Genomic DNA, 144179 nt, shown 5'->3' on the forward strand with positions numbered 1-144179 from the left:
ATCACACAAAAAAGTGTAAAAACCCAATAAATTCTTTGTGTCCATCGCAGCAACGACACACTTGGACAATAAGAATACTTAAATACTTATTTGCACTGCTAGTGATAATGCGATGCTAGCAGATTTCTTTCTCTGTTTATAAGAGACTATGAAAGCTGATGTAGTGGTCATTTCGTTAGAACAAGTCTAAGCCAAACAGTGTTTCGAAGGCTAGGACTCAGCTGGGCTATGAGGTTAGAAATGCACCAGAGCTATGCTGGGAGACCACACCAATGAATTGAACAGTACCTTATCTGGGATCAATCGTGTCTTGTAAGAAAAGTAGGTTTTAAAAATTTGAATGGCTTTTATTACTAGAAAACAAGTGGGAAACTAGAATGCGAAGAATTTTGTTTTCTATTTAAAATGTGTTTTAAATTCCACTGTCTGAGTGTTTATCCTATTGAGAAGCCCTCCTTTACTTGATAAAATAGCCCATTAGGACTTTCCCATCTTGCATTATAAATTCCTTTCATCTGTTTACAGATGTGGTCAGTAAGACAAAGAAAAAGGTGTTGCCCAAGAATCCTCCTCCCCTCTCCAGATAGCAGAACAGAACAGAACTGAATTTGGAAAAATCTGGGGAGCACCTTATCCTTTGAATAGAAAGGAAAACTTCAAATAAGAGACTTCCAGAAATGCTTAATCCTTAATGCTAATATCCTTAAAATGTATATCTTGGAAAGGCTGTAGAGAGATTACTGTTATGCCATTAACGTCAACATTTTTATTATCAGGTGAATAGGAGGATATTTTCCCCCCATGTGTATTCAGAATGAACACCAATACACCAATACGAGTGGATGAAAATGTTAACTCCCTGCCTTTGATTTTCTAGGATAGCAAGAGCACAAGGGATATTGTCAGACAGAAAACAGAATATTAAAAAGAGTATTTTCCCTACGTCTTAACTGTTGTAATGGTAAAAGAAGCAAAAAGAAAAGCTAACACCACTGTTGGTATGCTATATCTTTGGGGCAGTAACCATGACAACTCAGCTAGGTTTTCTTTTAATTTATAAAGCAAATATAAGTATTTGTAGAAATATTCATAATGTGCTTATACAATGTCGATAACATTCATGTTTTTTAAAATAAACCTTTGTCTGTGTCCCATATTTCCTCATATTTTATGCATTCACATTCTTCACAGTTGTCAGGACTTTTTAAATTTTATTTTTGTCATTTTGATATTTTGCCAGAATTAAGCCGAGTTGTTTTGATTTTCTTTCAGGATTTTTTATTGCATTGCTTTTTTGTCTAATTTTTTTCCACTACATTTTTTTAATTCCTCATGTCCCTATATTTTTCAGAAATGTTAATAGTTTTCATTTAAAACCAGCTCTAAGAGTTTATTGATTTATTGTATTTTGTTGTGTGAATTGTCCTGCCAGCTCTGTGGAGCATTTTAAAACAGAAGCTTCCGGACGAGTTAGGATCCAAAATAATTTAGCCTGAAGCTCTTGGCAGCATCTCTGTTTCTTCACAGCAGTGCTGTACAATGTAGGGTTAGAAAGTTAACATTTCTAATAGGTAGAATTTTTAATATCTGCCCAATCTGAAGAAAATTAAATAGAAAAACCTGTGCCTTAAGAGTCCAAAAATTCTGCATTGTCTTTGCAGTAACTGGGCTTTTTTATCACAGTGCTATGTTAAAGGCCAAATTCTGTTCAATTTTTAAATAAAATCACTCCCAGCATGCATTTACTTGCAGGGGTGAAACAGGCATGCTTTGAGTACAGGGCTTGAATTCTCTGAAACTGATGCTGAACCGTCTGGCCATCAACCCTTTACATTAATCCAGTCATTCAAGACTAACTGACTTACCATGTTTCCAATGAGAAAAACTGCCTGAAAACCTGCCTCTGTCCCTGGTTACTCTGAGATAACTGAGTGACCCAGCGAGCCAGGCTTAAACAGGGTAATCGATATCTCCTAGTTCCAAACAAAATCTTGGTGATATTGCTCTAGTAATTCATTGGTTTTGTTTATTCTTCTTTTGTAAATCCTCCTAAACTTTCAGTTGTTGCTCTTTTTATTCCCTTTTATCTTTGTTTTCCCCTTAAGTGGTCTGGTCTCATCATTTTGTCTACCTCTCAGATTAGTAATTTTGCATTTCCAAAACAATAAAAACTACACAAGAATCGGCTCCTTTAACTGACATGAAATATATCTGAAAGATATCCTACCATAAGGTGTTTAAAACTTGATAACTCAGTTTTCCAGTTGATGTTTTTTCATTGGCTGTTCATATGAAAATCATCAGAAACAGAAGAGCCATCCTCTGTTTAGGGATTCTGGTGGAATGAAGTATAAAGTTTGAGAAGAAAGTAGGCTGTAAACAGAAGTGATTTCTCTCTGTATCTGATCAGGGGAGCAAAAGTTAAAAAGTATCATTCCACTATACATTCGACTTACAAATCTATGCAGAGCTCAGCTGACATTACCACCTAACTCTATTTTCAGTCATACAAACAAGCCGTAATAGTTGCTTAGGTTAAATTGCAAGTTACCTGCTAAAGACAGTAAAACCATAGCAGTAATAAATGTCTTTACTAACCACTCACATGATTCCTCTGATGTTAAGGTTAAGATTAATATCCCTCTTTAGGTTCTCCCTTGTAAGCGGAAAAAGAGTTTCACTGCAGCCCACTGTAAGATGTTTTTAATGGAGGCAGAACCAAGAGAAATAGGGATATCTGTCTTTCTCCACTGATCATTTTATATGAGGTGGAAGAATAAACAATTAGCTGAGACAAGACATGCAGTTTGAAGAGGGCTAAAGCAGAGAGAAGTCCTAAGTATCTCAGTCTCACTTTCTGTCTCATATCCTGCCCCCTGTAAATCTGGGTAACAATCCACTTGCAATGGTGTGATATGAGTCAGCAGAACACACTCAACACCTTTGAATGTTTCCTACCAGTATCATCACTGGATAAGAGAGGGTTTTTTGCTGAGCAAACACTGTAAGCCTTGCATGCATTTCAAGTTTTCGTATTTATGGAAATCTTCATTGTGGTAGGATGGTACACAAACCATTTGAAGGAGATGTACTGAAATGTGTTATTTAATGTAGGCAGTAGGAAATAATTTATTTTGACTATAGGAGAGAAAATTCAGCTATTCAGGTTTTACATAGTGTTCCTATAACCTCTTGTCTGTATGAAGCAGACAGAAGTGGTTAATCATTGAGATTTCTCAGAAGCTCTTAGATGCAAGCTTGTGGAGAGTGAAAGCTATTGTTTTTACTTGATGTACACAGCACAAAAGAAAAAAAAAAGCAAAACCATAATGCAGTTTACTCAGTGCAGCTACTTGACTGCAGGTGAGGGTATATGACAAATATAATTAATTTTTGCATTGTAATGTTTTCATAGCCCTGCTTTAGAGCACCCCAGGTAACAGTAATGTAATTCTTGTTTTTCCTATCACCAGTGTGTATCACTTCTTTTAATCTTGTATGTAAATGTCATTGAAATCTATTTACTTGAATGACCTATAGTTTGGGCCTTGGTTAAGTCTTTTGGAGTATTACCCTGTTATTTAAAAGTTATTTAAAAAATAAAAATGACAAATAATTCAATGAAAAGGATTTTATTTTGGATAGTCAACCTGTAGCAGGGAAGTTTCTTCTCCTGTGCAGTTTCTCAAGCACAAGCGTGGAAAAGAATAAAGGCACCAATTGCTAAAATGTCTCAAAAGCAAACAAATACATTTGCCATACTTATCTTTCAACTCCTGAGTCCACTCTACCAGGAAAAGCAGTGAAAAATTAAGAGGAAAAAGATGAATGTTCTTTTTTTCAGGAGAGATTTAAAATGAATTGGAAGGTCGCTCAGGTGGAGATTCACTAAAAGATTGCTGTAGGCAGAAGAGATGGAAGAAGAAAAGCTGTGTTACCAAAAGGTAACAGAGGGTGGAAAATAGTTTCTGCAAGAGTGCAGAGAATGGAAAAAGAATAATAAAGTGTGTGTAGGGGTGGTATAAATTTAAATCTTAAATTAGTCACCTAAAAGTAGCCTGGGCTAATTTGTCTAGAGTCCTTCGACAGCCAATGGATGGAAAGAAGTGCTCCAGAGAGTAATTTGTTCCATTTGTCTTTGACATCTCCATAGGTGGGATAAATAGAAAGGGACAAATTCCTTCTGAAAGTGCCTGCTTTTCTCTGTTGCTGACAGAGGGAGCCTAGAGAACTATGGTAAGGAAAAATAGGTCTTACTAGGATTTGAGATATATTCAGGAGGTTTTAAATTTAATGTTTTAAATTGAATGCTAAAACACATGAGAATTCTTTTTTATAGCATTCTTTGAAGGCGTGAGAACGCTAACATTATATATTCAATAAATGTGTTCCTATCGATTCCAATATAAAGTTGAGAATAACAAATGTAAGCCAATAGACTGAGATAGAAAGGAGACAGGACTCTAGAAGTTGCTGCTGTTATTATAGCTTATAAGATTTAAAGCTGTTCTTGATCTATGTTGTCTAACAGAATGAATATAAACAAGTATTGTTCTTTTCTGGTTTATGAGTTTGAATTCTGGAATCTGATCCACTGAATGAAGTCACTGGAAAAAACATCCTTTCTTCAAAGAATGAGCCTTATGCATGACTGCATGATCTGCAGTGATAAAAACCATTAAGTCCTAATATGAGCTTGTCTTTGTAAGTGAACTAGTGTTACCATCTCTGCTGGAAGAACAACAGTCAAACTGCTTACTGACCTCCAAGTATAAGTGTTATTTACATATGAGGAAATTAGCTTTTTCACAACTGAAAATATTTCTTCTAGATAGTGAAAAACTGGCGAAGTTTACAGTGTAATCTTAGAAATAAATTTTATTAATATATTAAAGAATGGAGTATTTGAGTGACCAAGGCTGTGAGTTCAGCAATTTTGATGAATGTTTTCTTGAATTTCTATACACATCCATACACGTTTATGCACATGTCACCGTTATGGGGGTTTTGTGGTTTGCTTTTTTTCTCCCTAACATATTCCTGTTATCAAAAAATCTGGACTTAATTCAGCTTTAAGACTGCCATCACTTTAGTAACATGATGGTAGTATTAAGTATGTATAGGTAGGACTAGAACTTTTTACGACATACAAATAGTTCCTCAGCTATTAATAAGAAATGTGAAAAGTTTGAAAGGAAAAACAAGTCTTTCTTCCAAGAGGGGTTAAAGTCACCATCATTAACATCAGCTGTAGATTGACTCCAGTATTACAATTATTGCAGCATAGAAATACATTATACAGAATTTGATGTTAACTTTCAGGGTTTTGCTACTCCCGTTGTTGCAGAAATTAGCTTTGGAAAAATTTTGGTATAGTGATACTGAAATATCTGTGCAATTTTGTCTATAGCAAATTATTATACACATACAAGCTAGCCTTTCCTCTATTCCTAGCTTATAATTTTTAGTCTATATTATTGGACAATGTTGTCCCTAACAGATTGTAATTATTCAATCAAGTTGGATGAATGTCTTTTTCATAGTAACAATATCTCAGAAAAAGCAGGATATATCTTTCCCTTTAGTGTTCTTGAAAATATAAAACAGTCGTAAGACTATTTTTCTCTAAGGTAAATTTGTAGCTAAGGCATTTGATACTAACAAATTCTCACAGATTTCTCAAGTGATACTTCATTCTACAGAATTTATTCAGTTCTGCAGCAAAATTTCTTTTTTTTTTTTTAGACACCTAAATAAATACTAAATACTTCCTTGTCCGATGCCTTTATGATTGCTGAGATTTTGTGAATGATGCAAGGAGAAAAGACTCATGGGTGATTGATAGCCACGTTCATGTAGCTATCAAAGCAAACCAGTGGCAATTTCCTAAGCAATAAAGTTCACATTTCAAATAGGTATCTAATTATTATTACTGTTGTTATTATTGTTGTTATTATTATTATTTGGGCATTTAAATAATCTTAACCAAAGTTCTTCAAAGTCTTCTACTAAACAGAGATTAAAGTGGCAACAAGCGGCTGACGTGAACAGTTCTGTACAACTGCGAAGGCTCCTAATTTGGGTTAACAGTGACTTACAGAGCTCACAGAAAAGACTCAAGTGGAATAAATGATTCTGTATGACCTGACAGAAATACGAGAGATTAAGACATCTTTCTAGGCATAAAAAGACCATCAAGCTGCGTAAGATGTTCTCTGAATCCTGCAGCAATATCATGGACTGTCAAGAAATCTATGGCAGAACAACTGTTGGTCTTTTGAATGAGGTGCTTCATGTCACTTCTTAGTGTCAACTTACAACACAACATCAGAAACGAAATACTCAGAAAAAGGACTGTATGGAAGAGACTGTCAATAAGGCATCAATGAAAATACAATTCTAGCTATTTCAACACATACAGAAGGCAAAAGATGAACACATATTAGAGCACTAGCTGTGAAGTAGTTATGTGACTATATATTTGGAGCAACAGAAAGACAAAGGCACTAAATGTGGATGTCGGGATAAAGTTCTTTAAAAACCGAGTACAGCATGGGATTGGCCTGTTAAATTATGGGACAGTGAAAATAAAGATATCAACAGCTACATACAGGATCCAGTGAGAAGGAGCATTGATAAATCCTAGGTGTAAACAGTACAATACACTCTACTTATTATGGGTGTTTCTACACAACATTATTTACACAATGTTTAGATTAATTTTCCCAGAGGATCGAAAGAGAACATTTAAAGAAGGGCATAGAAGGCCTGCATCTATATTTTAACTGTTGGTTTTTTTTTTTTCCTTTCAGCCTTCTCCATCGATATTAAAGACACATAGACTATCTTCTGCTATTGTCAAAACAATTAAAGTTTCAGTTCCACCCCTGTGGGATTTTTTCATGAATTGTCATTGTTTCAGTATTATTGCTGAGCTATTGTTATGCCTAATCTCACAATAAAGATTCTGAAGACATATAGACTTTTAGTTAAAACCCCCTACATTAGTCATTACAATTTAAAAAGTTTAAACACTACAGGGAACTGATTTGGTTCCTTTTTTTCACTGTAATACTTCAAGTTATCACTCAAATTTGCTGCTTCTCCTTAGTTATTGATTCTGATGGATGAGCTGTCCACTCAATTATTGATAGAATTCTTCACTAAGTTTTTTAGTGTTCATCAAAGTGAGGGCAAACTCTGTTTCCAATGCAATACAAAAGAAAAAATACAGCAAGTAGAATGGATTTCTTTAAGAGATCAGCAGAAAGCAAAATCTGCACAATACATTGAACTGGTAATGATCATTAAAGTCTGAGATCACAGTGCCACAGACCTGTTCTATCTGAAGTAAATTGAAATCAGACTGAGCCAGAACCTAATTTAAAATGAGCACAAGAATGAACAGAGATGAAATCAAGCTGCTGTCCAACTAGATAATCTGTTTTAATTACTACCAAATAACAAGACAATAACAAGATCTAAAATCTTAAAGGATATCTATAAACAATTCCCTGGCATTCTGAATAGAAGTCAAACCATTTTCGTGTTTTATTTTGTTGTTTGTGGGGGGAGGGAACCAACATACCCATAAAAGAAAGTGGTAATTTTAATTCAGCTACCGCTGTCAGTGCTATTGCAACAGGGTAGTCATCCACACAGTTTTATCATGTTTCTAAATCATGTATAAGTTCATATGAGTATTAGGTAACTTGTTAAATTATGAATACATGATGTAGCAAAGCCCTTTTTCCTTACCAGTAAAAATCTGCTGGTTTACTTATACTATTTACTTATTTATTATAGAGCATTTAAAAAAAAAATCTTTTGTATAGTGTTATATATTCTGTCCCAGAAAGTTATTAAAATTTAGATAAGACAAAATTTTGTCAGGATACACAGTCATGATATCATGTAATTTGAGCAGTTCTTACCAGAAATAATTTGCATGAGTATGGTCATTTTCACATGGAGTTACAGGTCCGCTGTATGTGAAAGAGATCATGGAGTGGAGTTCATGACAGTAAGTAACAGTTCCTGTATCTGTCTGGAACTTGTGATTAATCTAAAAGAAGTAGAAAATAATTACCATATGTTTTGTATTTATGCTTCTCTTAACACAGCCACTCTTCAAAGTAAATCTTCTCCTAATCCAGAGGCAGAGGAGGAATCAGGAAGAAGAGAAAACTAAGTAATGGGTGTCAGGAGTTTGGAAAATCTGAAGTCAGCCTCCACTTGACTTATACACACAATATGTTACTCTCAGTTTGGTCAAATCATATGTGTTTTGCAGAAACCAACGTTTTAGATATGAAAATACAGTATGAACATGGATAGGAATTCAGGAATAACAGCTCTGCATGCTATGTCATAAGATCTTGTACCAATCACAAGTTTTCAAAGCATTACTATTTATAAAACCAACAGTGATGTAAAATGTTGCCTTAAATTCCTTGAAGTGATCGAGGAAGACTAGAACCAAATTTATGCACATTGTGAAGAAAGGATCTGGTCACTCTACTTCTCTGTATGAAGTTTGTACACTGTATCCTCTTTCTTGAGAATAAAACCTATTCAAGTCCTTCACATCCACTGCTTGTTTGTTAAGCGCATCAGAATAATTTTAGAGATCCAGAAATATTGGGGTTTTGATTGGTTGTAGTTTTTTCCCCACTGACTTGTGGGGTTTTTTTGTTTATTCTGAGAGTTTTCCTTCACTTTCCCAGTCTCTAGTCTCTCCCTCTTAATAGGAATTTTCATGTTTCTTTTATGTCTCTTTTCCAGGAAGACTCCTTCTTTGTTTGAAAAGTATTATTGTAATTCCCTAGCTGTTTCATCAGGTTGATGGTCATCTTCCTCTTAAACCTGATCAGTCCGAGGCAAATGCCCACTCAGCCAGTTTCACGTATTTGATATACACAGACACGCTATTTGCACTCATGTTCTCGCACTGGGGCGTTTGCCCAGGGCACGTGGTGCAGGCACCTGACTTACGGTGAGCAGAATAAATCCCAGTATTATCTGTTTCAGGTGAGATGTCTACAGGAGAAGTTTAAAACCTTATTTTTAAAAGTTTATTAAGTGATTGAAGAATAGCTGCCTGCTATCATAATACTTAAGGGGGAAACCAGCAACCCACAACTTCAGAGAGCCTGGGCCAAGTGCAACGTTAGGTGATCAGCAATGGCCAGAGAAGGTGAAGGAACTGGGAGTCTCTCACAGGCATGAAGGCAGCCGGGGGGGGACTTTCATCCTCCAGTGCCATGAATATGTGGAGCTCTGAGAAAAACATCTCTCCTGCAGAGTTAGCACACTGTGACCTGTGAACCCTTGCTTCTCTGTCTTTTTATTGTATCCACCTACAAGAGTTTAAAAAGAAAAGGAAGAAGGGAAGGAGCTACCTGAACAGATCATACACTTTCTTGGGCACTGGGATGATTATTTCAAGTGCAGAGACTTACCCAATGAACTTTGGCATCCAGCGTTTTTCCCTCTACCCTGTCAGCGACAGAATCAAGTCATCTGGGAGGAAAAAGCACACTTTCAGTGAGACAGTCTTTCGTATTCTGTGCCATGTTGACCAAATCTTAAGAAATCAGTTAATGTTTCCTTATCTAAGCCACAGAAGATCACAGACAAAAGGACTTTCACTTTACATTCCAAGTATTATTTGGCTATTAAAATATTATAGTAATTTAACTTTTCATTTTTAGAGCTTGAGAGAAAAATAAACTACTTTTAAATGAAATTGGCAATGACAGTATATCAAAATATACTTGTGGGTAAATTTACTGTTCTGCAGAGCTGGAGGTCATTGGGTTTTACAGGACTGCTCATAATCCTGATGGGATAAATTCAGTACACCACAATAATATCAAAGTATAAAAAAATACCAAATTTGTGCTTAAAGCACATCTGTCCATTTCTTTATCTCTTTATTCTATGTCTGTTTGTCTGTCTGTCTACATGTCTATCTATCAATCACAGAATGTAGAATTTATACAAAGGAATAGAGAAATTCAGATGAGGCTACCTAAGGCTCAGAAGAGATCATTTTGATCTTTGTCCAGTATCTACTGTGATTAAAACTCTTTTTAAAGCATGAAGCCTCTAGTTGTTATTCATCTATTAATCTTTTTGCCTCTTTTTTTTTTTACCTTTTTTTGCTATATGGATGAAAACATTTAAACAAGTATGTTTATATTAGTACATGCTGCTTAGTTTGCTTTAATACTGCAGAAATAAAGTATCTGTTAGTACTGAGATACTTTTAGCTTTGAGAAAAAGAAATGACCATTAACTGGCAGTATTCCATTAATTGGAGAGACAAAAACAAAAATGAAAGGTTCTTTTCCCATGAAGTAAGCTATTCTGTAATTGTATAGTATTCTGAAGAAACTCATTTACTTTAGCTGATATTTTCAATGAATGCAAATTATCTGTGAGTACACCTCATCATGTGTGGTTTGAAGAAACTGCAAGTCTTAATTTTTTTAACTTTTCATTACCTTGTTGCAAAAGAAATGGTTAACTCGGATGTATCTCTCTAGTCAGAATTTCCCCCCATTTTTCTGAGCCTCTTCTAGATTTCTCTAGGTCACCATAATTTTTCATTTTCTCTATACCTTTTTTCTCCTCCCACCTTTCAGTAAAACCTTACTGATCTTTGTCCTCCAAGTCAACATTTCACTGTCCAGACTTGCAAAAAGAAAAAAAAAAAAAGATAAGAAAGAGAAGGTGCCATCTGCTTCCCCAAACAAAGTACGAGCTTACGTGAATACCTAATAATTCAGTAGGCCAACAGCTATTATTCAGACAAGGAATACAATGCAAAATATGAGCATGATAATAAACCGTGGTTTGCTAAAGCACATCTATGTTCCAAATCATATGTATGTAACGCATTTCCTGTTTCTGCAGAGAAGGTGTATGTGTGCGTATATTTACATTAAAACTACCAGCCTGTTTCATTTGTCAGTAGTTTGGAGTATCAGTACATCTTATATTATTTATCCTATCACAACTAACTGAGTTCCACAACAGATGGAGAGGCAATCCTACACAAATGGCATTTTTACTGGGCAGAACTAGCAGGCTTTTCAGTAGATTGATACATCAGGTGTATTGAAAAAGACATTCTAAAAAGTCACTTAAAATATCCTTTTCTCTGCAAGTCTTATGCATAGAATAAATTCATGTCCTAACGCAAAGAAATAAGAAGAGATTGTATACATAAAGGAATCCATTGAGAAAAAAAGGTTTGCAGACAAAGGTGAAATATGTTCTTCTTAAGTATAATGTTAGAAGTCCTCTATAGCTCTCAAGGTAAGATTTTGATGTGAATAGGGATCTCCTGAGATCTTATTAGGAAAAAACCTACTCCTCAGAACAGTATCTTTGTCCAGAGATTTAAGTTCCTAGTTATGGAAAAAGTATTCTAGTAATATTAGGTCTTTTTTTTTTTTGTCTTTTTTTTTTTTTCCCCAGCTAATGATTACCAGGAGGGAATGCTTTAAACCTTGCTTTTAGTAGGGATATTACAAAACAGCTCATTAAGAAAAAATAAACTAGGACAGATCATGAGTTAATTCAATTTCTGTTAATTGCAAAGGTAATTTGTTTTTATAAATAACTGCTTTAGTATTAAGAGGTTGTCACGACCCGGGCTGGACAGAGCAGGGAGGGGTTGTGGTTAGTTCCCTGGGGCTAAATTCGGGCGAAACGACACCAAAGGGTCCGTGGAACGCTTTATTTATTCACGGCCCGACGCTGGGAGTTTGTACCAGCAGCCGGCGGGGTCTCCCACCCCGGGAATGGGCAGGGAACTCCCTCAGCGGCCCGTGTCACCCGCGGCAGCCATACCTCACCGCACACAGCCGAGAAGCCTTGCTTCTGTGGGGGTCGGTTCGGGGAAGGGAACCGGGAGATCCCTCCCGCTGGGTCGGGGGCTCAGAGCGGACCCCCTTGCTTTCCAGGCTCCTCCTCAGAGAAGGGCCCGGGGGCGGCCGGATCCGCTCCCGCTCCAGGCTCGGCCACAAAGCAGCGGGTTTGTGCCTGAAGGGGTGAGGCGTGGGGGTCACGGGAGAAGCAAGAAAGAGAGGAAAAACCCGAGGAAGACGGCCCCGGCCCCGGCTCCAGCGCCGCTCCAGTCAGCCGAGGGGGCCGGCTCCCGCGGGCGGGCGCGGGGCTTCGGTTGGCGCCCTTTGATCCTCTGGCGGCCGCTCCTTCGGGCGGGCGCTGGGACTGCCGAGGCGAACGCGGTGCTTCCAGACCCTCCGGGCCCGGGGGCCGCTCGGGGAGCCCCTGCCCTTCCCTGCCCTTCTCTTCCCCTCCTTCGGGCCCGGGGGCCGCTCGGGGAGCCCCTTCCCTGCCCTTCTTTTCCCCTGCAGCCACGGCCGCTGCCTGCCCATGCCCGCCCCCGAGGAGCGGCCCGGCCTCCGCGCCCTGGTGCTGACGGCCGGGGCTGGTCGTCGGGGCTGACCCGAGCGGCTGCTGCTCCCCTGGGCTTCCTCGGTGGGCAGGGGTCCGCGGGAGGCAGAGCCCTCCCTCGCCCGCGGGCAGAGCTTGCCCCGCCGCGGCCGTGGAGACGTTCGCGCTCTCGGCCCCTCACACGAGGTGTTGCCCCGCAGACCTCGTTGCAGCGCTTCGCAAGCGAGTTCGGTTCCTTCCCTCAGCCGCAAAAGCCAGGCCCCGGTCTCTGTCCGCCACGACGGGTGTTCGGGGCATTAACTCCGTCCAGTCTGTCACAGAGGTAAGCTGAAAAACTAAGGGAACCAAAGGAAAAAATTGTCTAAAAAGCTCAAAAAATTCAGTAGATCTCTTCAGCTCAGAGCAAGTGCCTGAAGCTAAGTTTTCTAGTTTTGTATGATCACAATATCTAAAGCCTTAATGACCCAGCCACAACATTTATATTTGTTCCTTACGGTGTATACAGCTGTAGAATTTCACAGTGACCTCCAGGAAACATTCTATAACATAACTGGAGCTTAATTAAACATAGAGGATTTTACATTATGGTGAGCGTCAACTACTGAATGCTTTGCCATCTCTTGCAGTGGTTTCACCACAAGAAATACTAGGCGGGAGTAACCATTACGCTCAAGCACCTTAGAGATCCTTCTTACAGGCTCGTCTGGCCAAGGTCAGGAAAAAATGCTGTGGTAAGTCCGACTTCATATTTATATCCAGGTGAAACAGAGCACATTTAAACATTTCTCTGATCTTTGCTATTATTCACCACAAAATTAAAAATGCACGTGGGCTTGAATTTTTAAAATACAAAGGCTGAACTCCACGTGAAGTAATTTACATGCTCACATCTTAGTACACATGACTAGTTAATGTCTGCCTTTGATATGTTGAAGTCTATATCTTTCTAAGAGAGTGTTTCCTAATGTAATATTTCCCTTTTTTTAAAATTTTAATTGCAAAGAATTTACAATTATTCTCTGGAAATACCAGAGAAAGCTTCAGAAATTGTGAGGAAGATTTAATAAGGGACATTGTACTTTGCTGTGCCTGTATCCTTCACAATTGCTGGCAAAGATAAGACTAATGTACTACATGCACTACAGATAATTTTTTTTTTTTTTTAAACCTGATACTGAACAATTTATAAGCAGTCGTCCTTTCTTCCTTCCACCTGTTTCCTCCACACTTATTCACACTGCCTTGGTAAGCAGCATGCAAGCCATAAAGGACATGGCAGCTAGCATAAATTGCATGACCTGCGAACGTTTTCCTCATCCCTGCTAATGCTGCGTGCCTTGCCTGTATTTTAACTTGATGTTACGGAGCTATGAGCATACATATGCTCATCCTCCAGTGCCCTTGTCCTCCCTGTGGGCCTGAGAACACAGGCCGAAAGGGTCACTGGTCTGGAAATTCCGGAGACTGAGATACTGGAGGAGTGACAGAGCTCAGTGAGGACAGAGTTTAAATACAATATATTGACACCCTTACTATGTCACCACACTGAGGATATGATAGTCAACAACAGTGACTGCAAATACACTTGATGTGCTTATTTCTTCATTTGTGCTATCAAGGCCCACATTTTTAAACTTTCAGGCAAATAGCTCCTAAAAATGCCTAGAAGCACTCCAGATAGTTAGGTACTCATAAAAACACGTGCCAGGTAAGATTTCCAAAGCCTAAACTATAATGGAGTGTTTGAAACCTAATGTGCCTGGGGACTTTTAAAAATATTACCATGTGCATGATAGGGATTTCCCCATCTAGATATTTTTGAAAATCCATATTTAAATCAATTCCAGGGAACCATCTGAAAATTCCTAATATAACAGTGAGTTGAGCTTGGATAGATGCAACCACTAATCTTCAGAACATTTTCCATTACTGTTCAAGAGGCAGCTGCCAGGGCTATGAATTATGCAGAGTTGTGACAGAAGCACAGACCAGTGCCATTCCAGGACATTATGCAAAAGGTTTCTGAAGACAGAACCAAGGGCCTGTGACAGTCAAAGGAAAAAAAAAAAAGCATATTTCAGAGTAAGGAAAAAACTCAGAGGATAAATCTAGAACAAAAACAGCCATCAGTGTTTTCTTTTGCGACGTTATGACACTGTGAAAGTAAGATAAAACAAGATATTTTTCACTATCCATCCAATTCAGATTTAACATACATTTATTTCTAAACCTAATTTTCACCCCAAAACACCCACTTTCGTTTTTCAAAACTCATATGATAAGGATATGGAATGTGTAGCTGAAGAAAACCTCTGGCAATAAGCTCTTTACCAAACATGAGCTGCCGAGAAATCCTGCAAATGATATGCAGAGCAGTAGACCTGGGTAGCCAGCTGGCATCACCAGTGCACCTTTTATACAGAATTGCATTTCCCGCAAAAATCTTTTTGGTGATTTATGCATTCTCCTTTTAAATGCACTAAATGGTTTGGGAAATGAACCATGTGACTAGCAGGAATAGAAATCCCTTTTAAATCCTTGGAAACACAAACCAGAAGGCCCAGAAGGTGAGGAAGGGGCAGCTTTCTATGCTTCACTGCATCACACCTGGCTATTAGAGGACTCAAACATATGAGCATTTAAAAAAAAAAAAAAAAAAAAAAAAAAAGGATACAATTGGGACTTCCAAATCTCTAGTAAGTCTGTAGTGATTAGGGACAAATATCTTGTTGTTAAATGAAAGGACCAATTCCCCAAAAACATAAAAGTTAAAATACCTAATATTCTCAGAGCTGGATATTCATTATTTTAAAAAGTAAAGATAATGCATAAGCTATTTGTCTGGTTACTTAGTGATCTTTGTACTTCACTAACACACTAGATTTTTGGTCTTTCAGGCTACTTTGACAATTTACCATGATTATGAGCAACAGTCACTAACTTGTAGACTTAATATTAAGTTTTCTGGTTTTGCTTGCCTTTCTCTCCTTTCATATTGTATCTGATTAATTCTCCTCATCTGACTTTTCACTCACCTTTTGTGTTGTTTTCTTTGTATTAGCCTCTGCTGGTCCACATTTTTTCTGTCTGCCAGCATGCCTCCTGTCCTCTCTTCAACATATTTTCTGTTTTTGTTAAACTGAGCCATATTTTTATTTTTTTGTAGTCAAGACTAAATTCTCCCCAAATAGTGTAATATTTAAACAATTACTGAAGGCAGCTCCTATTTGGTAAAGAACTGCATATTGAAAGAACGATAGAAGGGTATTGTGGTAAGTTGAAATGCAGCATTCTGATTTCCTAAATGTAAAATTTTTATTTTGCTTCAAAGTTGTTTTATATTAACTAAAACTTAAAGGAGTGTGAGCATAAACAAAAGTGACATTTCAGTCAGGGAGTGGAAAGTGTTTTGTCTTCTAAATAATAATTCCATATATATATTTGTAATTATTATACAATTAATAAAGAGTTAAAAGGCATATTTTAAAAGAAAATATTATGAGGACTGAATGTAACAGCTTAACAGTTAATATTTTTGTTCTAAAATGTTAACATTTTGCTTTTGCCAAGAACTGTCTTTTGCTTTCGGTTCAGTAAATAATATTTTCTAAAATATGTATTATCTGTTTTCCAGTCTTAAAAATAGCCCTGATAGTGCTAGCTCTGGTTGCATGATTGAATCTCAAAGGAGATGAGGTTTGTTTAGTTAATACATGACACCTCAATAAAGACTGATTTTACTTGTAAATTAAACCTTCAGACAACAAGAAGGCACACTATCTTTCTCTGTACTTTCCCCCTATTGTGGGTAAAAGCTCCAGAAGAAAAATAACAGGAAAAGTATTAGCAGACATGCACTATGGTGGGTCATAAGGAAACAAAAATAAAACTCCTCTGCCTGAAATATACTTTGCTACTCGTCTGAGCTTGGAAATACTGGTACAAACATTTTAGCCATTTAGCTAGTGAACCTGGGAGAAAGAAGTCCCTAAGGAATGAGAAGCCCCATAAATAGGCTCTGAAAGGACATAATCACAATCAGCAGCCCCTAAAAACCAGTGATCTTGGAGAATAGAAAGCTTATGCATTCCCTCCACTGGTTTATTTGAAGAACTTCTATGTAAAATGAGGTTCATACTCTGATGGCAGATGCTCCAGCATTCTCCATAGTAGATTGGGAAAGCTGTAATGAGGATTGCCTACAAGAGAGCAGAGTCACTGAACAGCTATGAAAGAGGAGTGCTCACCCCAAACACCCTTGGCACCCTTGACTTGTCTGCTCCAAGAGCTGCAAAGCTCTTCTTTTTAGATATGGTGCTTATGAAGTTGGAAGCAGTCTTGAAGGCAACTGCTCGTGTAACTCTGATCCTCATTACCTGCACAACTTGTGGGCAAAACCATCAATGGTTTGATTGTCAGGGAATGACACCTTGAAACAAAAATCAGTTAGAACAATGTGCAACAGGAGAGTGGAGCGTAGACCCAAGGCAACATGCAGGTGTGATACAAATGCTGGTGCAATTTACAATTAATTATTATTTAGGAATTATTTGAGTTCTGGGATGAAAACTGAAATGTTAGACTAAGCATTGTTTACTTTTCTTTAATGGATATAGAATCAGATTAAAACAAGTTTAATATGTTGCCTGCAACAAGTTCATTTGAAGAATTTATCCTAACAGTAAGTTCTCCTGTGGCATATAAGCGCTCTGGCATTCCTCATAGCAGAAAAATTATTTCCACCATTGCCACAGGCCTTCCTCCTGGCATTCAGTTCCTCCATTTGTTCCACAGGGATATAGATATTTCTCTCCTTTGTAAAGCATTTCAATATATTTGATTCAAGTTTATAAATGGAATTATGCTTATTCCCTTAGCTCCTCTTTTGGACTCTAATCTATCTTTATTCCAAACAAACATGTCTACCAAAATTTTGTCCTTGTACTGATACACATTATTTCTGTAGTTCTCCTTTTATGAGCCTGAGATCAGCGACACAAAAGAGCCAATGGTAGCCAAAGGTCACCAGGGTAGACACAGCCAGCATGCTCTAGAAGGGCATAGCCCTCAGCAAATGGATGTAAGCCAACAGAGGCCAACTGGCTTGAGGGCCAGGACTGCTCCCTGACCTTCCTTCTCTTAACAGTACAGACGTAACGATGCATAGCTCTTAACTGCTGTGCTAGATCAGTACCCCCACACTGTGGCATACTCAGTATTAATCTCTATAATCATGACTGCTTTGGGGATTTTTTTATTATCTGTTGTACTGAAAAAATAAAGGGTTTGGATAATCTGAAAAAAATCCCTCTGGTGCTTTTTTACTTTCTTATTTATATTGTTTGAAAAATGGAAAAGTTACAGAAACATACTAGGTAACAATTACAAACTTAATTGGACACTAAAATCTTTTTTTGGTCTACTTCACTTGGTCACTTATGAAATTTTAAAAAAATAATAAAAGGTTTTAAAGACAAATCAGATATTTTTTTAGTATGTTTGTAAAAAATAGAGCTCAGGCACTCAACCCATTTTGATCAAAGTTTTGGAAATGAAAGTGTCCTTTAACTACAATAAATACTGTGGTGTTACGGCTGCTCGATTTCTGTTAAAACATTTTTGAGTGAGATTATTCAACCTCTGATTTCACAAATTCATCAACAATCTACCCTCCTCTCCAATTTTCTATAATAAACTATTCCCTGAAAAAAAGTTACTCAGCTGTTACCACAGTAGTTAGCAGCAGTCACACCAAGTTACACATCAGCAAATCAGTGTGAGTGTAAGTAGCATAATTTGTATGTTGAGAGGATGAAACAAAGCAATTTCTCTCCTGTATGTGCAATTCACAGCATGTCCTTGAATGCTTTTAAATATCATGTTGCAAAAACTGCCTATGAGCCCACATCCAGCTAAATAGCTGTCAATGGAAGACCTAAAGTTAGGGAGCATTTCTCTGGCTTTTGCTTTCCAACTTTTTCCCCAGTTTAGACAAGTGCTCATCTGGAAACTAGACGTGTTTACTTTGCTGGAAACATGGAAATATAGCCCAAGAATTTGGCCCATTGTTTTAGTTTCTCAGGAATGTATATTTCATATTTAAAAGGTTGTATCTCACTCAACTCTCTCCATGTAAGCATCAGAAATAAACCTTAACTGAGATATCCATGTCGTCTCCATAGTCAGGGGAACCAGGCAGTGGTTGTATCCAGCCGATAATGGCACACGTACTGATGGCAAACCCTAACCCTCCTGGTCACCTGGCGCCTGTTGCATGCCCTGGGCATGGCATGAGCATACAGGGCTGTTTGAAAGCACAAGACTGTAAAAGGACAGGAATTTAACCATACCTGTAGTGAACTGCCTTCTGATAACACCTGGGTTTTTCCTCAGAGAGGGCTAGTAGGTTTGATTCAGCAGAGATTCGGGCAGTGACCAAAGGTACAAGTAGTATCTAGATTCCAGTAGATACCAGAATCAAACCACAGTTTGGTTTGAGATGTAGGAGCATACGTGTACAAGCAGCTCTCCCTCTAGCAACTCTAGAAATACTTTAAGAGATTACATCAAATTACATGTGTGTTGAAGGTGATTAAAGTGCTGTGGAATAAGCCTCACCCCAAATGATAACAATTAAGTAAAAATGGAGATGATTTCACGTGTTGTGCCAGTATTACTATGGGAGTTGGAAAAAAAGAGGAATGTTCTATTGGCAACGGCTGTAAAGTGCATAAATCAAATTTAAAATTTTCTTCTATTTAACTCTAAAAATATAATGTAGATGGCATAGGTTAGAACCAGAATACAATTTCCTGTCACCAAGGATGGAACATCTGTGACATATCAATATAAGGGTAATTCATATTATTGCAGTGTAGAACTCCATTCACTTCAGTGCTTTTGCTGTTGAGTAATTGTCATATCCAAAATGTCACCTTGCCATTATTGTTATTGGTCTCTGTACTTTGCCTATACTGAGGTTGTTAGTTCAGTGCAAGAGAGCAAAGAATATCACATGCTTCTGCTGTAAATATTGTACATAACATTTCTCTTCTCTGGAGACTTTGCCTCTGTTCAAAAGGCAATTGAGCTGCACTGATTGGTCTGTGATTTTTGCACAGCTATTTCATTAAAATACACATGCAGTTATACAACAGGGGTCCTAGCTCCTAAAATACCATTTGAGCCTAAGAATTCTGGAAACTTCTCAGTAGACTGTTGTCTTCACCCAGCCATACACTGAGAGTCAAAACTGAGAAACTCTATGAACATCCAAAGTTTATTGTTCATTTTTTCAGTGGAGGGGGGTGAAGGTGATTCACAGCTTCCACTAAAAGAATTTAATGATATATTCAGAGTCCTTTTATTTTCTGTCAGTATGAAAATAGCATACTGCAGCCCTTTCATTTTATACATATGTCCATTTTGTTTTGTAATTCTCAGCATGGGATCTATGGGCTTTACCTTACTTGAATTTATAACTATTGAACAATACATTACATATATCCATTTTCTCCACACTACTGGTATTGGCAGGATGATTAAAATTTTATTAGATAAAGCAGTAAAATATAATTTACTTTCTGTTGTTTTTCTGGCTATGTAAAACTAGGCTGCTGATTGGTAGGAGAATGACACTAGGCAAAACATTAAGCAGTCCATTAACTTTGATTTATTAATAAGCATTCATTGAAGAGACTTTTCTCCATTCAGAATTGGAATAGTGAGTTCCTGTAAGATTAAAAGGCTTTTAAGGAGAGGAATTAAATATGGTAGGAATCATTTGGACAGACCCACTTGACTTTATAGATTTTTAAGAGAATATCATTTTAGCAATGTTTTTTTTGTTTGGTTGGTTTTTTTTATAATGGGAGCCTTTGATTATTTAAAAAGAAGTTTTGTAATTTTGATGTGCTGTTCCTGATGGACTCCTGCATTTGGTTTTCCTGTAGAACACAATGTGACATGTATTTAAGTCAACCTTATTTTACATTTTTCCAACTGCTTTGTTCCTCTGGGCTCAGGGGGATGTTTGCTGTGGGTAGTCTGCAGTGACATGCATGAGCAGTCTTATGCTATATAATTTAAGTAGCCATCTGTTTAAAGAAAAAAATTTATGCACGTGTTTTCTTTTTTGTATTTTTAGAAAAAATTTCTGCACGATGCACTGAATTTAAAAGAAAAAAACAGACAATACTGGAATTACAGCACTTTACAGTGCTGACATTCATCTATTTATTTAGCAAATTTGGACATTCTTGTATTTATGGTTTTTCATGAACAAGGCATAATCTTTAATCATAGAATCACAGAATGACTGGAGTTGCCAGGCACCTTTAAAGACCATCTAGTCCACCCCCTTGCCATGGGCAGGGACATCTTCCACTAGACCAGGTTGCTCAAAGCCCCATCCAGACTGACCTTGAATACTTCCAATGATGGGGCATCCACAACTTTTCTGGACAACCCGTTCCAGTGGCTCACCACTCTCATAGTAAAAAAATTCTTCCTTATGTTCAATCTAAACCTGCTCTCTTTCAGTTTAAAACTGTTGCCTCTTGTCCTCCCTGTTACTCCAAGCCCTGGTAAAATGTCTTTCTCCATCTTTTTTATAAGCCCCCTTTATATATTGAAAGGCCTCAATAAGATCTCCCAGGAGCCTTCTGTTCTTGGTAAAAAAAAATTTAAAAGTTTTATTTTTCATATCTGAATGTAGTTTTCTCCATTTGACTAGGAAAACTGATAACGTAGGACAGATGGTTGACTGAGATTTTCCTCAATAGTTCTGGACAGTTGTAGAGGAGACAGAGTCTGGTCTGCGATAATGTGAAACCCCTGTGGTGGGTTGACCATGGCTGGCTGTCACCAAGCTGCTCTTTCACTCCCCCTCCATCAATGGGACAGTTTGTCAGATACAGTAAGGACAATGAGGAGATAAGGACAGGGAAATCACTTACCAATCACGTTTAGGACTGTTAGGACTTCAGATTGTTTTTAATCTAAATATGGTTTGTCTGGCACCTCTTCACTTCAGTAAGCAGAAGAGAAGATGAAGAGAAGGGTTTTTGACTTACACTGAACACAGGTTTTCTATTAGATGTTTAAAAACACTAATCTTGTAGTTTGTGTTATTTAATCATATATTAAAACCACTAAACACTAAAGAAAGCACGTTGGAAGTAAAAGCAGCATCAAAATCAATCTACAGCTGTGGCATAGGATAAGGTTGTCTACTATTCTTGGGTATGCAGTTAGGTTTTTAGCAAAAGCAGGATCAACTAATAGGGCAAATGCTCTGACACAAGACTCGTGTAGAATTTGAATTTCCAATGGGGCTTAAATACTATTACTTTGGAAAAAAGAAATAATTCAGTGGTTATGGCTGCTCCCTCCAAAGAACTGCTTGATCTCTGTTCAACTGCAGATACCCTTTAGACTCCCATCCTCACAGTTATTTAGGAATCTATCCTTTATTTCAGCTGTTACTCTTTTTTTGCAGTAGCTCTGAACTGTATAGGTTGTACTATGCAACCTTTGTACTAGACTGGGAAGTGTAGTGACGTTGGATTAATAAATTATAAATAGATTAAAGATCTTCAGAAAGCTATCACAATGATAACTCTTGGGTATGTTTCTTAAGTCTTCAGTTCTGAGATTGGGGTAAATTGACAGCAGCAGACATGGAGATATAACAAGTGATACTCTCCCTGTAGTAAGTGATGACTTTTGCATCCACTATTTTTGATTTACATCTGCTATAGCTCTGATCTAATCTCTCTTATGAGTATATATCTCAATGATCCATAGGCATTTTCCTCCTGAGTCATTTTCCTTAAATGTCTCTGCTGGTGGTATCACAGGCCATCTCTGTGGAAACAATTATGAAACTGCAAACAGTGACTTGTGACATCACTAAATGAATCAACCAGGAGGAGGAATGTTTGTAAATAGAAAACAAACTTCTATAAAACAATTTAGTAAATTATAGTGAGAAATGCATAATATTGTCTGTGTAGTAGATCTATGTAGTAGTGTTCAAGGGCTTTTTTTCTGTCAAGAAAGTTAAATTTTTTTAAAGTTTGCTGGAATATGATGGCAGCTCTTTAAATTAAATCACTGTCAATCTCTTTCAGCTGACAGTGTGAGCATATTTAAATAGCTTTATAGCTACAGTACCATATGTTGCAGTTAGTACGAAAATGCAAATTTCTCAACAGAAAAAATACTGTCTTAGGGTGAACAGAAATAGTGACTTTGTTCCTGATATTGTTGTCTTTATTGATGTAACTTTTGACTTAATTAGATTATATGAATGCTATAAATATATTCCCTTCTCGAGTTGCATTTTTGGATGGAAATTTGCTGTAAGGAATAAATATTTCAGTTCCTTTCATTTGCACCTTGGCCATATAGCTTTCCTTTTTTGTTGTTGTTCACTGGCTTCTTCATCCCCCAACTTAGAAGAAGAATTACATCACTACAAATAAATTATTTTTCTCATATTCTTCTGAACATCAGCAGACTCTTCTATGGGCATTGCGTGCATAATCTTACTCTTCACCTAATGAACTAGAGCTTTCTTTAGAAATTATCATTTTACCCTGTGGGCTTTTTGGAATTGGACATGTAGCAAAAATGCTCAGCACCTCAACAATAATGTCATACATTTATTACTGTCTTGCACACAGTCTTTTATCTATTTGCGCTTGATATATGAAATGCCTGTCAGTTCCATTTGAAAGAGTAGCTTCTACTTTCAGTACCAAAGAATGTAAAATTTTCTTGTATTTAACTATCTACCCAAAGCATAGTCTAATCAAGGTTTGGCAATAGAACTGATTAAACTTGTTTGAAATTCCACTCCAAAATTGTTCATCTGGATGTCCAGAGTTATTCGTGCGTACTTTTTAATCAGTATCAGTTGCCAGAGCACCCAAAACAGCCCAGAAGAGAATTATTAGATTGCTTTTTGCTTACGGCTGCATCCTTCAGCCTATTCCAGGAAACTGGCAAAAGATGCATTACTGTGTAAGTAAGTGATGGAATTGTGCTCTATTGGGCCTTGTACTCAGGGCTTGAAAAGCCCATGTGTTAGTAATACAATCTGTAATTTATGAGATCTCTGGGAAAGGTAAACTGTATGTGGATCAAAGGGTGGGATGTGATGACCCTGACTGGGAGACCACTGCACACCGAGGGGTTGGTGATCCACGTAACAGCGCAGGCCTGCGCTGTGCCGGGCTGTGCTGACGTCCAGCCTGGCTTTCAGGCTGTGCTGTGCGGCACAAACCCCGTGGCTGCAGGAGAAGCTCCGCCAGCTCGCTGTAACAGGGGAGCCTGCAGGCAGTGCCCACTTGATACCAGAGATTACGCCTCCTGCATGGCCTTGCCTTTATCTAAGAAGTGTGGGAAAAAGCTCTCATGTGAGCGTCCTTTATGGAGAGAATTGTTTTCTTGTAAGGAAATTATACAGTAGGTCAAATAACCAAAGAAGGAGGAGCTTCCTTCCATGGACCATATCTGCGCAGTGTGCCGTGGGAAAATCTGTCTGGGCTTTGCCCGATGCTACACAAAGGTGAGGGTCCCAGCGTCTGAAGGGACGTAAGACTGACTTGTTATCCGTGTAACTCTTCTTATTCTGTCTTACTAAAATAGCTATCTTACTAACACATTTGATGTTGAGCCTTTCTTGCTGATACCCAGAAATGACCCTGCACCATCTCCCTCTCTCTCTCATCTCAATCCCTCCTCCCCCTGGTGCAAAACAAACATACACGTATGTGCAAGAGTTTCCAATAAAAGTATTTTGTGCATAATAAAACTTTATTTAAAAAAAAAAAATTATTCCCTTGTGCTCTGTATGATAAAAGTGAGGCATATATAGTGAAGCTGTGCAATCTGAGCGCACAGCAGATCAGGAAAGCTATTGGACAGCATGTTTCCTGAACATCCTCATACTAACTCTATTAAGTGAAGCCAGTTTTGTTGGCTTTGGGACAAAGGAAAATTCCCCTTCCTGGTCCACTAGAGTCAACTTTATCTCGGATCCCAAGGTTCATCCAGACCCAGTGTGATACAGCCAGGCTGCTGTGCCTCCCAAGTCCAGCCAACAGTGCTGTGTATTCCTGGTGGGTGCCCACCCCCCCACCCACACATGGTGCAAACGTGGCCAGGCATAGAAACCAACATAAACAGAGAGCAGTGCCTTTACCGGCACCACGTAAACATGGCCAACATAGAGAGCACAGACGTGTTCCTCCTCTCTGGCAGATCAAGGTTTAGGTTCATTTAGCAAAGAATACACACACCCTAAATCTTTTGCTTCAGTTACAGCCACATTCGGAGACACCTGGAATATTACCACATACTCCAAGTCTTTTCATGTCCCTGCGCAGATCCCCACCCCTTTACCCAGACCTGAGGTCTTTCTGAGTGCGTCCTCTGACTTGCTGGCTAGTCCAGCCCAACATTTAATACCAAAAAAAGACACATGCATGCATGCAAGCACACACACAGAACAGGGAGAGTTCACAGAGAAACTTGTTAGGAATGGATTTTAATAAGAAAATAAGACAGCCTGCAGTGGTCAAGTGCAGGGCTCAACCAGGCAAATGAATTGATCTCCACCTTGCTCTTGCTCAGTTGGCCCCCTTTATCCTTCTTTCTTTCCACTTCCCATTCTTGTTCTTTCTCCATCCATGCTGATCCTTCCCTTCCTTCATCCTTGTTTCCTTCCAGGTAAAAAGTCCATCCCTAATTAAATAGTCACAGTTTTGCTGTGTCCATACCCAAAATCGCTACTTCTGATGTAGTTACCTAGGGCATTCCAGCCTCACATGGTATGAGTGATACAGTAACCTAGGCAATCAAGCCAGCCTTGCAGGTTATGGTCACCAAGGCCACACTGGCTTTCAAGGATTTCACTCCCCAAGAGTTCTCTAATTCTCTCAATTACCTGTGGGGTTTGGCTGTCTCTCACCTCGCTCCCCCTTAACCATCTGTGAAATCTAACCATTTCTCATAGTGAGACCCATAGCAGCTTCTTACTCCTACATCCAGCAGTGTCTCACGATCAGTTCACTTAGCTAAACCTCAGGCCAGGCCTTAGTCATCTGCCTATGTACTTCAACAAATTGGATGCAGACTCTGCAGTGCTCTGCTTAATTTTAACTCTCTGAGAAACATATTTAGAAATTAATGAACTTACAGATTTGCATTTCTTGATAAATAAATTGTCTTTTTACCATTTCACATTCACAGAGTCAAATCTGCATTTTTCTGACATGCAGTTCTCTATTCCATCAAATCTATTTTCATGGAAGAACTACAGTATTAACACCCTGTTAAGCAAAAGCGCATAAAGTATTATTATAGATGCATATATAATTAATTTTCCTCTGACATATAGAATTAATTTTCCACTGCCTTATAAATCAACTTTGATTAATGAATCTTCATCTTTGAGTCTTTATCTTTAATCACTACAAATGAGTGTATATATACATATATACACCAAGAATGGAGCAACGTTCATTGGAATCAAATGATGTATGCCTATATACCCTCCTGGCAGTTGTTTTTTATGTGGAATTACAGTAGACAAGGAAAATTAGTTTCTGTTTCTGGTCAAGTCCGATAAGGCCTAAGACGTGAAAAGTTCTGGGAAGGGTTGAGACAGAACTTTTAGACTGAGAATGATCTTAAGAGTTTGAGATTTATCATTCTGTAGAGGTTTTTCTAGAAGTGAACATCAATTCCTTGCTTGTACAAGTGAAATAATGATCCACAGTGATTAAATCTTTGTTTTACTTTTCTAGCAAAATAGGTGATACAGATAAAAAATGCAGACTGACAAACAAAACCCATAAATCAGACACTGCTAATGTATTAAGCTCTGCAGCCTAGATAATTTCATCAACAATTTATTCTATGTTTTATTACTGAAGCTGACCTCAAGGTTCATGCCTTTCTGAGAGTTTCTCCAGAGAATAAAAACATATTTGGAGTGCTACCAATGATGCTGAAATAAAGTACGATTATCTCACATGGACTTTTGATGACTAAAATGTGCAAGATTTGAAGAATAAATAAAATAAATCTTGAGGTTACTGGAAACAACTTGGGATTTTCCAAAATGCCTAGAGCAAAATGGCAGCAGCAGGTGTAGAAAAGAAAGCCAAGACATCAAAGGATGTTTTAGAGCCTTTTATTTTTTCAGAACAGAAGGTATTTGGTAGTCTTTGGGTAATGACTAATAGATGTTTGCTGAACTTACCAAAAACCTCTAAACCTAGATATTCCCTAGGTTTCCTTTCCCATTGTTTTGCCATCTGTTGCATTAAAAAAAAGCCTCACTTTTTTCCTAATATCTAATCTAATTCCTCTTTTCTGCAAGCTAAACTGTTTTCTTCTTGTCCTTCCCTGAACAGATAATGCTAAATAACTTATTATCATCCTCTTTTAAATCACATTTTATATGCTAGAAGACCATTGTCACAACCCCTATGCCTTTTCCTTTTTTTTTCAAGCTAAATTACATTCCTTCAACCTTGCTGGGAAGTCTTATTTTTTGAACATTTTCATTTGGGTTGTTCCTCTTCTGTGGACTTCCATCAGCTGTGTTTCTAAAAATGCTGTGACCTAAAGTAGATGCAGTACACCAGTAGAAGTCCTATTTGGGACAGATAGAAAAACATACACTTTCTATGCTCCTCATTCGACACTTCTACTGATTACACTCCAGATTAAGATTTGCCTTTTTGCATCATCTTGTCTTGCACACTCTTGTCTCACATGCAGTTTGCAATCCATTCTAAGTCCAACATCATCTTAATTTCCACTGTCTGGTCAGATCTACATTTCTATTTGTGATAACCTTCTACAGTCTAGTTCTTTGTACTAGTGCTTACTAAATTTCATATTGTTGATTTTGGACATTTTCTCCAATTAGTTAAGATGATTTTGGATTTGGATGCTGCCCTCCAGAGTGTTTGGAATTCATTAACAACAGCAGATGCAATATATGTATTATCTATTTGGTCAACCTGGTCAGTAACAAAAATATGTAGAGACTGACCCTTCAGTAAGCCTTTCAAAATGTATTTTCTCCAGCTTGATTGCAAACTACATGTAGATAGTCTTTGAGTGTGACTTTTCATCTAATTACATACCTACTCTGGTGATTTCAGCCATTTTTCCCCCTTTTTATTCAAGAGATTGTCATATGTTACAAGGTCAACAGCCTTTCTGAAGTGCTGATATAGCCCCTCTACTAATTATGCTTTATCCAATAGCATAGTTATCCTGTCAAAGAAATAAATGGAATGTTTTTCTGCTATTTGGTCTAAATACATCGATTTGAGCTCTTTCCCCCACCACCGACATTCTTCATTGTCTATAAGCTTATAATTTATTTCATAATTTATTCAGGTGTTTTTTTCTGGAAACAAAATCAGACTCAGTGGTCTATAATTCTACTGATCCTGCTTTTCTGCCTTTTTTAATATAAGTACTGTATTTGCCTTTCTCCAGTCCCCTGAGACCTTCCTCCTTTTCCAAGAAGTCTCAGTGCTAATCGCTAACAGTTCAGACACTGCATCAGCTTGTTCCTTCAGTGCTCCAGGGACAATTTCATCAGCCCCTGCCAACTTGAATATCTCTAACTTTCCTCTGACTGTTCACTCCCTACTTTGTCCTATACTCCTCTTTTGATAAAAATTAATTTTGCTAGATTTCTGATTAATGCTTTTTATTTCAACAAAAACAAAGAAACCACTTACATGCTAGTATTTCTTATTTCATCTGTTATTTGCTTGTGTTTGATATATAATAACTCATTTGGTAGTGAGTTATTTGAAGAGATTGAGGAGATTATTTCCTAATGTTTTCAGGATTCCCCATTTCAGCATTAATATTTATGTGATGACTGGATTAGATTATGACGATTCATGGCAGGACTTAAAAAATTAGCTCAATAAATATTTTGAAAGCCTGTTAAGTAACATCTCTTTTATCGCTTTGGTCTATCTATTAATTGAAAACTTGACCAAAACCATCAGAGGATCAAGGCATTGTGCAACTGGATATGCTTTTTCTCTTTGGTCTGAGATAGATAGTATTCTTCATTGTGGGTAATAAACAAACTGGTAATATGGGGGAGAAGGGTTGTGTTTTGGGGTCCTGGGAGAATGACTGATGGTGTACAGGACCAGCATATGGAAACAAAATAATATTTTAGTCACTGACTTTGAAGTGATAATGAGAGGGGAGCAATGGTACCTGCACTGGCTCCCCAATTGCCTCCACTGAATGGCATCTCTGCTCTGTTTTTGCAGCCTTAAGGCCATGATGGTCCTTTGACTCCTTCCTGTAAAATTGATTGATATGTAAGTGACATTTTTGTTGTCTTTCCTAGGGAACCATTGCCATGAACTAAAGTTTGAATGCTGTGGCTTTAATTTTTAGACTGTGTTCAGTTACTAAGGTTACCTTAATAACAAAGTGATGATACTGCTTTTAAATTTCAACGGTACCTTTAATAAAAACCATTAAGCTTTTGAGTTTTGAGCCAGTGAGGGACAGGATATATGGCTGTATTTGTGCACTGGGAAGAGGCTCAAGATGCAGTTTAAGCACGGACCTAACTAATACTGTAAACGTAACCTATTGGTCTTTTCAGCAACACATATAGCCAAAAGAGGTCAGAGGACAAGAAGACTGAGCATCCTCTTTGGCCTCCTAAGCTGTCATTTCACTCAAAATTATTTATCTTTTGTCAGCATCCAGATTTGAGGCTTCTAGTCAATCCCTGCACACCTACAAATGTTTCTATATTGTCATTCAGTCGCAACTATCTCTATTAGCTGTAGTAGCTAGCACCTTAAAACAAGGTCGGAAATCTGAAAGAAAGGTTCAGGAAACTTTTGAACAGATAAACTTTCTCATGTGCTCAACTAACTTAAAAATGTTAAGGCTCGCAGGAAAACTCAATCAAAAGTAGTACTTTAAGAAATGTATTTTATCTTGTTTCGTTTTTGTTTTGGGACTATCCTTCTATAATGGGTCAAACATTTATGGCATTTTAATGAATATAAGTGATGAAGTTGCAGATCACTCTGCGGGACAAGTATATGTTATAATGATCAACTTAAGCGATTAATAATACTGTCATCTTGGCTTATACAAGTGTAACCTAGGTTCTATTTAGTGAAAGTCTCCTGGAAATTTATCAGAGTGTAATTGAAGTGAGGGAAAGAAAGAAATGCTGAAGGTGGTGATAATGAGCTATCAGGAACATCTGGCAATTATTCTTAGATTTAAAGATTTTTAGCACTTGGTGAGTGTACCCCTTGCTGTTATAAAGCAAAATGAACAAGTAGGCTCTAAAGATATGCTGAAAAGTGAAGTAAAAATGCAGATTCTCTTTTCAGCAGCTCATTAAAAAATACTGAAGTTGTTTTAAGAATTTCTCCCTAGATACATACGAGGAAAAAATAGACCTTGATGTAAATGAGGTTCCCTAGAGTCATCATCACTAACAGAGCTAGAGACAGGCCCTGGTATTTCAGGTTATCAACATGCAGAGAAACTCTTACATTTGTGAACAATGTGCTGAATCACGACTTTATGCTAGTAGTTTTCGTCAGTTGCACTACAATAGGAAAGACTACACTCAATAGGAAAGACTACAATGAACAGTGATAAATTATGCGGATGATATCCTTCTTTGTTTACTTAACCAGTTTGCTCTCATGATATTCTTTGATATTTTTAACGAAACAGTTCATAAAGCAAACATCACCATTTTTAATATAGACTATAATTTTGTAGTTCACAATTCTTATTTTCTCTCAACATTTGCGATATCACTAAATGAATTTTCCCAGTCCACCTCAGGTCGGAATTTGTCAAAGGAAAAAACTTCTCAGTTCACGTAATTTAAACCAGATTGGGATTGAAACAGTTTCTTGTTGTATAAAGAACATGCAGTTATCCGGCATTCAGTGAACTATACATACAGGATCAATAAAACAGAGTAGCTGCAATACTCGAGGCAGGATGTTAAACACATACTATTTTATAAACACCTCTATCTTATCCCAAATTTATCCCCAAAGGTTCTAATCGCACCAAAGCACACCTGCGCACATATACAGACACACGGGGTTACAAGTATACCTCCTTTCTAGCAGAACACGTGGATTGTCAGTAAATCCCCAGCCTCCTGGAAGTGGGGCTGCCCTGCTTGCACCCCCTCCTGTGGGAGATGGGGGGGCTCCAGCTCCCTGTGGCCCCTTATTGCCCCAACCCCGTCGGGGCAGGACCCTGAAGGCATCGGGCAGGGAGTCTGCTCCCTCTGCCCTGGGCAGGGGCTGTGATGCTGCAGGGCGACTTCTGGCAGTGCCGAAGCAGGTTTCACTCCTGGCGTTCGCACTCCAAGGTCTCTTCCTCCTGTCAGGAATTTTCATGCTGGTTTTATACTTCTTATCAGGCTAATTCCTTCTTTGTATCAAAAGCCTGTAATTCTCTGATTGCTTTCTAATCCTACTGATGGTCGTCTCCTGTTTAAAATGATCAGTTTTAGGCAAAAGGGTTGAGGCAGTTTTGAGTATTCAATCCAGACATACATATTATTTCTAATTCTCATTTTACCAGGTTATCCAGGCCAATCATTCACCAAGGGTGGGCCATACAGGTACCCCACAGAATTTAGCCCTAAGATGTTAATTTCTGAGAACTAATGAAAGAAAAAGAATGAGGAAAAGACAAAAGTAGGATGGTTTAGATCTGCTCAAAATAAAAGTAAGTGTATTAATTAAGAAACCTTTATCTGCAAACACTCAGTTGCGAACTCTCAGTATTTAGCCTATAGCCACTGAAATGAATGAAGCTATAGTTATGCATCTCCTTAGCAGAGGCCATCCAAGAAATACTTTATAAAAAGTGTGAGTGCAATTTGGGAGCTATGAAATACATAGCTTTTTCATCTCCCAACAGAATTTCAGAAAGAAGCATGTCTGTTGCCCAAACCATTTTTGATAGACTCTTTTATCCTCACCCTGAAAGCAATGGAGACCTTTTAAACCCTTTGGCTGAGACACCAACACACTCCAAAATTTGCTGCCTAATGAAGTGGAGAGACAAATTATCCATTCAGGCACTATCTATAAAAAGTTTGACAAATCTGTCAAACCTACAAAGAAAATAGATTTGGTGGCTTGAAGCAGCAGCTTTTTGTACTTCTGGATTCAAGGACTGGCTCTGATTTAAGGGTTTTAAGCCTAAACTTCCTCCCCCTCCAGAGCAGACTTCAGGTCCTGCCAGAAAGGACAGAAACTGTCCCATTAAAGATTTAGGTAGCCTTGGAAGGAGTTGGCTTTCCTTTCATCAAAGGATTCGTGCTAATCCTCTTTTGCATTAATATATTGTATAAAATATTTGAACAATAGTTCTCCTTGGGAAACTAGAGCTGCACAACCATGCATACCAGAGAACAAATGTTACTGGTAGATATGAAACAGCCTATTGGAAGAGATTCCAAGGTAGAAACTGCCTAGGAAATGGGAAGAAACTGATTTTAACACTGATGTTGCACCTCCACTATGGGATAGGTCTGCTTCGTGGAGCACCCTGACTTGTCCATATCAGAGGAGCCAACGGAGGTTCTTTTTCTTTTCCTCACAGGGCATGTGAGGGATAGCGTGCTGTTAGATGCACTGCAGTACTCAAGAAATATTTAATGCATATACTCTGGACAGGACCAGGACAGTGTAGGCAGTCTCAGAAACTTCAGTTCAACACACAGAAAGATTATTCCCTTAACAAAGGACCTATGAATTTCCTTACTATTTCTTTAATTCACTACCATTTCACAGTATTTTTTTTCCGGCCTCTTTTGCTTTCTTTCCAACCCATATGCATTAATTGCCAGTTGATACACTTATATTCAGGAGGCAGGCAGGCTATCTGAATGCTGCTCCTTTTTTACAGCATTGCTCTCCATTGTCTTCATTGTTAACCAGTGTCAACCACTCTGCCAGTACTTGCTTTGCTGAGATCACACAATCTAATTTGCCCCTTTTTTGTTCTATTATAGTCATTATTTCTCAGCTAGCCCACTGCACTTAAAATAACTAATCAGCTGTTCTACTTTACAATTAAGTAAAAAACTAATTCTTCTACATCACTTATGGACTATAAAACAGCCTTTTATCAAGTTGACAATTTATTGCTTGCTTATTCCCCCTTGTTTGTGTGTGCTTGTTTATCTTAATGTAGTTTAAAATTCTTACATTGCTGTTTATTTTGGTTTTGAATCTTTTGACACTTAGACCCCTCTTCCTTTGAAAAGATTTTTTTTAAACCATCAGAGTTTTTTCAAGACAGTTGGATTCTAAGCCTCAATAATCATACAGCTCCCCTGATAAAAGTCAGTGGTTTCTCACAGGGAACATTTCTATTTACATGTATTACACATGTAATCCTGTAAACAAAAGTTAACAATTGCTGTATTGTTTTCCTCTTTGAAGAAAAATCACATAAGGAAAAGAAGCATACAGTAAAGATTCAAAGTAAAAAAATTGCTATTACCTCATATTAGCAGCTAAGCAAAAACTGCAGGATGACTTTGGACCCTAGCATACCTGGACCCAATCTTATGAGCCTGTGAGCATCCTCCTTCATTCACCTTTCTAACAGAAGTGGGATATGCTCAATATAGAAACTCTGGGAATCCAGCTGAAAACCAAAAAAACCCACCCACAGAAATAAACTGAACTAAGTAGGTAACAATTTCAAGACACAAAGACAATGATGAATTAAAATATTTGCAAAGTGATTCTGCTCTGTAGAGGAAGAACTTTGTCTTATAAGCTTCATGTCTGAACTTAGGAGTAAGGATTTGGCCACAGTTCCTCTCTGTCAGGATTGCATCTCTTTGTACAGTGTTATTTCAATCAATTTTTGCAGGGAGCTAAATGACATTAAACAAGCATCTGTGTTTCAATAAAGAATTTAACTTCTTAGCACTGTAGAGTGAAAAAAATTTTGAGCACTTAAATAAAATTCTGGTTTTCAAATGAAAATCCAGGAAAACAACATAATCTGTGTTGTACATGAGTTACTGAAGTCATCGAAGTCTAATCACGGTTTTGATATGTTTACTTACAAGGTCACATCTCTTTTTTTGAAATTATTTGATCACATACTCACAGTAAATTTTTTCCTGAAAAAAACCCCACTAACTGTAAAACCTGTAAGAAAGTGATGATTTAAAGAAGCATAAACCTCAGCATAGTTGAAAGCAGAAGATCCCATCTATTTTCTGAGAAAATACAGCACTATACTGAAAATTACTGTATCACAGAGAATACCTTTCTTGACGGCAAACTCTGCAGTGTAAAACCACTCAGAAAAACTTCTAAAATCCTGATTATTAAAAAGGATTTCATATGAGATGTGACATGTACTCTTTACTATTCAGAAATCTAGATTCACATAGAAATCAAATGTAGTAACCCCTACATCATTATACCAGTTTCTGGTTTTGAGGGTCATAATAGCAACTAACCTTTTTTGTGGCTAACTCAACAGACTGGATTAATTCCCGTGTAATTCTCCTCTCTTTGGTATGAGTATTTCAGTGACTTCTTACCACTGCATTCCCGGTGGTATTCTTGGAATGGATGCATTTCTTTATTAATAGAGGGCAAAAGATATTCAGAGAAACTATTGACTATATCTGGCCACACCTCTTATTTAAAAAGTGGAATTTGGTTATCCCATTCATTTTAAATCCCCGTCTTTCTGTGATGCAAGTTGTAAGCGAGTCGTGCTGGAGACCTCATTTTACACATACGCCTCAGGTGCATAAACTCAGACTGCAGGCACCAATTGATCTTCAGAGAAACTTTGTTCTGCAGGCACTAGTCTGCCAAAGCCCTTTGGTTTGTGATGTAGCGCACAGGAGAAGCTGCTTCTGAGAGGATGCAAAAGAAAGTAAGAAGAATATATCTTGGCTTAGGTTAATCAAAACTCTCTCCCTTCATCTCTGACAGAAAATCATCTGAATGAAAGATGGTTTTGAAAGGTGGACAAATGTATTTTGAATGTTAGAGGCTTGCCGCCTGTGGTAAAAGCACAGTCCTCTGTGAAGATTCCTGTCTGTAGAAAGCAGACTTATTTTTTTTGCCTCATGTCTCTATTCTGTCCATTCTTTTGAATAAAAATTCAAGTGTAGAACTGTAGCCTAACAATTTTTTGGCTTTTGCTGGCTAATTTCTAGATGTTCTTTTAAAAGAAAGAAAATAACAGGAAGATTTTAAAGCATGAAGAGGATGACTTACTTTTGTTATCAACAGAACAATAAGTGTACTTGCTATTTATACATGATAACATGTTTTAATTATAATTGCCACAAGTGTAATTGTGAAGAACAAAAAGAATAATAATTACTGTTGCTGTAGTTGTGGTTTCCTCATGCTATTAAAAGACACATTTCTGAATGATATTTTGATAAGTCAACACTGAAAAAAGCCACACCTGTGTTGAAGGATGGATGTCTTTATAACTGCGATTATTTCCTTCTGTATTCCTTTCCTTTCACACCTTTCCCCATGGAGTTCATATCAAGTAACCTTTGTGAATTATAAACAGTGAAATGTTGTGTTGTTGTCAAAGGAAAATAAATAATGTAATGTTAGAGTGAACCAGCTCACATCTGCAAGGACAGCCAAGAACACCCAGAAAGATGCCTTTTTCTTCCCAGTCTGTAGAAAATCCCATATACCAAAACTTTCTCACCTGCCTCACAGAATGAATTACAAGTACAAAGATAGTGCCATTAAGAAATAGAAAGAGAAGTTGGAACTACAAATAAGCACACATATAGTAATTATTAGCTAAAGAAAGACAAATTTGTGTTCTCAGAAGCCATTATCAAGAGAAAGAAGAGCTGACCTGTGGTTCCTGTTTCAGTGATATCTATCGCTATTGGCTGTTCTTAGGATAGACTAAAGAAGTGCATCTCATCAGAGCAGACAGAAGGTGCAAATTTTGATCTGCTCAAAGACAGAACAACATATTCTTTTGGAAAAATAAAAATACAAGCTATTTGTTCAAACACAAATTACACTACAGACAGCTGCTTATTTTAAAAACTGACTCAAGATTCACCAAGAACTTAAATAAAAGAAAAGGTAAATATGTTAACAGACAAAATAGATACTCATTATTGCAATGCCTTGCTTAATCTTCTGTATCATACAGTCTTCTTCCTATACACTCCTGACAAGAACTGCATGCAGCAGCTGAAATTTACATTATTTTTTATTGTGTGTCCTAAAGGAATACGCAAGTAGAGGTCAGCATTGCCTATTATGGCAAGTGAGTAATATGTTACCTTGCGTTTAATATTGTTAGCAGCTCAGTTGCAGACTGTCGGATTTACAACATAGTATCTGGCTAATATTGACAGTAGCACAACCTCTTTCAAAGCTCTTGAGGCAACTGCCATAGATGTCAAATGTGTCATATTTTGCTGAGGGGGGAGCAGGGCGATTCTCTTACCTATCACCCTAAAGTTACCTCCACAAAGGTACTGGGCTTATTTTTATCTTTGTGTAGACTTTCATCACTTTCTTCCTCTTCTAGGCTTTTTAAATTTCCATCTGTAAACAATATACCATAGTTGAATTACATTTCATTTATACCTTGCAAGCAGCAAACTTTGCACATGTGCTTGGTTTAGATTACAATGTTGATGATCAGCACTTATATCATGCAGGTAAGTATGCTTCTAATAGCTGAATATGAAGTATTTTTTCTAATTTCCAAGTAACAAAAGTATGGATGAGACAGATGGGGTTAACCAGTTTATTTTAGTGTCACAAACTGACACTGAATGAGGAGCACAACACATCTTCCCTGACTGCAACCCTTGGCCCGGTTCACTATATCTACAAATTCAGGGAATCAGTTGTAAATATTTCTTCCTATTGGGTTATACCTGGTGAACAATGCTACCGAAGGCTAGCTGTTCTATAAGTGCGTTGTAAATACATTGCCTACTGCTATATTTGCAGGAGTCTTCCATCTTTTCCTTAGCTGTTACTCTTATGGTTCAGGTTCACTTTACCTTTGAGTCTCTTGGCTACATTTTGATTTAATTCAGCTCCTAACAGCTCGCAAGCCTGTGTTTTCTTTCATGCAAACTAGAAACAGAGGGAACAGAGTTACCCTCTGGTAGGTATGATGTGCCAAGGTCTTCTTTAGATGTAGGCTCAGCATGCAACAAGGGTATGCATCCAGTTTCAGCCACTCTGAATTTCACCGAGGTTCACCTATGGACCTCATTACTGTTATTGACCTTTTAGGTATATATTCCTCAAGTAACAGACCTTTAGCCTTTAGCTATTCTGTGACTGATCTCATTAATTTCTACCTCTATGCTGTATCTCAGGCAACAGGAAATTATTCACTCAACAGCCTCACTCAGGAAGCTTGCTAAAGCAAGATATATGCAGTCTTCTCTTGGGGAGCTGCAGTGCACTGATTAGAGAAGCTTTTTCTTTTCTGCTCTCTATGTTCAAGCTTTTTCAGACTAAACCAAACTGAAAGTCTGAAAACACAGCACAGCCAAGGTGCATGATCTTTTTTTGGCTGCATATTATAGAATCATAGAATCATTTTGGTTGGAAAAGACCTTCAAGATCATCAAGTCCAACCATTAACAATGCCCCCTAAACCATGCCCTGGAGTACCCTGTCCACTCGCTTTTTGAATACCTCCAGGGATGGTGACTCAAGGCCTAACAGCTTTTGACCTTTTTATCCACTTCAATCCTTAAATTATTTTTAGTCTTAGTAAAATACGGACTGAACAGAGCCTGCAAACATTAGCTAGAAAGATGCTAACTTGGGTATTCTTCCTTCACATCCCAGTTTATTTAAAAGGGATGTGTTACATACAAGTATGTTATCTGGATTAATTGTTATTACATTTCCTGCTTCATACTGACTGCCTTGCTATCGCCTAAACATTTTTATGTGTATTATATAGCTTTCAAAGCAATGACAGACTGTACATCATCCAAGGCCAACTGTAGCTCACAAATTATTACCAATGTTCTCCCTTTGCACTCACTGTTAATTATATGTCCTCTGAGTGTCTTACCCTAATTCTAATTTCTTCTTGTTTCATTGTTTTCTTACCTAACCTGTAATAGATGCTTTCTGTATGTAAAGGTGAAAGGTCCAGGAAGTAGCAAATAATTTAAGTGGACAATTAAATAGAATACAAAATAATTGTAAGCTGAAGAAGTCTATGGGGATTTGTCACAACTGAGGATTCAACTACGTTTCTTTTCAGATTTATGATGACCTTCACAAAACAAATTGCGGTTGATACAAATGGAAAATCAAAAGGCTTTATCAAACTCAGGTCATTTATGTAAACAACAAATGAATCTAAGAATACTACAAAAACTGAAGTTGCAAAGTTACATGTTTCTTAGGCTATCTGTGTTTCATAATCAGAAATGCATCAAGAATCTGCATAAGCTACGCTGACCAAAAGACTTTGTATGGTGTTATGGAAATAAAAATTCTCATATATTTCTATGTACCATTACATTACAAGAAGGTTCAGAGGTGACAAAGTGAGTGGAAAGGCATTTCCTAATTTGTGATAATGTCTTCTATCATGATGTGTGTAATTTTGCCCTCTAGCACAAGAGGGAGCGTGGCTGTACATAAGAAATCAGTGGACCTGGATAAATTCCACATTCCTTACTCTTGGGAAAAGTCAGTTTCTCTTCCAGTTATGTCTCCTCATGGCTTATCTATGTCTAGTTTATGTGCTTTTCACAGACCCATCTCAGAGCTAGGCCAGAGCTAGAGAGATACCTAGTATTTGTCTATAATATGTCTGACCTGATTAGAATCAGAAATGGGTTGAAGCTGAGGTCACTCCAGTAATCTGAATCTGCACATCCATGTTGTCTTTGCAAGGAACCTTTGCACTTTGCCTTAGTTTACTTCTAGTTTTTTTATTGTTGTTTGTTTTTTTCTTTTCTTTTGTTGTTGTTTCCTTACTCTGTCCTTAAAAAGAATTTTCATTTAAGTTTTTGAAAGGTTTCAGTGAAGATATCTTGTCAGTTGTGATAGCTAGCATATCTGAATATTTGATGACAAAAATAAGCCACTTGGAAATGACAATGACCCTAAACATGAAGAAAATATATAAATATATATAATAAAACTTATAGAAATAGGAGGGGTTTAAAGAATTTTTTGATGCAAAGTGGCAAATGCAATAACGTCAATAAGAAAGAACCAGAAAAATTCTAAGTAATATCATATTCTCATTTGGCTTGATGTCTCAGCTGATGTTAAATGGCATAATTTCAGCAAAATCAACAAAGCTGGGCTAATCTGCATCCTTTCAGTTGAATAGAACTATACCAGTTCACACCAGCTGGTAGACCAGGCTGCTCCAGCAATGGCTTGTCCTTGGTTCTAGTCATTTACGGTCAGCAGATCTCCTTCAGGTTATGGTCATTCCAAGAGAGATGTTAATTCATTTATGAAAAGAAGGCCAGAATTATTTAATATGGAGAGATGTATGGAAGTGCTGTGTGGCAGATATCCTTTACAAAAGGATTTGCATGCATAATTGAAAAGTAGGGATGTTAGCGTGATGAAAGTAACTTGAGGTAAAGAACACATAGCAAAAGTGGAGTGACATGAAATGACAGTGAAAATACAGATGAAAGAGGCCAACTGAGTATCTGCCAGCAAACACTGGTAATTTATTTTATAATTCCAGGATTTCTGGGTAGCAAATGCTGTTCAGTAAATATGCTCACAAATGGATTATAAGTACTCTTAGTAAACAGAATGTAGGGAAGATGTCAGAAGATGCCATAGCAATGCATTCTCTTTCAACATGAACTTCCATTTTTGTTTATTTATTAAAAATTCTTCATGTTATAGAGAATGCTATCATTTGACAGGAGCATTAGATTTAATTAATTAGGATTTGCACATGCCTATTTAGTATTTCAGCTGTTCTGGTACATTGAAGCCTAGGAACTGATTGTTTTTGCAACAGCACTGGGAATCCAATCTATCTCCTGGCTTGGCAAGGGCTTTCAATGTAGCTCTCAGCAGGGGAAGTCACCGGGCATGTTTTCATAGAAGTTACTCCTATTATTGGCCCTTAGACTTCCCCTAGGGAATTATTCACAGCATAATTAGTTACTGAAACAAGAAGTCTTTTCAGTTGCTTTCAGAACAAACTCCAGCCTGGTGATTGATAGGAATATGAGAATTTCCGGAAAGCTCACAATAGTAAACCCCTTTAATTGGGGAAAAAAACCTAGGGAAGGCTTTGAGCCATGTCTGTGCTTACTCTGTTCTAAAACTTGTTCTAAAATTTGTTTGCATAATTTGTTTCATTTGTTTTAGACCAGATATGTTTTTAAATGAGGTACGTATTTAAATATGATTACAAAAATAAATAATTTATCTTTAGCATCCAGACCCCTGTGGCCTGATTTTAAGCTCGATAAAAGTGTGGGTTTCTGCATGTCTGCTCATCTTTGTTCACATTCAAGCGTTCTTAACGAAGCATCTCTGAAAGCAATCTTGTACTTAATTACAAATACTGCTTTATACATTTGTTAAGAGACTCCCATATACACCTACTTTCTGTTTACAAATAGGGTTGGTTACACAATAAAGAAAATATTTTAATTGGAATTCTATTCTCCTAATTATTTGATGACTAGGTATAAAATTTGAACCTTTGAATTGTATGCCAAGGATAATACTAGGTTAAAAGGAAAGTACTATTCTGTTACTCCTGATTGTACATTAGAGAACGGCTGGCTGAAATTTATTTTCTATTTCTTATACTGGCTTGTTTGATTGCTAGGAGTTACTAAAATGTAACTCCTACATCTCTTCTTGAGAGACATAACACCCAAGGCTGCTTATAAATGGAACAATAGGACTTCAAGGATAGTGAAATATTTAGTTACTGTTTATTGTGGGAACTGTTACAGACTTTGAAGAAAGGTTATTTGTTTTATAGCAACAAGCACCCTAGAGCTATCACTGTTGTTTCTCTTCTTTTGTTCCTTTTGAAATAACAGCCAAATATTAGCAGAGAATATGTGCACAGAAATGCCAGCAAATATAACCAAGCTGCCTAATCAGAGATGGATTTTGGTATGAACTGCCGGACTTTGTCCCTGTGTTGCAAAGCCATGATAGGAGTCAGAATGGGGCCTTCATCACTGTACTATTTGCTCAGACAAACGTGGTCCCTGATCCGAGGGCATGCTCCACGCGCCATCTTCCAGGCATGCTTTGGGAAAAGGACACGTGAGAAGAAATCCTGGAACCTTAGCACCTTCCCTACCCCTTGGGTGAGAAACATGCAGTCATTCAAAAGTGACTTACATAAAAACCAGTTTCTCCCCTGTAAGCCAGCAAATGAGAAAGGAATTGAGAGTGTTGGCACCCAAGGTGGTTTTGTTTCTAACTGCTTCCTAATGCAGTGATGCAGCTCACTTATTATTCCTAATATACTTACACAGACATTGAGTGTTTCTGCTCATGAAGAGTTTAATTGGCTCCTGGAGGAGAATGGTCACAATAGAAAGTGCTGTAAGTGGTATACGTAGGTCTTCAATTTTCTGTAGCTAAGCCTGCCTCCATTTTGTAAATCAGAACTGCCTTTAAATAAAAGAAGTTACAAAATAATACCCAAAATACATTGTGACAAAAAGCATTTGTGTTGTGACTATGTTCTAGAGCATTAGACATGTTTTGTTAAATATTATTTGGATTAAAAAAACAGCTTTTGCATCAGATTTTGACTTCCGCTTGCGATCGATAGGGTTGTTGTATGCAGGAATAAATGGACAAAGCTTTCTGCTTCTGAAGCTGAGCTTTACTCCCTGCCATAGCATCCTGGCTGTCCATAGGATAGACCAGGTGGTGTAAAGACCCTTTGGCAGGAGCGATGGGTCTGTCAAGCCCTTAGGATTCCATCCCTGTCTTTAATCATTCTTCTGCTAATAAATATCAAAGATATAGGTCAAGGTTTTCTTCTTGTCCTGTTTTTGATCACACCAAACAAAACTCAATTAATTATGACCTGAAAAATTGTTTTAGGTATCAGACCTCAGGACAGAATCTTGCTGAAGCTGTACCTGCACCTCCTTCTCTTCTGTGAAACATGCCAAGCTAACATTTGGCCGGAGAGGCCAGTACAAAGCAATTTTGTGCAGCTGATGTCAATGCAATAGCAGAAATTGGCTGAGTCCCACACTGAAGTGGTTTCCCACTTTGAGCCACATCAAAGGAAAAATGCTAATTCGCTAAGAGAAGGCAGGATGTTTAGGTGCTTTGTTGGTGCTGTTTTCAAATAAGGTAATTTAATGAAAGTAGACAGAAGGAAAATTGGCTTATGTTTGTGTCTTTGGAAAAGGATAAATAAAAGGCTTTGCACCAAAAATATCTGCCCTAAAGATGCAACACTGTATCTGAATATTACAAAGCAGCAGATTGAAATTCTAAGCTGAATATGTTTGCACTGAAAAGCAATACGGTATTTCCTCTCCCTAGTGGTGACAAGTAATTATTTTAATATGCACCATAGCTGTGTAAATTCCACTTTTACCATATTAAAAAAAAAAAGAGAGGAGAGGAGAGGAGAGGAGAGGAGAGGAGAGGAGAGGAGAGGAGAGGAGAGGAGAGAGGAGAGGTTCACTATCTTCTAGCAGAATGTTTGTAAATGTACCTTTTCTACATACACCTAGATGCAAATTTAAAAAAATAAAAATAAATAAACACATCCCAGCTGTACTCTGGAGGAGTTTTAAATTCCCCTGATACGTACTTACCAGAAACCAAACTAATATAACTCCACCAGAACAACAAAAGAGAACTTAGAAAAGAAGAAATAAGGGATGGCCCTAAGCTGTCACTTACTGCAAATGATTGAGCCAAGTGTGTGGAACAGCAGAAGCACATCCATCGGTGGGGATTCCTGACTGATCAGCCTGGGGCCTTCCAGGAGCTGTCTTGCCAACCGACCAGATAATCAGAGTGGCAGGTGACAGCCCACCAGGACTCCAGGTCTTTATCTGCTGCCTGCTGTTCAGCAAAAGTTGATGAATCTGAGATATTTTATTTTAAGCAAAATATTTAGGGCTTCAGAATTTGGGGTTTTCCAATGAAACTTCCTTTCTGCTAGAAAAATTTCAGCTGGCTGCAGGTGGTTGTTCAATAGTCTTTCAGACTGAAAGCACTGTACAATCTGAATTCAATTCAGTGTGATTTAAAGTTGCAGGGGGTTTTTTGTTTGGTTTCTTTTTTTCAATCTCCACCTTTTTACTGTATCTATCACTTTCATTGCTAATTACCTGAATTGGTTTACACACACTAGAAAATGCTTTCATTTAACAGTAGAGAAGTAGTGAAGAGTCCCTGAAATCCATCCCTCTGCAAGCACACTTTGTTATTAGAAACTTGATTTTTATCCCTCTACCATTCAAAGTAAAATAATTGTATTTTCATAAAAGAGAATACACAATCTTGGAAGTTTCTGCAGATATATTTTACAATTAATAAAAAAGGAATCCCTCTATTTGTGTACATTGCAAGAAAATATGTAGGAAGATTTTGAAACTCTTACTAGTAGACCGATGAGGCGGTGTTTTTTAACCTGAATAGAATACTGACACATGCAGTAAAATAACTCTTTCTGGAAGAGACAAACCTTTCATGTTATATGAAATCTCAGAAATAACTCAGAAATAATAATGTAAGTGAACTCATTGTGCCTCTCTGAATAAAAAGCATGCTATACCTCTCAGAGATTTAAATTCAGTGAAACTTAACAACGTGGTTCCATTTCTTAGTTGCGCCACGATGAAGATTTTCACAGATAAACCCCTACAATTTCTGTTACAAACATTTCGGGTGGTGCTTTGTTACCCTTACCCTGCAGCAGTCAATAAAAATGAACGCAGACCCAGCAGTGCAGATCCTGACTTCCTAGCTTCAGCCGCCGATGGAGAATGTACGTGATCTAACATGCTGGACACGGGGACCAGATGACACTTGTTCCTTTCTTCTGGCTGCGCTGCAAGGGCACTGACCTCTGTCAGAAAGGCAGGACAGAAACTCAGGGTTCATAACATCTTAAACTGCTGCAATTAGATCTGACGGTGTTCATCTGTCACAGCCAGAAGCTTGTTTTCACTTTCACAAGAGCTCGGCTGTTCAACAGTACCAAGGGATTGAGCCTAAAGCTGTCTACCCCAGTCGCTGGCACAGAGGAGTAATCATAGGGAGACATCTTTTCTCCTCATCCTGGGACTAAAGAGCTAACTTTTTATCTTACTGAAAGAGCTTATAAATTTGTAAAAATTAATACATCTGAGCAGAACAATATACCAATCATTTAAACTTGCTTTTATTCTCTTTTTAAGACAAACTGTCAGGGAATTCTTGAAAAGTTTGTGTGCCTCTGGATCAGCAGTTTCCATCAACAAATCTCACCCATCTCTCCTTATGATTTCTCATCAATTCTCTTTGAGGTCAGATGGTTTGAGTGAGCTTCTCATCTCAGAAGTAGGTGTTGTCAGATTGTTCCTTTGAATTTATGATTTCTTGTTTTGTTTCACATTAATTATTTTTCTCCTCAAATGGATTTTATCACCTAGATACAATATGAGTAAGAATGTGGTTTCATTTACACCTCCAAAAATAAAGGTGATCTCCAAATCACCATTATTGCAGTCACGATATAAATCCATGAATATATCTTCTTGTTCTCCACCTTAAAATAGCACTGATCTAGAATACTTATTCTATTCTTCTCAGAATGCATTACCCGAAGGATTGGTTCTTGGAGAATAAAAAACAGTTTAAGTAAACATGACTGCAATGCCATTGATTTAAACCAGTTATTTCCTCATTCATCTTTGTGATGTATTACTCTCTGAGAGGCAACAATTAAAGCAAAATGTTTTGATTTTCTGGCAAATATAATTATGTATACATCTGTATATTGGGGGACTGCTAACTAAATGAAAGTTCAATCTTCAAAAATTCTATGTTGCGAAATACAATCCAGTATTTAAAGATCCATTGAACAGAAGAAAAATTTAGATTGATCCTTCTCCTCTGTCGTCCTCCCGCAAGCTTTTATGGTCATACAGAGTTCACAAACAGTGATCCTGACAACAGTGTTTCTTTAGGAGAATCAGGATGGGAGTCAACCTCTTCAGATTTATCAGATTTCCTGTATTATGTTTAATGCCTTAGACAATTTCATAATTCCTTTTTTCATTAGAATGAAGACATGCATATATCCTAGCCTGGCTAAAAAGCTTGGATTCTCATTAAATATTCTTCTGTCTGGATTATTTTCCCTGCGTTATTTTATTACCTTGGTTCCTTTTGTCTTCATTTGCATTCAGCTTGTGCAAAATGTTATACAGCCAGCTGCATGCCACTGCTTCTAGTTCATACGCTTGAGTTCAGAGCTTTCTGGCTCGATTTTAACTTCTCATTTAAAGAAATTTCTGATGATAAATTTCCCCAGTTTAATCTTATTATACATGTAACTTTTATGCACATGAGCTGGGCCATATAGTTCTCTAGTATACCTTGTAAGCTCAAGGGTAAATGTGTGCAAAAATGCTTTCAGTATCAAGGCTAATGTCTCTCAGCACGTTTGAAGTCAGTCATGCCAATGAAAATACATGTGGTTCAGTTCCAGATAACTTCATGTCCTTAGTGAGGTGTCTTGTTACATTGACAACTGAATGTTCTGACTACTATCAGATGGGCCCACTGCCTTTGGTTAACCCAAATGTGGGGTGCCCACTGGAAGATGCCTCAAGGACTCAGTTTCAAAGGATGGAGGAAGGAATCTTTGAAAATGAGTTAGTTTAAAAAATGTTACATCCAGGCAACAGAAATCACCCATGTGGCCTGAAAACATCATTTATTTTGTTGTTATGTTTTGTTGCTTTTGTTATAGGAGACACCTGAAGGAGACCTTGTTTTGAGGCATTTCCTACTCCTAGCAAACTTACAAATATGAATGCTCTGTTACTGAGGTTAATGGAAGCTTTGCCATTCACTTCAGTGAAAGGAGAATAAACCACATTTATACATATGTAATACACACATATTTGCCCTTTAAGAATTAATCTTCACTGATCTGAAATTCTAATGTAATGAAGGACTTTTAAATGAATACATATCAATGTCCTGGTAACTTCCTCTCTGCCTTAAATACTGATGAAATTCATTATGCTGAAAATCAGGTTAGAAGTTCAAAGTATCGACTTCACCTTGAGGCTTTCACAGCAATTGTATTATAATTGTGCTTAGTCATAAGCAGCTGGGGCCTAGATATGATGCACCCACCTTGTCTTTCATAGGATTGCTTCTCAGGTTGCTAGGAATCAGAGTCTCATTTTTTCCTACTGTAAGCTCTTCTCCACTTGTAGTTTTCATAGAACCTGGATGTTTTAATTGTTTACAAGCCTAACAAAGAGGATATATGTCTAGAAAAACAAACAAGCAAACAAACAAAACCCCAGCGAGGTTAAGATTGCTGTAGCAGTATGTAAAAAAGCTGCAAAAGATGCCAAAGCACCTCTCGCAAATAATTCCAAACTTCAAATATCCTGGAATCCATAGTGACTTGCATTCACCATGAAGAAAAGAGGCTGAGAACTTTGGCTGTAATCCAGCAGGAGGGGTGCTTTGATTCTGTTTTCCACATTGACTGAAAGTAATAGCATTTATAAAGGTAAAAATGATTGTTTGCAAAATTTTGCACAACTCAGAAATATTTCACATATAGCCATCGTTTTTAACTGAATGAGATTTTTTTATCCTTAAAAAATAAACAAACCCTCAAAAACAGAAGCTTGAAAAAAAAAAAAAAAGGTTTTCTGGTCATCCCATAGGTTATAAAAGAAAATAGTGTTTCTCCTTTCCATTACTTCTCTTTTCCATTAGTAATTCCTTACATTACTATCTTTACCATAATGACTGCAAACAAATGCGAGAAGGCAATGAAATACGTAATCATCTGAGATCAGTTTTCCAGCAGATTTATCGCCTTACATCCTAACTTTACCTATATGTGGTTTTGTTCAGAAAATATTTCAGTGATGATCTTTTTTTTCCCCTATCTTCATGACACTATAAGTAAGGGTGTCCTAATCAGAACTGGAGTTATTTGATGCAACAGCAGTAATAATTATCTAACTAATAATAACTCTAAAGTACATGGAAGATTTTTCACAGTTAAAAAGGGATATCAATAATATCTGTAAAACCATACATGTATGCCAAAATAATGCCTATGAAATGCTATTAATTTCATACCTTTTAATGTTTATACAATGCTCTCATTAAATGAAGCTGGGGTTTTCATAGACTAGATCAACATATGAAATAATCAATATACCTAGTGTACTAAAAGTCTTTTTTTATTATTTTTTGAACATTTCACTGTTTAATCCATATTAATTCTCTTTGAGTCTTTTTTATATTTTTAGAAACTATTTTTTTTAGTTATTAAAAAGACAAATTAGAACATAAAGTTTTATTGTACAGTCTTCGAACCTACCTTCACACTCAATAATCTTTTAACCATTAAGAATATAAAAACTGCAAATAATTTTTAAACAGTGAGGCTTTAGAAGAGTCTGAATCTGCAACCATTTGTGAAGAATGTTACTACAGCTGGTATGAAACTGGCCCAGAGCCGTGGGCTGGTTGCAGTCCACAATTTGCTTTGTAATCCAGCATCCCCATTTGTCCAGGCTGGAAGATTACTGGAGTGTGATGCCTAGCAGTGGAAATCAGGACATTTGGTGGGGCAGGGACAAATCCCAAGTATTTGAGTCATGCCCTGAGTGTCACCAGGGCAGTAACCACATGAAGGAACCGGGAGAGTCTCCAACATACCCCAGTTTATTTTAATTCTTAAAAGCAGTTAATAGCAATCCTAAATATTGAAAGAATCTAAGGAAAAAAAACCTACAGAAAATACCTAATACGGAACTTTCCCTTAAAAAACAAGAAAAAGAAAAAGAGCTTAATGTCACGTTACCTTCAACACTGACATTTCAGGTCACAGCTTTGCTGAGCAAGATGCAGCTAAACACTGACTTGGCTTAAGATAGTGCTGGAAGTAAAATATACTTCACCTTGGTTGCCCCACTGTACTCATACAGCTTTACTGCTGGTGGACAAGGCAGAAATGCCTTGTCCTTGAGCACCAGTATGGCTAAGTTGCTGCCTGTTTGGACAGATGTACAACATTCCCTACTGTGCTATAGGTATGCCTTTAGGCTGTAGTCTAAAAATTCAGGAATGGCAGGCTTAAACAATATGATGTTCTTTAAATTAATCATTCCTTGATTCATAATGGCCTTGCTTAAGTCAACTCTCTTGTATTGGGTTTGCGTGGCAAGATTTTGGTAGTGGGGGGGCTACAGGGGTGGCTTCTGTGAGAAGCTGCCAGAAGCTTCCCCCATGTCCAACAGAGCCAATGCCAGCTGGCTCCAAGTCGGACCCGCCGCTGGCCAAGGCCGAGCCCATCAGCGATGGTGGTAGCGCCTCTGGGATAACAGATTTAAGAAGAGAAAAAAAGTTGCTACAGAACAGCAACTGCAGCTGGAGAGAGGAGTGAGAACATGTGAGAGCACCAGCCCTGCAGACCCCCAGGTCAGTGCAGAAGGAGGGGAGGAGATGCTCCAGGCGCCGGAGCAGAGATTCCCCTGCAGCCCGTGGGGAAGACCACGGTGAGGCAGGCTGTCCCCCTGCAGCCCAGGGAGGTCCACGGTGGAGCAGATCTCCACCTGCAGCCCCGGGAGGACCCCACGCCGGAGCAGGGGGATGCCCGAAGGAGGCTGGGACCCCGTGGGAAGCCCGCGCTGGAGCACGCTGTGCCTGAAGGACTGCAGCCCGGGGAAGGGACCCATGCTGGAGCAGTTGGTGAAGGACTGCAGCCCGTGGGAAGGACCCACGTTGGAGAAGTTCGTGGGGGACTGTCTCCTGTGGGAGGGACCCCACGCTGGAGCAGGGGAAGAGTGAGGAGTCCTTCCCCTGAGGAGGAAGGAGCGGCAGAGACAAGGTGTGATGAACTGACCCCAACCCCCATTCCACGTCCCCCTGCGCTGCTGGGGAGAGGAGGGAGAGAAAACCGGGAGTGAAGCTGTGCCCAGGAAGAAGGGAGGGGTGGGGGGAAGGTGTTTTAAGATTTGGTTTTATTTGTCATTACCCTACTCTGGTTTGATTGGCAATAAATCATGTTAATTTTTCCCAAGTCACGTCTGTTTTGCCCTTGACAGTAATTGGTGAGTGATCTCTCCCTGTCCTTATCTTGACCCAAGAGCCTTTTGTTATATTCTCTCTCCCCTGTCCAGTTGAGGAGGGGAAGCGATAGAGCGGCTGCGTGGTGCTTAGTTGCGGCTGGGGTTAAACTATGACATCTCTCTTCTCTTGTTTTTCTTGGCATTCAGAAGATAGTAATATTTGACCTGGCATTTTGCAAAAAATTAAAAAGTGGGTGTATGTTTTGAAAATGAAAGGATCAGCATGCAAGATAGGTATTAGAATTATTTAAGGTTATGATACCAGTGTGTATATGGCTACAGCTTGTGTAAACAGAAAACAAACTAGTGTGTTATTTCAACAATACAAATTGCCAGGAATGAAAAAAACTATTTGAGATAACAGATGATTACTAATATAACTATAATTTTCTTCTCCATGAAAGTCTGGTGTATTACCTCAGAGCACTTACATAAAGAAAATAACAGTTCAGTTCATCAATAAATTTTCTCAGTATTATGACTGCAAGGTCAGGTCTGTTACCAGAGAAAGAAACATTTTGTTTGTAATAGAGTCTTTTACAAATCACCATATCCATCCCATATGTAATATAAATCTAATTAAAATTTCTGTTTGGCCTCTGTTGCTTTGGACAGAATATTTTGGTTTGACAATGCAATACATGTCATTGGACCTTTGCCTTCTTTATTTCCCCAGAGCAGAAAACTTAAGAGACATCTCATGCCCTAAGGTATTCCTGAATTATGTTTGTTTAGTGCTCATACTATTCAGTCAAGAACAAGGTGTCCTTTGATCACTGATCAGATTGAGCTATTGTGAATTATGTCAGTGCCAGATTTTCAAAACAGTCAGGAAAATTCTTATGCATTGAAGACTTTCACACCTGATACGATACGCTTTCAAGATGTTTATGTTTCTATGTGTTGTGGTTTAACTCCAGCCAGTAGCTCATCCCCACGCAGCCGCTCACTCACTCCCCCCCAATGGGATGAGGGAGAGAATCAGAAGGGTAAAAGTGAGAAAAGTCATGGGTTGAGACAAAGACAGTTTAACAGGTAAAGCAAAAGCCACACACACAAGCAAAGCAAACCCGGGAATCCATTCCCCACTTCCCACGGGCAGGCAGGAGTTCAGCCATCTCCAGGACAGCAGGGCTCCAGCACGCCGAACGGGGACTTGGGAAGACAAACGCCATCGCTCCCAACGTCCCCCTTCCTTCTTCTTCCCCAGCTTTATGTGCCGAGCATGACGTCCCATGGTCTGGGATATCCCTCGGGTCAGTCGGGGTCAGCTGTCCCGGCTGTGCCCCCTCCCGACTCCTTGTGCCCCCCCAGCCTCCTCGCTGGTGGGGTGGGCTGAGGAGCAGAAAAGCCCTTGGCTCTGGGTAAGCACTGCTCAGCAGGAACAAAAACATCCCTGTATTACCAACACTGTTTTCAGCACAAATCCAAAACATAGCCTCATACCAGCTACTGTGAAGAAAATTAACTCTATCCCAGCCAAAACCAGCACATCTGTCACTTAGTAACTTACTTGTTGATCCAATTGTTGTTAAAATTTGCTAGGCAGAATGCCTTTCATCAGTGGAATGAAACTACTTCAAGAAGAATCTTGGGGAATCTCCTGTAATCTATGTTTCCTGGCAAAAAAAATTAAAAAAACCTCTTTAAGTGAATTCAATGAGTCATACCTAGAATTTTTTAGACTTGGTCTGGGGTTGACAGTCTGCAAACTGGTGACATAGAATGCTAAGAAAAGAGAGTATTGTGTTAGAAATCCTAATACCTGACCTGTTTAAAAATTTTAAATGATTAAATAATTGGACAGCATCTGTTAACAGTCCTTAAAACTAAAACAGAAGACATAGATTCAAGCTCTCACATCTGAATGTCCCCCCAAGCAAGGGGCACATTCTGATATTCTTTTTCCTGCCTTTAGCCCCCCAAACTACTAACTTTTTTCTTTGATGAGCTGCTTGGGAAAAGCAGCAGTACACAAGGAACTTAACCTTGCTTTTGGAAGTTGGAAAATGTGGGTCTGCAAACCCTGAAACAGAGGGAGGAACTGAACCTTCTTCTGATTTGCTCAGGAATACTCTCTCGCACTGAGTTGGTGTAAGGAGAGGTGATTGCCATCAAAGACAGTTGAATGTAGCCACTGAAATCTTGAGTTAGTGTTTAAAAAGAAGCATGGCTGGCAGGTCAAGGGAGGTGATTCTCCCCCTCTACTCTGCTCTCATGAGACTCCACCTGGAGTACTGCGTCCCATTTTGGGATCCACAGTACAAGAAATATCTCTCAGGTGGAAAACATTCCTGTTTCAGTTATGAATATTAGAGTTTTGCATTTAATGGTGATGGATGAATGTATCATCAACGTTTTTAGAGTGAATAAGTATACTTTTCTTTGAATCAATTATGTATGTAAATGTACTTTTTTTTTTTTAAATTTTATATGGCTAGCTAATATTTTAAATCACTGCATACGTGATATGTAGAATCTTCTGCTCTTAGAAGCATACAGATAAAGAGAATCACTGGTGCCTTTACTTCTATGGAATCTCACCAAAATACCAGGAACCCCATCACATGTAACAGATGATCCCAGCAGAACTCAGTGGGTTGGAGCCTTGTAGTTGTGAGAACGTGGTGTCTCCCATCTGATGGAAAAGGTGTGTGCATGTGCTGTATGAAGGCTGTGAGTGATTACAGTGTGACTGCATATGTTACACACCAAATCATGTTATGGGCAAAAGGAAAAGCACCATAAAAATATGGCAGCAAAGAATTTATTGTTAGTTCCATTGATGTTTTAGCAGTCTGATAGTCCAAATCACTCCATTAATATAAAAATAGCCTCACTGATCATACAGCTGAAATTGATACACAGGAAAAAAGCCTAGTATCTGCCCCTCCTCTCTGGTGTTGTGTTCACCCTTCGTGTGCTCTTCAGGGTCCAAAGGTGGACCTTCATTCCTCAAAAAGACAGGTGCATAGATGTTCCTGAGGAGTCACCAGCATCCATACTGAGGTCTCTGCCAGGTGGCATCTGACCTTCATGGTGGGAGGACTTCCTCCCTTTCCCCAGTCCGGAGTCCTCTTGGGTTTATTTTGAAATGCTTTTTTCTCACAGCCTACCTCCTTCTCAGTGGTTTCTAGCTAAAGCTGAAAAATTGCAGGGTCTCCCCCCACATCTGCTAACACAGTCTGTCAGGCAGTGATCGCCAGAGTTTTTGAGACCTTTCTTGTATCTTCTAGTCACAGACCTTAAACTAACCCAGCCTGGGCAACGGGCATCACCACTGGACAATTGCTAAAACAAATTAAAACCAGCTCAGGTGTAGACAAGCTCAGACAGGTCCTGAGACCCTGCACTGTCAGGTCAATGCAAAGCCTGTAATAGCCAGTAATAGCAAAGTTGTGTTTACTGGGCTGCATGTACTACTGTTTAGTGTAGCAAATGTTTATTCTTATATAACTCTGAATTTTCAGTTATAAAACATTAGGTTGAGGGTGGATGTTTAAATAAATTGAAAAATACACACTAACAGTGTTTGCTTAATCTAAACCACTGTTTTATTTTTTATGTAAGAAAGTAAGGTAGGTTGGGAAATCTGATTTTTTATGTTTTTTCATTGTTAAAATAGCCATGATATTACTTATTTATAGTCCTAGAAACTGGAGAACAGTTATTGCAGACTTCAGCCCTGAAAAATCTTTACACAGATGCACAAAAAGTTAATCGTTCTATATAAAGCAGAGACTTTTTGAAGATGTGAACAGTGTGGTTGGCATAAAACTTTATTTTATATTTGCATGAAATATTTTCGTGGAGATTTATAGGCTAAGTATATTTTTTAAATGGTTTAGCTTTTTATTACAATACAACTATTTTTGTGCTTCTTACACCCTTTTAAAGGCTTGTGTAAGTACAGTGAAATTAAGGATTAAACTAAAGTATGCTTCATTATCTTTATAGTTCAAAATAACACAGACAACCCCTATAAGATTTCGAAAAGAACTACAATTCTGTGTAGGCAGGTTCATTTACTTACAAATGATGTTTGCCTTTTAAACATTTGCCAAAGTGTCACATTTGTTGGCATTGAGTTCAAGCAATGCCAAGGATAGTGTCAGAAAATACATTACCAGCTCTACATAAATGCACTTGAATACTTTTTTAAAAAGGCCAAAATTGTTTCAGTTTCAACAAATTACAAATCTTACATTGAATACTAAAATATATAACTATTTGGAGGTTCATTTGCTCAATGAAATAATTCAAATTAATAAAATCTTCAAAGTTCATAGCATGTACACAGTTCCAAGATTGTATATTTTGTTTAAAAATCGTATATCGTGGTGTTCAAATTTTTCCATTTTCTTCTAAAAATAAAGAAAACTGTTCAAGTACATATTTGCACCTACACACATGCACAAAAATCTACAGATAAATTGAACTGAAATATTGGTAAGGAACAGAAATGCATTACTTTAAGCACTTTTCGTACTGTTAAAACCATTAAAATGTAGCACTGAAATAACAGAATACATTTTGATCACCAAGACAGTGACCTACTATTTAATAAATTGCTTAACAGAAGAAGGAATCTAGAGCAGCTTCAGCTGACTGGCCAGTAATTGACTGATACCCAGGCAAGTAACAAGGTCAGGTTACCTTCAAAACGCCTGGAGGTAAAAAAAAAAGAGAGAGAGAAAGAGAGGAGGGAATGAAGCTAATAAAAGAATGAAAACTAAAATGTGCAATGTAAGGTTGACACTTACACAAAGTAGCTGGTACTGTACAATGTGATATAACCTGACAGTAATCTCAGACAGAAAAAAGTTTAATAAAATATCAAGATTCCTTAATTCATTTTAATTAATGTTTGCTGAAGTTCTTTCTGTGATTCTTTTTCGCTGCTTATTACTAGGGCTTGGAGTAAGCAAAATATGTTAGTTACAAATCCGATTAGAGATGTGAGAACAGCTAGCTTGGCAAATGGAGCAACAAATCAGACTTGTAGCATAAAACTCTGGGTTAAAGCAGAATAGTGTAATGACTTAGGGGGAAGTAAACATATTAAGTAATAATAAAACATATCATCATATAATATCTATTACATAAACCAAAAGACAGTTGCATCATATCTGAAAGAAATGTAGCACCATTATTAATCACACCCAATGCTTTTCACAAATGAGTTATATGATTTATGGAAACCATCAAACAATGTATAATTCAGTAACACAGTTATAATTCATATTCATAACTTTTAAATCAGTGAAATGGTTTCTAGAAATACATGATTTATAAACCTATCATATGATTTAGTGTAGGTGTCAGTGCAATGTTAAGAAAATCTGAGATGTAATTATATCTGTTCTTAAGACCAGCTTTTAAAGTACTTTTTTAAATGGCCACAAGCACATTATATGGAACAGCAGTATTAATGCCTGCTCCCATCCTAGATTGTGGAAACTCTATGCAAAACTCTCACCTACAGAAATAATTCCAGTTACTGTGAGAAAAAGCTAATTTGATAATGTGGATGGCGTTACTTCTCTAAATCAAAAGTATTCCTCTCTGAAAATTACAATTAGCCGGCATGTGTTATAGTGAAGGCCAGGGCTGCCACCCAGAGGGACCCAAACAGACTAGAAGAAAGGACCAACAGGAACCTTATGAAACACAGAAAGGAAAACTGCCAAGTGCTTCACTTGAACAGACGAACACCCTGCAATGGTATGGTCTGGGGACCGGCTGGCTAGACAGCAACTCTGATGAAAAGGACTTGACGGTCCTGGTGGACAGGAGGCTACAAATAAGCTATCAGTCGCCTTCTTTTGCGGTGGTGAAGGCAAACAGCATACTGGGCTATATCAACAGAAGTGCACCCAGTAGACTGAGGGCAGTGATTATTCCCCGTTACTTGGTGCTTCCTGTATCTGGAATATTGGGCCCAGTTTGGGGTCTTCCAGGAGCGATGTTAATGAATTTGAGTGAGTTCAACGGAGATGAACCACTGACCAAGATGGTCAGGAATTGGAGCATTTACAGTGTGAGGAGAGGCTAAGTGAGTGTGACTTGCACACTTTGGGTGGTGAGGGGCCAGGGGCTGCTCACAGCCACCTGCTAGTGCCTATGAGGGAGTTATCAAAAAGACCGAGGTAGGCTTTGTACTGAGGTGCACAGCAGGAAAACTAGAGACAACAGTCACGTATTGAAACAGAGAAAGTTCTGACCAGATACAAAGGAGAATAAAAACCAACAGTATGGGAATAGCTAGGCATTGCTACAGGTTTCTTAGAGAGGTTGTGCAATCTCATCCCTGGAGGTTTTCAAGACCCAAATGGACAAGGCACCGAGCATCTTGGTGTGAATTCAGAGACATCTCTGCTTTGAGCACGAGATTGGACTAGAGCAATGCCAAGGGCCCTTAAAACTTCAGTGTTTTGGTGACCAATGATTCTATGCTTTTGCTCTGTTTTGGAATGTTTCAGTATTCAGTATTTGTTTTGTTCTGCAGCAGGATAGAAATTAAAGTGTTATTCCAGAGAGGCAAATAGACCAATAGTTAGGTACCATACTGTCTCCAGGCTCTTTGGCGACCAACACCGCTTTAGGTCTTGGGATCTGTTATGCCTGGGCTGAAACAAAGATTAGAGTTATGAATGGCAGCAATGTTTTAGTAAAGTTATGTAAATATAGCAGTTTGATGTTCCAAAAGCAAGCAGTGAAAAATGTGTAAACTCTTTAGTCCAAACTAAAAGAATGAAAATACAGTAACTTATATATATTCTTCACTGCAACACTAGAGGTTAATCAGGTTTAAGTGACTAAAGATTATTAAAAAGAAATTATAAAGTGAGAGTGTAGACTGGGCCAGGCATAGGCCAATAACAAGAATTAATTCTGCAGCTGACAGCTTTGGCTGGGATTGGGTTCAGACAAGTAAAGGCCAATGAGTTATATTTAGTCTTTGATTCAGCAGAGATCGTCAAGGAAAGATAAAGAATTATGAGCTCACTGTCTAAGTGTATGTTTGAGACAGGTCATAGGGGCTGTAGTAATTCTGAGTCTGCTTTGGGTCCATCATTCTAGCTTAATTGAGGTTTGATGCAAACAAAGCCCATAACAGTAGTTTAAGGATGTACTTCTGGTTTGGCTGAAACTGGCAAAAAGTTCTGTGATCAGGATAAACATGGCTTTCGAGTTCAGTTTAGAGTATTAGCCAACAGGAATAGATGTGATGGATTTATTGTCTTTTGAAGGCTAAATTGAATACTGACCCAAACAGAAGTAATCTATAAAAATGTGGCTCTGGAGGGGGCAGAATTGCTCTTTATCAGGTTTCTAAGATGATATTAAGAGCTGAAGCCAAGTAAATTTGACCTTTGTACCAGAAAAATTGACAGGAAATACAATAAAGACTGTAACTAATAAATATATGGATAAATATGATATATTGTGGATTCAGATGATAGAGTTCTTTTTCAAAAGGCTTTCAACAAAGTCTTTTTTCTGAAGGCTCTTAAAGGAACTAAACTGCCATGGTATGAAAGGGAAAGGGAATTATAAGAAGAGGAGCTACATGGGAATTTTGTTTTTCAAAAATCTGAAAGACAGACAGCTAAAAGAGTAATATCTCTGCAGGCATAATGGAGACTACTTAAAGACACTGTCCTGGATGTTCTGAAGAATACATACTACCTATCAAACAAAGACTTTAGAAAGTCCAGAAGGAATACAAGGGGGGTCATTAGAAGCAAGAAAGCTTTCAGAAAACCTTCCTTCTATCCAAATGAGAAAAATGGAAAAATTCATAAAATTTGGTTGGAAAAAATAAGATTAATAATAAAAAATCATGGGATGTGCTCAGGTTATATAGCTGTCACACATGTTAACATACGGCTCTCTATAGCCAAGGCATATGGTTTAACTCTGCCTAGATTCTGCTTGAAATCACTGTCTCCTCATTACAATGTCTTCTGAAGTCACCTACTACAACTAGTAATGGCAAAAATTGTGTTTACTGTCAATATTGCACATAGTTTACTTACTTACAAAGCCACTTTCAATCATTTATCAGCAGTCCTGGCTAACTGGGGAGGTCCCAGTTGACTGGAAGTTAGCAAATGTGATGCCCACCTACAAGAAGGGCCAGAAGGAGGATCCGGGGAACTACAGGCCTGTCAGCCTGACCTCGGTGCCAGAGAAGGTTATGGAGCAGATCATCGTGAGTGCCACCACACGGCACGTACAGGACAACCAGGGGATCAGGCCCAGTCAGCGTGGGTTTATGAAAGGCAGGTCCTGCTTGACCAACCTGATCTCCTTCGATGGCAAGCTGACCAGCTTAGTGGATGAGGGAAAGACTGTGGACGTTGTCTACCTAGACTTTAGTAAAGCCTTTGACACTGTTTCTCACAACATTCTCCTGCAGAAACTGTCTGCTCATGGCTTGCACGGGTGTACTCCTCACTGGGTCAAAAACTGGCTGGATGGCCGGGCCCAAGGAGTGGTGGTGAATGGAGTTAAATCCAGCTGGTGGCCGGTCACAAGTGGTGTTCCCCAGGGCTCAGTATTGGGGCCAGTTCTGTTTAATATCCTTATCAAGGATCTGGACAAGGGGATCGAGTGCACCCTCAGTAAGTCTGCAGATGACATCAGATTGGGTGAGAATGTTGATCTGCTGGAGGGTAGGAAGGCTCTACAGAGGGATCTGGACAGGCTGGATCGATGGGCTGAGGCCAATTGTATGAAGTTCAACAAGGCCAAGTGCCGGGTCCTGCACTTCGGTCACAACAACCCCATGCAACACTACAGGCTTGGGGAAGAGGGGCTGGAAAGCTGCCCGGCAGAGAAAGACCTGGGGGTGCTGGTCGACAGCCGGCTGAATATGAGCCAGCAGTGTGCCCAGGTGGCCAAGACGGCCAACGGCATCCTGGCTTGTATCACAAGTAGCGTGGCCAGCAGGAGCAGGGAGGTGATTGTCCGCCTGTACTCGGCACTGGTGAGGCCGGACCTCGAGTACTGTGTTCAGTTTCGGGCCCCTCACTACAGGAAAGACCTTGAGGTGCTGGAGCGTGTCCAGAGAAGGGCAACAGAGCTGGTGAAGGGTCTAGAGCACAAGTCTTATGAGGAGCGGCTGAGGGAACTGGGGTTGTTCAGTCTGGAGAAAAGGAGGCTGAGGGGAGACCTTATCGCTCTCTACAACTACCTGAAAGGAGGTTGTAGCGAGGTGGGTACTGGTCTCTTTTCCCAAGTAACAAGTGATAGGATGAGAGGAAATGGCCCCAAGCTGCACCAGGGGAGTTTTAGGTTGGATATTAGGAACAATTTCTTCACTGAAAGGGCTATCAAGCACTGGAACAGGCTGTCCAGGGAAGTGGTGGAGTCACCATCCCTGGAAGTATTTAAAAGACGTGTAGATGTGGCACTTAGGGACGTGGTTTAGTGGTGGTCTTGGCAGTGTTAGGTTAACAATAGGACTTGATGATCTTACAGGTCTTTTGCAACCTAAACGATCTTATGATATTATGATTCTACGCTGAACTATTTATTACAGTGTGTAATCTCTCTCTTAACATCTCCCACTCGGTGGGGAGTAGAAAGTGTCTAGTAATAGAAAGTGTCTGGTGACTGGGTTTTCTTCTTTGTTTTTTTTGTTGTTGGTTTTTTTTTTTTTAGAAGGAGTTCAGGGAAGGTGCAAGGAACTACAAACTAAGTCAGATGTTTGTGCTGGAAGAACTAGAAGAATCTATTTATAAAAAGAGCATAAAATATAAATCTTACCTAGTTGGGAAGAAACAACACAGTGTTTACAAAACAAAAAAAAATTGCTTCACAATTGATTAGAATTCTTGAAAAAATGGTCTTATATTCTTAATGTCCTTTGTGGATTAATAATCTATTAAATGGTAAGAGAGAGGAAGTAAGAATCGACAAGCGGCTTGCACAAAGGAAGGATTTTGAAGGAATCGATGGTATGAGGACAGCTTTTTAACACAGATTTAGAGAAGTTTGGAAAGTGAGATAAATAGTTTGCTGGTGATAGGAAGTTATTCTGGAAAAGTTAAATCTGAAGAATAAGATTTCATAATGCAGTGTATCTGAGAGATATAAAGTGCTAGAGAGAATTCAAAGTTGATACATGCAGAAGTAATGCGATCTATTTGCCTTTTGACTGCTAGATAAGAAAAATGTTAAGTATTCAGAAAGAACGACAGGCTCTAAAGAAGTTATATGTACTCAGGAAAGACATAAAAACACAATTGCAGGTATTTTTTCTGAAAACATCATCTCCCTGATTAGAAGAGACCAAAATGGAAAATAGAATTCTGAGAATGATTATGGAAGAAATAAAGAATAAAGAAGATCAGTATGACATAATATTCCTATATTTCGAACATTACATGCAGTTATAATTATACCATCAGAAGACCATATTTTAGGATTCAGACTAAGGAAGTAGGATGATCAGACACATGCAACATCATCTTTACATGAAAAGAACTCTTCAGCCTAGAAAAGATGTAATTGAATGGTGGCATGAAAAAGACAATATACTAACAATTTTTACTAAAAAGGTAAAAGGAACAAACTTCTTACTCTGTAAAAGAAATTTAGCACCTAATGAAATGATGGAGCAGCATATTTAGAACAAAAAAAAATTTTCTTTCACACTATGCTAACTATGTCTTGGAGCTCTTTGCTAATGTTTGCCCTCAAAATCATAATGTTTGCCCTCAAACTCAAAGTATAAATAGGCATGCCCATTGATGGTCTAGCAGCAACTTTCAGAAGAGGAAGTTCATAATCTGTCATTTGACAGAAGGTAGGAAGGCATAGCAGAAAAAGGATCCCTCTTAATGATCTGTTAACAACCATAAATAGTGATAGGATTTTAGACTAGACAAAGGTTTGGGTTAGACAGACATTATTTCCTTAGCATAGATCCGTAGTCCAAACTTCATAGCTCTTTCATGGGAAAAAATGTCAAAACAAAGTTCCAAAGGACAAGCACAGGATTTCATATAAACTAAATTTAACCATTTAAAAGTATAGCATAGTTTAACCTTGGCATCTAGATTCTTTCTGGAGTCATTTGGGAGAAAAAGTACCTGCAGGCCAGAAGAAGCTAAGTCACTTTACTTACTATGGTTATGTACCTTGGAAAGGGATTAATTCAACTATCTACCTTTCTTTTAGATTTTTAAATGTGATGGGATGAATATTTTTAATATCTAAAATATTTTTAAGGTCACCTGCTGTTTTTTGGGGAGCTTTATATTCTTTGATTGGGACCCTGACAAAGAAAGTTCAATTGTTGATGCTATCCCAACAATACTAGCCTGCGATCCATATGCTTTCCAGGATTTTATCTAGTAACAGGAGATTTTTACTTGCAATGCAAACACAACAAAGCAAACAAGATTTGCCAAAGCTTGGGATTTGACTAACAATTGCTACAGTGTTCTTTAAACAATAGTTTTCCATTGTTCTGAAAAGTTGTTTTTAGCATAAAGAACTGATCACTTAACTAAGCTACTTCCGAATGATTCACAGTAATTAATGTGTACTGACAACTGTTTGGCTACTGTATTAAACAGTTGTTCAGCAGCAGAAGATGTTTCTCCTGTACTTCAGGAAGTGCTTTTCCATTTTAATTAGACAGTGATTGAATGGAAAACAAAAGCTTTTCTTAGCTTGAAACTATAAACATTAGACTTCCACTATCATCACCATCCAGATAAATATCCAGTTCCACCTAAATTCTTCTTTAGCATCCAAATTCTTTTTTGGTTCATTTGTTTTTAGTCTGATGCTGAACCAACTTAAAGGAATTTTGGTTCAGGTCCTTCACAGCTCAATTATTTAGTTCTATTTTACAGATTTAATCTTAGCTTAAAATTAATCATGAAAAAATACCACCATTGCTGTTTTACAGATAAACTGTCAGGAAGGAGTGTCTTCACTTGTGTAAAGATCCTCACGCAGCTGTCTTTCTCACACATCCCAGGGTAAGGTTTGAAATAATCTACTATTCATTCTTTTTAGCAAACCTGTAAAAGCTTGAGTCCATCAAAACATGTGAATGAGTGTCCATTTTCTGTTATACAATGATCTGAAACAGTATTTTAAAGGCCAGTTTTGATCAAGGAAGGGATGTATTTCTTTAAAGGCCTTTGGGGCCAGATTTTAGTATGACTGCAATACATACTGGGTGAACTCGCTTATTTGATAGAAATAGTGATTTTAACATTAAACCCTTACACTGTCATGTTGTTATACTACTGATGTTCCTGATACTTTCAGCTGTAATTCCTCACAGATGTATTGTTGAAACCAAAAATTTTACTCCATTCTGAGTCTGGTTTTGCTAAAATGTATAACTTATATAACTGGTTTCTAAATCCGTTTAGAACTGTTCCTAAAAAAGTCTCCCAGAGTAAAAACATTTTTTAAAAATTTTTATTCTTTTGTTCTAATTCAATGAATGCCTTATGTAGTAGTTCTTCTATTTATTAATACAGATTTGCTACTGGAATCAGTATGCCTGGATTTATTTGGAATAGTTCTATGCATTTTTTAAAGTGTATTTTAGAGAATGTAATGAATGACCTTCCTTACATTACCTTACAAAAAAATAGAACTGTTGGATTGCTTTTTTTAAGCTGTTGATCCTAGAAGCATATGGAGAAATTACACAGTACAAGCTTTATACTTCATCACCTCATCAGAATAATGAAGTAGCACATTAGGCATTCAACCAGCATTGCAACCCAAGAGCTACACCTTGGGTGTGCTGACTCAACTTCTGTAGTGAAGGATGGAAGCAGAAGATGATAACTTATATTTTAAAATCAGAACATGCTGCAATTAATGGAGACTAGGCAAAATAAAAATTTTCTTTCCAGTTTAAAAAATGTACATGATTTCAAAAAAGAAAATGAGAGAGGATGCAACTGAGTTGGCCATTGGCATTTCAGGTTAAACATGTTGAGAAAGACTACTTAAAAAATAGGAACTGATTTCAAGTTTTCTATTTAATACAGTCCAAATGGGAAAATAGAGGAGAGTATGTAAATAAAGGGGAACATGCTGGGGCAGAAAAAGAAAGACAGTCATAGCTTTTTTGTACTGTAGTTAAGATGTTAGTTTTTACTTGGTTTGGTTGGTTGTTCTATCTTAAGATTTCCTTGTCTGCGCTAGTAATTTTTTTTTTTATTTGATTGTTTAAAGGCTTTACCTTTTCATTGTTAGACAGTTTAATGTGTGACTGTGTACACAAGCATAGTTTCAGTGAAGGAAACTTTTTCTCGGATGACTATCAGACCATGGGACTATCAAAATGGGACTACATTCTAGGGCTTTTCCACTCAGTTAGCTTTGTTTGACTTCAATTGGTTAAAGTCTTAGAAATTTTTGAAGTTAAAATGTTAGACTTCTAAGTAATATCTCACTGATTCCCAGCAGGTACTATGAATTGCAATCTTATAGTGTTATTTAGATACTGATTTTAGCTTGCATATTTTTTACAGTAAGGTTTTACACAGTTATGTTAATCAATGAACCAAATTCCCATGATACTTTGCTATTCAGGTTTAGGTCTGGCTAAACTTATGACCTCTAGCCTAGCCGATTCTTTTGGGAACTCATTAGCCTGTGTATCTAGAAATGCCTTTTGTAGCAAATGTGACTGATTTGTACATTCTGCTATTTTCCATATTCTTCTTTTAAAGTACAAGAAGTTACTGGCAAAGCAGTTACCAGCAAAGACCCATGTGATTGATATATTCAGTCATTGGTATTTCTGTTTTCAAAGATAAGCAGATGGGAATTATGTAATTCTGTGGAAATTAGTGAACTGTAGGCTTCAGAGGGGGTATAAACTTGAATATCTAATTGTGCATTATGGACTTAGTGTATTTTAGCTGTCATAGTGTAGGGGACTAGAGAGCACAGGGACCAACACATCTACTGGTTAATTAGCATCTTGATCAATAAACTGATTGAGCCGAATGTGAATGGTTTCTTGAAACATTACTAACCCAATAAAACTTAACTGTCAAGATTAAAAAATCTGTTTGATAATCAGTTTTTGTATTTAGACACTAAATAAAAATTTCAGGGAATTACGCAAAACCTGGAGGATACCAGAACAAATTCAATGATGCTGTGTTTTGCTCTGTTAGTCAGTAAGTTCTAGTAAATTCAGTAAGGTTAATGCACTTGAACTGAAGTAGGAAGAAAAGTAGAAAGAAATCTTTTACTTTATGATTAAAAAATAATAAAACCACAGAAACTTCTCATAAATGTCATACGTCAGTATTCCTAAATGTATTGGAAATGAGTATTTGAACAAGGTGGGTGGGGAGACTGTGCCATCGCTTTGTTAATAGACTTAACCTCCAGTATCTCCCTGCTTGTGTACCACAGATGTTCAAAATTACAAATGTACAATGTGAAGTTATTTAGCGTTAAAGTGCGATGTGAGGTACTTGTGCTAAGCCATCACTGATTTCAGACACTGTATTTGGAAAAATCCAAACACTCCATAAACCACCAAAGCTTAATCCTTTTCTGGGCAATGAAGACGGAAATCATAGAAGCCAGATTTAGTAAATGAATTCTCAACCCTAGAAATGTTTCTTTCAAATCACACAAAATATGTATAGAGTCACTGGATCATGTGACAGGTCCAACCTCCTGTTCAAAGCAGGTCTTAAGAGCAGGGTGCTCAGGGCAAAGTCCAGTCAAGTTTTGAGTATCTCCAGAGTGGAACATACCCAGCCTCTTTGCACAACTTTTCCAGTGTTCGACAACCTCCAGAATGGAAAACATTCTTCTGCATATCGGGACATAATTTCCCAACTTTCAACTTATGTCCATTGCTTCTTGTCCTTTCATTATGTATCCCTGAAAAGTGTGGTTCCAGCCTCTCTTCACCATCCTTTTGAGTAGCTGTGGATATATATTAAAAAAACCCCAAAACAACAAACCCCACTATATACTAATTGGATACTGTGAACTGCATACTCACTGTGCCTATCTCAGCTTGTGATTCCATCACTAAATTCTTCACACTGATCAGGGGCCTATGCAAGCAGAGAGACAGTACGAAGCAGAACCCTCTTATTAAGAAAGACCTTTTTTTCCGTGTTCTGCCCTTTTCCTGTGTTCTGCCTCTTTTCCTTTCCTCTCTTTTCCTCACACTCCATCATATACCTGTGTCACCTGCAGGGTCTTGGCTTTTTTTCTAAATCACTGTTCCAGCAGAAAAATGAGAGATGAAGTCAACAGCTTTAAACTGTATTTTGTTGGCCTCATGTTAATGATCCTTCAGTGAGACCATGAGCAGCTTTTCTGGGCAAGGCAGATGTCTTGAATGCAGTAGAATAGGCTGCCAGCAGGAAAAAAAAAAAAAAAAAGAAAAAAAAAAAAGAGAGACATATGTTCAACATGTAATACAAACTAGAGTTTGTAGCTTGATAATAGACAAATCTTTCATATTGAAGGCTTTTTATTTATGCATATGGCAGGTCCCTTATTGGCATTATCTTCAACTATAAAAATAGCAATTGTCATTATCTCCAATTGCAATATTAGCGATCTGTTTCATGTAAGGAGACTGCCCACTGATTATGCTTTAGCTCTTACATGCTTTATGCACCTAATAGAGCAAATTAAGCAACATGCCTAACACCTGTAGGTGCTTCATTCTCCTCTCCTCTCCTCTCCTCTCCTCTCCTCTCCTCTCCTCTCCTCTCCTCTCCTCTCCTCTCCTCTCCTCTCCTCTCCTCTCCTCTTTAGTAATATCATGGCTTATTTTGTGTGTTTTTTGCGGAGTTTCCCAGTCCTGTTCTTTGAACTTGATGAGTAGAACCATATCAATGGCAGCACTTGCGTTGATGCTTATGATTTGTTGCAAGGGCCCAGTTTCCTCTGAGAAGATCAAGAACTTGAGTATCTTAATATGCATAGGCACTGATTTGAAACAGATATTTATACTGATGTGCTGGAAGTAGAGAGCAGTGCTTTTTTATCTTGTAGAGAAAAATAGAAATCCTAGGATTTTTTCTATTCTACTTTCTCTTAAAGCCTATAAATGAAAATAAAAAATAGTTCCATGTACAAAATTTCTTTATAAAGAGCCATCTGTACAAAAGCAAGAAATTACTTGGCCCACAGTCTAAGTGCCTGCAATGAATTCTGAATGATCATTACAAATTTACTCTCACAGATAATTTAGGATGTTTAAAACAAGCAATGGCACTCAGAGTCCTGACAATAATGCAAACACTAATTGAAAGGCCATGTGCAATTATGTAACAATATATAATTGCACCATAAGTAGAGAGAGCTCAGAATTTTCTTCTGCAATGATCTGTCAGCAGAAGATATCTTTTAAACTTTAAATTTTCTTTGAGGAAAATCAACTTATCAGATAATCAGTCTAACAGAAAGCAACCAGGAAGCTGAAAAATACTGGTTCTGAAGTATGTTTTCTCTAACATCCTTTCCTCCAAACAAAAGAATAAATGAATTAAATATACTTGAATTCTGATCCTCATTTGGGATTGTTACTGTAATACGTAACTGGTAGAAAATAGAATCATGTGATTGCCTCTAAAAGTTTTTGGTGAGCATCTTCACTTTGTTTAGTGGAAAACTGTGTAATCATCGTCTACATATTGATAACAGACTTCAAACATGTTCTAGTACCTTCATCTCTTTGTTTGTTTGTTTGGTTGTTTTTTTTCTCTAAATTGTCATTAGGACTTCATATGTCGTGACAAAATAATTAATCTTAAAAATTTTCAGGTCTAGGTAATAGTTTACTTAGAGTATGCTTTGCACTTTTGTTTCTTTCTGAGCCGAGTTACACTAGTGTAGAAGAGCCAGATTTTTTTCCCCAGTATGTCTTGAGGCAAATCAGTGTACTGAATAAGAGAAATGGATGTTTTTGATCTAACAAAATAGAACTGTTTTTTCACAGAAGTGAGGATGAGTATCTCAATAACTATGAAGGAATAACTGTAGAGCAAAGGGCAAGATCCTCTCATCATTTGCAGTCCTTGGGGAATATCAGTCTCACTTAGATGAACTGTTTGCAGTCTTTGGGGAATATCAGTCTCACTTAGATGAGCTGTTTGGACAAGCTCTGTAGCAAATTTGGGAATAAAACAAAAGGGAAAATATTTTACTCCCAAGAAAAGGTCAGGACGTTTAATACAGTAGTAATAAAGGATGCATTATATTTTTCAGAGAAGCACAATTATTTTTAGTTCAAGGTGTGATATGTCAGGTGCATATCATCTTTTCTCACTCTATTTTACTGTACCAGAAATGTGCAAAACAGCTCCGCTGTTCTCCTGATTACTGAAAAGTTTTATTTCTTTCTTTGACTTTACAGCAGTATTCACCATATTGTGATTCTTTTGGGACACCAAAAATACAAATCCTAATAACAAGAACTTGGGGTTTTTACTGGAAATGCCCCCCCCCTTCCAAATTACATTATATTTTCATGTATTTTAAATGTATCACTCAGGTATAAAATTAAGTGATAAATGAAGACAAATGATACCATTCAAGATACACCACCATGCTATAGATTATTTATACTGTAACATTAAATGTGGTCTTGTAAACCTAACAGACTCATAAAAGATTATGGAATGCAATAGGTATGTATATTCCACAAGAAAATAAAAAAATCTATTGAAAACATAAGGAGGGGGATTTTTTTAATTGAATTTACATACATTGCAGACTGCCACACCTGAGAGTATAGGAGCTACAGTTTTTCTTTTCATGGTTTTCATGGGTTTGACTGTTTTACTGTAACAAATGCTTTTAAAAAATTAAATGGAGCAGAGGGAAGGATTGCTATAGTTAATGTGGGGACAATGCTTTGTTTCAGAGAAGGAAAACTAGTGAAGGAGCTATTTTTAGCTCTGAATCCAACTAATAGGAAAGAGCTGGCTGAGACTTGAGTGTGGAGGTAGTTTGAGTGAAAGTTATCACAAAATATCAAGAGAACAATCTTCTGAGAAGGGGAAGGTGTGAGAGAAGCATTGTGAGAAAACTGGGCTTCCGAAAAACAGGCTTTGGCAAACTCAGGTATGGAATGTAATCTAAGGAACATATTGTAGTATAATTAATATCAATTAATATCTAAAACAGACTGTTCAAAGCACAACACTAAACTAGCCTGCTGTCAGAGAAATGCAGCAACACTGAGAGAGACTCCTACACCAGAAAGGAATTGCAGGAATACTGGAAACTGGCACATGTCTAAGAATAATTCTGCAAAAGAATAGAACAAATTTATAGAGATAAAATTAGAAAGAGTAGGGAGCAAAATTACTTTAAACTAGCAAGAGACGTAAAAAGCACCTAGCAATAAGTTCTGTAAGTGCATCAGAAATAAGACAAATTCAGTTCTCATTTCTGAACAGAGTTTAGAAGTGTCCTTTAAGGCTGTGTGAGCATGCATTTGTGTATATATTAGCACGAGGGACAAATTTGTTCACTAGCAAATTGGAGGTCTTTCAGATGAACTAGCTATAAGACGTGCTGTAGGTTGTTTTCCATTTAGCCCTATCAGATTAGGGAGGATCTTATGTAATGAGCTTTTAAAACTGAGGCAAATTAGAGAAGGATCAAGGAAGGAGTGGCTTTTCCAGCGTAACAACTCCTCTGACTATATGATCTTACAATTCATATACAACCAAATGACATAAAATATTGAGAAACACTGTAGTATAAAAGGCAGTGGTGCAAACACAAACATTTAAAAATATCTGCATCTGCCACATCGGAATTGCTGTTTATCAGGACAATGGGTGCAGGAGAGGACAAAAAAATCCTTCCCCCACAAAGAACCTTTTATCTTCCACTTATCCACAATAATCAGTCACAGAACATGTACTCACATGGCAAAATACCTTCTTCAAGCATTGGCGGTTAATAGCTGGCTCATGCCCCAAAGAATGGGATTTTAAGTGCCTTATAAATATTAAATCCTACCTAATGTAAGTATAGATATACTTAATATCCATATAACTGTCTAATCTTATTCTGAATCTTGCTAGACCTTTTTAGACCTTTAGACCTTTTGTTTATTCCATGTCTCTGATTATTTTTATCTTTGGACCTTCTTGTTTCTGGTAAAGTCATTAGAAGTAAAGCACACATCCAAATATGAACTGTTGAAACTCTGTGTTTGAGCTTGCAGTGACCTGTTATGCATTTGATATTAGGATTCAACTGCATAGTATACACTTGGAATTTCATACAATATTTCACTTGTAGATTGGGTTGCAGATATGGAAAAAAAACATTGTAGACCTTGTTCCTTTCAGAAAACAGAGCTAGTGCTCACAGCTCACAGTTACTTATTTTTTAATGTAGTTTTTTTCCTAGAGTTAGAGGCACACAATAGCAATAAAGATTCTTAAAGCTAGCCAATTGCTACCCAAAATATCTTGAGTTTTGCTGATGACTCATATGACTGAGCCAATCATTTGTTGTATGACCCACCTTAGAGAACAGAAATGTAGCAAATTTTGTCTCTGTGACCAGTACAACTGAATTAGAGATCAGCAGCAATAAGTGAACAACACTTCTCAACACTGGTAAAAATTCATTTCATCCTAGTGCATTTATATTCATTTTATTCACTGTGTGATGGGACCCTGTCGCGGTTTAACCCCAGTCAGCAACTAAGCACCACGCAGCCGCTCGCTCACTCCCCCCCACCCAGTGGATGGGGGGGGAGAATCGGAAAGAAAAAGGTAAAACTCATGGGTTGAGATAAGAACAGTTTAATAGGACAGAAAGGAAGAAAATAATAATGATAATAATAATAATAAAATGGCAATAACAATAATAAAAGAATTGGAATATACAAAACAAGTGATGCACAATGCTCACCACTCGCTGACCGATGCCCAGTTAGTTCCCGAGCAGTGATCCCTCCCAGGTCAACTCCCCCCAGTTTATATACTGGGCATGACATCACATGGTATGGAATATCCCTTTGGCCAGTTTGGGTCAGCTGTCCTGGCTGTGTCCCCTCCCAACTTCTTGTGCCCCTCCAGCCTTCTCACTGACTGGGCATGGGAAGCTGAAAAATCCTTGACTTAGCATAAACACTCCTTAGCAACAACTGAAAACATCCTTCTGTTATCAACATTCTTCTCATACTGAACCCAAGACATAGCACTATACCAGCTACTAGGAAGAAAATTAACTCTATCCCAGCCGAAACCAGGACAGACTCTGAAGCTGCTGTGAGTTCTGAGGTCAATGTCTGTAGACAACTTCTTATATTTAAGCACAGCAAAACTACCATCAGGGCTTTAAGGTCAAAAATGGTTTTATTTGGATAGATACAAGAGGGGCTTTTTAAAGGATTTTTTTTAAGAAGACCAGGAGAAATAAAAAGACAAAGTAGTAGATAAGATACACGAGAAATGCTAACTCCATACAGTCTGTTCTGAGTTCTTGGAGGGAAGAAGTAGCCCAAAGGCCTGGTCGCGGTTGTTGGAAGATCTCCCTGCTCTCCGAAGTCTTCCTTCCTCAGTTGGCTTCAGGTTCACTGCTAGCAGCCGCTTGCATGTTCAGACCCCTGTTCCTCTCTCTGCCTGTTCCATCGCTGCCCTCTCAAAACTTTCAGGTCCAGGATATGCTCAACATCCCCTTGGGGAAGGCTCATGCTGCTAGAACGTGCCACCACCTTGAGAGAGGAGCAGTCAGGATAGGGCACTCAGCAGCCTCATCCATTGCTGCCCAGCCACATACTCTCAAAAGAGCATACCATGAGAAAATGAGAACATATGTCGCCCATCATTTTGCATTGCTACCCCTCCAGACATTAGTGGTATTCCAGTTAAAAGAAGCCAAAGATTTCATGTGGTATAAACAGAGCTTCCCTGTATAAGCAGAAGAAATGTCTTCAAACCAAAGTTAAATCCACCAAGCATTGCAAAAGGCTTGCAATATTGCTGTTCAGACTTAAAAATATATTCAGAGACTGATTCACTTCACTTTGATCTCATCTGGATTATTTCTATTACCTACAGCAGAGTCAAGTTAGCCTTTCAGTTGGCAGAACTATTGTTTTCTCTTTCACAAGCCAGCTTATCCTGAAAGATATTTTTATAATACCTTTGCCTAACAAATTTTACTTAGTGATTAAGTTTTTTCTCTGTGAGCTGAAATAAATGAAAATTTTCTTTTCATATAACAGCTGTAATGAGAATCTTGCTCTGCCGTATCACTATTAGGAGAGCAGTAATTACAAGATTTCTAACAACATCAATGTTTGAGGCAAATCTCTTTCTAAAGAGGAAACAAGGTTAGATGGAGCTCTGCTGGAAGTCCTTCTATTTGCCATGATGCCAAACATCAAACTATGAAATCATTTTGCTCTCATTATTAACTTTTGCAAAAGATGTACTGCTTTCCATTGAGTTGTTTTCAAGTCAGTGGAGAAAAAGACAGACAATTTTATCAGCGGAGAAGGAGATGAAGAGAATTAAAGAAAATTCGATGAGGTGTAAACAAAGCAGCAGCTTGAGCTGGAGGGTGAACTGTAAATTGCAACATGGTAGTGAGAAAAAGAACAATTTTCAAAAATAGCTTAAAAACTGTTAAGCATCAAAGCAAACAACAGGACATTTTTAAAGCTTAGCTTATTTAAGCAATAAGCTAAAATGGTTTTTAAGTGAAGACAACAAACAAAAATGCTCCAACCTTAAAGCACAGTAGAGTTGCTTCCTCACATTGCCCTCACACTGCTTCAGGGTTAACTCTAGCATCGTGCCAGAGAGTCTACAGTACTCTTTTTTTTAAAAGGTGTAAAAATGGAGCTTGTATATTTTAAGTGGCTTCCTCTAGATTTTGAGTTATTAAAACATGATTGGAAACAAATTGCTTGATGGGCTTTTAGTATGTTGTAAATTTTGGTTTTTTTGATGGAATGTCAATTGTAATAGCTTAAGTAGATGATTTCCCTTGGTATATGTAGGTGTGCTATTCATTAGAACTGCCAAAGTAAAACAAAATTCGAGTTTGGCTAGACTGAGACAGGAAAGTGTAAGTACTTTTGAAGACGAAAAGTATTTTCTACTTCTGTATCAAAAAAATTTCTTTCCAAGTAAGTCTAAGTCTAGAAAAGCACACCATCCTGTAACTTACTCTCTTCTCTTTACTACAAAATGGCTGACATCATTATATGTTATTATCTTCATATTTATTAAAAAACCCCCCAGCATACAAGCATGCTTATATTTATAGGTACTCTTCTGTGTAAATTGTGTGCCTCGAGAAGCGAGGTAATATTTGCAAGTCTTGATCCAAAGGCGGTCGGTTTGGAAATGTGCTACAGATTCAGCCCATGCTGACATTAGGATGATAACTCTTTTCCTGCCTGGAGAGAAAAGTAACTCTGCAGGATCAAGGATGTCTTTTAAATGTGGTTGGTTTGGGTTTCTTTGTATGTTTAACTTGGAAATCTGAAACAATAGCATGCATTTGTACCAGTGAGGGCGAACCCTCTTCTGAAATGGAGTACCTGTGATTTCTGTGAAGAGCAGAAACTATGGAACTGTCACCTTTGTGACGTGGTATTTCAACACACTAACATTGAAAGGCTTCAGTGTTATAACATTTGAAAAGAATCATATGGATACAAAAAACTGTAGTTGAATGGACAATCTCATTTAGACATGAAAAACGGGCAATTGTTCAAACGGAGTGACTTCTGTACAGCTACCTGTGACAGTCATGTCACTCCTCTTTTTCCAACAAAAGCCTAAGCATGTGTCTGTTGTAAGGGGGCCATAATTTTTCTAATGTGTCCCAGCTGCAGAAACATCAGAAGCAACTTTGTAAAAATATTCAGATTCCTCTTTGACAACTTTTCCCAATCTTTAGCTGTAAACCTCTATACATTTTTTTTTCCTTATTTTTCCAAAACTTGAGGAGTCTGCCTACTCCCCCCAAAATATCACATGTGTTCAAAATGGGAATAGCAGAAACTATTGCCAGAATACTGGTTTTAAACTGTATTTAGGCAATTAAATATCAGTATCTAAAAAAATAAATATAGCATGAAGTAGAGAAGAAAAAGTCAGAAATTCTACATATGAGACTGAAAATAGGGCATATGAAACCCCATTCATTTCCATATCTGATTTTTAATGTACTGGAATTTAGGAAAGAATTTTAGAACATCCACAGGAGGAAAACATAGATAAAAGATTGTAAATCCTAGAGTTAAGACTTCACAGCTCTTCTGAACCTTACTAAAAATTAGTAATAATGTGATATTATTCACATTCCCTGAGTATTTTAGCTTCACAAGGTATGTTAAATATTTTTCAGTTATTGTCAATTATTCTTTCTCTTTCAAATATAGAATATATAGAATAATGGATGGAATCTTAAGGTTGCTTTGGAGAATAACATACACTGGTATATAAACCTCCATACAGGACGTGGAGTGAAATACACCAACACCATCAAGGCAAAGTAATTTGAAAACACAGTATTTATTGTACCCAGTTTACAACCCAAGGAACTTGGAGATGTTGTGATTTTGCAGAACAGTTAATTACACAATAAATGAGCAGTTGAATTAGGAAGAATATTATTTTCTTGTTATTTTTCTTCCTGAGTGCAAGAATCTGGATAAGTCTGAAGTATATCTGATGATAATCCATGTAAGTCCAGCTCAGAGAAGTTCTCTCAGTTTTCACAGAAGAAGGGCAAGAATGAAAAAGCTGAAAGATCTTGTTGTAAAAGATCTTCAACAGCTCTTTTCTTTTAAACTGTGTCAAGAAGAGCAGTAGTGATGGTGCTTCTGCCCATCAGGCACCATAAGGGCCCAGGTTTTCAAATTCAGGACAGTGAGATGTAACCCTTAGTAACAACTGCAATGTAGTAGGAGTTACAGGTCCATCTAATGGCAGTGGCAATTAATGAGAAAACTGGTAAGGTGTCAGGAGCTTTAACTCCTTGCCAAGTCACATACAGGCACAGAAGAGTCTCATCTTTGTACCTTCCTCAAACTACACATATCAGTCCCCAAACTAGGATCCTAAACTTGTGCTTTTCCCTGTCCTCTCCTTTCTACTGTACCACCACCTCAGCCTCCCCTTCTGATGGAAAGCCCTCTCCCAGTTCCTCAGCTTCACGTTTCATGTCTCTAGCCGTACTGGTTTTGATGGGATGCATGGGCAGGGTAGAGAATAGAGAATTCAATTCCCCAGACTTCAGAGAACTTCCTCAAAAAGTGAGATGCCCATTTTCTTTCCTTGTTCAAGACCATGCTTCGCTTCTTACCAAATGCTGAAAAAGCTTTGGCTACACATGAACCTGGTGGAATGCAGAGCGGCACGTCTTCCCTGTCAATCTGATCGCATAACATTGTGCTGAAAATCATTCAAGATTTATTGAAAAAGAAAAGACAGAAGAGAGCATGATTTCTTAGTCTAGTGCTGAAGGCACTCAGCCGTCAGGGGGCAATTGTAACTGTAGTTTCTGCTCACAGGGTTGCATTTTACTCAGAGGCTGAGTAATTTAAATACAGATAGAGCTTTAGAAACAAGGACCAGAGCTTCCTTCTCACAGAGAAGGCAGTGAAAAAGTCAAACCTTTACCTCTGTCTCTGTATACTCTGTAACATCAGCTTTCTCCTTGCACAGCAGCATAGCTTGGAGAACCTCAGTGCAGTCTATATATTGATGATAGGGTGCTTTTGAGAGATATGTGGGCTGGATCCCTGTTAGGTTTTTGATTGAACTGAACTCCTACTCCTAGACAAATTCTCTAAGGTATTACATAAAAGATAGACAGTGGCACTATGACACCCTTTTAGAAAAAATTAGCAACCACAGCTGCATTTTATAGGAGGCCTGAATGTGTTCGACAGTCTCACAGCTCACCAGGCTGGGCTTCTCAAGATGCTGCAGCAGAAGAATGCCAAATTTTCAGACTCACACCAGGCCTATATAGGAAATACAGATTAACTTTTTCAGTACTTAACGCACAGGCACAGAGGGAGAACTCAAGACATTAAGAGAAATTTAAAGTTTCATCTTACATACTTTTGAACGGGGTCTACTAAATGGCATTTACTTCCTGGTTTACATAAGTAAAAACCAGATGGGCAAAGGTATTTAGGAGTCTAATATCTCTTTGGAAGTCTGATTTCCCTTTGATTTCGATTGGAAATTGTGGTATATATAAATAGGGATAGGGCACTCAAAAGTCGTGGATTTGGTCCTTTTGTCCTTTGTAGCAGAATTTTTAAAGTGTAAATAACTGTTTCTTTGTAATAAACAACTGAACTTTAAAAAGTTTCAAGTTTAAATTCATCACTGATACAGGATCCGATGTTTTCAGATTACAGTGGAAAGGATGTTTTAATAGCTGCCAGCTTTGTTTATTCAGTCCTGGCTCTGAGAAGCAGCTGAATCTTCCTGCACGTTACTAGGCAGTTCGGCATTTGGAGACCTCACACCAAAGCCCAACTGCGCTAACAAAAGAAAGCTTGGAGAGGAACATATTTTATCTATCCCAAAAGACTGAACACTATTGAAGCTGGTGGATCTTGTCTCCCAAATGACTTTCTGTAGTGTAACTCACTCTCCTCTCTGGGCATACCTCTGCCTTTTTTGTAATAACCAGCTACTTCAAATGGCTATCAGTGTTTTGCCACTGCCTCCAATCCCACGGAGGTACGTGGTCTTGAAAGCAACAAAATGCTTTCTCCCTTCAGTGCCTTGGTTGTGCAGCTCAGACAAGACTGAAACTGCTATTTAGCAATGAATTAGAGGTATGATTCAGAACAAAACGAGAAGCAGATGAATAAGTGTATGCCAATTTTTCATAGTCCCTTTTCTGAGAACCACACTTTCAAGTGTCAAGTGGGTGAAATCACATAAAGGTGTTTTGCTTTTTACTCAAAGGGTCAAGTATTTTAATATGGGCTTGTCTTTGGAATTAATTTAGTGTAACACGTGCTCCTTTTCCCTCCCCTTTTTCCAGCACTCCAGTTCCTGAAATATATATGATGATGCATGCAGCACAAATAACCGGTTACCATAGGAACAACTGTAATAGTGATCCCAAAGCAAGGTTGGGGTTTTTTTCAGGTTTTTTTTTTTTTTAATACCATACTTTACACTTACTTACATAAAGCTCCTAGCCTTCTTTCATTTGCAAATCATTCTGGAAAAATGCTCTTATTTAACATGATTTGACTATAAATCTATCAAAATTTTCAGTGTGTTTGCAGTAGCCTTCTGGCCATGTGCATTTTTTACTACTAGAAAGATGAACACTAAAAAAATTTTCAGGAAAGGAATTTGGTATCCATGACATTGTAAATGACAGCCTTATGATAAACATTACTGCTTTACACATTGCCATGATGGTATTACTGACCTAAGCAAAGCGCTTATTAGATTTTTCTCTTCCTTTTCCTCAACATAATTTTACCTCTTACCACATCCTGGCATGCAAGTATAAGAAAACACAAATATATGTAACTATGAATAAAACAAAATGGCAGGTAAATTTTGATTCTTCTAAATGTAAATGTTATTATCTAGGTCTGCATATGTCTTTTCATCAGAGCCACAAACTGCATTTCGGATATGCACTAACGTGTTGTCACAACCCTATGCATAGGTTTATAGGGAAGTAATCAAGGATAAGTCTGCCTTGGAGATGTTCCTCCCCTTGGTGTTCCCAGGGCATTGGAGGGAGCTCTGTTTTCCAACAACATTCAAATTGCTTGAGTATTGGTGAGGACATTGTGAGAATGATCTACTCCACCTGGCAAATGGAGACATGACGAGAGCCTGTTCTGGAGTGCATGGTCATCTCTGGGCTGGTCTTAGCTCTGAGTCGTTTCACATTTTAGACAATAAAGGTACAATCTACATTGGTGTGGTTATCACAAAAGTTCTATGACAAATTTACTTAAAGGCTTGTGTCTTTAATCCATCATTAACTTAACCTCTATTTTGTGTAGCACAAATGAGTAGGAGAAACGTAGGGTAATGCTGCATAAGGCTTCCTTAGGAAGCAAAAATTTCAGTTAAAAACAAGTAAGAACTTCTTTCTTTTGGTCATGCATATACCAGTGCAGAGCTTAGAAAAATTAAAAAGGAATTAGGAGAGGCTGTAAAATAGTCATTGAGAGAGAACGTGAACTAGATGTGCTTGGAGAGATCTGCCTGCATTGCTGTATTTGAATAGTCAGGTCTACCTACGTACATGCCATGTCTTGCGTGAGTGCTGGGATGTTAGGGTACGTCCACGCTGCAGACACAGCAGGTTATACTGAGTTTTATGTTGTTATGAGACTGCTGTTAGCGGTAGATCTGGCTGGCTTAACATGAGCTGTACACGACACTGCAGTCACCAAAATACCTGAAGCACTGGCCTACAAGTTTTGACAAGTTGTAATTTTCTGACCAAAACCACATTTTAGGGAAAACTCCTACATCAAATCTATTCCAAAACTCTCTTCTCCTGCCTAGCAAAAATTAGAGATATTATTCAGTCTACATAGTTTAACCAAATAGTTGCTGTTACAAACTTCCACCTTGCAGAACTGAAGGTTTTTCACACTCAGTAGGGCTGTATCACTTTATATCAGCTGAGAAAATAAATCATAAAGGAGGGGGTCTCTGTTCCATAGCTTGGCCTTTCTGAAGTGATACCTCTTGTAATTGTAAGTAGTTGTGAAGTTTACTGAGGCTTTCCCATCAGCTGAAAGAGCTACGGTAAGTTTCTAGTTACAGCGGGCTCTTAGTGTTTTTTTTCATACAAAGTATTTAATTTACTTGCAAAGCAGATTCACATCATCATTTTTTTTTTCCATTTGACATACAGAATTTAATTATAGTAAACTTTTGACACTAATTAGATGGTAGCTTTAGAGGGCCTGATATAATTTATTAGATTTGGGCATTTAACTGCAGTGCAGTTAGTGGGTAACCATGTTTAGGGGTATAAATTCTATAAAACAGTAATTAATTTATATATACTTGCTGCTTCATTAATCTATGTGTTTGGATACCTAAAAATGTACGGTGTGGTATATATTTTATTAGGCAATGAAGAGGAACAAAGTTTTTTTTCATGTAAGAGAGAATAGAGCTTTTGCCAAGCAGTCAAAACACCGTGACCTTCTGAAGACAAAAAAACCCCCACGATGGTCTTTCCATTCCTCCTTTAGGACTTAATGCACTCTCTTATTCCTTAGTGGATGTGTCTCATGCCACAAAGGTAGCATGTAGAGTATTATTTTACTGTTTAGGAGGTGGTGGTTGAAGGCTCTGAGGTTACTGCCATTGCCTCAGGTCATCAAGTCTCTCTCTGTTTCTAGCTCCCTCAACATGTCTGTGCATGTGGTTCTCCTAACCTACTCTGTTAAAATGATGCAGGAAAGAAAAACATTTAAGCTACCATTTCAGAAAAAACCTAGGGGCAGCTGTGCCTAAGTAGCAACCTCCAGCAGCAGGAGGGGAAATGACAAGCAGTGAGGTTGTGCAGAGCTGAAGCAGAATGGTAAGACAATGGAGAACTGCAGGTTATCATCAACATCTGAACTAGCACCCTGGTTAACCCCACTCAAAAATTATCTCAGTGCAGCAAATTCACAATATTAAATATGTTAGCTTCTGTTTACTGTAGCAGCACTGTTTCTGCTGTCCCCTGGTAACACTGAATCACTTAGATGAATAATAGGAAAAATGTAAATAGGACATTCTGGGGAACTCAGAGCCGTTTTCGGTGAGTAATGTTGCCAAGGATGTGCTAATTTTTGGAGCTAAGCAGAAATTTTCCACAAAATACTCCTTTTGTTGGAAAATGAAAATTACTGCTGCTGAAACGTTTTTCAGGGAACAAACAACTTTTTCAACTTGTGAAGTAAAAAATATTTAATAAAGAAAAAAAGTTTCCGCTGCGACAAAATAAATATTTAATTGTGGAAATTGGAAATTACTCTTCATTTCAAAATAAAATTGTCATAATAAAATACAAACCTCTTGAAGTTCAACAAGGCCAAGTGTAAGGTCCTACACATGGGTTGGGGCAATCTCAAACACGGATACAGGCCAGGGGATGAAGGGATTGAGAGCAGCCCAGCAGAGAAGGGCTTGGGGGTATTGGTGGATGAAAAACTGAATATGTTCTGGCAATGTGCAACAGCAGCCCAGAAAGCCAATTGCATCCTGGGCTGCATCAAAAGGAGCGTGGCCAGCAGGTCGAGGGAGGGGATTCTGCCCCTCTGCTCCGCTCTCGTGAGACCCCACCTGCAGTACTGCGTCCAGCTCTGGGGACCCCAATATAAGAAAGACATGGACCTGCATAAGCAGTTCCAGAGGAGGGCCACAAAGATGATCAGAGGGCTGGAGCACGTCTCCTGTGAATAAAGGCTGAGAGAGTTGGGGTTGTTCAGTGTGGAGAAGAGAAGGCTCTGGGGAGACCTTACAGCAGCCTGCCAGTACTTAAAGGGGCTTATAAGAAAGACGGGGACAGACTTTTTACAAGGGCCTGTAGCAATAGGATGAGGCGTAATAGTTTTAAACTAAAAGAGGGTAGATTTAGACTAGATATAAGGAAGACATTTTTTACGGTGAGGGTGGTGAAACCCTGGCCCAGGTTTCCCAGAGAGGTGGTCGATGCCCCATCCCTGGAAACATTCAAGGTCAGGTTGGACGCGGCTCTGAGCAGCCTGGTCTGGTTGAAGATGTCCCTGCTCATGGCAGGGGCCATTGGACTAGCTGACCTTTAAAGGTCCCTTCCAACCCAAACCATTCTAAAAAAACCCCATCTACAACAACAACAACAAAACAAATAAAAAACCGTTGTTCAGGACTGATTAGATTTAAACTGGTCTCAGGATTCTTGTTAAATACCAAATATTTTTTCTGAAGCTTCCATTTTGCGATGTGCAAGTCAATCAGCACAAAGAAGCAGAGAAAAGAAACAGAGAAAAGTAGAAGTGTACAGAATTCACATAGCAACAGGGATGGATTTTAATAGACATGATTATGAAGTAGATGGGGGTGTGTGTACATGTTGGGGGAGAACTGCAATTATTTTTAATTCGGAATGAAAAGCCAAGAATTTTTGAAAAAGAGGAAAAAATAGACAAGCAAGATATAAAAAGAACTGATAATGAGAGAAGTAGATAAAATAAAACTCATTTGTCCCTTCTGTCCTATGCATACAGTTAACACAGATTTCTTCTTTCCTGTAGATTTAATGAAGTGCTAATGGTTTCAATATCTTCTTCTTAGTCCTACCTTTCATATTGCAGGTTCATAAAGAGGCCGTAAAGTTTAGTAAGTGCCTAGAGAATAAAAAGGCTTGTTTGGGGATCTATCTGTGCTTAAAAAGAAACTCTTGAACACAGTTATTCAGAAGTGCAGTCACTGGGACTGGGAAATAACATAACTTCAATATACCTTTGAATATTTTATTTGAGGATGCCAGTGCAGAGATCCAGCCTGCGGTCTGAACCCTCTACACCTTCAACAAGAATGGGAAACTCAAGCTCTATTGTCTTAAGAACATGCATGATGCTGATTAGCATTTGATTTATGTGTTTTCTGTGTTTATTTGTTTATAAAAATGCCCTGTCTCTTTGCAGTAATCCAAATCCTATGTTGTAGCAGTTTCCATGGCAACTATGCATTTCTTATTGAATAAAGAAAGAATTATGTAAACCAAAACCATACATAAATTATCAATGCATAAATTGCTGCTATTCTGGTTTCTCAGTCCACTTCTCTATAGTTTGTATATCAACAAGTAAGCAAGGTAATAAATCGACCTTTCTTTATCCAGGCATACTACAACAATATAAGAAAAGGAAAAATAGAAGGTTTCACTCAACCGTTTATTCAATAACATTATTGAGCCAACTATCTGTCTAGAAATTGTGATAATACCTGACTCAAAGCATTCAGAAATCATGAGTCATTCCCTTAAAGTAATGAGTCTGGTTTTTAAAATCTTGAGGCTACAAAACCCCACCAAAACCCCAAACCCCCACATTTTTTATTTGGTTTGTACTGTGGAAGTATGTTATCAATTTTCAAGGGATTTTTTGTAGCCTAGTTGAGCTACAAAGAATATATTTTAAGGATGGAAACTTAGATTCTGAATTTTTTATTCCAGTAACATGTCCTACCTGCTGATATGCAACAGTACCAGTCTCAGTCCTCTTAAAAACTGAGAGGTGTACTCGAACATGCAGACCTATACATCTTTAATTAGCTCTCTCTGTTAACTTCCATTATTTGACTCTATCAGTGTAAAACAACACTCAAAATTTAATTTGCAGCTAGATGTAGTTGAAATTAAGGAACTCTAGCTAAGATTTCAGCCTTTAATTTCTAGATGCCAACTGAAGAGTCAAAATCTTGGAATCTTTCATGACATTCGAAAAAAAAAATTCCTCCAAATCCTACTGCAATATTTCAATTTTGAGAGTGAAAATGTTGAAATAAAACATTTTGACATTTGCTGGAATTTAATGTTTTGAGACTTCCACTTGAAAATATTTGAAATGTTGCTCCTGTGAATCAGAAGAAAATTGTTCTGTTAGGGAAATTTTTGGCCAAAATTGCAAATCCATTCAGAATAGCTGCCAGACTTTCTGAGGCACACAGCAAGATCTGAGCTCAGGAATTCTCATACATGTAGCTATGCTGAGCATAACTTGTCAACAAAAAACACAACTTACTGCTCATCATTCCTGACTTCCCACTTTCTTGCCTATTTAATCACTGGTTTTGTCTGCATAGCCTCAATCAAGAGTAGATCTTTTCAAATGAGTAACAACTTTTACTAATATGCATAAAATCCACGTTGTTGTATTTAATATGAAACTCAAAGAATGTACATTGGATGACAAGGTTGTCCATTCTTGGATTTTTTGAGGGTTTAAATTAATCTTCAGTGTATTATACATTTATATTTTTTTCAAATTTAATATGCAAACATTATGCAAGTACATACCTCTTTTGGATGACTTTGCAAGTCTTTTCAAGTGGAGGTATTAGTAAAGTCTGAAGGAGAATTCTAAATATTTTATTCATTTTATATTGTTAGAAAATAAGAAATGTAATCAATGTTTCCAACAGATAAATAACTTTCATTCTACTCCCCTCCCCACAAGCATTCTGAAAATACTTTGTGTGCTAAACACTAGGAAAGTAGTAGCTCAGTGAATATGCTGGCTTGGAAATCCAAATGAAATGCGATACCTAATAAAATATCCCTTTCTTTTTAATCCTTAATATATCATGACATAACTATAAGAAATGTTCTAATTCTCTACAAAAGCAAAAGATCTATCTAAGGAAAATATAAGAAATTGTCTATTCTTAGATTTTGACTCAGGAAGTATTATGACACATTGTAGAATTTTTGTACAGGAAAAAATCTTTAGCACCTATTGTGGACTCTGCTAAAAATACATACCTTACTCTGCTGAAAATACATGAAACAATTATCTTTTATTTAACATTTCTTATAATGTCATTCATTTCCCCTTTACAGAATACCATACCCCTATGGACCACACAGACTGATTCAATACAGTGCTATCCCTCAAATTTAGGTTATTTCCCTTCTATTTGTAAACTCAAAAACCAGAATGGTATTTGTGTCATAGACAGAAGAATTCCTTATCCCTTGTTCCTCATTAAAGAGGAACATAAAGGCCTTACATTTTGCTTCTAAATTTCCCTTCTTTTTCTTTAATTGGTTAATACTGAATGCCCTAATTATGTGTGCAGTACTAATAATTTATTAATCCAAAAAGTAAGATGGGTAAGAGGTATGTAGTCATCTGGGCATTTGACAGAGAATTTGGCCAATCAGAAGTTCAAAGCAGAAGTGAAAATACAACAATGCATCTCTCAGTTACCAGCTTACGAAGACCATGGTCTAACCAATGTCTTTGAATAGGTGTGATTCCAGCAGAAAGATAAGAGATGGTTTCCTTGCCATTTTCTTTCAAACAGGTTCTGGTCAGAGGGACAGAAATGCAGTCTGTGACTACTGAAGATCAAGAATGACTTTCCACTGGCTTGCTCTTTGGATTCATGCCGGCCACCTATAGATGCATCAGTCCCTAAAATGGATCTTCAGATGCCTTCTCTGACTTACTGTCAATAGTGGAAGCTGGCAACATAGCCATGTAGCCAACACCTTCAGAGCCTAACTAAATTCACTGTAAACCCTCTTCTTCCTCCAGTATTTCCTTTCCCACTAAACCAAGTCATGTACTACAGATGACATACTCCTAAAAACAAATACAAGCTGTTTTTACGTAAGTGCAAAGACCTTAGACTATACTGCAGATGGGAAGGAGGACAGATAAGGAAATCCACATAAAGAAGAATCATAGAATCATAGAATGGTCTGGGTTGGAAGGGACCTTAAAGATCATTTAGTCCAACCCCCCTGCCATGGGCAGGGACACCTTCCACTAGACCAGGTTGCTCAAAGCCCCATCCAACCTGGCCTTGAACACTGCCAGGGATGGGGCATCCACAACTTCTCTGGGCAACCTGGTCCAGTGCCTCATCACCCTCACAGTAAAGAATTTCTTCCTAATATCTAATCTAAATCTACCCTCTTTCCATTTAAAACTGTTACCCCTCGTGCTGTCACTATGCTCCCTGATAAAGACTCCCTCCCCTTCTTTCCTGTAGGCCGCCTTTAAGTGCTGGCAGGCTGCTATAAGGTCTCCCTGGAGCCTTCTCTTCTTGAGGCTGAACAACCCCAACTCCCTCAGCCTGTCCTCATAAGAGCGGTGCTCCAGCCCTCTGATCATCTTTGTGGCCCTCCTCTGGAACTGCTTATGCAGGTCCATGTCTTTCTTATATTGGGGTCCCCAGAGCTGGACGCAGTACTGCAGGTGGGGTCTCACGAGAGCGGAGCAGAGGGGCAGAATCCCCTCCCTCGACCTGCTGGCCACGCTCCTTTTGATGCAGCCCAGGATGCAATTGGCTTTCTGGGCTGCTGTTGCACATTGCCAGATCATATTCAGTTTTTCATCCACCAATACCCCCAAGCCCTTCTCTGCTGGGCTGCTCTCAATCCCTTCATCCCCTGGCCTGTATCCATGTTTGGGATTGCCCCGACCCATGTGTAGGACCTTACACTTGGCCTTGTTGAACTTCAAGAGGTTGGCACGGGCCCACCTCTCAAGCCTGTCAAGATCCCTCTGGATGGCATCCCTTCCTTCTAGAGTATCAACCACACCACTCAGCGTGGTGTCATCCACAAACTTGCTGAGGGTGCACTCAATCCCACTGTCCATGTCCCCAACAAAGATGTTGAATAATACTGGTACCAATATCAACCCTTGAGGGACACCACTCGTCACTGGTCTCCACACAGACATCAAGCTTTTGACCACAACTCTTAAGTGCAACCACCCAGCCAATTCCTTACCCACCTAGTGGTCCAGCCATCAAATCCATGTCTCTCCATTTTAGAGACAAGGATGTTGTGTAGGACAGTATCAAATGCTTTGCACAAGTCCAGGTAGATGACATCCTTTGCTCTTCTCTTATCCATCAATGCTGTAACCATGTCATAGGAGGCCACCAGATTTGTCAGGCACAGTTTGCCCTTAGTGAAGCTATGTTAGCTGTCACCAATTACTTCTCTGTTTTCCATGTGCCTTAGCATAGTTTCCAGGAGGATCTGCTCCATGATCTTGCCAGGTACAGAGGTGAGACTGACCAGCCTGTAGTTCCCCAGGTTTTCTTTTTTTCCCCTTTTTAAAAAGGGGGGTTATGTTTCCCCTTTTCCAGTCAGTGGGAACTTCACCAATCTGCCTCGACTTTTCAAATATGATTGAAAGTGGCTAAGCAACTTCAGCTGCCAGTTCCCTCAGGACCCTCAGATGCATCTCATCAGGTCCCATGGACTTGTGCAGGTTCAGGTTCCTTAGATGGTCTTGAACCTGATCTTCTCCTACAGTGGGCGGTTCTTCATTCTTCCACTCCTTGCCTTTGGATTCTGTGAATTGGACAGCATGGCTAGAGCACTTGCCAGTGAAAACTGAGGCAAAAAAGTTGTTGAGTACCTCAGCCTTCTCTGTGCCAGTTGTAGCCAGGGGTCCCTTTTCGCTCATTGGGGGGGTACAGTTTCTTTCATCTTCCTTTGTTATCCTATGTACCTGTTATTTTTGTACAGGTGTGCAGAGAAGGAAGACACTAATAAAACAAATATAACAAAGTTATGGCAGTTTCTCTGATCTGACTATAGGATCTTTAAACGTACTTCTAATGGACCAGAGTTCTGGTAGCCAACATTAGTTACTTAACACGCACATACAGTAAAACTATTCTTTGTTTGGGACCAGTTCAAACATCTGAACTAGTATTAAAATGCCTTTGATTCACCAAAGCCGTTCAGTTCCAAGTTTCCTCATGTATAAGCTAATGACTATTTCTTATGAAATATTTTCCTATTTACTTTCCATAGTGTTGAAACTGCAACATCACTGACTTGATTTACTCTCTTGGATAAGCTGGGGAAAACTGCCTAGTTTTCCTCAAAAAAGAGGAGATTTCTTATGATTACAGAATGACTTTTAGTAAGAGGAAGGGTTCATGCTTTGAAGAGATTATATTTAAAGTATCCAACATGGTCTCAATAAGAGCAAACAACTGGTTTTTTTCTACGTTTACTTTTGTTTTTCACCTTGGAAGGAATGGAGAACCTGAATATATGAATACCATCTGGGAGTAAAGCATTCAAATAACTCAGTGGTATGAAAGTTTGTATTTTTTCCATGTGTTCACTGATTAGATTAAAGTCAATCTTTCTATTATATGAATGGTTCCCTAGATGACGGTACTGTAAGTTTCAATTTTATTAACAATGTCTGTTTATGTTGATAACAACTCCGTAGCTCAAACGTGGGGGATTAATAATAACAGGCATTTCAAGTACTGACTACTCTTATCAGCATTTGTAGTAGCAAGTTCTATTTTTCTTTTCTTTTTTCTTTTTAAGCTGTAACTAGCCTCAGAGTTGTTTTGTGCAAACTCCAATCCAGCAACTGTTTCCATAATATGACTGAATAGATTGAGTTGTGCAGAATCTCAGAATTACTTTTATGTCCAATTTTACAAATATTTTCAGAATGCTTTCAAAACAATGTTAGAGTTGATATGCATTGGCAACACTTCAGCTCTGTTTTGATTTTCCTTTTGTGAAAAGCAGATAGGTAGAAATGAAAGTACAGTAAAATTTAAATGAAGTAGCGTATTTCTATGTTACCATATTTTAAAAAACAACAACAAAATAATCAGAACCTAACCTTCCATAATTTAATAGTGGGTCCTTACCTCAGGGAAGCCACAGAGAAAACCTTTTCTATTTCAAACTAGAAACTTCTATTTTAGGCTGAACAATGATGAGATATTTAGAACTTATAATTGACTTACAGACTGCTTAATGTCTCACTGAGTACATCCAGCTCTTTTCTTTGGTTCTCAAAACCAGAATGCACTTTGGGTGTGCTTTCTAGACAGGTTGCATATTTGTAGATCATTGTTACTTCAAGCTGAAGCTGTTGCTCTGCTTATGTGAGATACCAGTTACCCTCTTTCATGACAGACACAGTAATGGCTTGATTTTCCTCTGGTGCAACCAATGGGACTTTTATTATTAGGTTTAGAGTGAATAGAATCAAGACCATTGGCTGAACATTTAAAAGTAGCATCTGTGGAACACCTTTTAGAGGTATTTATACCATTTATCTTATAAAAATTGAAGTTAGGCACCTAACTTCTTAGGGTAGTACACTCTTGCTACCCGCAGCAGGTCTTCTTCTTCTTCTTTCAGAGTCCAAATACCTTTGCAAACCTGAAATGCTAGTGGCTTCAGGCATGTTAATGCTTGAAATGATTGTTTGATTTATTCTCCTATACTGGTGGCGAGAGATTGCTCAACTATGAATGTCTCTAGCTCCACTTTCCAAAAGAATACAGAAACTTGTGGCAGAAAGCAGTCAAATGCTGTGCATCATGCACTGTGAATACCAGAAATAGATCTGTGTTTGAAGAATATGGATATTTTGGACAGCAACCAAGAATTTGAGTTCAGGGATGACCTCGCAGGACCCTGAAGTCATGGAGTTGACTGGAACTTTTCTGAGTCCCCCATAAGACTTAGGGGAAATCTCTGTACCTTTGTACAGATAAATTGGCATTTTTCTTATTCTTTATATGCTTCATCATGGCCAGGGCTGTATCTTATGCAAGAGTACAGTGGTTCCAGTTAGGCTGTGGTGGTGCAGACCCCCTGGGCCACATTGCGATGTCAGGACCAGCCAACATTGTGTTCTTGTTTTGGCTGCAAGCACAGTGAGTTGGGACAATCTGGTACTTTCTTGTCCTAGTCACAGTACAGTGAGTTAGCACAATTAGGCATTCCCTAACAGTACCTGAAACTCCTGCTGCCTGGGTCATGGCCCGCCCTGGAAGGTGCCAGAATTACCTGACAAGAATTGTGGCCAGAATGGAAATACACCGACCAAAGTCAATCATCTCGCGATCCTACAAAGAGTGATCCTAACTGAGACCCTTTGAGCTCTCCAGGATCATAGCAGGCTGTGACCCAGTATCTCCCCCTGGGTTGGAGGCCTCTCAGGGCAGATTTTGTGAGGATTTCAAAAAGTAGATTTCATAAGGATTTCGAAGAGTAAATTTCGCAAGGATTTCCAAGATCATCCACTGATATATACCGACAAAGAAGAAGGGGTCAAAGATCATCTGCTGACAAATGCTAATGAAGGACAATAGTAATTCACTACAGTTAGATTTTGTGAAGTTTCAAAGATCATTTGGTACCAATAATTTACTACAATTGGCAAAGAGAGAAAAATCTTGATCATAGGCTAACCTCTGTATCTGTGTGTGTGTGTTTGTTTGTGTGTGTGAATTGATTTAGGGAACTTTATAGTGTTGATTATAGCAAACTTTATCAAAACAGTCTGATAATTGGCTGATGATTAATAATTGTTAAAAATCATATAACCTAATTTTGTGATATACCATAATAGTGCTAACGAATCTTAACTTGCTGCTACCTCAAAGTTGTGTAGGATCCACAATCACTCATTCCCCGACAAATTGGTGTAGTAACTCAATGGGAGGTTTTCCTTACCCTTTGTATCCCTTCCATTAGGCATAAACTGTTGACCAAGTCTGGGACTAAGTCTGGATTCAGCTGCACCTAGACTCCTCTCTGAGAAGGAGTTTAGAAAGCAAGGGGGTCCACTCTGAACCTCGTGACTCAACAAGAGGGTCTCCCTTGCCCTTTTTCATCTCCGGTCTCTGTGTAAATCATTTTAAATCAATTCTAACTCAATTTTCCTTCGTATGTTTCTTCCATGTACTAAGTAATAGAGTGAACCCTGCCATTGAACTTCGTTAAGTCACACTTTTACAAATTCACATTAAAAATCACTTTTGATAATATCTTTGATGGTGATTCTTTAAGTGATCTAAATCACTCATCCACGACATAGGCTTTAAGCAGTGCTGTAATATAAAATATGACGCATATTCATAATAAAAAAAATACTCATGTTGAAAATATGCTTAGATGTCTGAAGTATAAAAAAGACTGCTGCAGTTCATACTTTTACTTTTAGCTAAATGCATTATTTTCTTTTAAAATGAAAATGCACCCAAGCAACATTTGTAATTGTTCTGTCAGGTCACATTGAAATCTATGACTGCTTAGATTTGCCTTTCAAGATTTCATCCTAACTGTTATGATAAGAAGTACAAATCACAAAGCGTTTAATTGTATCTGTTTTATTTGCATATAGAGTCTGGACCTTAAGCATGCTACCTTAACATATTCCTTTGAGGCACATTAATCAATGCAAAATTAAAGTTAATTATGATAATTAAATCTTCTTAAAGTAAAAGGTGACTGTAGTAGTACTCAGCTCTAGCACGAGCCAAAAAATAAAAGGGAATGTGCTAACATCTTCTTCATTAGTTTGGTATTAATACAGTGCCTTCCTAATGCCTCTGCTGAAATCTGAATTTTAAATGAAAGGCAGAATTTGCCTTTCCTTGCCTGGTGTGTGACATTAGAGCTAAATGAGACACATGGTTCTATCTGCAGTGTCACTGTTGGTCTTTCTCTTTTACATGGCTCTTATTCAATTTATGCAACTCTCACTCCATAAAACATTAAATAGCTACATTGTGAGGCTTCATGTGTGGTGTCCTTCGGTTTAATCTTCAAGTAGTTTCAGCTGAATCAGGCATTAAGGAGATGCTCTTGTATGGATGATGTTGTGCTCTGATCTTGTTATTGCAGTGACCAGGCTCTCAGCAGTCCTCGTTGCAACCCCTCCTGGATGTCAGTTCTGTGTCATAAATTTGTAGTTACAAAAAAAATCCATTTAACTTTTCTCTGAGCAGATCTGGCTCTGCTGCTCTCTCCTGCTCCAATACTGAGAGAAACACTAATAAATCTGGACTTCAGCACTCACTAAAACAGAGATCAATTCGGTAAGCACCAACATGGAAACAAATAGGCTCTTTATAGCTATTAATAAAGGAGGATAATTGCTGGCATTAGTCACGGCATTTAATTTCACCGAAGGAGTAGTTGGACAGTTTGCTTTCCTCAAGGTGAGGATTTTCTGTGAGACATTTTCAAGCACCATGGCTCATGTTTTATAAATAGGCAAACCTTGCTTTCAAAACATAAATAAATAAATAAACACACCTCCCTGCCTCCAGAATCCCCTTCTCCTTCCCCAACAACATATTGAAAACACTTCTGGTTTACAACAAACTATATACATATAAATAGAAGATTGGAAGATAACAACGTCTAACAGTTTGAAAGATGCACCACAATACTAGTCTATGACTCTGAATACATGTGCTTTTCTTCCTCTGAGAAGCATATGGGGTTTTTTGTGTTTTTTTTTTTCTTCAAAAAATAGTTTGTTAATCTGCTCAGAACATAGTGATAATTGCAAGAGAGCATAGAAATGAAAGCATGAGAATCTGACAAGAAAAATGAAAAAAAGCTTGTTGAGTCAGTAGCCCATACTGTATGTCAGGAAGATAGAAAGACATTTACCTTTATTCTCACTTAAGTCCACTGCTGTCATTGCAAACCTAACTGCTCCAGGCACTGCTCCGTTTCCTTACCAAAGACATAATCCTTGTTTCCAATGACTGCAACATAAGGGAAGACCTGCTTTCTATACTGCCAGACTATGTTATATCCAGCTGATCATGTGGAGTTAGGAAGCTACAGCTATGACCAATACCTTGACGGGAGACCATGCAGGAATTTTTTGGTACTATACACACAAACCAAGGAACCATAGCCAAACAAATCGTGATTACCATACCACCAAAATAGGAAGTATGGATGTGTTTTGGCTTTTTTTGCTGTTGAGACTGAGTTGGTGGATTGGAGTGAAAAAATTATTTTAAAAAATGGGCTTACACTTAAGGTGGTATGAGAAGATTAAAAATACTACAACTTCTGCATGTATGATAAATTTTAAGAAACAGTGGGAGCATCTAACTTGGCATTTCAGAGTGCCACAATTTCTATATATATTCCAGCCATAGCCTAGGCTCAGATCCTCGCTCACTTCCCCACTCCATAGCCTGGCTTTGTAAGAGTCCCAATATCCTCTCATCCCATCTTTGACTTGGAATAATAAGGTTTATCTCTTTTTTTCTTTTTTTTGTCAAAAATCTTCTGTATCAAGCACCCCCACTGCCAAAGAAAGAAGTACTTCCATTATCTCTTAATCTTCCAAATCACAGATTCAAAGATATTAAAAATAAATGTATCGTGCTTAATTTATCTGGAAGGATTGCACAGCAAAATCAGATCAGGTATATCAGAAGATTATAACAGCATTTAGGCCAAGGTCTGAAAGGGTCACCAAGAGAAAAGTATCTGTCACAAACAATTATATTCTATTCTTAGAGCCTCTGACTTAAACTGTCCTCAATCTATCCTGTAAAGGAAACATAAATATTGAGTTTCAGGTTTTCCTACCACTATGCTTATCAAAAGGACCTTCATTACCATTTAATATTCGCTTTTGTTTTCCAAAAGATGTGCTTCTATGTGGACTTCATTCAAGTCTGGTCAGAATTAAGCAGCATTTGCTTTGGTTTTCAAGACTTCTAGGGAAATAAAGGTCAACAAGGTCAAATATGACTTCAAGTCAATGCTGATTCAGACTATTCAGCTTACACAGACACTACTGTTGATTCAGGAGATATTGGCAGCTCAGAGCATTAAAGTTTGGACTTTGCAGATTTTTCTCTTGGTAAGAAATGCTATGGTACTACTACCAAAATGACCATGTGTTTGAAATAATTAAAATGGCCATCACTTAAACAGAAATCTGAAAGAGTATAAATTTGAACTATTTTGGTTTCTTGGACCACTGAATCCAGTCCTAAATGTTTGATTTAGTATATATAAAAGATACAAGGAGTTTCATTGATTTTAACAATGCAATGATTTTTGTGAATAGAGTTATTAAAGCAGAAATCCAGACTACTTTGTGTGAAAATAACCCTGCTCCCCCACAATAAAATATAAAGTCTAACTGATCTTTTTATAAATTTTTGGGTTTGTCAGAATCCTTTATCTAAACCATCAGAGAAGGCATTGGGAGGCAATACAATGTATTTACATTAAAAAATCCCATGCTGTGTTAATTTTATATAGAAGAAGCTCCCTTTATAATAGAGAGGACATGGTGCTCTATTTATGAATAAAACATTTCAAATACAGGAAAAAATGAGTCATAAGTCTTCACTATTTGTTTAACTTGAATAATATGTTATTCAAGATGACCTGCAAAATCACAAGTACTTTGTGGAAAACCTATTCCATTTATTTATTGGTTAAAAATAAATGTATTGGTCTGAATAGTACCCATAGGAACTCATTCAAATTTTATGTCTATGACCAGTTTTTGATAGTCACATAATAGATGTTTACCTTATTATAATAATTGGAAAGATTTCATGCCATGACAAAACCATTATCATCAATTCTGTACTTTTGTGCAGCGTATATATATAAGACAGTGCTGGGTTCATAGTTTGTCAGGATTTGGCTGGCATACACTCACCTAATAGGAATCAAATAAATAAAGCTTTATACCTCTCTCTTCTACCTGAATACTAGGAATTATCAGAAGGAGTATTGCACTGTTATAGGGTACACACTGTTCGAAACGTATTAATGAGGTTGTTGTTGAATTACTCGGTAAGATCCCTACAGAAAAGTAGGCACAGTTTATTTTTATTCTATCAATCACTTGTTTTCATCTCTGATAGAGGGAACAGATCTTCCACAACTCCCTAGGATGATGTAACATCCCTGTAAGAGCTCTAGCAATAAATTCCATAGAAAAAAAGCACTGATGGCAGATTTTAACTGATATCCCTGTTGAGGGTGTCTGAGGCAGTAGGTCCTACCTGGGAAATAAGGGAGTCCAGCTGCTGACTTGGCTTAGCTTGCAAAACAAGCTAGTTTCTATTTTTTTTGGGGGGGGGGGGGGGCGGGGAGTGGCTATGCTACTATAGAGCTAAATTAAAGATTGCTGAGTGATGTAGAAATTAGTTTAGTAAAGAGGAAACATGATATGCATTGTGATGTGTTTGAGGATTTTTTTACTTTACCAGTAAGACCACTGTCTGTATCAACAGTTTTATATCTTCTACAGAAATGGTAATATAAAAAGGATCTTAAATACTCCCAGAGCAGAGACATTGGTCTGTCTCAGGCTCTTTTCAGCCAGGTGCAATGCCTTAAATCTAAGACAATAATTAGAAAATTGAAGCATTACCAAGCAATGAAGAAAGATCACATTAGATAAGCTTAAGCTAGCCCAGATGTTTCTAGTGAAGCTGTTGTTTCCTGTATTGAAACTTAATTTTTCCCTACCTGGCTAGCTTTCGGTGTTTGGAACATGACTTTGGGTCTTCTAACACAGTGAATGGCTGGGTGCCGTTATACATAGACATTTGCTGCACTGCAGTCCTTCTCCTTTGCTTCTTATTAGTACTTTGGAATACATTGGAAATACTGCAAAGTGTGTAACAGCAGTAAGATGAAAGTTCTGAACTCTTCATCGAGAAGTGATAAAGACTGTCTGTTGCAAAGGGCGAGCATGTATGGATCTACCCTTTCTGTTGGCGAAGGTTATAGCTATTGAATTGCTCACTGCTTTCTATTAGGGAATCCAGTAAAGACACTGTTTGCCAGCTTCTCCCATGAGGGTGTCTGTATATTTTTAGGTCTCTTCCTTGTGCGTCAAATTCATGCCTTACTCTGGACAGGCCATTGTCCTCTCTCTTCCTCACTTAATTACACAAACCTCACTTTTTACCTAGTATTCATTGCAGCTGGATTGATATATTGAATACCGATATATTTGTTTCTTTATTTTAATATATACTACATGAAAAAGATCATCCCCAATGTCAAAAGCCTGGAAGAGGCTTAAATAATACAGACCTACAGTCAGATATCCCCTTTTGCTCTCAGACATACAGTGTTTTCCCTGTATTTTGTATTTTTATGAAGGTACCTCCCCCATAACAAATCAGAATGATGCCGGAGCACCCCCAGACCCAGGATCTCAGAAGTATTTGTGATTCATAGTCCGGTCACGGTCACTACTGTCGCAGGATCTGAGCAGCCAGGCGGGCACCAGTACTCCCACTGACCTCCTGCTGCTGCCCTCTGCAAGGGAGCCCTGTCCTGTGGACGTGGGGCAGGGACGCAGCCCAAGGCTCTAGGGGACAGCCAGCTGTGTCCTTTGTCTTTGAAACATCTAGCACAAGTTTGGGAATAGCTGTGTCCAAGTTTGGGAATAGCTGTATCCAAGTTTGGGAATAGCTGTATCCTAACAGAAAGTAAAACCAACAGTTGTCTGAGAGATCGTGTATTTTTGATGTTGTTTTAGGATATACCTTGCACAGCCTGCTGTTGTATTTTACTATGGAGTTAAACATAAAACATTAAGTATACTTCTCATACTTCAAAGATAACACAATACCTACACCTGTCAAGAAAGAATTCAAGCTACAATAACTAACATTCACTCTTACTAACTGTCCTGGTTTCAGCTGGGATAGAGTTAATTTTCTTCCTAGTAGCTGGTATAGTGTTAAGTTTTGGATTTAGTAGGAGAATAAAGTTGATAACACACTGATGTTTTCAGTTGTTGCTAAGTAATTTTTAGGCTAAAGTCAAGGATTTTTCAGCTTCTCATGCCCAGCCAGCAAGAAGGCTGGAGGGGCACAAGGAGTTGGGAGGGGACACAGCCAGGACAGCTGACCCAAACTGGCCAAAGGGGTATTCCATACCATGTGATGTCAGGCCCAGTATATAAACTGGGAGGAGTTGGCCCGGGGGGATCACTGCTTGGGAACTAACTAGGCATCAGTCGGTGAATGGTGAGCAATTGCATTGTGCATCACTTGTTTCGTATATTCCAATCCTTTTATTATTATTGTCATTTTATTATTGTTATTATTATCATTATTAGTTTCTTCCTTTCTTTCCTATTAAACTGTTCTTATCTCAACCCATGAGTTTTACCTTTTTCCTTCCGATTTTTTCCCCCATCCCCCCGGGTGGGGGGGAAATGAGCAAGCGGCTGCGTGGTGCTTAGTTGCTGGCTGGGGTTAAACCACAACACTAACATAAATGCACAGAAAATAGAAACTTATTTTAGATAAATCCACATGTTTACATTTTTTGAAACTTCACTGATAAAGTAGGAAATGTCAATGTATAATGACTTCAATGTATAGTAACTTCATCTAAAACACAACTGAATGTTCACTGTCTTGGATATTTTTACCACATTTCTCTTATCTAACAGATAAACAAGTAATATCCTCAGTCAATGAAGATGGCTGTTTATAGCTTTCATGTAAATGATGAATTCCAATACTGAGTTGAGCTACGGAGGGAGAAATTCAGTCATTGTAACTAGGCAGTTATTTAACTTGATCTGCAGGTGTAGAAACAGTTGAAAGTATTGAGACAAATTAGAAGAAGTTTCTTCTGAAATCTGCTATAAACCATTCACAGCTATTTTTCAAGCAAGAGGACTGAAAGAAAAACTGAAGCAGAATTAAAAGAAATGTTTTAAAGTACTATTAATAATTTAAACACAGGGAAAAGGTTTGAAGGAAACCATAAATGGCAGAAGTAAAACATTTAGTATGAAATTAAAATATTTGTGTTTTTTTCCCTTATTTAGTGTTTATATCTAATTACCACATTTAAATTCTTATGACACATCAGCACTGCATGTAACTGGAAACATTTTAGTGGTAGAAAACCATCCTTCGCTAGTGCCTCCTTTTTCTTTATTATTGTTTCTGTTTTCTACTTAAATCATCAATATATACAGATTAACCCCCCAAAATATTCAATATTTTAGTACTTCAAAGGTTCCTAAATTAAAGACTTCTGTGATTTAACCAATTGTTTAGCATAATCTTAGAATTTCAGCTAGTAGTTCTTCATCATGGAAGAAACTGTCCCTTTTTATACTCTTACATGATAAACAACTTGTGCTGGAACTAAACCATGTCCTTTAGAAACATATCTATTTATGATTTCAGTACTTTAAATTTTGATGAACTTTCACAGCACTTAATTTGTTGTTTTTTTAACAATTAACCAACACTGTTCAAAACAAATATTGATCTGTCTTCCAACTTTTTTTTTTCTTAGTTGAAGTTTCATAAATCAAAAGTTAGGTATTGCTCTGCTTGATTAAATTTGTGCCTATTGATAGATGTCATGTCCCTCTATAGATGCCTAAACTTGTAATCAAATCCCCTTTTAACCTTCTATTAAAATTATATCATTCTAATCTTGAATCATTATTGTAGCTCTTCTCTGAACCCTCCGCTGCATCTCAGCATCGTTTAGAAGGATATAAAAGAAATTATATTTAAGTGGGCATGTCACTGAAATCAATTCTATATTCACATTCGTTATTGCAATCTGCAAAACACAGTATGAGTGGACAACATACTTAGTTGCATACAAAGATTTGTAACCACCTTTCATTATCATTATTTTCCAAACTAATAAAAATTATGGATATGTTCTATATTCCCTGTCTGTATCTGTAAGGCCCTGCATTTGGGTGAATTAAAGCTTATATTAGCAAGTCAAGACACAGCTGTATCCCTGGTCTACTCTTCATCATTGTTGCTTTTATGTCTTGAAGATTCTGGGTGAAAGCAACACATATTCCAGGAAAACAAGCATTTCTACAGGAAAAATCAAGACCTCAGCTAAATAAGAATGCAGTCATCTTATCAAATTGACTTATAACTTCCAGATGAAATGTAAAACATAGCATGGGAAAACATTTCTTAGTTCAGAATAAAGCAAAATCTATTTTTTCATTTGACTTCTGTATCACACCTGTGAAATCAGTGTATTTCTTGGTAACCTTAAACTTCTATATATCTTCTATTAGCATACTCAAATAGTAAACATGTCTGTATAGTTTTAAACAATCAAACACTACTAGAAATATTAATGTGTCATGTTTCTAGGCATAGTCAGTGTCAGATACCTTTGAAATCTCCCAACATTAATTGCAAAAGCTGTCTCACATATGATTGGGAAACAATAGAAGTCATTCTGTGTTTGTGTCACATACATTTCAGAGACTCTAGTATTGCTTTATACTTTGAAAGAGTAAGTCTATTTTTTTACTCGTGTCCCAATTATAATCTTTATTTAAATGCCATTCTTAAAAAGTCATTTGAAAGAGAAAAAAAAAAAAGATCAGAGAATAACTAAAGGCTGGTTTGATTATTAGTCTGTGTAAGCAGAAAGGAGCTCTTTAATAATGCTGACGTGAATCTATTGGCTCCATTCATCTTCTGATAAATAAAAGCACAGGAAAGAACAGAAGTATCCAAAGAGGCTTAAAGAGGCTAATCTACTTTATAGAAGAGGAGGAAAGTTAGGTTCCTCTAGAAGACAATTCACAGCAGCTGAGTCAGAAGTTTGGTTTAAATAGTCAAGTGGAGCCTCTCTTTCTCCATTGATAATAAAGAATATGTAGGTCTAGCTTGCACAGGTATATACATAGGTATAACCTTTGTGAATGCTACTTATTTTTCACCATAAGTCTATAGTTTTCCTTTCACTGCAGGAAATTTTAAGTGCCATCCAATTAAATAGCACTCAAGGAATCAAAATCTTCCTCGATAAGTTTCATAGCTCTGCTGTATCCTTAGCTGTTCCTATCATAGCACATAGGAATTTATTCCTATCCTGTTGTCCTAAAAAATATTACTTTCTTAAAAATATTTTAATGTCTGCATCTAATTAACAGAGGATTATATTGTTGCTACTGTTTTATAAATATGTAATTTTCTTAAAAATATCTATTAAAAGTGTATAATTTTCTTAAATTTTATAAGCTCTTTTGGAAAACCTGTGTTGATCTCAATCCAATTAAGGGGTATGTGAAGATACATCAATGCTTAAATGATTATAATTAAGTGAAAGGATGAACAATAGAGGAAAAGAAAGTATTAAGACTGATGAGAACTGGAGTCAGGCAAGGGATACTTCTCATGAAAAGAACAGCATGAATTTAGATCTGGCTAATTTAAATCTCTAAATGAAGTACCTTATTTAGAGTAACCCGTCCTTGGGGCTTTGGGAGTGTATAGTATATACAAGTATGCACCCCTGTCATGTAGTAGAGGTTATTGTTATATATTAGTACAGGTAAAGTACAAAAAACAAAGGGAAAAACTGAGTTCACTGATTTAGGCATTTCTACACTTAAGGGGATTCTGGAGGCATGGTGGTTTAGGTGCTCTTCTTCAGCCTATATTGGGTGCCTGTCTCTTCTAGTCAGATTATAAAAATGGTAGTAATTATAGCCTAGGATCTGGTCTATTTTGCCCTTTTCTAAGGATGATATAATAGCTACCTACCTGTGTCCAGAACAGTGAGCCAGAAAGTGGGTACCCTGTGCTCCAGGGACTTCTCAAACTGACATGGACTGATTTGTTATACCCAGGAACTAACTACCAAGTATTGAGCAATCTTGAGTTTGCATCCTATTAGTACTTCTCTTGCATCTGGACTATTGACCAGGTGAGCAAGCAGGAATCATGGGTCCAGGCAGAGTCTGGGTCTAGCCTAGTTGATAAGGCTCAAAGTATGCAGAAATTAAACTTCTGGCTAGCTTCCTGAAGATGCATGTATTTTGCACATACATTTTCCATTATATCTTAGAAAAGGAATTCTGGGTTGGACAACCCATATCCTTAGACTTCTCTGCTTCCTACCTAATGTTGTTAAACCAGGCTTGTTTGTGCAATGGGTTAGCTTCAAGACATGGTGTGTGTTTTTATTTATAAATAGGTGATAGATCAATAGATAGGTAGATAAAGCTGATCGAACCTCTACGGCAGAGGTTAGATTGAAAGGAGCCCAGGAGCATACCATGCTTTAACCACAAGATGAATGTAGGACCTACCCTAACATATGATACTGAACTAATCAGAATACTGACCACGTTTAATATGGCAAGAATGATCAACTGAAACCTAATATCTGACCAACTAAACCTGGGTTACAAAAAGCCAGGTGAAGTCACCTAGCAAGAGTAGACTGAGCGCATGTGAGAGACCAAACTAAATGCACAAAGTGCTTTCAGGCTAACTATAGAAGCAGCTAATAATATGGATGTTTGCAAAGTTATGCACTCTGGGAATAGCTTATTCTTTGTATAGAAATGAACAGTTGCAGTTCTTCTATTTACCTTTCAGTACCTTGTTCAGTATAGTGACACATGAAATTGGAGATGTCATTGTTTAATGAAAGTACTAGAAAATTGTGAGAAACTGAGTAGCTGGGTAGAAAACTTATAGCTTAGAAAAGGAAAGCACTGTATTTAAAGAAGGTTACTTGTAAATTTTCTTAAAGGTTGATTTCAGAGGTGATTTTGTCCAAAGTTCTTATTTTGGCAAAAAACTTGTGAGTGTGCTAAAATGAAAAGGTTTGGGAACTGATATTGAAAGGGTCTAATCATGCTTCTTCATTATATCCTTATAGTTAGAAAAGGTAAATTCAAATCACATATGCATTCAGAGAAGGGCCACTGTAGTGATAAGGAGAAAGAAGAAAATACATAAACTTTGCTCTTGGAATCCAACAAAGTGAAAGCTTAGATGTGCTGCTGTTTGAGATGTAGCACATCTGAAGTGAATGCCACATAAACATCAATGAGGGAGAAATATTTAAAAGAAAGAAAAAAGTCAGCCAAAGAACAAAAGTTATAAACTGGTCATGGATAAACTTACGTGGAGTTAGAAGACAGTTCCTAATTACTACTAATGGAAAGCTGAAGAATCAAACAAAGAGGTGAGGAAAAGACCTAACTAGTTTGCAGTAAGATCTGGATGCATTAATGGAGAAAATTGCATTAGTGTTGCTTATGAGAGCAGCATGCTAATTTAATGATTCAGATGGGTCCTTCAAGTTCTCTTGAAAGTGGATGGATGCTATTCTCTTTAGGAGATAAGCAAAATTTTCCTATGGGTGTCCCAGTTCAGCTATAAAGAGGAGCTCGAAGGAGACTGAATTTACCAAAAATGCAAGAAAAGAGTCCTTACTGTCCTGAAGACTTGAGCACAGTGGTTTAGGTCTGTTAGAAGATTCAGAGAATATTGGATCCATCTTTAAAATACAAGGTTCCTCCTGACAGTCTGCCATTACCTCATGTAGAGTAAGTGTAATGCACTATATTTGGTTTTCGAAGTTAAATGTGCTTCATCAGTGTTTATTTAAAACACATAATTTTCTTAAACCTGCCACATTGGTTCACCAGACCTGAGCCTCAGTTAATTTGAACAAAATCCAGAGTGTGGTTGATTGATCCTGCTTTTATTGAAATTCAAGTCCACTTCACATAGATAGTCAGAACCATTCATGGTATTTAGAGAAAGCCTAATGGAAAAGACTTTCAAATAAGATTAACACATCTCTGCTTTTAAATGCATAAAGTCTGCTATACAGCTATGGGTCTCATGTGATATCAGTTGATGGACATACATCCAACCACTTTTGGTACACTGGCCTCCTGAAGGGTTAATTTGTAAAAAGGATTTCTTGTAAATGCTACCACACAAAGTACAAACTTTTAAAAATCTGTTTAACTGGACTACACAATGAAGAAATATAACAGGTAATTTTAAAACCTGTTGATTTAACCAAACAAGGCCTCCTTGCCACACATTTAATTGAAGAAGTGAAAGATCTCAAGGTTTTCCTTCTGCTTTATTTCCTTCTCATTTTTCTGGGGAGAAAAAAAATAGAAAGAGAACATGCTTTATAGATCCCAGCATAGATATTATAGAATACATAAAAGAGACTGTCAAGGGCGGGTTGTTTGCCAAACAGCGCCCTTTGCAAAACCAACAGTATGTTATCTTTTCTGAACTTACGATGCTCATTTGACCCCAAACTTCCCTCTCAAACTCTTTGAAACAGAATTTTGTAACCACAAAAAGATAGCAAGAAGAGTCACAGGGCTTTTAGTGCTGTGACAGAAAATGCAGATAGGTAATGAGAAACGCAAATGAATTAATTTAAGAGTGCGACAATTAATATTCACAGTAGAAAGAACTCTTCCATTTTTCTGAGGCAAAGACAATTAAGTCCCTGGCATTTATCTCTTCATTTGAATTTAATGACAATGCAGTTGGTTTAAACCTTTCTGGAGGACATATGTTAGGCATAAATGGTATCCTGAGTCCTGAAATTTAAATTCAGTTCACCACACAATGTTTGAGAAAACTTCATTTTGCTGATGGGAGCCTTGTAAGACAGTAGCCAGAATATTTGAGGGTAGCTGAACACAAAAGAGCAAATTTCCTGCAGCTGAAAAATAACCTTGAGAATACATGGAGTACAATTAGTAAACTATCAGAATATGGTGCGTATCTGTGTGTGCTGTAGAATAAGCCCAACTGCAAACACATTATTTTGAAACACAAAGTCCTAAAATGAAGTAGGTTGTCCAAATATTGATATAGTGTAAGAGGCTTCCTTCTGACATTTGGGTGAGTCTGGTCTCATCCCTTCTACACTGGTGTTGTCTTTACCAAATCCAGAATATTAATAAAAATATTCAGAGCATAACAAACAGTAAAAAGCTTTGAATGGTTCACAAATGATCCAAGCATTCAAAAGCAAGTATTAACTTTATGAGAATAATCTACTAAGGGTTTGTGGGTTTGGTTTTTTGTTTGTTTGCTTAAATAAATAGAAAATTATGGTCATCCTTTTAAAATAATCCTTCTATTAGAGCCCTTCCAACTCAAGCCGCACAGCTAAACACTTATTCCCTGTTTTTCATAACATATCGCTGCAAGATGAATCCTCATATAATACTGGATGTAATATCAGGAGTTACAAAGGATAACTCTTTCTTTACTCATTTTCTAAATAAAGAATATCTAGTGAATGCTTTATTAGGTTAAAATATTAATAATAAAAAATATGTTTCCTTTGCAGAGAAGTATTAATCATGGGTCTAGCCCAATGTCAATGAGAAGACTCTCATCACAGATAGATGAGGTTTTAGGAGAATTCATTGCATTTAATGTGTGTAAACTTACACCAGCCATCACATAAACAGTGAGAAATACATATATATGCAACTTTCAGAACACTGAAAACAGTTTTAAAAGTTAAATACAATATAAGACTTGCACAGAATGGAAATTAAGTGAACTAACAATTTCATGAATGCTGGAAAATAAGCCTGTGGAATTGCAAGGAGGACAAAGGAGGTGCTGTACTCCTAGCGACTGCAGTGCCTGTAGATCTAGTAATGAAAAAATATATCTTTGTTTATTTTCATTAGTTTTAAAACTTCCTGCTTCCAAAGTTTCCTGGGAAAAAATAATTAATAGAATTTATGAAGTATTTATGAATAATTTTGAATCAAAGAAACATTCTTTCTTTCCTCATTAAGAATAAACCTCATATTGCGTGTCCGAAATTTTCCTGTCATATACAATACTCATGGTGAAAAAAACTCGAAGGTAGCTCAGATGCACCACCATGATCAAGAATTTGATAATCTTAACTAGTATAAATCAACATAGCTCTCATGGAAGGAGGAACATTGCAAGGTCTGACTCCTGCTGAAGATCAATCCACACAGGTTTATCCTCTTTCTAGAGGAATTGCTTGCTTTAGTAAAGTTACTTGCTTCTCTACTTTATATAAAATGAGTTAGAGTAGAACACAGAAAAACTCTAAAAGTGGAGTGACATTTCTAAAATTGGACCTAATATTTTTTAACATTTTCTCACTATATTTTGATTTTATGTTTGTAAACTGATTGGACACTCCACTTACAAGCACTAATTGTTGAGTTACAACAATTGTTACAAGCACTTGAATGACTGCCTCCTTCCCACTTCTTACTTAAGAAATACTGTTACAGTTACTTCTGAGGTGGTTTTTAGCCCTGGTGGGCAGCTCAGACCCACCCAGCTGCTCGCTTACTGCCCTATAGTAAGATGAGAACTAGAAGGGTAAAAGTGAGAAAACTCATGGGTTAAGATAAAGAAAGTTTAACAGGTAAAGCAAAAGCTGTGCACGCAAGCAAAGCAAACCCAGGAATCCATTCCCCACTTCCCACGGGCAGGCAGGAGTTCGGCCATCTCCAGGAAAGCAGGGCTCCAGCACGCCGAACGGGGACTTGGGAAGACAAACGCCATCGCTCCCAACGTCCCCCTTCCTTCTTCTTCCCCAGCTTTATGTGCTGAGCATGACGTCCTTGGCTCTGGGTAAGCACCGCTCAGCAGGAACGAAAACATCCCTGTGTTACCAACACTGTTTTCAGCACAAATCCAAAACATAGCCTCATACCAGCTACGGTGAAGAAAATTAACTCTATCCCAGCCAAAAGCAGTGCATAAGGAAACAACAGTTTCAGCATGGGATAGCGAGCACTGGAATAGATGTACTCCCAATGGAATTGATTAGGCTACATTTGTGTATGGGGACTAAAAAGTTTAGTGGTTTAATGAGAGATCAGAAAGTGTTAGATACAATCTTTTAATTGGCAGTTTTGCCAGTGTGGAAGAGTCTTAGCAGATACGAAATGAAAGAAAGACCTGTTCTTGTGTGAGACTTTAAAAATATAAATTTCCAGAAATATTTTTTTCTCTAATAATTGATTATTTATAATTCTATAACAGGACATAATTTTCTAGGAAATATATTGGATATTTCCAGAAATTACAGGAAGTTATTTTTCCATTTCTGGTATATTTGTTAGTATAAATATCTGTCAACTAGCTGCCCCTTCAGGGTTAATAAATCTGAGAGTATGTTTGTAAGTATATTTTCATTAAATATTTAATATACTTGCTTATAACAAATTTATAGAGTAAGTTACTTACATTCCCATCTCTTTAATGAGGAAATATATCTCCATATTTCAGCAGATAAAGGTATTTTTAAAGACACAATACTCATTTCCAACTGCAGTTAAGTGGGAATTATATGAGAATTGATGTCCTTGTCACTTAGAACCTGGAGGGTTTTATAGTGTCTCTAATAAACCACCTAAATTTAAACGGAGGCGGCAAAGAATGGCCATTTTAATAGGAAAATAAAAGATAGGAAGAAAATGAGGGTAAACCGCTTTCTAAATACATAATGAAAGATACATTTTGAAGCTATGAAGTGGTAGAGCTTCCACCCTATTTTTCACTATTATGTAGTGCAGTTTTGGTTATTTACTGTTGAAGTTTTCACCTCAGAATTTAGTCAGAATATCCATTTCTTGATTTCATTCATTATTTCTAGCAATGTGACTGTAAGATGAGCAATTAGAGTTGCTAAACTCTTCACCAGCTGCTTATGCAAAACTAATATTTTTTGAAATATGGCCGTTGTTTCATGTTAGTGAGCAAGATATTCAAAAGCAAATGACCAGTCTCTTCCCAGAATTTCTATAAAACAAAACCTAACTAAATCACCAAATTGCAGTCCTAATTACAGAAAATACTTAATTGTGCACATATTTTTATTCACTATAGCACTTAAACACACGCTTAAAATTATATTAATTCTTCAGTTCAACTGGTTTCAGTAGGGCAAAGCAGATGTTTAAAGTTATTCATGCAGTAGAAATTCTATTTAGAACAGGTTTTCTAAGTTGATTCCTTCTACTCTCTTTCCAGTGTTAGTGTGATTTCTATTACAATTTCACTCTGTAAAATCTTCATTAAATTAAGCTATATTTAGAAAAGTATTGTTATTAATATTATTGATAATATTAGTAATATTATTAAAAATAATAATGCCTCCATCTGATGGTATTCTTATGTTTTTTGAGGGCCATTCCTTTTTTCAGTCTTAAACTGGTTCTGAAATCTCAAAGGACTGCTGCAGTCAGATTCACATATAGAGGAAGATTTTTACACCCAGTTCTGTTACAGAATTTTCTTGCATACCTGGAAATACAACAGATGATAACTTTAATATGATAAGAGGAGCTATAACATTCCTTCTTCAGTAATTTATTGCATGGATCTGTAAGAGATGCAACAAGCATGTTGCCATTTGCATTGTAACGAACAATTCTCTTCTAAGAGGTAGCAGAAACAAAGATGTTAATGAGCTTTTTGCTCGTGTTTTTTTAGACAAAATGAATTGGCAGAAATCAGCAGCTCATTTTCTTAAACACAAAGATAAAGCATGCATTTTATTTTGAGCCTAAGATTATGCCATGTATCAGGAGAAAAATTGAGACTATAACACTTCCATGAGTAGTAGAGCAGATGATTCACTATCTAATATTCTGCTTTGGAATAAGACTTCTACTTAAAGGAATGAATAGTTTCAAATGATTTTTTACTTCAGGTTTCTTACAGTATGCACTGCACATATGCGCACACATACACACATACTTATAGGGTGTGTCTGAAATATAAAACTTATATAATATAGAAAAATTAAGTATTTTATATTAATATAGTGGTATTACATAATATGCATTGCGTATGTAGGAATTATATTGTCAACATTATTAGCCAGTGTAAAGGGACTGAAAATGTAAGTAAGTAAGTGACTGACCTAAAAAAATCAGCTCCTGACACTAAATGTTATCTGGAGATGGTAAAGCAAACAAAAGAGTTACAAATAATATAGATTTTATTTTGCTCAAAAGAAGCCTTTAATTAGTACATTAAAGCAGAAAAATCCATATTTGCCAATAGGAGAAACCCCAATTACCCACATACTCTATTAGCACTTCTAGAAGGGTTCATAGACCAGAATTGTTGGAGATTATTTTTTTATTATTATTATCTTTCGTATCTTGAAAGTTTTTGAAAACACACACTGGCTGCAGCATCACACAGAAAGGAAGCCATCCTGACCTTGCATCAGTAGGAATTTGAAGATACTTGTGCCGAATTTTCCAGAGGGCAACTAGAAAGTGACTGATCTGAGTCAGTTACTGTCTTTGATTTATCTCACTGAAGCAAGGCTGGTATAGACAGCACCTGCTCAATTGTAATGCTGTGATTACATGAAAGTGTCAGCCCTTCTTATCCTAAATTTATTCTGAAATATTTCCCTTGATAAACTCCTACTATTATGGAAAGACCTCATCATCTACTTTAGATAGTCATGGTTACTCTTATATAGTCATTCACTGCATAATAAAAAATAAACCAAACCAATTGCTTGCGATTAACTTCAGCCTTAATTAATCTTTTAACCTTGAAGACTTTACCTTACTAAGCATTCAAAATGATTCACTCTTCTTAATTCATCAACTCGTGATTGACTAGCTTCTCATTCATGTGATGGGACCCCGATATACGCTAAAGTGTAAAGAAAAATATCATTTTGGATAGAAAATATACTGGTAATGTTGTCACAATGGTGATTAACCTACCACAGGAAAGAAACCGTGCCCCAGAGACATGCAGATAAGTCAAAGGAATTTATATATCAGTCAATCTAATGGATATTCAATAAATAAATATATTTCTTTTTGATGAATTGCAAATACCTCAGCCCGAAGGAATGCTAATTATTTAAGGACAGTGTAGTTGTACAAAATATTGAATAAAAAGCATGATAGACTTAAATTTATTAACAGTTATGTTTCTGCAAAAAAGTTGTACATGAAGTGGAAATACTGGTGACATTTTCTCACAAAAGACTCTAAAAAAGCCAGATCTTTCAGTATTTTCATTAATTTTTGCTTGATGTTAATATCCAAAATGGAGTTCAGAGAGGAGCTACAGAGCTGAAATTAGCTTGATACACCCACTGGACCCAGTATGCTTTCACCAAATGCAATTATTCTTCAGTGTTCATTTACCTAAGTGGTCGAACTTGCCTGCAGCAAGGAAGGAAGGAGGGCAAGGCTAGACCTCAAGCGATCATACAAACTGATTTTAAAATCAGTAGTCAAAATTAGTGCTATTCAGTGAGTAGAAAAGCTAGGACTCTAACCCAAAACTTACAAAGAAGGGAATAAAAAGCTTCATCGAAATGCACTGAAAGCCATTAATTCCTAAATGTCTAAACCCATTTTTGACAGTGAATCCACAGATGTTTTGGACAAATCACTTGAGTTAATTAAACCTTCTGGAAAAGAAAGGATAATATTTTTTTCTATTCTCTAAAAGTGTTGTGACTGAGCTATTTAAGATACTGATGATACAGTGCATTAAAGTCCAAATGACTTAACTATCATAAAATAAAATAATAATAATAATACATAAATCCATAAATATACTTTCTGCTAGTACAGAAATATTAACTCCCTATCTTTCAAATTTTACACACAGAAAAGTTTAACTTACATATTCTTTAATCTGTTTTTCCCTATACAGCATCACTCTTTTTCTCACTCAAACTGATACTTTGTCTTCCAAAAGACTGTTTGTACGTTTTGTGTTCAAAATTCATGCTTCTGCTCATGTTAAGATATGATAATTGACTTAGGCTTTAGGTAACTATTTACCTCTAATACGAAGGCTTCTTGGGTGGAGGTCTGAAAAATGTTTGAATTTAGTTTGTCTAAAAGCATGCAAGACAGTTCTTACTTTCTATCTATCTGGCACTTTCCTACTCTAATGTGCATTATTCTTAGCCCTACCCACCTGCTCTGAAGTTCCACAAACACCTTACAACGTTTCAGAATAAAACATAGAAAAGTTTGGGGTGTTGGATTATTTTTTTTTTCCTAGAATAAATCTATTCATTTCAAAATATATTTTTGTTCTGGTTTGGATCAAAAATCAGAATATCACCATTTCTCACAGAGCCAAACTCTTCTATAAAAGCTATTAGAAATTATCTAAATGTTATCTGTTGATATCGAATAATTTCAACTTTATATTAAAATATAAGCTGGAAAACCAAGGTAAATATAAGTGTAACTAACTGAAACAAATTGTTAGAGCATTTTCCCATGGAAAATGTAGCTGAACACAAAACATTCAAATTAAAAGTTTAGATCTGATAAAAAAGGTTTTTTTCTAAGGTAAATATATTTCATCAACTATTCTGTGTTAAGTTCTGCTTGCAACAAACTCACTTTTAGGCAATTTAACATTCAGCTTGTATACTGTAGATGGTTTGAGCTGCCTTTTCAGATGTTTCTTTACTAGCAATGGGCAAACTGCCTTTGTAGTATTCTGCCTCTCTTCCCCCCCCCGCAACATTAGGTATCAGTGGCTAGGAAGGGGCTAATAGAAATCAGGGTAATCAACATTTGTCCCTAAATTCTCTCTTTTGCCCTTTCCCTCACATTATTATTCCCTTAATTGTCACAGTTTGCATTTACTGATTTTTCTTTTATGTTCTTTTATTTTTCCCCGATTTAATATGTTTCCAACTGTCTTTATCGTTGCTTTTTTTAAGCAATATTGGAAAACTTATACCTATCTTCTCGAGTTGCTCATCACATCATTTTGCAAGTTAAACAAAGTACTTCTGAGCAAAGAAAGCAAAGGGGAAGAAAGGGGTTCCTTGTCCCATTTCATTTCTTGCCGTTTTCTTGTTTGCTTCTGTGCTCTAGCGAAAGCGTTTGAACGAGGTGCTGCAATACTGGGGGAAAGCCTTCTCACAAGACGGCCTAATTTATAAATACCGGTTTCCTCTGGCATCCTTGGGCTTTCCTGCTTCATGCATGATGTGGAGGTTTTCTGCTCATTCAGTATAACCTCAGGCATACTCTGAAAATAAGCTTCCAGCAGAAGCTGTGCTGCTTAGTCAAATTTACGAAGCTTCAATCTGTGAATATTCTGGCCCTCTGTTGCCTGCCAGAATTTGCATCCTCAAATCCCCTCCTCAGCTACCAGTTTTCCTGAGTAATACTCATTCATATAGCAGTTATTTTTCTCTTCTTTTCTGTAGCAGAATAAAGGTGCCTTTGTTTGCGTGCACAGAAGCAGCACTCTTTCCTCTGCCTGAGCATTTAACAAATGACCATTCTGTCATCTGCTCTGCTCAGTTCCTAACTATTGATATACAAATCATAACACATCTATTTTGCAGCTTTCCACCTGAGCTTTCCACAGTTCCTTTTCCCTCGTTTCTCTTGGAATGAAACCGCTGAACTGGCAGGAATCCCTGTGTGTGAAAACAAGTGTGAGGACTTGTCTGTTCTTTCTTTTTTTTCTTTGGTTTGACGAGGCATGCAGAAAACAGATTTGAGAGCACTTGTCTAGAAAAGGGGAACAGCAATTTTAAGTTTTTGGTCGCTCTCATTCAAAGTGATACATAGACTTTGGATGAAAACTTTTGCAATGATATGAGAAGAGAGATGATACAAACATGCACCTTAAACTAGTTCCTGTCCCTGCTCCCCCCCATTTTCTTTCAAAGGAAAAAAAGATGCCTCAACACATTACCGTGACTGTCAAAAATGTATTTACGACAGTACTACTTTAATTTAATTTTTTCAATTTGCCTCAATATGAAAGTTATGGAAGGGGATTCAAATACTTTTTAGCGCCACTGATGAGTACAACAGAGGCTTTCCAACAGCTATAAAATATGTGGCACAGGTAAACAAAATAAATATACATTTGGAACCTGTCTCATGTATGGTAAGAGCTTGAAATCAGACAGCTGAAGCAAGCTTCTGCCTTGAGCCATACACCCTGTTCCTCCAATGGAAGGTGATGCCTTTGAGATAGAAAGGATTGAATAGTCATGAAAAAAATCCCCGGATCGCTGTAATATTCAGTTCAGCACATGAAGGCAAAACAAGCCTGATTTTCAGCTTAGTTTAATTCAGCAGGTGAAAAACTGGCAGTTAGGCTCTTCTGCAAGTACTCCTTAGGGATGTCACCCTGTGAGAAGCAAGAACCATCAGTGGAGCAGCGTGCACGGGTAAAAGCAAAAACATCTTCAGCCATTAGATTTTAATTCACAACACTAGGTGAATCAGAGCCCTGGAAGAGAATTATACTGAGTCAATATATTTAGGATTAATAATTCTAATATTTGTCTTAGAACTGTTTGCATAGTTAAAGGTGAAATGCATGCATCACCTAATGTTTTTGTCACACTTGTATTACTATCATTCTCTTAAACTGTCGTTGGAAAATCAAGCACAAGTTTTCTTTAGTAATAACCTGCCCAGCCTTTTAGGGATTTTGTAGAATGTAAGTTCTCTTTTTATCATCTTGGACAATGACTGAAATGCTTTCTAATGGAAGGAGAACCCTAGATCTCTAATTACTCTCTGCAATACTCTGTGTGTGTTATGTGTGCATCTATGCATAAAGGAAAGTTTATGCATAAATTTATGTGTGTGAGAAAGACTTCTAGCTTGTGTAATTGTGAATAAATCCACAGGGCTCAAACCTGGGGAAAAAAAAAGAAAACCAGAAGAATAAAAGGAAGGGGGGCCTGGGAAGTCCTGAATTTTGGCACAATTCAAAACTGGAATAGGAGTTCCTGAGCTGGAGTTTGAATTCCTATCAGGTCATTTCTATTACAAGTATTGGTTTTTTTGTCTAAAGGTGTTTTGAAGGAGAGGAGAGATTAACAGCTCGCATGACAAGAATGAACAACAGAGGATGGGCAAAGGGAAAAAAATCCTAAAAATCAAAGGTAAAAATTGTAGTTCAGACAGAAATAGAACCATAAATACATTTATTTATTTGTCTGATTGCAATATTTGCTGCATATTAATTACTACAGAATTACTGCTTAATGCAATGCCCAGCTCTCAAATCTTTACAGGGATAAAGCTCCTTTAAACATGTAACTCCAGGTGTTACATACAATGATGTTTAAACTTGAGCTGTCCAAACAAACAACAGGATTATCCGCAGCCTTAAAAAGAGCTGCTCTGACTTGGACAATGAGGACACTGGAACTTGTGCCTACTTTGGAGTTCACCATAATGGGATTGCTGGTCGATGGCTCTTTTATTTATGCTACAAAACTAAACGTGCCCAGGGCTGTTCCCTGGCATTGTTATTAAGTGTTAAGAAATGGCTCACGTTTATATCATTCAGTTTCTTCTTCTCTAAAACATCCAAACCGCCCACTGGGAATTGGTCCTGGCCTCTGCTGCTGCCAACATCATGCCCTGGAATTGTTTGGCAGAGCGATAGCTGTCTCTGCAGTAAAGTACTTCAGGGATCATTCTTAAAATTTTCAGAAGTAATAGGCTATTAAGAAGTTCTAGTTTGTGGAAACATTCCCTGACGCTCATTAATTTACTAGTATAGAAGTACCTGTGATAACTCCTCTTCACAGGAACTCTTGTATCTCTGCAGAGGACATTTTATCTTCTTTCTAAATGGAACTTCCACACCATGTTTCACTTCTTGTAGCATGTAATATTAATTTCAGTTTAGACTAAAACACGTTATTGTTTGTCAAATAATAGACCATATAGGAGAGGGGAAAACAAATTGTACATCCGGTGTATGAAAGTACTTTGAGACTGAATAATGTGCAGCCAGATTCTGAAACCTTTGCACATAATGAATAACACCTACTTCTTTTACTCACCAAGTAATGTACCTAAATTAATGGGGTTGTTTTAATACATGATACTACTCAAAGTGAATGCAAGATGAAGATTTGTATGATAAATAATAACATAAGTTCAGCAGCTTCTACCTTTAAAATTTGATGAATAAATTTCAGGCAACTAATATTTAGAGAAAAATAAAGTTTCAAAGGCAGCAGAAGTATGTATGACTTTGCAATGATATTGATAAATTTCCAGCCAAACTCTTTTGTACATATATATTGCATAGAGTGCACCCTCAGCAAGTTTGCAGATGATACCTATTCGTTTTTCATGTTTTAACACTCAGCTGTCCAAATTGTTCATTGTAACTAAATCATCCCAATACTAAAATCTCCTAACTCCCCAAACAAATTGTTTACAAATGCAACTTGATGTAAGCAAAATTATTCGTTACTTTCTATTCCTTCAGTGTTTTGGGATTTTTTTTAAATGTAAATAAGATTTAAAGTATGGGTTATTTTTTATTGATTCTCCTCTACTGTACCATTGGTACTACTTACTACTTGCAGTATCTGATTGGCCAGATATAACAATTGGTCTTAGTCAAACTTTGTTTTTTACTGAGAGAATAATAATGCAGAAGGAATGACATAAGAACACTTGTGAATTATGAGAAGAAGGATTGCCTTTGTGAATATTCTGTTTCATAAGTATTTTCATAGACAAACAAACCATCATCTAAAATCTGAATAAAATTATTTCACTTCTCTGGGGGTTTATAACCCAGAAAGGTCTTGGTATTTTTCTTTAACATATAATATTTTAATGCCTTTATTTAAAATGCAAGTTTTCATTTTCTTTTAGCTAGTCTTTGTGAGTAAACAGTAGACTGATGTAAGAACTTCAGCAAATATTTACTATTGTAATACCAACTTGTAGATATTTTTCCATCTAACAAATTCCCAAATCACAATTTTAGTCATCAAAGCAAGCTATGCAATGCATGAATGAGTAGAAGTTATATCCTGCATTCTCCCAAAGACATACTGTGCTGCTAAAATAGCCTAGATATCATGAAGAGACCAGTAGAAAGCTGCTTTTTTCTCTCTAGAATTTAGGACTGTTATTCTGGTCAATGATGATTTTTTGCCATTTAGACATCTGCCTTAACACTCACTGAAATGCTTGAGCTTACTATAATGATACGTTTCATTATTGAAATACTGAGTTACCCAAAAGACTATCATTTACCTCATTTAGATTCCTTGCATTGAACCCATCTTTGAACAGTATTTTGCAAACTCTTTTGACTCCTTCCAATCTGCAAGCCCTTTCTTTCTTGAGAGTTAAATAGCGCTATTCTGGCTTATTTAGGAGTGCTATTAAGACCTATTAATCATTCTGTGCTTCCTCCTGTATCAAAGTACTTCCATCAGCATTTTTTGTCAATTAAACCAGGGATGGATGAAGCCTAATCATTTTTATGTGGGTCTTCTTCTGTCTCTGCTAAACAATGTTCATTTTGTTATGTAAAATGGGACAGCTACAGTGGGAAAAACCGAGTCCCATCACAGAAAATATAATGCAGAGCATTTGCCTATTAGGCAGCAAGAGTTCAAATTCCCTCCATCACAGGAGAGAAAGTAACCTTATCTCCCACATCGCATCATCTCCTTACTGAGAAGAATACTACTGCTTTATCTGACGGTGTGGTTGTGGGGCCTGGTTTTTCCTTGGTTGTTTGTTGTTTGGGGTTTTTTTCTTCTTTTATTAGCTCCCAAGCCTAATTTTGTGATTCATATGGTAAAAATGCCTGCCAGACTGGGATCGGAGGTGATCTGGGAGATGCCTAGCTTGTAGCTCTGAAGGAAATCATGTGCTAAATGTTCAGCCCATAGGCAGCTGTAATCATGCCAAACCACAAATCTTCAGGTGCCTAGGAAACCTTTATGAGTGAAAAGTCAATTGCCTACATACTGTACTTTCCTGAAACACCAGATGGCACTTGATCATGGGTTTTGATCATCTAAATATTGGGGAAGCTAGGCAAAGTGAGGAGGCATAAATCCTCTTATGGATTTAGCAGTGGTCTTCTTTCACAGAATGTGCACGTTTGGATTCTGATATCGTGTTTGACCAAAATAAAACAAAGAAGAAAAGAAAATGTAGGAGTGTTTCTGTCCCTGTTAGATTTTCAGCCTGAAATTCAGATCAAAGGATGTTAGCCTGGAGTAGCTTTATTCTTGTATCTGCAAGTTATCCAAAGGGAAAAAAAAAACAGCTCCCCAAACCTATTCAGAGTTGGCCTTTGATATCTTGGAGCGTGTTTTCTTTCATGGGATCTGAGAACTAAAGATATTTTTAAGAGCTGCTGTAGAGAAAGAAAATAGCTTAGAATGATAATAGACATTGAAACAGTTTAAAATATGCATGACTACTGTTCATGCAGATGTATATTCTTTTTCACAAATGCCACCCTATATAAATGGCATTGCATTATATCAGTTTTCTATGGCTGAATGTTTTCTGTACAAGTTGTGGTAACTGCCGTATTTGAGATGTGGACCCTTCTAAAGTAGCACAATCCCTTCAGTTAGCTACATGCATCTATACTTCAATGTTCTCCATCCACTCTGAATACCTACATAAACCGTTCATTGCAGCAAAGACGTGTTATAAAAAATATGATAACTTGCTTTACAATGTTTTCCTACTTGACTAGACGCAGGAGTGGATAGCAAAAGCAAGGCCTCTAAGGAATATTCAGGCCTGTGAAGAATAATAAGCTACACCTTTAACAAGGTATACCTACATAGGTATATATAACTTTAGTCTATTTAGAACCATCTATCACAATGGAATAACAAGTTAACCCTTCTAAAATTAGCACCTAAGCTATCATAGTGCCGGGGTGAATTTTTTCTAACAAAATCATGTTTAGCAAGAATGGAGTGTCACAACTTAGAGAACTAGTCGAGTAACTGAAAGTCAGATCCGCTGTTCCTCTGACTTATTGCAAGTATATTTTAGTGCTTATAAAATTTTAATTGCACGTCAACTGTGTTTGAATTCTCCTTTCCAATGAAGAGTATTTGCCTTGACTGTAGGCAGCACATTATATCTTTTATTCCAGAAAACCTGATCTCTTCAACAAATGTCATCGTTTGATTCCTAGCTGACATTCCTTTCTTACACCTCACTTGTATGAAGTTAATTTTGCACACTGAATGAAGCGAGTGTTGTATTCCATTTTTATTTTTATTGCACACAGTTTTCACTTATAAAAGAGAAAATAATCCACACACAGAAAAGGAAAATTAATTTCATAAAATTCTGGTTGAAGCAGAGAGCTGCTCCTTGACAGAGACCTTGATCTAAGGATAACGCATGGTCTGTTCCTAACTTGAAATATGTGAGTCATTTCCACTGACAAATTTCAGATTTGCTAAAGCACAGTGTTGATTCAGAACCATTATTTTTAAGGCCATAATCCTTTAAGGCACAATGAGCATCCAATGTTACCTGCACTTTTGGGTGTGGAGTAAATATAGATTGGCTCACCAACATAAGGCTGGAACTGCATTATACTTGTCCTTTTAGCATAGTAGACATATAATTCATAAGCAAGCAAATTATGTAGGACAACATCACCACCCTCTTGGACAGGGTGATTTTAAGTATCCTTTGGTGACTCATTCTATCCTATTTTATAATAAACTTCTTTTATGTAATCCTTTCCTTGAATGTGCCATTAAAGGAGGATGACAGAAGGTAGGAGGTGAGAATGACTAGATGAGTATTCAACACCAGATTGGTATTCCATTAATATGAACTACCATTTCCTTATCATCAAAGACAGACATTTGCTTGGATATCCATAACCATAAAGTTTTATTTTTACTAGAGTCTCATATTAAAATAACTGTACATCCTAGTATTTTATTTCTTTAAACCGATAAATTATTTATTTATTTAGTGTTGGCAGACATTCAAACAGAAACATTATGTTTTCTCACCAAAGGTGCTGTAAAAAAGTATATTCCTGAGCCCTGCACAGGACACAGAGTATCCTGTACCCTGCCTTCTCTTTGCTTCAAACACCTAACCAGGAAAAAAAAAACCACAAAACCCAGTCTTGTATTAGTTACATCAAATTTTATTACATAAATAAAAGTGATGTTTGTAGCTACAGCTACACAGTCAGAAAAAACCAGCCAAAATTGCCAGTAATTATAAATCCATAATGAAAATATGCTGCTCGTGTTTTGCTCCCTGTAGTCTGTTTCTGTAAAGACAAGTGATCTTTTATCTGGCCATGCAATCACACTAAAAAACCTTAAAATAGTGTTTTTTCCATACAAACTTAGTGAGTATACTGGCTATAGTGAGAATAGGATTTCACACAGGGTTTTTTTTTCCCAGATTACATTACATAGATTGAAGTAACAAGGTTTCCTCTTTTTAAAACCTTGCCTGGTGAGGTTTGAATGCATTTTCCAGGAAAATCTGTAGAGTTACGTATAGACCAAACCAGGAATATTGCTGAATTGTAACTGATTGACCATTATTTTGTTCCAGACGGGTAAGATGTTCTTACGTTTTGGTTTTAATATTTAAAATATAATTTTAGATTAATTAAGTAACAGCTTATTTAGTTGCACCAGCCACTGCTACTTGCGAGGTAGACACCAATCTCCAACACTTCAATTTTCCGAGATTCATGTCTATACCATAACAACCTTCCTATTGCTGTCCTTTATCCTCTCCACTGTCCCCTACTTTCCTAATCCTCTCAAGAGAGTACGTGGGTATCTTCCATTTTGGTTCTGCGTATTTATTTAGTATACTTTCAGCACATTTTACTTGTGGCACACTTAGGCTGCAATCCAATTGCTATCTCCAAGGCAACTGGTCAGTAGGCTGATTGTATTTATGTTCCTGGAATGGAGAACAAAGGAATACAGAAGAATGTTTTATGGTGTTTCTCCTGTTTTGTATGGTACAGGTGTATGGAGAGAGGGAGAGGAAGGGAAGGAGAGAGGAAGGGAAGTGAGGGAGAGAGGGAGGGAAGGAGGAAAGAAAGGCAGGAAAGAGGGAAGGAAGGAAGGAAGGAAGGAGGGAAGGGAGGGAGACAAAGTGTTTTTCTGTGATAGTCCGAATAACAGAATGGCTATTGCTCATGAAAAAATAATTTTGGATTTGGATAGATTTATGAATTGAAATATCTTTGAAAATCTTGTTGTTCAAAAAATAAGCTTCCACTGAGTTATGCCATTCCAACTAATACTTCTATTAGTAACACTAGTTTAAATTTTGACTGATGAATGTAGAAAAAAAACTTTACAAATGCTTAGGTATTATTCAGGAGAAGCAGTTGAGCAGTGCTGCTTCTGTTTCTTCAAGAATTAAATTGGCTGGCAGAACTTGGAATACTTTTGTAGCAACAGAGGCTCGGCTCTTACTCTTGTTGTGCAAGCAACATTACAACCAAATAGGAGTTTATATTCTCCTTTGGGATATACTGAATTATGCCAGTTCCAGGCGTAAAGGGATCAATTTCTGCATGGCTAACTCCTCCTCACATGAGAGGGGTCTGCTGGATGAAATTCTTGTGCGATTGCTGGCATTTTCAAATCCATCACCATGTGGCCATGACCTTTGCCCATCTACGTCCAGACTAAGCTGTTGATCAGTCAGCAAATATGTGCTTCACAGTGGGTCATCCTGCATACTACGGTAAGAAGTTCCTTACATACCGGTTCTTCAAATTCAACCTATTACAGTAAGAAGGATAGAAGGAAAAGATCTGATGTACATCAGAGAGGGGAAGAAACAGACAGACCTGAGAGATTCTCAGGGAGAAGATATATCCTGTTGTGAACAGACTCAAATGTTTAAAATGCCAAACTTCACACCATGAGATAGGATGACGTGTTAGCAAGGCAGAATTCACAGAAGATCCATCACTTGTTTCTTTAAATAGAAAAAGCCTATGTATTCCTATTTATAGTCAGTCATTGTCAACTACCAAATTAAAATGAATGGAAATATAAATTGTGCTTTCCCCATTTTCTTTCTCAGTTCTAGTGTACTGTATACTTTTTCATTAATAGTGGGACTCTAAAAAGAAAAACAATGTTCTGTTCTTTCCATTTACCTCTTTGTTTTCCAGCTTTTATATGTCTTACACTCAAGTCTACTCTAGATATAAAGGCCAAAACTTGAGGGACTTTAATTATTTGTTTCAGTTTTCATTTAAACAAAGATAATTATGATAGCAGCAGGTGAGGCTTTAGGAAACTGAAATATCCTGAGACTCAATAAAAATCAGAGGAAAGTTTAAAATGAAAGCATTCACTTTGCTTTCAGTGGATTCATTTGCTTCTGTACAAATGGTAGTAACAGTGATCATGGAAATTAAAGTGGCATCAAGTTTTGCTTCCTTAATTTATAGAAGGTTCACCAGTTGTGAGTACAGATCAGATATTTACAACTAAACCAGGCAAACCCCCACCTCATCAAGCCTTTAATTTAGTAAAAAAATGAGTCTCATATTCCCTTTATTAACATTTTGTGCACAGCTTTTTGTGACAGTGGAACTCAGTGTCGTGGTTTAACCCCAGCCAGCAACTAAGCACCCCCCAGGCCAACTCCCCCCAGTTTATATACTGGGCATGACATCCCATGGTATGGAATACTGTGTTGGCCAGTTTGGGTCAGCTGTCCTGGCTGTGTCCCCTCCCAACTTCTTGTGCCCCTCCAGCCTTCTCGCTGGCTGGGCATGAGAAGCTGAAAAATCCTTGGCTTAGCATAAACACTCCTTAGCAACAACTGAAAACATCCGTGTGTTATCACCATTATTCTTGTACTAAATCCAAAACATAACACTATACCAGGTACTTGAAAGAAAATTAACTCTATCCCAGCCAAAACCAGGACATACAGGTCAAATGCAAGGTCTCATTACCAAGGAGATAACAGCTTTGGTTTGATGACAGCATTTATTCTGTGTTTGATGCAAACTTGCTGACCACATAATGGTTCCAAATTGTCTAAGCTTATCTGCATTCCACTTTTTTTTAATTCAATGGTGACATTAAACTTCAAGAAGCTATCACCTGAAAGCTGACAGTTACAGTTACAAAGAAGTGTATCAAGCATCAAAGAGCTGATACAGCATCTTTCACTGTAAGCTTTGCAACTCAGATTATGAAATAATTTGAAAAGTAAACTTTCATTAAAGTATAATGTGGTAGTATAAAAGCAAAATTACTGTATAAACATTTGGGAATGTGCATACATAGAAAATGGCATTTGCTATGGGTTTCATAGCAATTTTGGAAGTGCAGGAGCAGCATAGAAGATCTAGAAGCAATGTTTTGACAAGATCTCCATCTGAAGTCAATGAAAATTTGCCCATTTACACCAGTTAATTTTTTTCCTCTAATATATATTTCTTGTAACTCTAATACACTTAGTTTGTTGTAAACAAAGAAGTCAGATTCCAGATTTGTCATCAATCTTACGCTGACACCTACCTTATGATCTGAGAAGAGAAAATTATTTTGGTTTTAAATTCCTTGTTTGCAATAAAATAACTCTTTTATTTTCCAAGTAAATTGGAAAAAAAATTATGTAATGCTGTCTTTTAGAAATCCGATTTGAAGTACATGGTGTTCACAGCATTTCCAAACGCTTATTGATTAAGACAATTCACTGAATATTACTTCATCAGTAGATTAATCATTATGATAGTCTTGTTTAATGTATACTTAATTTCCCAGTGTAATCAACAATAGAAAGACAAGATTTTCCCACACATTTTAGGATTAAATGATTTAGTACAAAGAAAGAATGATTTATTTATCCATAAATCATTATAATAGACAGAGTTCAGTACCACTGAATTTGCCTAACAGTGCTATTGTAAGTCTTTGTCATACATATTTATAACTAGTGGCACAGAATTGCTCAAGGAATATCAGTTCTTCTATTTTGTCCTACTTTGAATGCAGGATTTTATATAAATGTATCATTTTAACATATTTGCATGTATGTTGTTATTGGTGAAATTCTGACTCACTGAAATCAGTAGCAAAATATACAGTGATTTCAATGAAGCTAATATTTCAGGGTTTTAAAATAAAAAAATATGTGACTTTTTTTCAGATCAGTTGCATAGACAGAATAGAAAGTGGTGCAGGTGGAGCTGCCATTCTGTCAACTCCCTTTCATGTACCACAGATACATACAACACAGCTGTGCAACTAGGGGTACACAGATAGAGTGCTCAAAGGAAAAAGTACTTGAGATCGATAACTACTGTGGATTTCATGAAACCATAAGGTATTGCCAATATCTGAAGCTATTGAAATTATTCTGAAGGGTGTGCAAGCCTTTATTGCTTTATTAATTTATTTTTTAAATAAGTCTGATGCTCAACTTGCATAAGTTAATGTTGACCCTTTGAAATCATACAAAATCAGGTAAATATCCCAATTTATAATAAAACGCACACCTTACATACTTGTAAGGGATGGTATATAGAACGAAGAAGTGCAGAGAGGAGATGCTAATACTTTGGGTGTCCATTTTCTCATCCATTCTTTGGATCAGGGCACAAATTATGCTCAAATTATCTTACACGTCTTGGACCCAGCTATATTACATGGGAAGATTTAGAGGTCTTTTTTTTCTTAAATTCATATGATACATGAATTTTAAAAGTTAACTGTCGTTGCTGATCAATGCAGAATTTATTACTAGAATGTTTTAATTTACTTTAGTTTTATAAAACCATTCTGTTTATCCCTGTGATTGGGTGACTAAACTAGGCTAGCTTAGAAAATTGACTTGTAGCCTCTAAGATTTCCTTCATCTATGACGACTTAAAAGGGTGATTTCTGTGTTTCAGATTCCCCTTCCTATCCTTGCTCCCAAAGGATGTCACTGATGCAGACCTAATGGTTTGCCTTGGAGTGGGGTCCCCATCCTCTGATGTATTTTTTATTCTACTGAAGGTAAAATGGATGAAAGCAAGTCTGAAATCTGATCTGACTGGTAATAAACAAATGTTGCTGCTTTTAACCACAACTTAGTCTTATTCAGAAGCTCGCTTAGTACCTTGTTCATCATTACCAACTTTTTCTAGTCCATCAAGCTGTGGTGAGCTCCATTACTTTCAGCAAGTATCGTGCTTTGTTATTCACTTCAAGTTTCTACAAAAAAGCAAGATACTGAATTATTCTGAGCAAGTAAATCTGTTCTATGGAGTGACTTGTGACCAGCTGGGGAGCAGTTGTGGCAGTACTGAAGCTTAACATCCAGGGTCTTAAACAGTTGTGTTGAAAACAGGGTTGAGTGGTAGGGAAGCAAGGTAAAGGGAGATAATTGAGACAGACTGTGACAAATTAACTAAAAGATCGCCTTGTACTTAATCTGAAGTGCTCACTCTTGATTTACTCTATAAGCCATGTGACCGGGTTTGTAGGTCACGCTTGGACGGATAGCACTGCATCTTCCTGCTCAGTTCTGGCAGCAAGTAGAGGAGTGAAAAGAGAGAGAGGGAGAAACACAAAAGATGAAACTCCATTATAATTACTTTGTAAAACATGACTACCAAGGATACAATTTAAAAATAATTCTCTCCTACAAGAGTATTAGAGATCCATGCCTTCTATCTCTTTTCCTTGTAAAATATAAAGTTACATTAGGTTTTGAATTTTCTTGGTAATAACCTATTGTACAAATGTATACACAGTTAAGTTGCATTAATATATATAAAACTAATTTGTATAGATAATATGAGTCAAGCAAATACAGAAGATTATTGCCTATCATTTTTTGCAGAGTTTCTGAAAAAAACATGTACAGAATAGGTCATAAATTGCTTTCTGTAAAGCATGAGTATGAATATTAGATTTGCAGCTAAAAATAATCAGACTACATACAATGTAAAGGATAAGACACACTGAAGGTGTCTTAGTGTATTTTTTTCAAAATATTCCCATGATTTAAATGTTTTTAAACCAGTCACCCCTCAGTAATACACCATAATTACTTTCAGACTTGCATAGTTATTTGAATCATTGATGGAAAATACAGGAAACTAAAAGTCCCATTCATCTGGAAGTTTACTCTTCTGCTTTTGACCATGGATGTTCTGCAAACTGTCATTTTTAGATACATGAATAAATTGATCCAGACTTGGGACACAAAAATCCCTGAAAGGAACATCTTTCCTTCTGCTCTCAACCTTTCAGTGTCCCTGATGCCTTCGTATGCTTTATAAAAAGGTGTTCTGGAAATACGTTATCTGCCCAGTAATCTAGATTTTCACCAGAAATTTACCAGCATAATTTAATGAAACTCAGAATTGAATGATCAGAATGATTAATAATAAGACCTGCTGGCTGGATTACTTAAAGACCTGTGGTACTGCTAATCAGTACTACCAATCAGTGTGCTATGACAGCTCGCTCACATTTGCAGTCGGTTGAGTGAGATGCTTCTGAACAAGAATTACCATTGATTTTGATACAAATGAGATTTGTTTTAATGTCATTTATCTTACATGTAGTCAGACACCTGGAGTATGGATAATCACTGCCGTTATAAGCCAAGAAATGCTATTGCTTACTGTTCTCTGCCTTAATGACGTATCATATATCTGTTAAAGGTCTGAGGATGTTTCACTTCACACTTCTGATTCATTCACACTGTAGGTCTCTGCTGAAATTTGTGTTTCCGTGCTTGGTACCACTCAAACCTTTTTTATTATTAAAGGCAAGAAAGCTTTCGGCAAATATTTTGTAGATCTTAATGGTGACTGCTTTTGCAGGAGTGACTGAGAGAGCAGGGCTCTCAAATGTTTATTCCCACATTAAATGAAGTGCGCTAATCATAACCCTTCAAATGTTAAGCTGGAGTGCAGTAGCACACTCGGTACAAGCAGGTCTAAGACCTGCCTGTGACTGAAAGGGGCACTTCCATCCTTTCATACCTGCCACGTATTTGCAGTCGCTGAGTGTTCACCAAAGCAGGATTCAAGATGTAGGAACAGCTCCATGAAATTTCTGGGGAAAAAAAAAGAATAAAAAGATTTGTGTTCAAATTTGCACCTGAGCACTCACTCGTATTGGTGCCGCAGAGCCTGTGGCTAAAGGGGGAAGGTCCACTGCTTTCGGTCAGGGCTTGCAGCAAATTCAAGAGCAATGTAAACCAGAGAAAACTATACTCACCCCATCCGCAAAAGATAGTTTCCCACTCTAGTCTGGAAACCATCGCATCCGCAGAGCAAGGGGGTGATGTAGGGCGCTGCGCGGTGAGGAGCCTGTGCTGAGGGTGGGGGACTTCCTAAACCGAGTGTGTCACGGTGGAAGGGAACACAGCACCGCCTCGGACTTCTCCCGCTTCCCATATACCCTGGGAAGACATCCTACTGCAGTCACAGTCCTGCAGCAGAGAGATGTCCCCCTCCCTCTGCAGCATGGGGGGCCTCCTCTGGGCTCCTCTGCACCTCCTACCCTGCCTCAGCCCAGGTGAAAGTGCTTAAAGAAGATCTAGCTAGAACCCTCCAGCTAATTTTGGTGGAAATGGAGAAGGGGCTGTTCACGGGAACAGATGGGAAGGGAAGGGGTGGTTCCTTCCACCGGGGAGGTGGGAAAGATCAGCTGGGAGTGCGGTGGCATCGCTCCTCTCTGCTTCGGTCAGCACAGCTGCGGTCGGAAGAGGATGTCTTTCTCCACCCGTTGTACTTCAAATCAGAGGTAGATTAATTTCAAATCTAATAAGTAGCTTCAGTAGTCTCACAGGATGAATTTGGGGCTTGATGAAGCATGAGTCATATCCCATGAAGGAGGTCAGAAATACTGCTATTGATGCTTACTTCATGGAAATTGTACGGGAGAGACAAGTTCACGAGCCTTGGTTAAAAAGCTTTTGCATCTCAGTATTTTTCTTCTTGCGTACCTCGGTTGAGTGAAGAAGGCAAGTCCGTTGCTTTGTGTGGACTTCTGCAGTGCCAAAACCAATGAATAATTTCTGATAGGAAATAAAAATTGTACAGCCTGCTCTCTTACTTCTTTTATCCTCTATTATTGACAAATGGTTTCGTACAAGGATAGAGGATATATATACAGAAGACTGATTATAATGCAAATATACTCTATGTATGTCCCTCTTATTTTCTCTTCAATACGGGAGGGTTAGCATTTGAAAGTAGCTCTACTTTAGGTTTAAGTGTCAACTACTTGAATTTAAAATGGAATAATTTCATATTCCATTTAGTGTTAAGTTAAAGAGAACAATTACAGTTATGATTCCAAATAAGTCTAAGAAAACATTTTTAATGATTTTTTTGTAACACAGTGTGCAGCTTTAAATAAGTGTTTCTGGATTACATTTAACTCCATTAACCTCTAGCAAAATATGATTTATTCTCCCTTTTGCTCTTACTCATTCCTTTTCCTGTCATCATTAAATGCTGTGTTGCTCTTCTTAATGCTGGCATAAGGAAGGCATAAGATTGGAAGGAGCAACACTTAATCCAGATCAAGTACAGGCAGCATAATACATCTGACTGTGCTTTTAGCATCTGGGGTATTCAGTATTCTCAGCTGGTCAGCCATCCAAGTATTTACAAAAGGTTAGCTTTCGCCGTCGGACAAGAGTTGGTATAGTCTGTCTGGCACAGCCTTAGGCAAAAGTCTCGCTATCAGGGAGAAGGGGTGGGAATCATGCCTCTCCTCTTTATATTGATCACAAATATTTCGAAATATTTTTTGAAGGGCTGAGTAATGCCATGTTACGTTTGGTGTTGAATGGTACTCAGATGCTGGTTGTTCTTTCTCTTTCACAAGGTAAATGCACATGCATTATCCTCTAACAGGAAAAGAGGAACAAAAAGAAAGCAAGGAAAACTAATCTGTGATAGTATATTTCATACTATGATAGCACAAAGGACTTGAATTACAAGAAATTTATCTTGCCTTAAACGTATGAGCCATAAATCATTATCAGGCTTTCAGAAAACCTGATGTACTACAAAAAAATTTAAAAAACCTTAGCTCTTCTTCACTCCTCCTTCTTTTTATTATGCCATTTTCCTTAATGACAACATGTTTTTCAATAAAAATAATCACACTGTTAGGAAATATACAATAAAGAAAAAAAAAGAGAAAGATTGCAGATATTTTACTCTGCCATTGTCATAATAGAAGCAAATATTTATGTGCGAAGAATTGCCAACATAGGCAATTGGGGGGGAGGGTCAAAGAGTAAGGATATAAATGTATAAATAGCCCACAGATACAAAATCCAGTGTTGCAGAGTGGGGTGGGGATCCTTTTCTGGTAATGCACCTAATTACATACTAAAGACATACAGAAACAATGAGTTAACAAGGTATTTGATACAATTTTATACTACACGTTATAAATGCAATTCATATTAGATTAATCATAAGGTAAACATGACAAAGGAGAAGAAGAAAATATTTAAAAAGAATAAAACATTCCGTGTGTTGATCTAGCAAAAAAAATCAGATACCCCTGGGTACAGAGCTATAACATGACTCTTCCGATGACTCTTTCTTCAGGTTTGGCATCATTTTTCAGCTGGAGCTGTGCAGTGAAGGACCCAGGGGCAGCGACACTCACATAGTGTGGTCTAGTGTGATCAGCTGAAATCCATTTTCTTGGGGATGGCACACCATCCAAGTGTTTAAATAAGCAATTTTGGACATGGATGGGTTGAGGCCATTTCATCCCTCCCATAAAATGTTCTTCAGAGACTGGTTTTCCAAAGGAGTTTTGGAGGGAGTGATAGTTTTAAATAAGTCAAGTCTTAAACTTTCTGGACTCTATTGCCTAGGAAATCATATTTTTCAATAGGACCTCGCATTCTTCTGCTTTTCACAGATCTATTACTAGATGTGTTTTTGGAGGGGGGAGTGTTTTTATTAGCATGTGTTGGTTTTGCTCTAACGATACATTGAATAATATGTTAAACAATATTTAACAACAGGATTTTTCTTAACTCCTCCTGGCCCTTTATACAAATGCCAGGTAATCTGAAAGTCCTATTAAAAGTTTGCCATTGGCATCTGCCCATTTTGAACAGGCCCATAAGGAGAGGATGCATGTGGGATACTTCTCCTTTTTTCAGACTGTGACTTGGCATTAACAAGTGAAGCCATCTACACATGTGCACTAATCAGTGTACTGGGCATGTGCGCTGAATACAATAATACTGTGTTTAAACAGAGTTCACCATTACCTGACTGCTTGTTAAACATAAAATAAATTTCTCCCATGGTTTCTCAGCTTTCCTTTACGAACTTGGTCTAACCTAAATAGCCCATCAAATTGAGGATTTATCCTGATTTTACAGATGGACACCACTGAAAAATTAGTCTTTTTTTAAATATGCATGGTCTAAGCCCAACCAAAGCATAAGCTTTTCCTTTATCTTGACAGAACTAAAATGATAATATACACTATCTCAACAATGTTATTCCCTTAGCTATTGGGAATCAGCACATCTTTTAACAAACATGATAATTTGTACTTTCAGAAAATAATTTCGGTAAAGAGCTTTTCAGCTAAAGATATGATTTTCAGTTCTTTGTAATTGCTCATTATTCCTCTTAATCACTGAAATATTATTCATTATGCACTAGTCTAGAATAACAACAATAATAGATATTTTAAATACAGTTTGAAGTAGGAATACTTTTTTCTTCTATTGACAAAAAAAGGCTCAGAAAGTGGTTCTAAGAAGAAAGAAAAGAAAAAGAAACCAACCTGTTTCTGACATTTATTCTTGTCCTCCAATCTGCTCCCAAATCAAAAAGAATTGCTGATGTCAGGTGGGTCAAGTCTCCTCTGAATTAATTGGATTTTCTGCTAAGGGATTCATCTCACAAGAGATTTCTGGCCATCATTATCATGTAAAAATCTTATGCTACCCTACTTATGTGAACCTTTCAAGAGCATACATGAGAGAGAGGGGAGAGGAAAGGGAAAATCAGTATAGAAAAGGAGTAGACAACTCACTGCCCTTTGGAGATTATTGTAGGACAGGAGTGTGACTATGTAAACCCAGGGTATACTTTGGTGTTCACAAGAATTGAAATCTCCCTTGGTCCAGAGTCCTGGATGTACAAGGTTTTGTTTTCTCCTCTTCCTGCAATGCAGCTCAGTTATGTTTCTAAAACAGATCTGTGGAGTGGAACAGCAAATACATTAAACTGAAATCCTGTGATTTGCTTACTATGAATTGTAGCAGAAATAGTTTTGGTACACTGTGTAGCAATTAGGCTGCATATGGTTGGGGTTTTTTTTACCACCTCAAGATACACAGCATACTTCAGCTTATGAAACAATCGGAAATATTCTTAATTTTAACTATTTCAAACTTTGTTTTGTGCACATGTTTTTATTCTACATTGCAGGGTTTGTGTGTTGGTTTTTTTTTTTTAAAAACGAACTGCAAATTAAACTCTTAATAATTATAATGACGGTAACAGCAGCTAGTCTTTTATTGCTTCCCACCAGGCTCCTGAGGTACATTAAGAGCAGCTGTATCAAAAAAATACTTACGATCCACAAATGTGAGGGGAACACACTGCTGCCACATTCATTAAACATAATTTCGTTCTCAAACAGCAAACGCAGAAACATGGCAACAGAAGGAGAAAGCACTGAGGATACTGTGGGCATCAGCTGAGAAAGCAACCTGTCTGGGGAATAGTCCTGAAAGAGAAATCCCTGTGGTGTTGGCAAAGGCAACCCATCTTTAAGCACACAGTTATGTCTCTGCTGCAAGTGCAGACAGCGATGACATCGTTACGGGATGCGAAACGGCTCTTGAACCCACGGGCCTTGGCTTATGAAAGCAGAGAAAGGGTGGAAGTGACTGGGCAGGTTGCCTCTTCTCTTTTACTCTACCTTCATATATGCATGCTATGCTACAGCAATGCTTTGAACCAAGGAAAAAAAAAGGGGAAAAATATCCAGTGTTCGCAGGGAGAAGAGAAACAATAGGAGATTATTAGAGCTGCCATTTATCATAAGAGATAGTTTAGAGCCAAAGCTTCATCCCAATTACTCTGGTTTCCTCAATTTACACTTAAGTGAGTGATATGTGGATCTTTACCATGAAAAGATGTCTTCATTAGAAAGAGATTGTAATTCACTATCATTTTACTAATTACCTCACTTGTGGCTTTCAGGGCTCTTCAAGTCCCAGTTTTAATCTTCTTACTAATTGTTGGCTGCAAATGGAATAAAGTTATACAGCTTGCACAAGGATTCCCCGAGAGCACATAGTTTGCTTTGTGCCATACAGCCAAACGGGAATTAACTTTTTTCCTCTACCATTATTTGTCTTAAAGAATAAGAAAGAACGGAATGGAATATCTGAATGCAGCAATGATGTGAGGAAAGAACTGTTTTTACTATCTATGTAAGAAATAATTATATTTTCACTTCCCTACTATTTTCTGTGAAAATATCTTCAAATGCTTAAGATTTTTTAGATTTTTTTTTAATATTAGGGTAAAATTATCTTCTTAGAGATAGTTGCTTGCAATTTAATTCCATTCAAATTCTGCTCTTCATTTTCTGATATTACAAATTTAATTTTTTTCAGTATCTGCCACTGGAAAGAGCTGCATTGGAGAATTCTTCCAGTATTTGAAATAGCACTTGTTTTCTTGATAATGCCTGGAAAACATAACATGGTTGCAAGTGTTATTTGTTCAGCATTACGGGTGGGCACAGTTGGAGAGCCCTGGGTCACAGTCTAGGTAGAGCTCCTTAATACAACCTCACTACACTGCTGTATATAGGTCTCCCCATATCTACGTCTCTGAAAGCTTTTCTAGGACTGAGGAAAGCCACAGTACTTTCTCATTTTCAGTTTGTCATTTTTTCCTGGGCACATCATCACTACTTTTAATCTCATCATGGAAATGGGCTTTATTGCCCCATCTTAAAGCTTCATAACTAGCACAGGTCACACACACCCAGCCAGACACACACCCCCTGTGAACACCAGTGAAACTTTTTATAACACCTTCCTAATAACAAACCTGAATTTACGGTTTGTCTTTTCAGGATATATACACCAGTTGAAACAAACAGATATATTTACTTCACAAAGATGCTAATGTGCGTGTTTCTGAAGATGATAAAAGAAACACAACAGAATAAAACAAGTATTTTCATTTGTTTCCCTGTCCCGGTTTATCTCCCTCTTTTGAGTGACATTTGAGTCAAGAGAGCCCTACCACATCACAGACGCTCTCTCCTCTTTCTAATTGGTTTCCATCTTCCGTGGTTCACCAGACTCCTAATACAACGACGTAAGCATGAACCACTATTTTTCTTCCCTCCTCAGCTCTCTCCAACTTTCCTTTCTCTTCAAAGTCTCAAAGTTCTGTCTTTTTTGAAAAATATAGACCTACCTTAGCCAACACACTTACCTGGACAGAGTCTTTAAAGATTCAACAACATCATGTTCTAGAGCTGTTCTTCTTTCTAAAGATGTAGGCCCTGCACACCTCACTGCATGTGGGCGAAGGCTTATTATTCTGTAAAGATCAGGGTTTACAGTGGTTTCAAAATTTAAAAAAAAAAAACAAAAAAGCAAAATCATTCATTTATGTGTTCTACAAAGTATCTTAAAATCCTTTAAGACACCTGTGAAGAAATAGTCTTTCCCTTCACAATCTAAAAGCACAAACCAGAGAAATGGTAAGAACAGACTAAAAATAAAATATCTTTTTTTCTTTTTTTTTTCCTCATAGGGGTATTTCCATTCCCCTTTAGAAACCTGATATACATTCTGATGACAGAGCATTATGTTAATCACTTATAAATGTGAGATCTTCTCCAAGATTCTTTTTCTGCACTGCCTTTCTCTACAATTATTCAGCTAACATAGTTCCTCAGAAAGAGAGAACAGATGGATTAAATAAGCAAGCTGATTGAAAGAAATTGATTATATAATAAAGTATAAATGAATATTGGACTTAAATAATGAGAATAATTTGCTTTCAAATTGCAGATCTTTTTTTCATCAAAGGCAAAATAAACTCTTTAACATTTCATTTCTGAATATTGTAGATGAAAAAATCTACAACTGTTCTCAGCAGGACATCAGATCAAAACAATGCAAATTCACCATGAGGTTAATTTTCAGTTAACAGCTAAAACTGTGGAGTTACAGATTATTTAAACAAGCGCATATTCTAGTATACACAATACATATTTTAAAATTTTAAAGCACAGCTTGTGTACTGTTGCAATCCTCATAAAATAATTACCAAAATATAAAGTTCTACTGAATCTTTTCAAAATATTTCATTAAAATTCAATTTTATCAAACATTGTTGGTTTGATGAGCTTGTCAAAGTGTTACTGAAGTATGAAGGGGATAGAATTTGTTGGGGTTATGGCATGATTAAGGGATAGTGATCCCTTGAGTCCATTTGCTAATCAACAAGCTTTATTAGGAGGCAATTTAGTAGATTAAGACTATTCAACTCGGAAACACAGAATGAAAAAGCATCAGCAAAACCCACTTTGCAATAGATGAGTATCTATTCGTTTGGTGTTCCCAACTAGGAGAATTCCTTTGTGTGTAAGGTTATAGTCAAGTGTTCACTGTCACAGGTTAGCGGCAGTCATCTGAAATGCAATGCCCTGCTTTCGCTTTTCCATAACATTGGAGCTATTGCAGCAGATTATCCTCGGGGTTGGCACTTCTGTTCCTTATTCTTTCCCAGACCAAATTTAAAGAATGTGTGTGTGTAAAAGTCAGCTAGTGAAGTATAAGCCTTTAAAATTGCTTCAGAGCAGGAATAACTTCATAAAAGGGTGCAAAAACCTCTCAAAGATTGAAATAATAAAGAAATACCCTCTCAAACAGGATTTCAGTAACAAAGTCCAAAACTTTCACGCTTACTAGTTGCCTGTATTTGGAAACAAAACCAAGTGTCATCTTTCGCTACCTGGTTTCCTAGACGTCTAACTCTCTGCCCAATATTGTCTGAGCTAACTCTTGCCGCGACCACACTTGGGTCCAGCCAGCGGGTGCTCCGACAAGTCATGAAGGCGAATATCCCTAACCGTCCTCTTCCAGCCAGAGAACTCCCCTGTATGGGAGGGTTCCTCCTTGCTCTTGATGAATCTTCTCAACTCCAGGTCTGGAGAAAAGGGTGGAAAGTGCCGTCGGGCACCTACGAGGTGTGCCAAGGGAGAAGCTCAGATGCAGCTGCTTTTCATTTAGGTAGGCGATTGTAAGCCTTCACTCGGCATGTCAGCTTTTTGATTTACCTTCCTGAGGAAGAAGAGGTGCATCTGAGGCTTCTGTGGAGAAGTCAAGAACCTAAAAAAAGCATTGCAATACTTCATTTATAAAAGCCTAAGGGCTTTATTGAATCTGGTGCATTTTTCTTACTATGCCAAACTAGTGATGAAACTAGGAGAACAGTATCAGCCACTGGGTTGGGGGGGAAGGGAGAGAAGTAGGTATTGAAGAGGACAGAAGACCAAGGAGGCTCAGGTAGCTTCATTGCTTAGCTGCCTTTGCCAGGTTGTCCTACCCCAATTGTCCTCCCCCAATTTGTCCTACCCCACCCATATCAACCTTCACTATTTCACATTATTAACTTGCTCCTTTTTCTTTCTCGCCCCTTCACAAAGTCACCACCATTCCCAGCCCTCTCCTCAGTGCCCTGCTCCTACCGCTCCCCACCACAGAGTTTTGTTAACCCTGTTTTTTAAAACCAAAGAAAATACATAAGGACAATGCACTTCAAGAGTTAATTTGCTCCGTGGTGTCCAGCGCTCCTTCTGGGTAAAAAGTGAAGATCTGAACCACTGAAAATACAAACAGTAATGAAAAGAAAGCAGCTGACGATGTTAAGGTTAATTTGACACCATGATTCTTTTTCCAGGCTGTAGATTAACTAAAATAAATATGACTTTTATTATCTTCTTCATGGACCCGTACAACTCCCTATTGGCAAAGAGTTTTTAGTTTAGCCTTCATATAATTTGCAAACTTAGGAAAGCACTTAATTTTGAAACATCACATAGTTTAAATTGTGGTCTCTTCTTAGCTATTATTATGAGATGTAACCAATTAGCAAATATAGATTGATCAGCTTATGACTTTAATAGGTTAGACTAGTTTAATAAAAATGACTATTCTTCATAAACTATTTTTTTCCCTCGAAATTTCTCAATTAAAGAAAACTCCAGGCTCACAGGGACTTGAATGGTGTTTACGTGGCAGGGCAAGACAGATACAGGCAGCCTTAGAACTTTGGGATTGTTTTATGGAGCTATAATCTTACTCTTTTCTTTCTCTTTTTTTTTACTTCCCACCAACCCTAATTACCCTCACATGTCTACGTATCAACAGTTTATCACTACTTCACTAATACTGAAATTTTCTCTGGTGTAGAGGTGCATCACTAAATGTAAAGATAATTTAATTTGTGTTTCCACCCAATTTAGAAGACCTAGTACTTGCAGTAGATTAATACAGAAGTATTATTAGAAAACCAGCAAAAAATCTGTTTCATAAAGTATTTTACCTATGAAATCAGTCATAAAGAAAAAAAATGCATATTCAGAAGTGTTGATCTGTGAGCAAAGAATGCATTTTAAAATAAATCACTTTTAAATTATAAGAAAAGTCCAGTCTTTTCTGGTAAATCCTTTCTCCTCACATAAAGTTATAGTGCACTACCTGCTACAGAAAGAAAAAAAAAAAACAAACACTTGCCTCTTCTATTACACATTTAGGGGGAAAAAACACTTCCATGTACTCCCACTTTCACACGCTGTTATACCACTAGACTTCATTGTGATCAGAATTTCACGCAGGATGTTGTATAGTCCTCAGTGCTGCTGTTTGTGTTTCACATCTTTATGCTTCACGTTACCTCCAAAGTCTCAACTTTGTCTTATACACGCAAAAAGTTCTGCTAGATTTTGTTCCCGGGAATTTTTTTTTATGATCCTAAAAACAATAATATTATTATTCCACTAGATAATTTTTATTTTTACTTTTTCCTAGAGGTGGCTCAGAACATTTGGCTAGAAATCAGACATCACTAAACTTCAGTGTCAAACTATCAGTCATATTTTATAATTACTAAGAAATGTAAATGAACTTAATGTGAAATAATTATCGTTTTCACCAGTTTGGACACAAATCAATTACATGATCAAAGTAAGCTAATTCCTTTAGAGGTATCAATGTAGTATTCATCTCAAAACATTTTAAATTTTTAATTTATATGCACATTCACCAAACGTTTTTGAAACAGCCATTAATACCTTTGGAAAAACATTGTTCTGAAAAGATTTTTTAAGAAATTGCTTAAATGCTAAGTATTATTTTGTCTGAAATTACTATTTAATATATGCTGAACTGTTCTAGCATCTCAGTCACATTAGGAATGGGATGGGGAAGTGGTAAATATTTTAAATTGCTTTTAATATTATTTTCAAACCAATTTTCATTTTCCTATTACTGACAGATACTTATTCTGATACCTTGCTATGCACATTCTGTATAATGTACTACAGAAATGGTGTGTTTATGTTGCAGAAGGAAAGCATATAGATAGAAAGAGGTGTGTAGGAAGTAATTTTTTATTTCACATTATGATACACTTCTATATTGTTGATATTACTATGTTTGTTTAACCCTGATATTGACTTTACCCTTACATGACTGCACAAAGACTTCTTTCTTTTCCTCTGAAAATATTGGTGGTTTCTTATTTTATTTTTAAATAATAATATAATTTATAAAGACCATAACAGTTCTGTCGGTTGGATTCAGGTGACAGTAGAGACAAAATCAGAGAAGCTTGTTATCTATATGCTGTCCTTAAATACAATAAGTAAATGCAAGTTTTTTACAGAGAGGAATGAGAAATGCAACAAGAATCTCTACTTTCTATGTAGGTCCACAATACTAGTGTGTGAGCACCATAAAAATGATCTCACTGGCATTGGTCAAGTCTTTTGAGAAGACGACAATTTTTTTAAAGAAGGAACAGCAGTTACAGTTATATGTCCCAGACAATACTTCTAGCCATCAGACCTTTGCAAAAACTCAAAAATATGTACTTAAAACATTTAAAAGAAACTATCAAATTATATCTATGTCAAATCCAATCTATGGATTCATATTTTTTTACTTCATAATTCTCAAGCCATATTCAGAGGTGTATACTTGCTTCTGAGATGCAGTCTACCTCAACAGCTTTCCCTTCAAAGTAAAAACCTATTTGAATCTGATATTTTCAATATGTCAGGATATACTCTGCCACTGAATCATTTTTGCAATACTCATTTAAATCAGTGGAATCCCAATGTTAAACAACTCAATTTAATGAGTCCTGGTGACCTGACTGAGGTCTGTATCCACCATGTTCACAAAAATCTTGCAAAGGAGAGACAAACATCAATCTGTGAATCTATCATTTGCGCAGTATTAAAACGTAGAAATCTGGTTACTGACTAAACTCACAATAAATGACAATCCTCATCTAAGAGAACAGCAAACATCAGTCCTGTGCAACACATGGGATAAATGGTTTCCTGCTGGTTTTGTAACAAACGACCAGAGGTTTCACTCATCCTCAGCAGAATTTCATTTTCTAATCATCAGTAGGACTCCATGGGTGTTACACCCTGTAGAGGTCCTGACCAGAAAAGCCTTGGGCACCGATGATGTGTGATGATGTTAACCTAACAGTTAATCCCAGTATGCCTACACCTGATCTGGGCTGGGCTGGGCTGGGCCGGGCTGCGTGTACAACTTGGTTTTCAGGCTGTGTCTGGCTGCACAAATTTCTCGGCTGCGGGACAAGTTCAGCCAACTCATTGTAACGGCGTAGCCTGCAGGCAGCTCCCACTTGATACTGGTGATTATGCCTCCTGCGTGGCCTTGCCTGTATCTAAAAGTGTGGGAAAAAGTTCTCACGTGAGTGTCCTTTTCTGTTTGACAGTGCAAATGGTGAATAGAGTTGTTTCCTTGTGAGAAAACCCTGTGATAGCAGCAATGACCCAAATGGGTTAACGTCTTCTACGGATGGGGTCTGCAGACTCTGCTGCGCATGGATTGGAGGGACATTCAGGTTCCCACCCTGAATTGGGAGATTATCTATACTATTTTCTCTTTCTTTATCATGTTAGCTCTAATAAATAGCACTCTAAATGACGCATTACCAAGTCTGAGTGCCTTTCTTACTGGAATCATCAGGGACCAGCACCTCCTGGTGCAAAACACATGCTGGACTGAAAGGAGGAGAAACTTATTACTCTTATAATTAAATAAAAGAAGCTGAACATTTCTTTGCTACTTTTATGTTGGTGTAACTACTTCATGACAATTAATGGTATTCTTCTGGATTTACACCAAGGTCTTTGAGAACCAAGGATGCTGAAGACATAAGGCACTGGGCTGTATAACCAGAAGCATGAATGCAAATCTCTTTCCAGTTTTGTGCTGAAAGCTGCCCTACGCATGGATCTGTAGGGAGGAGGGTGAAAGACAAAAAGAAATTTAACCATTCCTGGTGGCCAATTCCTGTAGTGTGCCTATGTTTTCCATTCCCATTGCAACACTGCAGCTGCTCTGTAATAGGAACAATTTGCTACCAGGGCAGCAGGAGGGGATGAGAGACAAATGATAATAATAGCAGCAAGGTCTCCTCCCAGGACTGTAGAATAAATGAGAAGAAGGCATAAACCTTTCCGTTTGGGGCAGTTCCTTCAGCTTTTACTGTGTGCAGATATTTTGAAAGCAAGAGACACCCAGCTTCAAAGTATGAAATAATTGTTTATTGGCTGATCCACGCGATAGATGTTAAGGAAGAATGAGCTACTAGGGTAAACACAAACATGTGTCCCTAAACCCATTATAGCACACAAAGTGCGTTTGCTCTCCAGGCAGTTGTCACTCAGGTAGGGATGGGTCAGCATCAACACATCCTCAGTGGTGCTGAGTTGCAGTCTTCCAGATCCCTGTTTTATTTCTTTAGTGCTACTAATTTTTTCTGTTAGTTCATCCCCAAGCTTAACTGTTTAGGAGTTTCTATGTTACTCAGTCAAATTGTTCCTGAAAACAGCTTTTCAGGAATTATGTTTGACTATGGTTTATAAGCAAGAAAAGATTTGTAGGAAAAAATAATCATTTTTTATGAGACCATCTGAAGTGATTGGAGAAAAAGCAGTCACACAAGTTCTCTCCCATGTCAAAAAGATTGCTTGTTCTTTATCTCTCCAGAAAGATCAATTTCTCAAAGATATTACCTTCAACTACAAACCTTGTTTGTTTGTATCTTTTAACCTATCATTGCCACATCAAAACTATTCCTGCTAAACAGAGTGTAAAAATGGTTTATGATCTTTAATTCTGTCTTATTCTGGCTGGCTGCATATTAACTCTTTAGCAGAGATGTAGTATATGATACTATTGATGAATATAGACTATACTTTTTAAATTATCCTTGGAAAGATGATATCTTTGAAGAAATATTCTTCCATGATATGGAGTTATTTCCTCATATTCATAAGAAGTCCTAGTTTTTTTCTCATACTAACCTTCTACAAAAGCAAAAAAAATGTTTGTCTTCACGTCAATTAATCTTCCTAAGAAGATAAGTACTTCTGAGACATAAAAGTGGACAGAAGCACTATGAATAGGTAGAAAGAATGCATCATGAGAAAGCTGGATCCTTAAACTATTTATATAGAAACAACTTTTGCCTTTTTCTAAGCGTATCTTCCACCACTTTATATTACATTATGTCTCACAACTTTGTGAGGTAGGAAAACAGAGCATCCTTATTTAATAGCCCAGGCAGTTACACCAAAAAGAAGCTAGACAACTTTCCCAAGATCACAGAGAAGATCTTTTGCAAAGGGAATATTTATTATCGGTAGTTCATTCCCACCTTTAAAGCACAAAATGGTCCTTCCTTTCTCATGCAAACAGTCTCAAAGGGAAGAAGTCATTTTGGAGAAAAGTTTGGTTTGGGGTTTTTTGAGTGTTTTTTTAATTCATTACATTGTCTTTTCAGGTTTTGATTTTCCATCTTGTTCTCACCTGTGAAATAGATGCCTTTCCCAGTTTCTACTATTCCAATAATGTACTACTCCTCTTGATCAATATGACCACTCTTTTTCCTTTAGCATTAATTTTTTGAGATGTTTATTATTATTGTGACATTGTGACTGCTCCTAAGATAGTAATTGCTCTATTTGCTTTGAAGTTTTATACAGCTTTTCTTCTGTATCTACCTTTTCTATTATATAATACAATCCATTTAATAAATTTCTTCTCTGTATTCAAATTGGAACAGGAGTATATTTTTTTTAAATATTGCAGTTCTCAATGTATTATATACTGGTTTCTTCCTATGCTCATTATTTTCTAGAAGGACTCTGTCAGGAAGTATATATATCTTTTGTAACCTTAAAAATCATAATAGTTTAAAAAATAGATAAATTCTATGAAGTGATCTTGTTCATGCCCAGTAAATTCAGGAGAGTTTCACTGAAAAAGACTTCTGAATACTCTGCTTAAGATTAAATAATTCAGGCACAATAGACTTTTCATTGCTTCTCTTTTCCAAGCTTGTCTAACATCACTGCTACAAAATTTTTTGTCTGTGTACTCTAAACACTATTTCTTTGATCACAGATATTTCATCATGCCAGCTGCCTCTCTCAGAATCACTGTTCACCTTGCTTTGTGTTTTTGGTACCCCCATTTTCCAACAAGGAGGCTGTGTTGTCCAGCAGGTATCCTTGCTCAGGAGGAGCTTTCTCAGCTCTGCCACTGCCTTGCTCCAAGACTTTGAGCAAGTCACTTTATCTCTGTTTCCCAGTCCCGCTTTGCTTTTATTTCTCAGCTATATTTGCTCTGGGAAAGGTATTTGTCTCTCTCAGTCTGTGATGTAGAGATACCGTTTGCAAGTGGTATGCTTGATGCTGATGCTGTAATTCCAGTATCAAAAAAAACCCCCAACAGCATTATTCAGAATGAAATGCCAAAGTGTCCCATTCCTTTAGTGAGAGAGTCTTCGGGTGCTTATCTTGCTTTGTGCTCCTGAAGCCAGGAAGAGATTTGCCATTGACTTCAGTGAGAGCAGGACCAGGGTTTAAAGGAGTACCAATCCCTGTTAATCACAGTTCAAAAGCAAAAGTAAAGTATTAAGAAGGAAAATGTTACCTTAACTTTGCTTTCTTTATATGCATATTTTCTTGTGACCTGGGGTGGGGTTTTTTTTTCATTTATATGCTAACTAGGCTTAGTCCCATGAAGTTGTTGTTTTGTAATTAAAAGGGAAACAAATTTATACAGGTTGAAAAATCAAACTTTTACTGCAAGAAACTTGTTCATAAAGAAAACTGTGCTATGATATATCAAGAGATGAATATTAGGGGTTTTTTGCCAAATTCTCTGATTCGCTGTAAAATTAAATTTTCTATTTTTTTTCTCCTTAGCTTAAATTTTTTTCGCTCCCCTCCCTACCTCATCTTTTGATTGTTGTGTTTGAACAATCTAAGTCTGCTGGGAGAGTATGCCTCATTAGCTTTTTGAAACTATCCTGTAGGATTAATAGGGCTCCATTATTTTGATGTTTCACACTGAATTTGTGTCTTTAAAGAAAGGTGACCTGCTCCTTTTGTTTTATTTATTTCTTTTACCTCTGAGACTTTAAACCCCTGCTAAAGCTTCCAAAATTTCTCTTTAAGTAGGGAGCTAGTAGTTACTGCAACATATTTCATATGATCAAAAATAAGTTGGAGGAGGCTTTGAGGATGTCTAGCAACACTGGCCAATTGACAGCTGACAAACTACCTTGGAGTTCCCTGTGCCAGGCTCTATTTGGTTACACTTACTAGTAAACTGCAAGTTTCAGCATAAAATGAGAAGAAAACACTTTTTAAACAGCTCCACTGTCAATTATTTCTTTATGAAAAGAAGTCAAAGGGGTTTTTCTGCTTTTCAGTACACAGGTCAGCTGTTAGTTCTTAAAAGCTATTACTGTTAACAGGACCATAGTTCAAGTTGTTCAATTTTCGGTATGCATGTAAAATTAAGTACCTGTGTACTTGCAAAGTCAAGGAGCTAAGCCCCTCGGAGTGATCGAAGTAATGCTGTTACGAAATCCTGATTAACTAAGGAGACAGCACTGCATTTCTTTTTACAGGTTCATTGGGAGAGTGATGGATTTTGTTTGCTCTAATAACTCATGAGGCAATTTCTAATCAGACTCCTGTGGTGTCTTTGTCCAGTGTGAGGTAACCTAGTGACACAGAATGTTGAATTGGAGTGTATGATACAAACCATTCCTGGTAAAGAATTATGTGGAAGAATACAAAGCCTCTAAGATTTTAACTAATTATCAGAACTTCTCCAGTGGTGATTCTCATACACAAAAAACATGGCCATTTATGGTTGGTTACTCAATAGAACGGATTCAAATTAAAATAGATTTCGAAATGGGAATACAGTACATCACCATTATAAATGTCTTTTTTTCTCTTTCCTTTACTTGTGAGTCAACAGATGTGTGTCTGAAGGGAAATAAGAGCATGACTGCTTATTAACTGTTCCGAAACACAGATGGGACCTGAAGGTTTTTATTTTTACCAAGCCAAAGAAAGAAAATATATCAGGTATACTCCATGTGCAATCTCCACTGAAATGAACCCATAGTGGATCCTAACTATAAACTCTGAATATGCCTAATGGAGGCAATAGTTTGAATCTTAAATAATAAAACAGGAGTTCTTCACTTCTCTTTAATCCCCTCTGGGAAGCCCAGTTAATTAAAGCTGTTTATTACAACTTGATCAAAAAGCCTAAATTCTGTGTGTCCTACATCTAGCTACTACAATATTCTCTGTCATTGAACCCTCACGAGGCCCTGAAGACTTTGACTTGGTAATGCAGCCATCAAAGAGATAGACTAACTCGCTCTTTAGTCAAAGCTGTTTGTTTCAAGGTGCAGTGCAAAACATGCTCTAGGCTTTCCAAGGCTGCAGTCTATTTCCTCCTTAACTTTAATCCAAAAACCTCCTTGCCATACTTAATTTAGCGTTTGAATCAAATTAATTATTTTGTAACAAGACTAGTGTGGAGGATGTAAATTTCTCATTTAGCATGGAACATTAATTGATGCAGTGGAATGCTCTCTTTGAGAAGCTGCTGTTATCATTTATATGTTCCGAATAGGTAAATAAATGTAGTTCACACAGCCACACACATGCGCGCACACACACTCATGAAACATCAAGATGAAGCAGTGAACTGAGGAGGAGAATTCAGAAGTCAAATAGAGAAGGAAAAATTAGTATTTACAGCTGCATTTCTCTCTTTAGTATGAGAAGAAAAAAATTACAGTAAGACAGCTTTACTCTCTCTACCTTGTTCAAAGAGAAGTGTGATTGCTGATGAATATTTTCTTACCTGTACTTGTTAAGTATTAACCAAAACCATGATAATTATGAGCTTAAGCTTAAAAAAAAAAAACAACCAAACACCACTCATTTGCCTAGATTCTCTTTGGCTCAACTGACAGCTCACACTGGAAACAGTACTGATTCAAATCTAAGGATATAAAAGAAAATAAAATCATTAATCTGTGAGCAATTTAGAAACTTTTTGCTACAAGGTCTCTGCACTGTAAGAAAATCCTGTATTGAATAATAAACTGGGACAGAGAGCACCCAGAAATGATAATCTAGAGAGGCAGAATTAATCTTACCCTGTGTTCAACTCCCTTTTATCTCACCAAACACAATCAAAAAATATAAATACCTAACCCCCGAGCAACTCAGCTCTTGAAATTCAAGCCAAGAGAATGCGTGCATTTCTTATATCAGACCCTTTTTAGTTTTGGACAGCTGAAAGAAATAAGTTTTCATTCAATGTAAGATTCTTGTGGCTTCTGCCTGTACCATACAGGGTATTGTACGAGAGAGTTTTAAATGTCAATTGCTGCCATTTTACATTAAAGATAAAGCTTGCAAATGAAGCCTTAATGCCTTTGCTGTTGACAGCCACTGAAAAAGCCAGATGATTTAAGCCACCTTAAATATCTCCCATAGTAGCTTCCCTTTGCAAAAGGTAAGTGGATTTAATTTCTCCATTTTCGCAAAAGCCTAAACAGCCCTTGTGACACAGCAAGTTCTGTACACATGTTGAAGGCTTTGTAACTTTTTTTTTTTTTTTTTTTAACTGAAATTCCTCTAAAATACTGCTCCTGGAAATATGGTATAACTGCATGGAAGCACATGCAAACATCTTGACTTTAAAAATAAATATAAGCCCTAATTCAAGAAGGACAGACACTGGAATACTTGTTTCATGCTCTTACCTAAGAGGTCTATTTTTTCCCTAAGGACAGCATGACCCGATACCTCTACAAAAGCTTAACGTACTGTAGGTGCGCAGTAAAAGCCATCAGCCCTGATTCACACCTTACTGTAAGCTTTCTGCCACCCGTCAACACCAGGGCTAAAGTCCTGCTTGTCCCCATTCTCTCGCTGTACTCTTTTCAAACTTCCACCGTACAATCAGGCGAGCAATGAACATCCATCTGCATTTGTCACTCGGACACCCCTGTGCAAAGGGCTCAAGAATACGCCGGGACTTCCCAAGAGAATCCCCGACCCTTCTGCTTCACTGGAATTAATGTCATCCCTCGGAGGCTTTTTATGTAATCCTGCCCATGTCCTCGCTTCGCCTTCTTCGCCCGAGAACACCTGAGGCTCTCTCCCTGCAGCTGTTGTGCTTCCTTTGGAAATAACGTGGCGTTCGATTTTCTCCCCAGTTCGATATTATCCCTCTGTAACTGGTAGTGGCAGGCTGAGGAGTTCTTCTCCGTTCACTTCCTCACGGGAGCTCAGCCTCCTGCTTCAACAGACAGGGAAAGTGGTGTTTGTCGACCAAACCCAACAGATCAGCATCTTAGAGCGAGCAGATAGAAAGGGTGCTTTTGTATTCCCTTTTTTTTTTTTTAATCTCACTTTTCAAGGGTGTTTCTCACATTAGCAACAGATTTTTCTTGGCATATATTTGTAATATGATCTGTTAAGGCAAATCGCATAACATTGCTATAGTTGCAGTGAGTTCTTCTGTGTTTAAAGTTATTTTTTTGTCCCCTCATTTTAACCATATTTAAATACATAACGGTAGACTATTTAGTGAATTCATATAATTCCTAGGAGAGCATAAATATCTTGTTCTGTCCCTGAAGGACATCCAGTAGATATACTGATTTACTAATATGTCCCCTGACAAAAGGGCATTTTAGTTTCAGAGCTGTCTTGTAACAGAATACTTCTTTTTCAATTTCATTCCCTTGACGTTGCCTACATGCAGCAGTTAAACAACAAAGCTTTACTTTGTATCAAAATATTTCATCACAGGAAAAAAAGCATAAACGTCAGAGAATCTACACATTAAATTACAGTGAACACAATGAAGAATGTTACAATACGTGATTCTACCTTTATTAAAATACACTTTGGGCTAAGTCAATCAACACATGTTTTAGAAAGGCCATCCTGACATAAGACATTCATGCTGGAATGGTGGAATATGGATAAGAAAGTGAGGCTCATCCCCAAAGCCACGAAAGAAAGAAATCCTTTTCAGTAGTTATCATTGGAAAGCCTGCTGTGGATGATCCATGAATCCATATTCAGAGTGATCTAGAAAAAAGCCTTGTAATTTGTGCTGCATTCAGAGGGTAGAAATTTGTTTTTTTGATTCAAGATAATGAGTCATTCATTCTCAGTGAAGATTGTTATTTTGTTTTCATTAAGAGTTCGAGAAGCAGAACATAAATTGAAAAAAATGTGATCTTTGTTAGAATGAAACTGAACTTCAGGAAAAAAATACTCAGGATGGCATTTCTGGTTTTCTCCTTTTGAGTTCAAATATGCCTTCTAAGAATTAATAATGTAATCAAAGGTAAGGGATCAAATCTGCAACTGCCATCTGCAGTTGTCAATGACTGAAGACTTCAGAAAAATTTGTCAAAATAGATATCTCTGATCCTCTCTCTCCTTTTCTCTCCTCCCTCTTCCCTTTTCCTTTTCCCCATCTACGCCTTTATTTTATTTTTCTCCACCTTCTGTTGTTTGTAGATTGGAGCTTACGATAAATGTAGCTAATTCTTTTCTGCTCTATGACAGGGTAAGAAAAGAACACACTCTGATCTCTTCTAAAACAAAGCCATAATGTAGTAATCTGTTCTGAAAATTATTTGTCTCCAGTTCTGTAAAGCTTTACCATAGACCCCAATAGTGTCATTAATAGTAATAGCAATAGTACTGTTACTTATTATTAATCCTACCAAAATATTGACTGTATTAGGCACAGTGCAGATATTTGCCAAAACCTCAGGAGTAGAAGGGATAACTTACAATTCCAGTATGGAGGGAAAGGCAACAATTGGCTATAGCAAACAAATAAAATGATGGCAAAGTATAGTAAATGAAATTGTCAGAGAAGGATCTTATCATATAGTCCACCTGTGAGTGTAAGCATTGAACAGTCCATACAGATACCATAACAAGAGAGAGAATTGAGAGGCAATATAAGAGAAGTCAGTGAAGTGGTTCTCTGAGTATTTACAAGCAAAATCTCACTTGTAGGGAAACACAGGGAAGACACTAGTATACTTGTTTGAACATCTGAAAGGCAAGAAACAAAGCTGGGCATTGATTGACTGGCTGGTAATTGGTCTATTGCTCTAGATGCAATTAATATTTTCCAGGCCAGAGCAGAGAGAGTAGAAATTGAAATGTGAGATACTAAAGGTCTGAAAAGGCAAGAGAGATGGCAGTGAAAAGACACATTTTATTAATGATATGCAGAAAAATAGCAGTCTCTAAAGACAGAAGAAACCATGCGTAACATCTAAGCAGTAATCTTGGATTGACAAGATATTGGTGGTGTTCACAGTATCTGTGAAATGAGGCAGAAGAGGTGTCTTAGAAAGAAGTTTAGGAATTTTGACTTGACCCTGCATAGACATTTTAGCTCAGACACAGGGAGTCAGACCCAGAAAGGGACAGGAATTGGATGAATTTGTACAAGTGAAAATGAAGATGGAAGGGAATCCAGGATTCCAGAAAGGAATCTCGGTGATCTACTGCAGAAATTTTTGGAGTACCCTGAGTAAAATTTGAAGAGGCACTTGAAATGGTAGCAGAATTAGGGTAGGACAGAATGATGGAAGCTAAGAGAAAGACAAAATTAACAACAAAATGTTAGCTTGTGGGCTCAAGGTCGTCTAATAGACTAAGAAAAGCAAGAGTAGAATATTGATTCTGAACTTTGCCCAAGAGAAAGTTATGAAAGACATTGAAGACAGACAAAGGTTTTGTAATAGGATAGGTTAGTCTATGAGATTTTTTTCCCTGACATGACAGAAAAAAAATCAGAGCTTAAGAGTTTTCAAATTTACCCACAGGCAGCCAGAAAGTATGATTTAAGTCAAAGAAAGAAGGAAACATGATGAGAAAAAAATAATACCATTATATATAATTTAATTCCATGGGAATAAAATTTCTACCTATTGTCCCTCCTGTTCCTAATCTTATCTTGCTATAAATGTCATTCCATAGACACATTCTATGCTCTATCATTTGCTGAAGATTTTCATGTCTTCTGCAGGAGATTCTTTTTATAAAGCAACTAGACCAGTTTATAAATTCAGAATCACAAAAATTTTATATTTTGGAATAAAAGACATTTTATTTCAATGAGTCTGAAATCTAATACTAAGATTTTGTGTCCAAAAATGCTTTTGAAAACTGAACTTTTATTCAACTTCAAAGAGGAAGCTGTGAGCTTTTGTTTGTAAAAGAGGGTGGTATATCTGGATGACTTAATTTTCCAGGTTTTTCATTATCTTAAAATCTGGGTGGGAGGAAATAGCTTTATTAGTGCTTCTGAATGACTTGCTTGCCAAGCTCCTCCCATGACTATGACTGCTGAATACCTGGTCATGTAATATTTCTGTTCTTGAGCAAAATGTCCCCATTCCCTGACTCTTTTTATTTAGCTGACTATTTTATTTAGCATCTTAGCTTCCAGGGCCCTGCTGGTCCAGGGCCTTTTCTGCAGATCGGCTTCCCAGCCCCTCGGTGCCCAACCTGCAGCACTGTCAGGCAATCTCTGCATCTGTCCTTGTTGAATTGTGTAAGGTTCCTTTTGGCCCATTCCCATGGCCTGTCTAGGTCTCCCTTAATGGCAGCCCTCCCTTCCAAGTATATCAGTTGGTCCTTCCAATTTAGTGTGGTCTGCAAAACTGATGAACAAGGACTCATTGCCTCCATGTCCATGTTAAAAATGTTTGAAATAGGACAGGCCCCAGGATAGAGCACGGTGGTCCTCCGCTTGCTACTCACCTCCAGAGTACAGCCCATTAACGCCTACCCTCTAAGCCTGATCATTCCATTTCCTCCATCGAGGAGCATCTATGCCTTTTTTTTCTGATTTAAATGCAGTGGTTCAAGAGCATTTGTTTCATCTCCATTACACCTGTTGGCACTTCTTTTGTCCTCACCTGTGTTTTGTTCCAGTTCCCTTTCCTTAGAGATGCACCAATGAAGGTAAATATTTTCTTTTCTTTGCAATCTTTTGTCTTCCCTTCTATTTCCATAGCATGTCTCTTTCACTCTTGGAAGACTACATGTTTCTGTGTCCCTTGAACAACTTCCCAAATAGGCAGTGCCAGCAACAAGCTTTCAAGTATCTGTGGCTGAAAAAATAACTGGGTCTTACAGGAGCATGACTACCTCGCTCTTTCCACACTCTTAAACCATATTCGATGCAAAGCCTTCTCTGTTTCAGTTCCAGCCAAACTCTATGAATGTCTTTAAGCTTGTAGAAGTTCCCAGAAAATTTTTATTCAACAGGGAGAATTCATAGTGATGTGAAAGTAACTCTCCACACAGTTTCCACACCTAGTACGAAATGGCGTTGAGCAATACTTGAGCACTGCTCCCCTGTCTGCTCTGCTCCAGCACAGTCCTAACAGCGCTGACGTTTGACTCTTGTCTGGCTGCAGCTCCCAGCTCGAGTGACACCTTCCAGCCAGTTACT

This window comes from Harpia harpyja, chromosome 8, assembly GCF_026419915.1.
Source record: "Harpia harpyja isolate bHarHar1 chromosome 8, bHarHar1 primary haplotype, whole genome shotgun sequence".
In the NCBI taxonomy this organism is placed as follows: domain Eukaryota; kingdom Metazoa; phylum Chordata; class Aves; order Accipitriformes; family Accipitridae; genus Harpia; species Harpia harpyja.